The sequence below is a fragment of the Pecten maximus genome, chromosome 12 (assembly GCF_902652985.1).
Source record: "Pecten maximus chromosome 12, xPecMax1.1, whole genome shotgun sequence".
Classification (NCBI taxonomy): Eukaryota; Metazoa; Mollusca; class Bivalvia; order Pectinida; family Pectinidae; genus Pecten; species Pecten maximus.
Window position 1 is genome coordinate 36,172,339 of NC_047026.1, and position 121,774 is coordinate 36,294,112.

Below are 121,774 nucleotides of genomic sequence, written 5' to 3' on the forward strand. Positions count from 1 at the left end.
AGGCCTATACCTCTACATGTACATTGATCCCCAGAAAGGCGGGCATTAAGAAGATTAGCTAACATGTAAGGCTCTGGTTAGAAAGGCAATGCTATAAATCTGTTAAAGCCGTGTTTTTGTGTTCCCGTCGCATATATAACACATTTAACTGATATATGCGTTCTTCGATGTTTAATATAAAAGATATAAACAGTTTCAACGGGAATTTAAATTTATCACATGTGTCACATGGTATTGATTTTTATTTACTGATACACATCGATCGAGCTATTGAATACTCATTTATAGTAAACGCCTAAGCACTTGTACGTTTTGGAAGTTTGGTCAACTAGCTGATGCCAGAGGAAATTACGTTAACAGCGATACATTTTGTACAATAAATTTGAATGATTTTCCAGTCAATCGGTTCATGAAATAATTCAAACTCTGAATAGAGTGTCCATATAAATATCAACAGATTATGTGTATTGCGAATTTGACACCATAACTGCATAATCTTTAATTTTTGTTCTATTACGCCGTGAAAATATTTGCGTGCAACGTTACGATTAGTCCACATTTACAGTAGTAAAGCAAGCAAAACCAAACACATTGTTACACATCAGAAAACATTCTTTCCCAATAAGAGTTGATTTGGGTAGTCCGCTGACAGTAGTAGTCAACTCGCCACCACTAATTCATGATCTCAGCAAGCACATTCTGTCTGTCTTTCTACCACAAATAACGCGAGATCCTCAAGCAGAGTACAAAGTCAAACGCATATAGTGCACATATTGGGTGCTTGAAAAACAGAATAGTTTAAGTGAAAATAAAAAAAGATCCACACACCAAATCATTTGATCTTCAGAAATTTCTTTTCATAAGGGTAACTACACTCGGGAATGTGTGATAAAATATACAGTATTCGATTAAACAGGTCAAAGAGCTAGCGTGCTTAAAATCAGACCGAAGACAGCTATTAATAATTACTTGTGACATAATTCTAAATTCCGTTTTCTTTCTTACTATCGTAGGGACGCTCAGGTTGAATATACATGTAATACGTAATTTACTATCAATACAATTGTAATTTTTTCCACGAGCCTAAGGAGAGTGGCCTATCAGACTGGTATTGATCGAGTTCAATTCATGTACGAGTGTAAGATTCTGTTGATTTATGATAATCAATGTCTATATATAAGACAGGTGAATTTAAAATCGATTTCATTACGCCATGTTACAGTAAGCTGGTATTAAACTGGACATATTGAGTTGGCATTCGCCCATCTGTCGATCCTATCGACTGGTAGACATTTGATAATATTATAGCTTCTCTATTTTGAGGAAAATTCCATAACCTGTGATGAGTCATTGTTTTCAGCTATTTTAAAATCTACAGAAATGACGGTCATCATGTCCTAATCTTCTCTTATTTATTTCTCATATAAGTTTTTATTCACTTCTTTTTCTCAAAGTTACAATCTTCCGAACAGCATTATATTGGTATTTAGCTGTTCACATACTGACATGTATAACTACTTTGAATCTATTTTGAAATAAAACGCTGTGCTCTTTCTAACATTAAAAGCTTAGGTTTTTGGAAGATACCATATTTCATACCCATATAGGGCTGACATATTTCATACCCATACAGGGTCGACATATTCCATACCCATACAGGGTCGACATATTCCATACCCATACAGGGTCGACATATTTCATACCCATACAGGGCCGACATATTTCATACCCATACAGGGCCGACATATTCCATACCCACACAGGGTCGACATATTTCATACCCATACAGGGCCGACATATTTCATACCCATACAGGGCCGACATATTTCATACCCATACAGGGCCGACATATTCCATACCCACACAGGGCCGACATATTTCATACCCATACAGGGCCGACATATTTCATACCCATACAGGGTCGACATATTTCATACCCATACAGGGCCGACATATTCCATACCCATACAGGGTCGACATATTTTATACCCATACAGGGTCGACATATTTTATACCCATACAGGGCTGACATATTTCATACTCATACAGGGTCGACATATTTTATACCCATATATGGTCGACATATTCCATAACCATACAGGGTCGACATATTTCATACCCATACAGGGTCGACATATTCCATAACCATACAGGGTCGACATATTTCATACCCATATATGGTCGACATATTTCATACCCATATATGGTCGACATATTTCATACCCATACAGGGTCGACATATTTCATACCCATACAGGGTCGACATATTTCATACTCATACAGGGTCAACATATTTCATACCCATACAGGGTCGACATATTTCATACCCATACAGGGTCGACATATTTCATACCCATACAGGGTCGACATATTTCGTACCCATACAGGGCCGACATATTTCATACCCATACAGGGTCGACATATTTCATACCCATACCGGGCTGACATATTTCATACCCATACAGGGTCGACATATTTCATACCCATACCGGGCTGACATATTTCATACCCATACAGGGTCGACATATTTCATACCCATACAGGGTCGACATATTTCATACCCATACCGGGCTGACATATTTCATACCCATACAGGGTCGACATATTTCATACCCATACAGGGTCGACATATTTCATACTCATACAGGGTCGACATATTTCATACTCATACAGGGTCGACATATTTCATACCCATACAGGGTCGACATATTTCATACCCATACAGGGTCGACATATTCCATACCCATACAGGGTCGACATATTTCATACCCATATCAGGCCGAATTATGCCTTTGATTTTATTAATTTCTGAATCGTCAAAGGATTTAAACCAGACGACTTTAAGAGGTCCCATCAAGCGTAACATCTTATGCTTATTGCACGTTCCACATTATTGAAATTACTGCTTAACATCGCACCAACGTGAGCTACCACCTGCATCTCAGAAGAAACTGGCAGGTGGACAATACTGGGTACCCATGAAATAGGTGACGAATTTTATTATTTGCTGCAATGTCATTTTTTGACTATTTAAAGAAAATACTTAAAACAAATATTATTGTACACAGCCAAATATTCTTAATTTTTGCAGAATTAATGAACATTATTTATTATAATTATTTATATCAAAATCGTACGTAATGTGTGTAAGTTTATAAAAGTTTATAAATCTTAATTTTAGAAGAAATGAGTTTTCCGATTTTACATATAATTTGATTTGGTCTTCCACATATTTGATCAGTTTGGGAATACATCGTACTTTTTATTGTCACCCTTTCTTTGTAAAAAAAAACTAGGTCACGTACGACTGTCATTGGAATTCCATTCAGTGTTCAAAGACTGTTGGGAGCGATATCGATCTCGATCGTCATAACGGTGATTTTGGAAACTTTATATTTCGATATAGACTCTGTGTTACAGTTAAAACAAACATCGAAGACGCTGTAATGTAAGGTGTTCTGACATAGCTGGTATCTAACATGTACAAACTCTATATCCAACATGGCGAGATATGAGAGAAAGATTTTTCTTACACAGCTATGTAAATAGACATACTCTATCCAACATGGTGAGATATGACGGAAAGATTTTTCTTACACAACTATGTGCATGGACATACATGTACTCTATCCAACATGGCGAGATATGAGAGAAAAGGTTTATCAGAAAGGATTTAGTGAAAATAACATTTAGAAGTCGGCACAACTTAAAAGCGTAGGTAATTTTAAATTTAAGAGGATTGTAAAAGGTATCCGCGTAACACATGTGACATTTGCAAAGTGGTGTGTAAGCAATACACAGTGGTTTGAATGTCGTTAAGTCATCAAAATCGTAACAAGTTGTAGGGGAGGGGGGGTAAAGGGGAACCCATTTGGAGAGTGATATAATGTAACTTAACGTAACGTATGTAATTGTTGGAGGGTGATACAATGTAATAACGTAACGTACAATGTATGTAATTGTTGGAGAATGATACAATGTAATAACGTATGTAGCTGTTGGAGGATGATACAATGTAATAACGTATGTAATTGTTGGAGGGTGACACAATGTAATAACGTAACGTATGTAACGGTTTGGAGGATGATACAAATGTAATAACGTATGTCATTGTTGGAGGGTGATACAATGGACTAACGTACGTAGTATACTGTTGGAAGGGTGGATACAATGTAATAACGTATGTAAACTGTTGGAGGGTATACAATGTAATAACGTATGTAACTGTTGGAGGGTGATACAACTGTAATAACGTATGTAACTGTTAGAGCGGTGATACAATGTAATAACGTATATGACTTGTGGAGGGTGATGATACAATGTAATAACGTAACGTATGTACTAGTTGCGAGGGTGATACAATGTAATAACGTGATGTAACTGTGGGGGTGACTGAATACAATGTAGTAACGTAACGTAGTATTAACTGTTGGAGGGTTATACAATGTATAGTAACGTATGTAATTGTTGGAGGGTGATACAATGTAATAACGTATGTAACTGTTGAGGGTGATACATGTATATAACGTATGTAACTGTGGAGGGTGATACAATGTAATAACGTAATGGTAACTGGTTGGAGGGTGATACAATGTATAACGTAACGTATGTAACTGTTGGAGGGTGATACAATGTAATAACGTATGTAACTGTTGGAGGGTGATACAATGTAATAACGTACGTATGTAATTGTTGGAGGGTGATACAATGTAATACGTAATGTATGTAACTGTTGGAGGTGATACAATGTAATAACGTATGTAACTGTTGGAGGGTGATACAATGTAATAACGTATGTAACTGTTGGAGGGTGATACAATGTAATAACGTATGTAACTGTTGGAGGGTGATACAATGTAATAACGTATGTAACTGTTGGAGGGTGATACAATGTAATAACGTATGTAACTGTTGGAGGGTGATACAATGTAATAACGTATGTAACTGTTGGAGGGTGATACAATGTAATAACGTAACGTATGTAACTGTTGGAGGGTGATACAATGTAATAACGTGTGTAACTGTTGGAGGGTGATACAATGTAATAACGTATGTAATTGTTGGAGGGTGATACAATGTAATAACGTATGTAACTGTTGGAGGGTGATACAATGTAATAACGTATGTAACTGTTGGAGGGTGATACAATGTAATAACGTATGTAACTGTTGGAGGGTGATACAATGTAATAACGTAGGTAATTGTTTGAGGGTGGATACAATGTAATAACGTATGTAACTGTTGGAGGGTGATACAGATGTTAATAACGTATGTAACTGTTGGAAGGGTGATACAATGCTAATAACGTAACGTATGTAACTGTTGGAGGGTGATACAATGTAATAACGTGTGTAACTGTTGGAGGGTGATACAATTTATAACGATGTAACTGTTGGAGGGTGATACAACTGTAATAACGTAAACGTATGTAAGAACTGTTGGAGGGTGCATACATTTAATAACGGTATGTACGTTGATGGTGATACATGTATAACGTATGTAGTTTGAGGTGATACACTGTAATAACGTAACGTATGTAACTGTTGGAGGGTGATACAATGTAATAACGTATGTAACTGTTGGAGGGTGATACAATGTAATAACGTATGTAACTGTTGGAGGGTGATACAATGTAATAACGTATGTAACTGTTGGAGGGTGATACAATGTAATAACGTAACGTATGTAACTGTTGGAGGGTGATACAATGTAATCACGTAATGTATGTAACTGTTGGAGGGTGATACAATGTAATAACGTATGTAACTGTTGGAGGGTGATACAATGTAATCACGTAATGTATGTAACTGTTGGAGGGTGATACAATGTAATAACGTGTGTAACTGTTGGAGGGTGATACAATGTAATAACGTATGTAACTGTTGGAGGGTGATACAATGTAATAACGTAACGTATGTAACTGTTGGAGGGTGATACAATGTAATCACGTAATGTATGTAACTGTTGGAGGGTGATACAATGTAATAACGTAACGTATGTAACTGTTGGAGGGTGATACAATGTAAAAACGTAACGTATGTAACTGTTGGAGGGTGATACAATGTAATAACGTAACGTATGTAACTGTTGGAGGGTGATACAATGTAATAACGTATGTAACTGTTTGAGAGTGATACAATGTAATAACGTAATGTATGTAACTGTTGGAGGGTGATACAATGTAATAACGTAACGTATATAACTGTTGGAGGGTGATACAATGTAATAACGGAACGTATGTAACTGTTGGAGGGTGATACAATGTAATCACGTAATGTATGTAACTGTTGGAGGGTGATACAATGTAATAACGTAACGTATGTAACTGTTGGAGGGTGATACAATGTAATAACGTAACGTATGTAACTGTTGGAGGGTGATACAATGTAATAACGTATGTAACTGTTGGAGGGTGATACAATGTAATAACGTAACGTATGTAACTGTTGGAGGGTGATACAATGTAATAACGTGTGTAACTGTTGGAGGGTGATACAATGTAATCACGTAATGTATGTAACTGTTGGAGGGTGATACAATGTAATAACGTAACGTATGTTACTGTTTGAGGGTGATACAATGTCAGAGCGTAACGTAACATTTTTGTCGTAGATATATAACATTTATTTGTACTTGAAGTAACACAAACAGGTTGTTTCTAATTGAGAACGAGATGCATCCGTCTGGTATAATTTGTAATGCTGTTTATCTTGACAGAAACAGTGACTAAAATGTGTGTTAAGGAGCTTTCGAAAACGTCCTGAAGTGACTGGGGACGGTCATTATTCGTCGTGGGAACGAAAGTGTAAAAGGGGCCGCGGTGGCCGAGTGGTTAAGGTGTCCCGACACTTTATCACTAGCCCTTCACCTCTGGGTTGTGAGTTCGAAACCTACGTGGGGCAGTTGTCTGGTACTGACCGTAGGCCGGTGGTTTTTCTCCGGATACTCCAGCTTTCCTCCACCTCCAAAACCTGGCACGTCCTTAAATAACCCTGGCTGTTAATAGGACGTTAAACAAAAACAAACAAACAAACGAATATGTAAAGTCGTAGTGCTGTTTTCTTACAGTTGTGGATCCAAATGGATCACATGAACTTTATATTTTTTTCATTATTGATAATAATTTGTTTTACATGTTTGAACGTAAGTTACTGTGTGCATGATATGTCACCAATAGACGAGTTATGCTGTTATGCTCAATCAGTCGGTAGTAAGTAAGTGTTGTAATGGTTAATTTACATGTATATGGGTACAGGGACGTGAGGATATGTCCAGCGTGCATTTGGACAAACAGTGTATCCTAGAGTGTCATTGATGCAAATGTAGAACGGCCACGTTTGTGTTCGCTATACAATCATAGTTATCTCCCTTTATTCGAATTTTATAATAAAAAGTAACATCTACAAAATAACGAATTCAACTTTGAAAATATAGAATTTTCCTCTACTTTGTTACGTTGTTATTGGTGTTTGGTAAGGACGGATAAGAAAAAAAAACTGAGCGGTAAAAATGAAAATGTTTAATTTCAACATGGGTCGTCTGCTTACTTTCACTTTAGCACCGGGTCTTCAAGTGAATGACTTTCGCGTGTCGAGTACTACTGTTACTATATGACAACAATCGAACGAGCACCTGCTCGCTTGAATAAGTGTCGACACTTTCGAACAGTAGGTTTAAGTGTATAGAGAGATTACGCTCTAGGATGTGAGGACTGAATGGTAATTGATGTGTAGGGATGTGTTTAGTTATTTAACATACTGTTATTTCCCTCCTGTTCAATTATGACGACGATAACTGTGAGAAAAAACCTTAACGGGTTAAATACAGTCGGTATGGAGGAATATCTCGATGATGCCGAGATCGCGAATGTTAAAGACTGGATTAGCGATTTACCTCTTTCCAGACCAAAAAAGAAATTACACGAAGATTTCGTAGACGGAGGTGAGACTCGTTTTATAAGAATACATCTTGATATATATAAATATATGATCCTTATTGCATTTTAATAACATAAAGATGTCCAGTAGTTATTTATTAAGTGGTCGCCGGTCGATGGGTCTACAAATGGATATATGCCAATTTAATCTGCGAAATTTAATATCGGCTTACTTAACGGACCTAGCTGGCGAAATAGTACATCGATCCCCAAAGAACCGAAGATTAAATGGATTGGCTATACTGGAAGGCTCCAGCAGAACTATCATAAGATAAAACTTACGTGCTCCTGAGCTGGATAACGCGTAAAAGTAATACGTTTTTGTCCTGTCATACATATAACGCATTATATACTGTTAAACATGTTTCCCGTGTTCACTATGTAGGCGTGATGGAATAATAGGTATCACGTACCTGTGTATGTTACAGAGGCTTGAAAACGTTAGCGATCATAATATGGAATTTCAATTGCCATGTTAGTATTTCGTATTGATATACACGGTACACCAAGTGTGTCTCTTATAACACACACATGTATATAATATATATGATAAATGAAGTAAATTCCTTGCGGAGGATAAATCATAAATGTAACAAAAATAAAACAAAAACTTAAGATTTAGCGCAAGACCTTTCTGTCCTCTGTTTGACATTTAACTGTTTGTATCAATAGTTTTGTGCTATGTAAGTTTTACGTTGACTCGTGTTCGTCAAGCACAACTATTATCATTGGGGATCATATGGCCGTTGTCCATAGAGACGCACGCAAGGTTCGTTCCCGAACTTTTCGATTGGTCATTTATAATAGATTCTTAATAGCGGTTATTGTAAGTAGAGATAGTTTTAAACTATAGACATGTTATTCAATACCCTTTTTCTGATATATATTTTTATGACTTGCAGATTTACAAATTATCGAGTGGTGCTATTGTAGGTTATGTTGACCTTTCCTTTACAGTAAAAACGATTGTAATCATTTTAATAAGGCTATTGCCATGTGTTATCAAAAATATGTATTGTTCTTTAAGATGTATGATAAAGAAATCTTTCGGTCAACATAGATATTGATCATATATCATTCGAGCTTATCGCCAAACATTTGCATGGATTAGGTACTCCCCTGTCGCAGGCAATATACAGGTGTAGGGTTTTGAATGTTTCGAAGATATTCGAAATGAACTGCTTCTGTCTGTCTGTATACACAATTTTGTAAACTTTGCAAACATGTTACTCATGACTTGTTCTTTTGTCTCCCTGAAAGCAATTATGTTTTTTCATTTTTTTTTCGTAGTTATGACCCTTAATAGCATTTAGTGAGCCATATGTTGTCCGGACTAATCCTCCAAAACACAATTCGCCCTTTTCAATCAAACATCACACGATTGTTAGGAAATATGTGAAGATGGGCATACATCTTTTTGTTTTTGTTTTTTTGTTTTTGGAGGGGGGGGGGGGGGGGGGGGGGGGTGTTTGTTTTCATGGTTTGAGCTTAAGAGGCCACTTTATATACACACAGTTTTTGTGTAATGGCAAATATGTCAATCGTCAATTTTATTCAAACTTAATAAGATGGTGTTATTTATTTATGCCTATTATTCAAGTCATCTGCTGTGGTCTAAACCGTTACTTTGGAAACATAATGGAGGCTTCTGATTGGTCAAAGTTGAGATAACGTCCCATTAAGTGGAAAATTGGTATATACGTGTAATTGATTTGAGTGATAGCATATACAGTGGTCATTTGGTTGTCATGGTTGTAAATGAGGGGCAGCTAGGGTATCAGATCGCCATTGGCTTACAATTCTAGTTTGGGTTTTATTATTGCTTCCGGAGATCGGTCACTTAGGTTATATGTAGGTTTTGTCTTTGATGTTATATCACAGCCTAGATACATATTTAGGATGCATTGGTTGTTTTTAAAATCATTGTAGGACTGTGGTATTCACAAATCTATGATGTCTGTAATGACAACCTAGTGTATATTATACGGTGGTAGGAGTATTAGCTTGCAAAACAAGCAAATAAGAGATGTATACAAATCATGCTACACTAATACGTACGTATATACTGAATAATCCCGATATATACACCCAAATATCGGATACATAATCAGGAGAACATTAATGAATATTACTGTAAAATCGTGCTGTTTACACCCCAGTCATGCGTTACGGGTATCGAGGATTCCAGAGATCTGGTGACACTTAGCACCATTCACTCTGGGCTGTAAGGCAAAGCACGGGGTGTTACCTTAAAGTGTTCACACATATATGTTTTAACTTCATCGGAAACATTTCAAACTGTATTAATCTATATGTTTTAACTTCATCAGAAACATTTCAAGCTGTATTGATCAGAGGTTAAACTGCTTTGTCGTGAAAATGGTGAATTAAATCTAGACAGGAAATATTGACGTTTGACAGTATAACTATAATATCCTATTAGGAGATATAGACGGGTTTAAATAAAAACAAATAATATATCAAAAATATTTTAGGGGGCTGATGCTTTTAACATCACTCTACACTTGGTCATATGAGGGCTATTGAATAAATTTTGTCATTAGTGTCAAAGTTTTGCAAGACGGTGGAAAATTGCAGTACCTAGTATACACTTCATGCTCATTTTCCTAGAGAGCAGCAGGCACAAGGACTGTGGTCTGGTGAATAGGGTGGTGGTCAAGTCAAACGGACTGTGGTCTGGTGACTAGGGTGGTGGTCAAGTCAAACGGACTGTGGTCTGGTGAATAGAGTGGTGGTCAAGTCAAACGGACTGTGGTCTGGTGAATAGGGTGGTGGTCAAGTCAAACGGACTGTGGTCTGGTGACTAGGGTGGTGGTCAAGTCAAACGGACTGTGGTCTGGTGAATAGGGTGGTGGTCAAGTCAAACGGACTGTGGTCTGGTGAATAGGGTGGTGGTCAAGTCAAACGGACTGTGGTCTGGTGACTAGGGTGGTGGTCAAGTCAAACGGACTGTGGTCTGGTGAATAGAGTGGTGGTCAAGTCAAACGGACTGTGGTCTGGTGAATAGGGTGGTGGTCATGTCAAACGGACTGTGGTCTGGTGAATAGGGTGGTGGTCAAGTCAAACGGACTGTGGTCTGGTGAATAGGGTGGTGGTCAAGTCAAACGGACTGTGGTCTGGTGAATAGGGTGGTGGTCATGTCAAACGGACTGTGGTCTGGTGACTAGGGTGGTGGTCAAGTCATACGGACTGTGGTCTGTTGAATAGGGTGGTGGTCAAGTCACACGACTGTGGTCTGGTGAATAGGGTGGTGGTCAAGTCAAACGGACTGTGGTCTGGTGAATAGAGTGGTGGTCAAGTCAAACGGACTGTGGTCTGGTGAATAGGGTGGTGGTCAATTCAAACGGACTGTGGTCTGGTGAATAGGGTGGTGGTCAATTCAAACGGACTGGTCTGGTGAATAGGGTGGTGGTCAAGTCAAACGGACTGTGGTCTGGTGAATAGGGTGGTGGTCAATCTGAAATGATTCTCTTTTCAAAAACGCATGCACATCATTTTTATTGTAGGATGATGCGTTGTCGTGGACAAGCGGAATGTCATTCAACCATTTACTTGAACGCTATCCAAGGAGAGTGTTCACTACATTATTAAGAATTTGTCTCATTTAAACTTCACATCGATAGCAAGTTTCCCATCGATTGTCGCGAATCTGAACTACTGCTGTACCGCATATGTTTTGAAAGGATGGCATACACAAATTTCTTCTCTTAATCCGTTAAAATCATAGGATGTACAATATTCACGTGAATGATTCCCAAGGTGGATGAAGGAATCTAAAAAAAAAAAAAAAAAACTTTCAGTGTTAGTTTTCACTGTCATAATCGTAGTTAAGGAGAATTCAATGACTGTCTTCCGCTAAATTGAATTACCTACCGATTTTCAACGTGTCTGTACATAAGTCGCATTCTCGCGTAATATTCAAAGTTAAAGAAAGTATCTCAGTACGCATTACGATGTGTATAGTTATAATGCCAGTACATTAAAACAGACAATGCTTTTGTGAGGAAATATCGTAGAGTATAATTATGTAATGTAAACTTTATTTATTTTACAACAATTGCGAAACAAGTTATATTAACTTATATTAATCACGCTTGTTGGTCGAATAGGGTCGGTGGGTGGTCATGTTCAAACGGACTGTGGTCGGGCTGGCGAATAGGGTTGGTGGTCTGTCAAAACTGACTGTGGTCTGGTTAATAGGGTGGTGGTCAAGTCAAACGGACTGTTGCTCTGGTGACATAGGTGGTGGCAAGTCAAACGGAATGTGGTTGGTGAATTAGAGTGTGGTGTCATGTCAAAACGGACTGTGGTTGGTGACTAGGGTGGTGGTCAAGTCATACGACTGTGGTCTGTTGAATAGGGTGGTGGTCAAGTCACAGACTTGGGGTCTGGTGAATGGGTGTTGGTCAAGTAAACGGACTGTGTTGGGGGAATAGGTGGTGGTCAAGTCAAACGGACTGTTGGTTATGGTGAATAGGGTGGTGGTCAATTTAAAACGGGACTGTGGTCTGGTGAATAGGGTGGTGGTCAATTCAAAGGATGGTCTGGTGAATAGGGCTGGTTGGTCTGGTAATCAAACTGACTGTGGTCTGGTGAATAGGGTGGTGGTCAATCTGAAAGATCTCTTTTCAAAACGCATGAACATCATTTTTATGTAGGATGATGCGTTGTTTGTCGTGGACAAGCGGAATGTCTTCAACCATTTACTTGACGACTATCCAAGGAGAGTGTTCACTACATTATTAGAATTTGTCTCATTTAAACGTCAAACGGACTGTGGCAAGTTTCCCATCGATTGTCGCGAATCTGAACTACTGCTGTACCGCATATGTTTTGAAAGGATGGCATACACAAATTTCTTCTCTTAATCCGTTAAAATCATAGGATGTACAATATTCACGTGAATGATTCCCAAGGTGGATGAAGGAATCTAAAAAAAAAAAAAAAAACTTTCAGTGTTAGTTTTCACTGTCATAATCGTAGTTAAGGAGAATTCAATGACTGTCTTCCGCTAAATTGAATTACCTACCGATTTTCAACGTGTCTGTACATAAGTCGCATTCTCGCGTAATATTCAAAGTTAAAGAAAGTATCTCAGTACGCATTACGATGTGTATAGTTATAATGCCAGTACATTAAAACAGACAATGCTTTTGTGAGGAAATATCGTAGAGTATAATTATGTAATGTAAACTTTATTTATTTTACAACAATTGCGAAACAAGTTATATTAACTTATATTAATCACGCTTGTTGGTCCGGATAGAAGCGTGCGAGGGGTCTTACTGTGGGAGGAAACCGGAGTACCCGGGGAAAACCCACGTGGTCGGGCAGGTGATCCCATACCTTTTCACGTCCGATCGGGGAATCGAACCCCGGCCGCCTAGGTGAAAAGCAAGTGTGTTACCACTGTGCCACCCGACCACCCATGTGTAAAGTAATGAGTTTTTTTCCTTGATAGCCTTTGCTTATCATTTTTTTGCTTTTAGGGTTCACGAAAGTACACCCTCTTCTTGCCCCATGTATAGTAACACAGAACACAGAAAGCTCCCCTGGGAAACGTACAATAACGTGTACCGAACTTTTAGAAAGTTTTTAGTACAATTTAAGCTCTTGGTCTTATCACCATACAGTTTTAAGGAATTTTCTACTCGTTGTCATGTTGTGCCGCACCATAACTAATGTTTGATTAGAAAAAACTGTGTTTGCTATGCCTTATTTGCATTGACAGTCCACTGATTAAGTATTGTGAAGGATATGTACATATATATCTTTTCCCAAGTGTCTGTAGGTAATGGATAAGTTTGTGTGGATGGTGCCACTACATGATTACCTACTATATATTGATTGGGGCCAACTATACCGAGTTTAACCAGTGGTGACAAAGTGCTATGTCAACGGACGTCCTCAGTAGACAATGTTTAATTGACAGGTGGACGTCTAATCTGTATGAGAATACATTTTTTAGACGCAGTTATATTGGGTTTAAACATTTGTCTTGATTTCAAACTTTACTTTTAACCAGTAGTTAAGATATGCAATCCAAGGTGTGTATGAGGAAAGTTATACCTGTCATTAGCATATGGCTTTGTAATCCTAGTTAGTAATGTTTGGTTATCTCCAAGGAGAAACATTTCAAATAAAGGTCATACCTTAAATATCCAGATTGTACAGGTATTTAAAATGTCTATTTTAGTCCATGAAAGCGTTAAGGACCAGACATGTTTCCCCAAACATATACAACACGTTGTAATGTGGACTATTTATATGTTAGAAAGCCACAGACTAATTGATATCAGTATTATGAAATGCATGTTACTTTACAACCATGATAGAACTTCTTTCCGCTTTCACAGTCAAATCCGATCCTTACTTTCAAAAATAAAACACGCCGTAGTTATTGTCCATTTAAAGTCTTAAGACTCGACGTCTATAGATACTATAATTGACCCCGATAGTTATAACAACCACTACACACTGTCTGGTTGACTGTGTAAATGTGTAACTTTTGTAAATCACAAAATCTAAAAGTAAAACATATAATTATTTGTTGATCTCGTCCACTTGAAAATTTCGGGATGAATATGGTTTTAACTAGGACCTACATCTAAGATCATGTAATACATGTTACGGGTAACAGGTCAACTGTCAATTTAAATAAGAAATGCTACCACCTAAAGACTGGATTTGTATCTGATCGAAGACATGTCTCAGCGAACAGTTTCAGTCTGGTTGTTACACTACATTTTCATACAAACTATACTTACGTCTTATCCATGTAATGTTACCTTAGGTCATTATAACGACTCTTATTAGCTTTTTCAATTTGGTTTTTGGCGACTTTCATTCCCGATAAAATTTCACACATTGGATTTAAATTTTACGTATTCTAAGTAATTTCGTCTGACAATACTTAGCTCCTTATCTGAATGGAGATTCTTCTAAATAGAATAGGGTGTTGTCATCATTCGATCTAGGTTGACTTAATGGGTTTTCAAAAAGTGTGAAATTAATACAGGTTCATGTTTATTCCTTTAACTTAGATTTTAATACATTTTCCCGGTGAGCCTTCAATACCTGATTGACTGTCATCATTTATCCAGTTTAGATAATTTAGCTGTTTTACTTCATTTTTGTAAAGTTTTCAATTTCAACCCATCGGCAATTTAGACATTGATTTGGTTCTTTATGGATAAGTATTTTTTTGTTTTATACTGTTCAAATAAAGATTACGTGAAATATGTATATATAATTATATTTTGTAGTTTTACTGAACACACGTTGAATAGGACGATTTATGATTATAAATTTGATATAACATATCTTACAATGATGGTATTTCACAACTGTTTGTCATAAGACGTTTTCGACAAACAGCCCCGCCATGAAATTAGGATATTTATTCAACATCAAAGCCGTATGCTATATCTTGTAACATGACAATTTCACGCCCAATTTGATGTTAATGTGTAATTTGGCAATATCAGCGAAGTACATGTGATGTTTTTCATACTTCAATGCCAGATTACATTTCTCCTACTGGTTTCATTGGTATGGAATATAATCCTTCAATATAACTTTAACCACAGATTTTCTGTTTCAGTCTTATTATATTGCATTCCTGCAACAGTTTAATCTACTTTTATACATGAAAATATGTAGAATATACTGGCATGGAAACAAAATAGTAGTTCTTCTCAGAACGGGGACAGCTTATACAAATATGTAGGTCGATGTGCCATTGAATAAACTTGAAAAACTACGAGTAGAATAAGACCAGGTGTTCCGGAAGGGTAAGCGTCTTCTGCTTCATCGACGACTTATACAAACATGTACCGTAATCAAATAGTTTTAGTGGTATACTATTCAACTCTAACATATCACACAGGTGTTGATATAGTGATGGATGTAATAACACTTAAAATGTATATAGTTGATAATGTAAGTCTAAATTAAAGAAGGACACTGAAATCGATATGATAATATACTACGTTATGAAGGCATATTATAAATATGATTAAGAAAACATGCTGCTGGTTATCGTTTTATATAAAAAAAAAAACATCATGCAAACTGAAGAATAGCTCAAATAGAAGATGGACAAATAAATATCTTATGACTGTTTAACTTCATCAATGAAAGCATATCTAAACATGGGTAAAATGGCAAGAGGACCATACGGGGCATTCCCAGGTGTTCAGCATTCTACCAAAATCTGGATTAATATCCTTACTCAGTTGGTTTGGCAGGCTAAATGATATAACTTCGGAAAATCAATTTTGACGTTAATCAAAATATGACGTCAAAACCACGAACATGCGTAGGCAAAGTTCATTCATGCAGTACGTTTTAAACCCATATTTATCATTATGGTTGTTTGATCGTGATCAGTAAACGCAGGAGGCAACCTGTTAGATTTCCTTTTGTGATTTAAACTGTTGAACGTTTCCTTCCATTGAGGGAAAATTACAGGAGAATTAAATAACAGTAAGATTTTACCTGTAAACCCTCGTGTGTTATTGTGAACGAGTTCAATTATAGCAACAACTTTTGTAATGTGAAGTATATGGGGGCAATTTAAAACTTACTTGTTGTAGAGGGTTTGTTTACATTGGTTTTTAATGTATCCTAGCATATTAGCTAGTCTGTAGTCACTTTACAACCATGGCCACACGAAAAGTGGCGTGAACTTTCTTTACTTTATCATCTGTAGCTGTTAACAGCATACAAGAAAGTTATTCTATTTACTTATCAATTAAGGGATACATTGTCTTTATTTAACAATTTATTAGCCAGGTGTGATACATAAAAACAGTCCTAACATATTGGGTACCATTGTATGTCTAATTTTCCATTACAAAAACAAAAACAAAACAAAACAAAAAAAAAGACAACAACAAACAAACAATCTATCAAAAAAGAGAAGAAAAAAAGCAAGGATAGGAACACTCCTGCTAGTATTTCGCATTTAAAAGTGTTTTTAGAAAAAAATCCATAGGGAAATCCTTTATGTCTAGGAATAATCTCCAGTGTTTATAAACATTATCTAACCATGTATTCAATATTTGATAGGGCCGTCCTTAAATTATCAAAGCTGTTATTACGACGTTACACAACGCAAAACCAACGCAAGCCCGTAACTAGTAATTACAATCTAGAAGACCCATGCAATTTATATCCACACAATAGAGATATACATTTTATGATGAGCTATAAAGTTTTATATGAATTTTTATTATCGTTGATCGCATAAACTCTGATATATATCTTATCTGTCATATATATTACAACATAGAAAAAGCATAATAAAATATTGATAAGTAACGTGAAAATCATGGGATTATATGGATGGAATTAATAGTATACAGTTGTTGTCCTTGCCTTCCGGAGAAATTATGTCATTAAATGATTTTGGATGACACGAGGATTTATAAAACTGTACATCTTGCTATTGCCGAGGCTAACGTGTAACTGTATGACTAGAAAGAAAAAAACAGTGAATACGCAAAATACATAATGACTGCCTTTTCTTAATTATTCATATAATGGATTGAATATTGACTATTGGTGATGTTAACACAAACCTAATAATTTTCTGACAAATACCGAGGCCAACGGCTAAAATTTCATGTCTCCTCCAACTAAAGACTACGTTTTTTATGATCACGATTACTAAATTACATGTACCGAAAAAGAAAATATACAAAATTAATCGCTTACAGGCGATACGATATTTTGTCAGCCCTGGCACACGTTTAAATTAATCCATAAAACTACACTGTTATATAAATGAAGTATAATAATGAATATAGACATAGTGGGAATGTAATTGTCCAGGTATCAGTGGAAGAAATACAAGGTTAAATTCAATGTAACACATATACTAAATCAATATATTGGTTGTTAAATGTTCTTTACACTTCCTGATGGTATCACCTGTTACTTATGTCTTGTCTGCTTAATTTGAAGGTTATTTCCAATATCTCAACATGACATGATTCCAATATGTACCGATTTCTTCAAGGTGTCGATATGTACAAAACTACTTGTTATGAAACTAGACATACCAGGAGTATACATTTACCACTAGATTATTACAAAGTTCATATTGTTGGAGCGACATTTCGTTATCTGTTACAGCTAACAGGTGTTCGTTATACGATATAATATCTATTGAAATGTCAGTTATCGATTTGATAAACTCTCCTATGGCAGTTGGAATATTATATCAAATCGGTTTTAATTTAATTAAGGTAATATTGTATTTGGAATTAAACCTGTTCATTAAATATCGATATGTCACTGCTCAATATTTGAAGATCGCTTGATATTAGTGAAGTCAAAGTGCTTTATATAGGGATAGTTAACACTGATGTTTTGTTGGAAGTACAATTGTATTTGGTGGTTTTACGTAGCTCGGTACTATAGACCGATGTTGCGATTTAATAACATGTATTATATCTCAACATTATTCAGTTTTAAATATATTTGTCATAACTCAATTTTCTTATTGGTTTTTAAATTTCATTATTTACCTTTGAAATTCAATGGAGATTACAATATAAGATCGTATTGTGTACATGTAGTATTCAATGATTTATATGAAATAAGAATTCTACAGTTACATTGACTCCTGTGTTTGGTTGACATGTAAGTAACACACGCTGTCTTTATATAGTGGATAAATGGAGAATTAAAAGTCTGATCCAATGAACTGAGAGTCCCCAAACTATTGAAACCTAGTATTGATTGTCTACAGTCTTGTACTCGTTAACAACGGGGTTTCACCCAACCTTTACTTACTGATCAATTAAGTAAACACTGCTTGGACAAAGGGCGATCCGGGTATCCGGATAGTGTCACGTATTGATACAACTATTTTGAATAAGTACAGCTCAAAATTACATAGCCTTGCGCTAACCGTTCATGATTGTCACATAAGCATGACAGTATTATGACGAATTTAAACAACCGTAACTTGAGCAAAGCAAATGTTGTAACGGCTGATAATTTCTGTAATATTAGAATACGTTGTACCTGTCATTTTCTTAATCAACAGTTTCAAAGCTTATATTTCATTGTTTGATAATTACAACACCACCTATATTCCGTTGGTGGTTGAAAACAAATAACTGTGAGACATTCTGAAAAGGAAAGATATTGGGTACGTAATAATTAACTAAGACATGAAGATTATAAACACGTCAATCTTGTTCTCATCCCTAAATATAAATTGATAACACAGGGAAAGATATTCCACATAATGATATGATAGGCTGTTTGTGAGCATGTCTTTCTTCTATGTCGAGGTATTGTATTGCTATTGTTTCATGCCCATCGTCAATTTGAGTCATTTTGGGTTAGTATGTGGAGGCAACGGCTGTATGTAAGCAAAACTAACGTATTGCATTTCCATTGGTGTCCACGAACGTAGGAGGAGCTCAGTTCATTCGAACCTATCTTAAGACTAAATGAACCCAATTGTAATGTTAGGTCAGAACGTTTGTAAAGCTTAAATAATGAAAAATTAGAATATATGTTTTAAACATGAAATTTGGTGGGACTTTAGAAATTGCGATAACGCCTTCTATAACGTTGACATCGACTTCAACTTCAATAACCAATGTACTTAAACATAGATAACTGATATGATATATACGGTATACCGACCAGTAATACGTAACACTGGAATAAGGTAGTTGATAAGGACGGAAGGCAGAACTATCCCATATACGGGAAGTGTATCCAGACAACTCATTGACCAATACTGTTATTTTCTTAGCAATTATAGTGTACGTTTTCTATTGAAGAATTATGGGTCGGTGTATTTCTATAGGTAAACTAATACTCCAGGGTATTGTTAGAGTAACAATGTAGGCACTAACAAAAGTATAATGTATACATGTGAAAGTGAGAGGCTATTGTGTCAACACGTCTTTGGACTACACACAGTCAGTTTTAAACAATTTCAATTGTCCTAACGTAATATTCCCGTGAATAAATTATAAAATTAATGCGGATAGCTATGTGTAGTCGACACGATACAATTTAAACTAAAACTCCGTCAATTAAAATATATAAAAGCAATACTTAAAACTTCGTTGATGCATCGATTGACTGGGTACATTAAATGCTAACATGGCTTGGATTTTACCATCAAGTTCACAAAACTTTGGTATGTTATAAAGAGGATTTGGGCCACAGTAGTACACTTCTATGAAGAAAATCTCTTCCTTACACACACTTTAAATGTCAGTAATATTTTTATGCCAATGGTAAATGTTGTTTATTACAATTCCTGCTGGCATTTTATTAGGATATTTATATGACGACACTACAATGTTGGTCAACTGTAAGGCGATTGTGTACAAAACATAATATGAAGGTTACATTCAAGTACTAACTATCGCCTCTACTGAGGGAAACACCTGTTCAGATTGTTAATACGATTGGCCCTAGCAACCATTTATTTCCTAAAGGTATTACGTGAATACCAAACCTATCATATGTTTAGTGATCAGGTTAGCTTACACAGAAGTACATGCATTAAAGATCGTAGACTCAACAGGTTGAAGTGAGATATAAAAAATATATATATTTTCCGTGATGTTAGTTTAATTTGGAATCAAGTGGTGATATTTTTTTCAATGTGAAGTTCGATTTTACATGTAGATGTATTCACATTTTCATTTATATATACATTTTATATATTTATATGCCCGATTTTATTTCATATATATATATTAAATATCTACATATGTAAATTAATAAAGGATGATGTAAAGCACGTGATGTATGTTATAATTGTATTTCAAAAAGGGTGTTTTATTTCTTTAATTATGGTTTCAGACTTAAAGATGTAGCATTGGGAACGCTTAGACATTAGACAAATCTAAGTTCCATTTTAATCTACCTGATCGTGGGGGCCGCCGTGTTTAAACCAAGGTAAACCTTGATGACCGTGTGTAAATAGTATAGATTTCATACTGTCAGTCCAATAAGTACCCCGCTGAAAACTTTCTTTGTGATTCCTTTCAAATAGTTCTGTTTTGTTTAAAACCTTGGTTCCAGTAGGGATTGTCAGAACAAGTAAGACTAATGAACTGTTCTGGTGGTAAATATCCTGTAAACAGGTATTGTACACGGAGAAATAACCAATAAACAAAAATACTGTTGAGGGCATAATTGTCGAATGAAACCAATTGGATATTACAGCTGTATTTAATAAAACAATCGATGATGTATGTATAATGTCCCCGTTTTAGAACTGCAAAACTATTTTATTTGTTCGAAACTAATGGATATATACGCACTACTGCTTTCGGAATCTATTTATGGCAATGTTTGATGTATAGATTAGAGATTATATTACTACTTACCTTTCTGGAGGTCAGGTTTAGTAATCAGAATAATTTTCTTTGATATCCCTTTACAGAAGACGCGTCCAAATACATACTTGACGGATTTGACGACATTCTTTCTTTGAACATACCTTACAATAGACAATAATTGTGCTTGTAGCAAAGCAGACAATACAAGCTGGATATATTTTTTTAACATACATAATTTTTTTCTCATGGTTTTGAAGTTTATGTAAGATTTTAAAAAAATCTAAAAGATATTTACGCATTTTTTTCTGCCGCTTTGTCCCGATTACCAGGATGTTATTAAATACAGTTTAGTGGTATTAATTTAGTTGACTATTGCGTATTATAATTACTTGGATTTGAGATATGTTTTCATGGATTGTCGTCTTTGAATGAGACGACGCTTTATCCTACCTGAACGTAGACAATGCCCAATTAGTATTTTTCAACGTGCACGATGTTCTGCTGAAATATCACTCTTGCTCATATTTCGCTTTCGTTACGACTTTGAGGAAAAACATGCGAATTGCTGGGGCTTTTTTATTGGCGCTAGAAAAACAATATTCTTATTAAATGGTTATTTTGGCCTAGATTGTTTCTGGTATAATTCATGTTGTTAGCTTATTCCGTTTAGTATCAAAGTAGTCCTATTACAATATGTACAACAAAGAACCAGCAAATCTGCGCCGATTTTGATCAGTTAATCTCATTAATCCTTGAGGCAGCTCTCCTGGTTATTTCGTGTTTGTTTTGTACACATACCTCTCTTAAAGAAGTGCGTACAAAGTATGGTTTCTTGAATATATGACACCTTACTAACGTACCCAAAAACATACATGTATTAACGGTTTTAATACAATAATGCTACAGTCAAATCTTGTGAGTATGTAATTGTTTAAGGTAGTATGTTTTTACAAACGCATATTCTGTGATTGCACCAATATATGTTTTTTTAGCTCACCTGCCCGAAGGGCAAGTGAGCTTATGCCGTGGCGCGGCGTCCGTAGTCCGTCCGTCGTCCGTCCGGCCGTCCGGCCGTCCGTCCGGCGTCAACTTTTCCATTCAAGCAACTTCTTCTCAATAACCAAAAGGCCCAGAGACCTAATATTGGGCCTGTAGCATGCTGGGGTAAAGGGCTACCAAGTTTGTTCAAATGAATAACGTTGACCTTCATTCAAGGTCACAGGGGTCAAAAAGGCTAAAATCTTTAAACGACTTCTTCTCAATAACCAAGAGTCCCAGGGAGTTGATATTAGGTCTGTAGCATGCTGGGGTGAAGGGCTACCAAGTTTGTTTAAATGAATGACCTTGACTTTCATTCAAGGTCACAGGGGTCAAATATGCTAAAAAAAAATTAAACGACTTCTTCTAAATAGCCAAAATACCCAGGGACTTGATATTGGGTCTGAAGCATGCTGGGGTGAAGGGCTACCAAGTTTGTTCAAATGAATGACCTTGACCTTCATTCAAGGTCACAGGAGTCAAAAAGGCTAAAATCTTTAAACGACTTCTTCTCAATAACCAACAGATCCAGAGACCTAATATTTGGCCTGCAGCATGCTAGGGTGAAGGGCTCCCAAGTTTGTTCAAATGAATGACCTTGACCTTCATTCAAGGTCACAGGAGTCAAAAAGGCTAAAATCTTTGAACGACTTTTTCTCAATAACCAAGAGGCCCAGGGAGCTGATATTTGGCCTGTAGCATGCTGGGGTGAAGGGCTACCAAGTTTGTTGAAATGAACGACCTTGACCTTCATTCAAGGTCACAGGAGTAAAAAAGGCTAAAATCTTTAAACAACTTCTTCTCAATAACCAAGAGTCCCAGAGACCTAATATTTGGCCTGTAGCATGCTGGGGTGAAGGGCTCTCAAGTTTGTTCAAATGAATGACCTTGACCTTCATTCAAGGTCACAGGAATCAAAAAGGCTAAAATCTTGAAATGACTTCTTCTCAATAACCAAGAGTCCCAGGGAGTTGATATTGGGTCTGTAGCATGCTGGGGTAAAGGGCTACCAAGTTTGTTGAAATGAATTACCTTGACCTTCATTCAAGGTCACAGGAGTCAAAAAGGCTGAAATCTTTAAACGACTTCTTCTCAATAACCAAGAGTCCCTGGGAGTTGATATTGGTTTGTAGCATGCTGCGGTAAAGGGCTACCAAATTTGTTCAAATGAATGACCTTGACCTTCATTCAAGGTCACAGGAGTCAAAAAGGCTAAAATATTTAAACGACTTCTTCTCAATAACCAACAGTCCCAGAGACATAATATTTGGCCTGTAGCATGCTGGGGTAAAGGGCTACCAAGTTTGTTCAAATGAATGACCTTGACCTTCATTCAAGGTCACTGGAGTCAAAAAGGCTAACATTTTAAAACGACTTCTTCTCAATAACCAAGAGTCCCAGGGAGTTTATATTGGGTCTGTAGCATGCTGCGGTAAAGGGTTACCAAGTTTGTTCAATTGAATGACCTTGACCTTCATTCAAGGTCACAGCGGTCAAAAAGGCTAAAAATTTTAACAACTTCTTCTCAATTACCAACAGTCCCAGAGACCTAATATTTGGCCTGTAGCATGCTGGGGTGAAGGGCTCGCAAGTTTGTTCAAATGAATGACCTTGATCTTCATTCAAGGTCACAGGAGTCAAAAAGGCTAAAATCTTTAAACGACTTCTTCTCAATAACCAAGAGTCCCAGGGAGTTGATATTAGGTCTGTAGCATGCTTGGGTAAAGGGCTACCATGTTTGTTGAAATGAATGACCTTGACCTTCATTCAAGGTCACAGGAGTCAAAAAGGCTAAAATCTTGAAACGACTTCTTCTCAATAACCAAGAGTCCCATGGAGTTAATATTGGGTCTGTAGCATGCTGGGGTAAAGGGCTACCAAGTTTGTTCAAATGAATGACCCTGACTCGCATTCAAGGTCACGTCGATCAAGTATGCTTAAATCTTTGAATGACTTTTAGTGAAAAGCCAAAGTGCAGAGAGACATTATTATATTGGTCCTGTAGCATGCTTTCAAATAACTGCAGGATCCATATATGAAAAGATCACTGCATTGCAGGTGAGCGATTTGGGCCCATTGGGCCCTTGTTTATATATAATTTACTATGAGAATCCATTCTATAATTATTAAAACTTAAAGAAAAATGAAAAGCAGTAAAACCAGCAGGCTAAACTATAATGTTTACTTGGTATTCAAAATCAATTTTTCATCGACTTGGAAATAGACATATGTCTGAAATCATGGTACTGGCAAGGTATCGACTTTCTCCAGTCACGGATACATTTCTGTAAACGTATTATACAAAACTGGATTTCTGTACAAAATGTAAATTTATTCTGACATGATTTACACTCGTGTGTCTAAGTAATCCATATCGTTCTTCATCTGAAGACGTTATTTGCATAAACTAACAACTGTATTATAAAGAGAGCGAAACAAGGTCGTCAGGGAAAACATACAGCTTCAATAGATTTGTTTCAGTGAGACACAAATTTGGGATGAATACAAGCAATTTTACATAAAATTGATTAAAGAGACATAAACCACATCTGATATAATACGGTTGAAAGTGTCACAGTGCACATTGTATAAAGAAATTATTATATAAAAAAATAAACCATTTTATGTAGGTAATGTAGGACTAAAATGATATAATATTAAACAATAATGCATAAAACATGTACATAAAAGCTGGGAATTATTTTGTATATAACACGATATTATCAGATCTTAGACAGTGCATACTGTGTTAAGATATATTATCACGGGATACAGATTAGAGAACATGTGATTGGGACAGCCCCCTACCTAACAAGCTCCGGCCGTGGTATATATTTTTAGGGTAAAAGGGTAATACTCCCTTCTACCTCTGTAGTGAGCCGTAATCGAGTTTTCCAATGTTATACCTACTATCGATATCTGCTCAATGTTCAATCACAATTGTAGATACACCCTTACCGAAGACAGATTAAAACGAACACGTCCAAACCTCAACACAATATTGAAATGAACAAACTGAAATATGTATTATATGTCATGCTGTCAATACTGTTAATGATACATTGCTCTTTACAAAATCCGCACCTACCGTATTGCGTGTGGAAGTCGTAACTTCTGAGTGCAAATGTTTTGATGGCCATTGCTGTATCAGGTTCTTTTATGTAAAATAACAATCAGATCTGGCAATTTTTATATACAATGTTTATTCATTTGACGTTTTCTGTCGTCAACAACAAAGTCAGCGTTGTAAATCCATCAATCCCCAATTAGACACTCCAGGCATAGTCGACTTTTCATCCTTAGTCCCCTGTCTTAACCTCACTCGAGAAATACCTCGAACAATATTCGGTTGTAATACCTCTCGAATCAACTCTTAAACTTCACTTTACAAACACTAATTTTTAGCGCCTTTCTCGAACAGAGGGGATATCTAATGTTGTCACATCGCCCTCGGCATCAGCGATGGTTTCTAAAAGTTAAATGCGGTGTTGAAGGGCACCTGTAAACTCCCTAATAAAAAGTGTACTAAGTTTCTGATATTTATTTGGTTTGGTGGTTGCTGTGAGGGCTAGCTATTACTCCCTTGAGTCGGAATGAATTCATTTTGCGTAAAAATGCTGTTTTATTTGTTAACATTTTGGACTGATACTTTTTTGTCAGATGTAAAGTTTTTGTTGCAAGTGTTGAAATATATCAGTAAACTCCTGTATAAATGTACTAGGTTTTATTTGGTTTGATGGTGGATATGGGGGTTAAAGAATATTTCTTAGAGATGAATATGTTTCATAATAATGATAATTTCATGGTTTTCTACAATGCGAGATCTACTTTAAACTATGTCTATTTACCCTTGAATATTGCCATACTTTTTTGATGAAATATCGGTATATTGCAATAAAGTTTCCAGCTGGTAAACTCGGCCCCTAAATGAAGTGTGAGGTATATTGATATACAGTATGAAAGGAGCTTTGTACTGATGGTGATTTGGTTTGGTTTGTTTTTGTTTAACGTCTTATTAACAGCCAGGGTCATTTAAGGACGTGTCAGGTTTTGGAGGTGTAGGAAAGCCGGAGTACCCGAAGAAAAACCACCGGCCTACGGTCAGTACTGGCAACTGCCCCACGTAGGTTTCGAACTCGCAACCCAGTGGTGGAGGGCTAGTGATAAAGTGTCTGTACACGTTAACCACTCGGCCACCGCGGCCCCGATACTGATGGTGAACTCGGCCCCTAAATGTAATATGAGGTATAGTGATATACAATATGGGGGGAGCTTTGTACTGATGTTGAACTTTGCCCCTAAATGTAATGTGAGGTATAGTGATATACAATATGAGGGGAGCTTTGTACTGATGGTAAACTCGGCCCCTAAATGTAATGTGAGGTATAGTGATATACAATATGAGGGGAACTTTGTACTGATGGTAAACTCGGCCCCTAAATGTAATATGAGGTATAGTGATATACAATATGAGGGGAGCTTTGTACTGATGGTAAACTTGGCCCCGGAATGTAGTGTGCGGTATAGTGATATACAATATGAGGGGAGCTTTGTACTGATGGTAAACTCGGCCCCTAAATGTAATGTGAGGTATAGTGATATACAATATGAGGGGAACTTTGTACTGATGGTAAACTCGGCCCCTAAATGTAATATGAGGTATAGTGATATACAATATGAGGGGAGCTTTGTACTGATGGTAAACTTGGCCCCGGAATGTAGTGTGCGGTATAGTGATATACAATATGAGGGGAGCTTTGTACTGATGGTGAACTTGGCCCCGGAATGTAGTGTGCGGTATAGTGATATACAATATGAGGGGAGCTTTGTACTGATGGTGAACTTGGCCCCGGAATGTAGTGAGCGGTATAGTGATATACAATAGGAGCTTTGTACCAATAACGGTACTCTTGTTAATATATCTTTTCTGTTCCTTCCTCTCTGACAGTAGATTACCTTCAGATTTGTAAGTGTTTAGCACTCTTTTCAAGTAGCGGAACTGTACATTAATACCATAGACTTACGATATGGGTGCAAGGCTGTCAGTTTTAATAACATGGGTATATTTTCCGCAGTCGTTTTATTTAGCAGGGGCTAACTTCATCCCCGCATGGTACTGGTTTGGCACGGTCCGTATATTGCATCTTAGTAGACGCAGATCACCAAATATTTTTATATTATCGATAGCATAATTATAAGAATTTTATAGAATCTTGTAGAGAGCAGTACGTCGTAATAACGACACTACCCTCAATCTAGAACATTTACAGTCATCAGGTACTCTATACGAGTGTGTGTAATGTTTGAGATATGTAACATACAAAATGTATTAGTGGTGATCATAACATAATTCAAACCGTAATGTGGACGTTTTGACTTGTGTGTTGGAGATTAGTTAAAGGTACATGGTAAGTCTGATAAAGAGCTTACTTCTTACTTACTAAACTTATGTTATACAACACATGAAAAATGCAAACACTTTGAGCACGGTAATGCGTTCTCGTAGGTTAAACTGTTGTTAACTAGTTGAAAATGTCAATTTGAATTGAATTTGGAACTGAAACATGTATTTGACATAGGTAATGTTCACCTGATTGATATTTACCTTAGGTACACTGAATGTCTGGTCCATACCAGAACTACTGTGTACACAGCACGGTTACATGTTTCAAGTTCAATTGGCTATCTCCGGTGTTTGCATTATTGCTGTTTATATCGTAAATAGTCCTGAGTATATTATCTTCCCACTATCAAAGTTTGTATTTAAACTCCCATGATACTGCCCCTATCGCATTAACGACTGTACAGAATTTACGATGTGCTTGTGTGTTAGAACCGATATTCCATCTATCAAATATGAATAGATGTACAACTGTAGTGTACGTATATAGTTGATGTTTTTCATTTTGTTCTATTATTTCATTTCAATCCGTGCATTAATTTTGTAAAAAAAAAAAAATTCAAAAAAAAATCTTCGCCCTCTACACATTTTGATTGCTAAGGAAACCTTGACCTTCGGTAATGATATTGTGTCTGTGATCATAACGAATAGGTTTCCTGGTTTCCTAGTTCCCTATGGTAAATAAGCGCTCCTTATTTGTGTGTCCTAACCCACAGCATTATATTACTTATCACATTGTTATTAGGACTTAATATATATTAACTCCTCTGCCACATTCGATTGAATGTAAGTATTATCACATCAAACAATAAAGCCATATACAACATTAGAAAACTAAAAGTTTAATAACTAGGTGAAAGTGTTTTAGTGATAGCACGACTGATGTGAAATGCAATATACACACGTACTCTATTTATAAAGTAACATGTTATACTAGTTGAATACGGCAACACACAGTTAGCCACTTAGATAAGTCGTATTGTTTAATATTCACAAATGTAAATTTATTTCTGTTTACAGTTTTGATTGCGGAAATTGTCAAGCATTATTTCCCAAGCTGGTGGACCTTCACAATTACAACCCCGCTAGTAGTACAAAACAGAAATTGGAAAACTGGTACCTTTTAAACAGGTAGGTAAAACTACGAGCAAAATGTGACAATTTTCCCTTTCCTTATGGTCTTAAGTGTTTGATAGAAATATAATACGACATCTGAACGCTGCTTTGACCTCCTATAAAGATCGAAGATTGGTATCAAATACATAAATTATACTATAAGTGGATAACACATATATAAGTCTATTATTAGTCATGCTACATATCAAATAATTAATATAAAACAACACTTCTCAAACAAGCTCTCGTTTGCGTGACTCTAAATATAATATAAATATGAATAGACCGATACAGGTGTTAGAATATACAGGGAGAGAACAACATTACCTAGATCAGTCAGTTTTGTATATCATGAAACGATGTTTGAGATTGTTACAATTTAATGCAACATTACTAGCTACGTACAAATGCAAAACATGGTCAGGATAAGATAGCATTATTGCTCGCCTCACCCTTCGTGTCTTCAATTGCAGTTTCAAAATTAATAGAATATTGGCGTGAATATCCCAATCAAAATGAATGTGCACGAAATAACCTTTATATACACCATGCTATGCTTTGTATAAGTCATTAAAGTGTGACGCATATACGCTCATGAATGGTCACACATTGTGGAAAACACAAAACACTGATGCCCAGCTGAAATGGCATTTTGTTAGTATTGATTCTTAATTTTACCTGGGCAGCTAACGAATTGTACACGTCATGAGTATAATTTACATCGATATACCAATCGAATATAATGTGATTTTAATGAAACGAAATATATATCAGTTATACCAATCGAATATGATTTAATTTTAATGAAACAATATACATGTATATATATCAGTTACCTCCACGCAGTGATGTGGGTAAAAGTATGTAACGTGAACACTCTGTGTTATATGGAAGCATGGCTGCTGTTCCCATGATTATTGATCTGGCTCTAACGACCGATAAAGTTAATTATTGTCGCTATCAGGCTGGACCGTTCTATAATTGTTTGTCTCCTGTAAATAACACTAGACTTTTCGCTGCAATTGATCTTTTCCACATTTACCTGTTTACCTGTTCACACAAAGTAGGCCGATCGTCAATTGATGGAAGGTCTCATTGTAAAAACATGTAAGGTAACACAACTCTGGATGGCTTAGTTAAAAAAAAATCGTTTTAACATTTATATGAAGTATTGAACCATTTAATCAATAAAGATAAGCAATTCAAACTTTACACATGAATATAATACAGGCATCCTGTATATTTTACAGTCACTGATAGAATCGATAATCAAAGAACGCATTGAAGACCTTAATAAATAAGTGTTTACGTTATATTACCTCTGGATTAATATAATGTCTCAATACCCTCTATGTTAACACTGGTATGATTCCCTCTGTATTAACACTGTGGCATAATTCCCTCTCGGTTAAAACTGGGGCATAATTCCCTCTCGGTTAAAACTGGGGCATAATTCCTTCTCGGTTAACACTGTGGTATAATTCCCTCTGTGAACACACTAGTTTAATTCCCTCTGTGTTACACTGTGGTATGATCCCCTCTATGTTAACACTGGTATGATTCCCTCTGTGTTACACTGTGGTATGATCCCCTCTATGTTACACTGTGGTATGATCCCCTCTATGTTAACACTGGTATGATTCCCTCTGTGTTAACACTGTGGTATGGTCCCCTCTGTATTAACACTGTGGTATGATGCTCTCTGTATTAACACTGTGGTATGATGCCCTCTGTGTTAACACTGTGGTATGGTCCCCTCTGTATTAACACTGTGGTATGGTCCCCTCTGTGTTACACTGTGGTATGATCCCCTCTATGTTAACACTGGTATGATTCCCTCTGTGTTACACTGTGGTATGATCCCCTCTATGTTACACTGTGGTATGATCCCCTCTATGTTAACACTGGTATGATTCCCTCTGTGTTAACACTGTGGTATGATCCCCTCTGTGTTAACACTGAGGTATGATCCCCTCTGTATTAACACTGAGGTATGATCCCCTCTGTGTTAACACTGTGGTATAATTCCCTCTATGTTAACACAGTGGTATGGTCCCCTCTATGTTAACACTGGTATGATTCCCTCTGTGTTAACACTGTGGTATGATCCCCTCTGTGTTAACACTGAGGTATGATCCCCTCTGTGTTAACACTGAGGTATGGTCCCCTCTGTGTTAACACTGGTATGATTCCCTCTGTGTTAACACTGTGGTATGATCCCCTCTGTGAACACACTGTAGTTTAATTCCCTCTGTGTTACACTGTGGTATGATCCCCTCTATGTTAACACTGGTATGATTCCCTCTGTGTTAACACTGTGGTATGATCCCCTCTGTGTTAACACTGAGGTATGATCCCCTCTGTGTTAACACAGTGGTATGATCCCCTCTGTGTTAACACTGAGGTATGGTCCCCTCTCTGTTAACACAGTGGTATGGTCCCCTCTGTGTTAACACTGAGGTATAATCCCCTCTGTGTTAACACAGTGGTATGGTCCCCTCTGTGTTAACACTGAGGTATAATCCCCTCTGTGTTAACACTGGTATGATCCCCTCTGTGTTAACACTGTGGTATAATTCCCTCTATGTTAACACTGTGGTATGATCCCCTCTATGTTAACACTGGTATGATTCCCTCTGTGTTAACACTGTGGTATGATCCCCTCTGTGTTAACACTGAGGTATGATCCCCTCTGTGTTAACACAGTGGTATGATCCCCTCTGTGTTAACACTGAGGTATGGTCCCCTCTGTGTTAACACAGTGGTATGGACCCTCTGGGTTAACACTGAGGTATAATCCCCTCTGTGTTAACACTGGTATGATCCCCTCTGTGTTAACACTGTGGTATAATTCCCTCTATGTTAACACTGTGGTATAATCCCCTCTATGTTAACACTGGTATGATCCCCTCTGTGTTAACACAGTGGTATGATCCCCTCTGTGTTAACACTGAGGTATGATCCCCTCTGTGTTAACACTGTGGTATGGTCCCCTCTGTGTTAACACTGAGGTAAAATTCCCTCTGTGTTAACACTGGTATGATTCCCTCTGTATTAACACTGTGGCATAATTCCTTCTCGGTTAACACTGTGGCATAATTCCCTCTGTGTTAGCACTGTGGTATGATCCCCTCTGTGTTAACACTGTGGTATGATCCCCTCTGTGTTAACACAGTGGTATGATCCCCTCTGTGTTAACACAGTGGTATGGTCCCATCTGTGTTAACACTGTGGTATGATCCCCTCTGTGTTAACACTGTGGATGATTCCCTCTGTGTTAACACAGTGGTATGATCCCCTCTGTGTTAACACAGTGGTATGGTCCCATCTGTGTTAACACTGTGGTATGATCCCATCTGTGTTAACACTGTGGTATGATCCCCTCTGTATTAACACTGTGGTATGATCCCCTCTGTATTAACACTGTGGTATGATCCCCTCTGTGTTAACACTGTGGTATGATCCCCTCTGTGTTACACTGTGGTATGATCCCCTCTGTGTTAACCTTGTGGTATAATCCCCTCTGTGTTAACTTTGTGGTATGATTCCCACTTTGTTAACACTGTGGTATGATCCCCTCTGTGTTAACACTGTGGTATGATCCCCTCTGTGTTAACACTATGGTATAATTTCCTCTGTGTTACACTGTAGTATAATTCCCTCTCGGTTACCACTGAAGTATAATTTCTTATCGGTCAACATTAGTATAATTCCCTTTCGGTAAACACTGTAGTATAATTTCCTTTGTGTTAACACTGTAGTATAATTCCCTCTGTGTTAGCAGTGTGGTATGGTCCCCTCTGTGTTAACACAGTGATATGGTCCCATCTGTGTTAACACAGTGGTATGGTCCCCTCTGTGTTAACACTGTGGATGATCCCCTCTGTGTTAACCTTGTGGTATGATCCCCTATGTATTTACACTGGTATAACTCCCTCTGTGTTAGCAGTGTGGTATGGTCCCCTCTGTGTTAACACTGTGGTATTGTCCCCTCTGTGTTAGCACTGTGGTATGATCCCCTCTGTGTTAACACTGAGGTATGATCCCATCTGTGTTAACACTGTGGTATGATCCCCTCTGTGTTAACACTGTGGTATGATCCCATCTGCATTAACACTGTGGTATGATCCCCTCTGTGTTAACCTTGTGGTATGATCCCCTCTGTGTTAACCTTGTGGTATAATCCACTCTGTGTTAACCTTGTGGTATGGTCCCCTCTGTGTTAACACTGTGGTATGATCCCCTCTGTGTTAACACTGTGGTATGATCCCCTCTGTGTTAACACTGTGGTATGATCCCCTCTGTAACCTTGTGGTATGATCCCCTCTGTGTTAACCTTGTGGTATGATCCCCTCTGTGTTAACCTTGTGGTATGGTCCCCTCTGTGTTAACACTGATGTATGACCCCCTCTGTGTTAACCTTGTGGTATGATCCCCTCTGTGTTAACACTGTGGTATGATCCCCTCTGTGTTAACACTGTGGTATAATTTCCTCTGTTACACTGTAGTATAATTCCCTCTCGGTTAACACTGTAGTATGATCCCCTCTGTGTTAACACTGGTTTGTTCCCCTCTGTGTTAACACTGTGGATGATCCCCTCTGTGTTAACCTTGTGGTATGATCCCCTCTGTGTTAACACTGTGGTATGATCCCCTCTGTGTTAACACTGTGGTATGATCCCCTCTGTGTCAACACTGTGGTATGATCCCCTCTGTGTTAACACTGTGGTATAATTCCCTCTGTGTTAACACAGTGGTATGGTCCCCTCTGTGTTAACACTGTGGTATGATCCCCTCTGTGTTAACACTGTAGTATAATTTCCTCTGTGTTAACACAGTGGTATGTTCCCTCTGTGTTAACACTGTGGTATGATCCCCTCTGTGTTAACACTGTGGTATGATCCCCTCTGTGTTAACACTGTGGTATGATCCCCTCTGTGTTAACACTGTAGTATAATTTCCTCTGTGTTAACACTGTGGTATGATCCCCTCTGTGTTAACACTGTGGTATAATTCCCTTTATGTTAACACAGTGGTATGATCCCCTCTGTGTTAACACTGTAGTATACTTTCCTCTGTGTTAACACAGTGGTATGATCCCCTCTGTGTTAACACTGTAGTATAATTTCCTCTGTGTTAACACTGTGGTATGATCCCCTCTGTGTTAACACTGTGGTATAATTCCCTTTGTGTTAACACTGTGGTATGATCCCCTCTGTATTAATACTGTGGTATAATTCCCTTTGTGTTAACACAGTGGTATGATCCCCTCTGTGTTAACACTGTAGTATACTTTCCTCTGTGTTAACACAGTGGTATGATCCCCTCTGTTAACACTGTAGTATAATTTCCTCTGTATTAACACTGTGGTATGATCCCCTCTGTGTTAACACTGAGGTATGATCCCCTCTGTGTTAACACTGTGGTATGATCCCCTCTGTATTAACCTTGTGGTATGATCCCCTCTGTGTTAACACTGTGGTATGATCCCCTCTGTGTTAACACTGTAGTATAATTTCCTCTGTGTTAACACTGTGGTATGATCCCCTCTGTGTTAACACTGTGGTATAATTCCCTTTGTGTTAACACAGTGGTATGATCCCCTCTGTGTTAACACTGTAGTATACTTTCCTCTGTGTTAACACAGTGGTATGATCCCCTCTGTGTTAACACTGTAGTATAATTTCCTCTGTGTTAACACTGTGGTATGATCCCCTCTGTGTTAACACTGTGGTATAATTCCCTTTGTGTTAACACTGTGGTATGATCCCCTCTGTATTAATACTGTGGTATAATTCCCTTTGTGTTAACACAGTGGTATGATCCCCTCTGTGTTAACACTGTAGTATACTTTCCTCTGTGTTAACACAGTGGTATGATCCCCTCTGTGTTAACACTGTAGTATAATTTCCTCTGTATTAACACTGTGGTATGATCCCCTCTGTGTTAACACTGTGGTATGATCCCCTCTGTGTTAACACTGTGGTATGATCCCCTCTGTATTAACACTGTGGTATGATTTCCCTGTGTGTTAGCACTGTGGTTAATGATTTCCCTGTGTGTTAACACTGTGGTTAATGATTTCCCTGTGTGTTAGCACTGTGGTTAATGATTTCCCTGTGTGTTAGCACTGTGGTTAATGATTTCCCTGTGTGTTAACACTGTGGTTAATGATTTCCCTGTGTGTTAGCACTGTGGTTAATGATTTCCCTGTGTGTTAGCACTGTGGTTAATGATTTCCCGATGTGTTAGCACTGTGGTTAATGATTTCCCTATGTGTTAGCACTGTGGTTAATGATTTCCCTGTGTGTTAACACTGTGGTTAATGATTTCCCTGTGTGTTAGCACTGTGGTTAATGATTTCCCTGTGTGTTAGCACTGTGGTTAATGATTTCCCGATGTGTTAACACTGTGGTTAATGATTTCCCTATGTGTTAGCACTGTGGTTAATGATTTCCCTGTGTGTTAGCACTGTGGTTAATGATTTCCCTGTGTGTTAGCACTGTGGTTAATAATTCCCTATGTGTTAACACTGTGGTATGATCCCCTCTGTATTAATACTGTGGTATAATTCCCTTTGTGTTAACACAGTGGTATGATCCCCTCTGTGTTAACACTGTAGTATACTTTCCTCTGTGTTAACACAGTGGTATGATCCCCTCTGTGTTAACACTGTAGTATAATTTCCTCTGTATTAACACTGTGGTATGATCCCCTCTGTGTTAACACTGTGGTATGATCCCCTCTGTGTTAACACTGTGGTATGATCCCCTCTGTATTAACCTTGTGGTATGATCCCCTCTGTGTTAACACTGGGTTAATTCCCTCCGTGTTAACACTGTGTTATGATGCCCTCTGTGTTAGCACTGTTGTATCATTCCCTATGTAATTACACTGGTATAACTCCGTCTGTGTTAACACTGTGGTATGGTCCCCTCTGTGTTAACACTGTGGTATGGTCCCCTCTGTGTTAACACTGTGGTATGATGCCCTCTGTGTTAACACTGTGGTATGACCCCCTCTGTGTTAACACTGTGGTATGGTCCCCTCTGTGTTAACACTGTGGTATGATCACCTCTGTGTTAACACTGTGGTATGATGCCCTCTGTGTTAACACTGTTGTATGACCCCCTCTGTGTTAACACTATAGTATAACCCCCTTTGTGTTAACACTGTGCTGACGTTATTCATTGGTCCTGGGTTGATTATGTAATGGCATTATGCTTGTATGCGTTGTATGATTACAATATGTCATGGTATATTGTGTTTTGTTTTGCGTTTTTTATTTGTTGTAGTGCAAGTACCTTTTTATTAAGTGTCATAGGTCACATTGTACTGTGTCTGTTAATGCAATAACATTGTTAACAGACTCCTGTACAGATTACTACCCCTCCCTCGACTAAAACAGGGAAATAACACACACTATCGTAATTTAAAAAGAAATAAAGTAAAATTTTGGAATCGATACACACAAATACATTTCTTTGGAAGTAAGATCAACACAACTTTGTCATTTTAATTTCAGACGTGTTCTTAAACGATTGGGAATGGACTTATCTGATGACGTCATACGTGCGTTAGCTAATGGCAAGGTTCATGTGATAGACCGGATATTGATCTTCCTGCGCATGCAGATTGACAACCTACTTCAAAGGCAAGGTAAAAGCCGCCAAGAGATAGATTTAGCATATTCGAGTTCAAAGCAACAAAGCGAAAACGAAAAAACACCCAACGTGAAAGACGTTACAAGCCCCAAGGAAAACTCTAAGCATCCAAAGGACCCCAATAGTCGTAAGTAGACGACCCTATCCACCAGATATCGGACGTGGATCTAATTATACTTTCCCACTATATCATACCCACTCATCATATTCACTTACCTTATGTAGACGTGTATACCCTGTGGAATCTTTTCTGTTTCCAAACTTCCTACCAATATTTCGTACTTAACATAAAACAGCTGTGGTGATTGGTACTTTCTCTCTACATGATTAAACCAGAAGCGATCATTTATATCATTTTTTTTTCAAACACATTTGGACAAAGGTTCTTCTGATCAACTCTTTCATTTAGTGATTATTGAAAACACAACTAACTCTCATTTCATATTTTACCGCACCTGTATTTACTGCCTCGTGTGACTAATGATATCAGTGTGAAGTGACCTCTCTCATAATCTATCTTTGCTGTAGTTCATACCATGTGTCTTTCGTATAATCCTTTGTTGATTATTACCAAAAAATATGTATGTGTATCCCTGTACTCGATCACAGCCTTGTCATTAGTACCTCAAATTTAAAAGATATACGGGAGAGACACTTACAAATTGTACATGTCTAAAGCAAAAACTTAGATATGGTAAAAGATAAAAGAAACTTTATTTAACGTCCCATATATCAAACAGAGAAACATTAGCGCTGTAGCGCTATTTTCGCGACATACATGTATATGATGAAAAGCATACAGCAAACAGAAAGCAACAAAACATACAAAGTCACAGAAAGCTAGCAAATAATAATACAAACAGACTGTACGCTATCATAGAAATCTAGTACATATTCAAACAAAACAGATATACGCTATAACAGAAATATAGCACATACAAAACAAACACACTACCAACGAAAGCTAGCACATAAAAATACAAACGTGCTATACACTATCACAGAAAGCTAGCACATAATCATACAAACACGTCACACACTATCACAGAAAGCTAGGGCGTAATCAGTGCAGAAAACTTACAATGACATAGCAATATATAATGAGATACCACAGACACTAAATTTAAAGGAGTACACGTAAAATGATGTAATGAGATAATAGTGAACACATGTAAAGGTAACGTTAGCGGATAGGTGAAATAGCATGATGTTGTAAACATTTCAAATTAAGTAAGTAGACACAAATGTATTACTTGTTTCATAATTTATAGAATTTACAATATTTTCGTTAGTATTGGCGGTATGTTGTTACAATTTGTCTGTTTCAGTTTTTATTGTTCAGGTAAATTTACATCACAAGGAAACTGCCCAATATACAGTGTACTTACTTCGTGTCGCACATTTATTTTCGACCTAATCAAAACATTAAGAAATATTTCTTTTATGTCAAATATATCAATTTATATCATTTACCAACACTGATACTGACCTACTTTTGTTTAACACAGTGTCTTGTCACATATCTGTCGTTTTTATCGAAATATCCCGTCGCGGTCATCTATGTCAATTTATTAAATATATGTTTAAATCTTGATTTCAATGCGAAATACACGTACCTGAAATTCGATTTGGTGTTTCAAACGTTTCTACTAATTATGTGAAACCACTTGATGCACAGTGTTGTCATAATGCATGCCAATCATTCCCGATTGTCCTTGCCTCATTAAATCTCATCACAAAGGATTTCCCTCTTTTATTTTAGTCACATATACACCAGACAGAGGTAAGTGGTAATGTGATGCAGAAGACTAATTACTAAATATTTCGCATGAATGTTTTCAATTAAATTATCGGCCTACAACGCATTATGTCAGATAGTTTTATCATTTTATAACTTATGTGTTTTTGTTTTCACTTGAACATGAATTAGAAGAATTATTTTAGAAATTCTAGTTTTATATATAAATATAGCGTATTGAATATTCTATGATTTTGAAGTAGAGTAATGTTAGTACACGTGTTATTTGTAGTCGGGCTGTCTATGTTGTGGTTCTGGTTGTAATCCCTTGCAAATTCATAACAACAGAAATGGTCATTAGTATATTTTGATTATTACAGATAGAGAAATAACGATTTCTTGCATCTCACATCAAATATTCTCTATTGCTATTCTAATTGTTAAGATATGTAATGAGCAGTCGTTAGCTTACAAAAATGATACCCTCACCTGTTAACTCTACCAGACCCGTCTGTATGTAACCCGGTCTGATTTTAGGAGGTTTAATCCGAACATGAAACTTATATATATAAATTACTGATCATCACAATAACATCAAAATAGAATTTTGGACTGATTTCTTTATGTTTGTTAAACCTATTGCTCATCCCGAGAACGTAACATTGCCCGGCGTTTACCTAGATTGAGAATGCGGTTGTCATCGGTCTTATTCTCTCCTTTTATTGTTTTACTGTTTTATGACATAATGGATATCCATAAAATAGGCCACAAGCGAAGGTTAAGTGAAGACTATACAGACGAATACTCTGGGTAAATTTAAATACAGTTTTTTTCTTTTCATAGTATACTACCAACTAGTCCTTATACACATTTCAGATAAAACGTCAAGCAAAAACAGTTTTCTTAGTCGGCGGTGATAGAACTAGTGCGTTCTCTCTCGTTAGGTACCTCATATACGTATACAAGTGAATGACAGCTGATCTGTTGTCTCAATCTCCGACATCCACGGATTAGCATTCTTTACGAAAATGCCTTATCATGTTTGCTTTAAATGCGGCTTTCTAGTGGTTTGATATTAACAGGATTTCTGTCTGATAAGGACATGGTGAAAGACAAGAATACACCGAGTTACATCTTAATCCATATTTCACTTTAATCGATCGATAGAATAATCTAGCAAATCTGGCATCTGCTCCGTAGGATTACACAACGGGATAGCATGTCTAGTAAAGTATTAAGTTGTAAGATGAGAAAGACGGCGTCGATAAGAAAACTTTTGAGGTAATCCACTCCTTCTTTACCGTTCATTGATGTGACATCGGATACAAATAGAACAGACAAATGCATAAGACTCTCAGTTTTGTCTTCTCATCCATTCTTCATACATAAATCACGAAAACGATTACAGTACATAAAATACATCGACTGACTAATTATGTTTAAACTATAAAATACAATGTATCTGTCCTATACTGTATCCTCTAAAACGGCTGTAACAGGTCACTGAAATGAACAACCACCTTTAAGATGTTTTAGTATCGAGACAATACATCCAAATGTCAAGTCAGAAATGAACGAAATGACACAATTACGTCTCGTAAAAGAGGAGGAATATATAATAGTCGGAAGTTGTTGAGTTATGCGACTATAAACGAGGGAGGTAGCGTCATTCTCAAAACAACACATAGTAAACAGCAAACACGAAAAGCAAGTAATATAACGACATAATGATCGGCTTTCCTACATTTATGATTTACGGAACCAATATCCTCTAATATCAGTAAACATGAATCTGGAATTGATATGATATTAATATGTTTTATAGGTGGATCATTTTCATGTAATGGATATGATTTCCGTAACCTTGTTACTTTAAAACTTAATTTCTCGTATGTTTTCTTTCCGTGTTCAGTGTGCTTTCATTCCGTATACAGTTTACCTTACTTTTTTCATTTTTTTATCTTGTTACAGAAGCTCTTGTATCTGTGGGATCTAAAACCGGAAGAGCCTCGCCATCTAAATCTCCACGAAAGTCACAGCCTAAGGGTGATAATTATCAGAATTCTCAGACAGATCGATCGTACGTATATCACGAAAGGCTTTATTGATTCTGTGTTAAGGTTAATGATGGTTTAAATATTCATTTTTATTTTATATATTTTTGTTCAAAGATAATTTTCGCTGTAGATATGCTATCATAATATAACCTTCATGCTATTTTTATAACAACAGTATAATCTGCACTGTAATTAGTGAATGTTGGAGTGATTTTAGTTCAAACGCATTCGATCAACTCTGATGTACTAACTCACTAAAATACACATAAATTAGAGCGTAAGCAAAATAGCTGCACAGTTTGCCGTAAAAGGTTTCCAAGGTATTTTTATACGTTTGCTGTTTGTAGTATGTAATTAACAAATCTCTTGACCAGTGATGACATCTGGTGTCGATGATATAGATATATTTTGACACTATGATATACATTTCCTTAAGCTAAATTCCATTTTCCTGCGAATACCATATAAATTCGGAAAATGCATCAAAGTACAAAAGAAATGTAGCTATGATAGCACATTATCACAAAGCTGCTGCTTATGTTATAATGCATTAATATGTGAAAATGTATTAAATGCTCACCATTTAGTTGATTTCCTATGTCCTATCAAAACATCGTGGTGTAAAGACAAATTTATGCTGCAACTTCACTTTCGAATTCAAATATGAATGGCATCTCTCTGGAATGGATATTTGTTTCCTTTAGTTACGATTGTAATACGCAAAACGTAATTATAAATATCTGTCATACGGTACAATAGAAACTCACAAAATTATAGCATAATGTCTGACCAACACAGCAATATGTGTATCCAAGTTAAATCACATTTCATTTTGTTAATTTTTTTTTATCATTATTTTTTTTTTTTTTTAAACGAAACAGGAAACAGTAAATCAATGTTAGATTCATGTATTATTCATACTGACTATCAAATTGTCGGTGTGTCTGTATGATAATCATTATAAAAGGCAAAGTGATGTCAATAATGTTACAAGTGCGTGGAATAATTGTTGCTCATGCGCAACGTAAGTTCGTATGTACTCTTAAAGGCACCTTAAACTATATGATGGTTTACGGGAAATCTATATCTTTACTATTGAGAGCTTACTACTAATTGTTGAACATAATAAATGAGAAGATGACATATTGTCTTACAAAACATAATATTGGTTCTGTTTTCTGTTTCGTGATATCTTTATCTTAAAGTAAACAAAATGTATTCATCAATATCCTTGTCCTCGGCTAGTGTACTAGAACCTCTGGCCTTGCCCTCGGAAAGATCGTCCCAGGTGAAGTCGCCGCGACGTATTTACACGAAAGGTGAAATCCCACACAACCACCCTGACAGGACGTAAGTAATCCACTGTTGTAGGAACATATAGTTATGATCTTGTCTTATTTGTAATGTAAGGAACTGCATTCGGAATCGTGGCACAAGAAGGCAAATTTTATACAACGAACTGATTAAATATTGCACAGATGGAGTCGGCAGCCATACGGTCAATTAAAATGTAATATTTTAATTAAGTCATAGACATGTAGAATCTGGTCTCCAGAATGCAATTATTGCTTTCGCTTGGTAGCAATTCTTCTCCTTTGGTATGATCCTTCACTCTAGTACTTCAATTATATACAAAATGTTATAAGATATACAAAATGTATTTATTTTTCACCTAGAGATAAATTTACTAATTATTAGATTATTATAACGTATACAGTTGTATAACATGATATCCCCGTGGGAACGTTGAGGTAAACAAATGTATGTCATGTTTTGTACGAAATGTATAATAATGACGTAAGATCACACGCAATGCAACATGGTCGTATTCTAATGATTTGGATATACTGGTTTGTTTCTGGTGTGTTATAGATTAGCTTCAGGATCTAAATTCAATGATGAGATTGTAGATTATATCCACCCAGTGTGCATCAAGTCAGTGTATGTTTCATGCCCACTAAGCCTTTAGACACATTCTATCAGCGGATTAGTGTGTATAAAATAGGAAATGCTTTATCAGTCTCTAATATTTTATTTAACACTTCTCCTGAATGTGATTTATCGGAAAACACTGCTTTCCTATCATGCTTTATGTAAAGATTCTGTTATATAATAGCTTAAAAATATCATTCACTCGTGCTTGAACAGAGAAATGTATGCTATGTTGTAATAGTGAATTAAAATGAAACGAAGTTCTCAATTAATACGTCTTTCAACTCTAAAATGCATTCTTTAAATTGTGGAATGCGTGATTTTAGTTTTGTTTTGCATGACCATATATTTCACAATATATCGGTTATGTAATGCACATGCTCCTTGGTATGACATCTTCATTTTCACACAATCTTGTCTGTTAATTAGTAACTACACAATTTGTTATCAGTAGTTGTTATTGGTTTGGTGTAATATTTATATACACATTGTAGAACATTCTTATGGTTAACTTGTGTGATGAATTGACCGAAATGTTGTATAGCCAATTCAATTTCTTCTAATATATTTTATATAACATACATTTTGTATATGGGAAGTGAAATATTAATTAGTTAAAGTACAGTGAGCACGTATCTTCTCTGTTGGTATCCAGGTGAGTACTGCTCTTGGGTAGTGTAGAGCTGTTAGTAGCTCTTTAAAATGTTAACAGTGTCGGACTTTTAGGACAAGCTGGTTCTAATAAAGCCATATATTGTTTTAGCACATATCATGTTACTAGATTTTAATTGATAAATGAACTCCATTTTTCAAAGGAAATATCACAAGCAGGAATTTGATTCTGATTCGGATATCACTCTTTTTGAAAACGATATCTTTGCATGGTACTCAGAACATTAGATGGGAATATAAATGAACACAGACAAAAGGTACCTTAAACAGAAGATGTGAGCGAACAGAAAAGTATATACATATATATGTTTCTATATGTGATGTTTAGAAGGTTGTAGAACTTGATTTATGTCTCATTATTAGCTCACCTGGCCCGAAGGGCCGGTGAGCTTATGCCATGGCGAATTGTCCGTCTTCCGTCAACACTTCCTTAAAATCACTACTAGTCCTGAGCGACTGAATGGATTTTGCTGAAATTTGTTCTAGTACATATTTAGGTAAAAGAGATCAAACGCTGCATTAAAACAGGGTATGGCTCCCCTCGGGCCGGAGGTGCATAGCCCAATAGGGAAAATTGAAGTAAATCTTTTAAAGCACTACTAGTCCTGAACGCCTGAATGGATTTTGATGAAATTTGGTCCGGGGCATTATTAGGCACGGGAGATCAAACGCTGTACATAAACTGAGGGTGTGGATCCGCTCGGGGCTGGAAGTGCGGGGCGTAATAGGGCAAATTGAGGTTAATCGCTAGTAGACATGAATACCTAAATGGATTTTTTGAAGTTTGTTCTTGAATATTATTGGGCAAAAGAAATATAATGCTGTATCAACGGAGGTGTGGATCTCTTGGGGGCCGGAAATTGGGGGCCTAATGGGGCAAATTGAGGTAACTCCTTTTAAATTGCTAGTAGTCCTGAATACCTACATGGATTTTGATGAGAATAGGCTGGGAACATCACTGGGCAAAGGAGATCTTACATCGGGGCTGAAGAAAGAGCGCCCAATAGGGGAAATATAGCGAAAAACACTTTTTCAAGAATGACAGGATTTGTCCTACTCGTAGTTTGAACCATTGTTAGGAGAGTCGGTTCAAAAGTAGAAAATACTTGACATATAACTTCAACTGGAGTTTTGCCATAATTACTGAAATATTCTAATGAGTGATGCAGGCCCTCTGAGTCTCTTGTGATTATAAAGTTAATGAATTATTCATATCGGATGGATGATGATAAAAAATGAACGAACGAATAAAGGGATGAAGTACGGCTTAATATAACATTTCATCCCCTTTGGGAGGTGATAGGGGAAACTCAACCCGAGTGAGTATTTTTTAAGATGACAAAAATGAAACTCGCCGACATCTTGACAGCTTAGGATTCTTATCCTAAAGGTTGAGATTCCCTTATCGCTTTCTCAAAAAGTTGAAATATGTTTTTCTTTTACGCTTTTTTTTTTACCTGTTTTGTATTTAATTTTGACTTTGCGTTGATGAAATACATGTCCATGCATTGTCAACTTAACGTAATTGTATTGTTTCCGTAATATCAGACAATATGTTGTGAAAACGGAATCCCCTTCTCAACCCTAGGGGTACGATTGATAGTATATTCCACCCCATTTGGGGTGAGACAGGAAAATCTCAACCCAAGGGGTGGGGGGGGGGGGGGGGGGGTGTCTTAAGCTCACCCCCCCCCCCCCCCCCCCGGGGGGGGGGGGGGTTCTTAAGTTGCCAAACACGAGGCTTAAGTAGCTTTCCCAGAGGGTTGAGATTCTTCTGTGTCACTTCCATGAAAGTGAATGATTATTTTTCTCTTACCCTGTTTACCCTATGTATCTAATATGGACGTTACATTAATGCAAGGAAATATGATGACGTAATTGTATTGTCACTGTGACATCATGGTATTGTTGATGTGACGACATGCAATTGTTCAGAACGTGCAAAGAGCACGTGTAGCTTGTCACAACCTAGGCTGAGATCATAAAATATCACCGGTGAAATTGTGGATATTCCTGACCAGGGTAAGAGAAAAGAAATTCTCACATCAGTAGGTGTGGAAACAACTGCCTAGGGTAAAAGAAAAATGTTCTTGGTCTTTCAACCCTGGTATTTCTGATACAAAATGCTGCTGGTGGTTACTATGAACTGTACGTCTTAACAAAGAATAAGTGGAATGCTTTTAGAAAAAATGAAATATGTAGATGATCAAAAAAAAAACATCAACGGTAAAATTACTTCAGCACAAAATAAGATATAGTTTAAGGTTAAATTTGTTTTAATGTAAAAACAATGATTGATACATTGTGTGATGAGAAGTATTCGAATAAAAGTGTCAAGTCATTTAGATTGTTGTGCAAATATTCACATTGATTATATACATTTTGTATATTTTCAGTCGCTATCTTCCTGGTGACTATATGCGCGATGTCGGTTTAAGGTAATAGCTTTATTCAGTATTCTCTGCTTATTTTTGTATCAAACTCGATATATGGATGTACTTCATGGTAGATTCCTAATGCGCAAAATTAATAGTAATTTCAAAGGAATCAGCCTGAAATAAATGATTAAACATTTAATGTGATAAGTAACAGATCACTCATGCAGTGTTTACACATTTTATATATTTCCAGTCCTTATCTCCGCAATGATTATTTGCGCAGATGTGGTATCAGGTAATCAACCCTTTTATATAAAACTCAGCATATAACGTCTAATGATCCATATAGGGATGTAACCTAAAATGGGACACTTTTCATAGATTCGTCACAGCGTTTGATGTTGTTTTTTTTTAATATGGGAACGGAAATTGTATTACAACATTCATTTGGTTGAATAAGCCTTTAATGATCAATCTTATATGCCTACCTGTTGTGTGCTGTTTATCAATTCTGCTGAAAGGGTAATGAAGAAACATAAAAACATACAGGGAATGGAACCATTATTCTAGACATGGCAAAACATAGTCAAATAAGTGTTTTTGTTACTGATACCTAGCTAAATATAGCATATATGGATTAAAACCTCTTTCAAACGAAGGAAATTATGCAAAGGTATTATCACATTTTTTTCCTGAAATCATGATTAAGTATCCCATTAAAACCCCTGAATCCTGACTCCATTGATTGAGCTGTATAAAAACAAATATACCTCCATATAACGGTATATGATTCATTAAAGAAATGATTAGAGTTACACAGGCATGTTCTGCTGATGATTCTCTTTAAAAAGTGTCTCGATTTTGGTATCGTCGGTTAAAAGTCGCTTCGATGTTATTATTTTTTTGTTTTCTTTTCACCACTAATTAAACATTTTATTGCTTTTATTTCATTACTACACCACAATATATATTTTAAAAACGACGACTTTTCTGTTTCCATTAAACAATTAATTATTTTTGCGGAAAGGTACTCGTGCCTGATCTGGTCTGTTCTGACATAACAGTTATCCTATATATATACATACATGTATGTACACTTATTGGCTAATTTGGATGTTATTTAATTTTCACGGTAGTTGTAGTAATAGGTTCTGACTTTTAAGTGTACCTTGCAAATTGCTATGAATACCAGTATTTACAGTAACACACTTTTTTTATTATTTAGGGGGATTTGTTTTGCAGTTTAAACGTCAGAGCTCTTAGATTTATTTCTCTTTTATAATCAAAGCGGTACTAAAACTATACATATAAGCACTATTTCATTAATGATAAACTAGTATAGAAATTCTCCATCGTTTGAATACACTAGCTATAATATACATGTTTTTTATACTGGATTATATATATAAATATATTTAGGCGTAGATGATGTTGTAACAGTTGTTAATCATCCTTGACATTATTGTAGCAGATTTTTTCTTGACATTGTTCTAACCAAGCATTTGATATCGTATCTCTTTTATGCAGTACGTGTATCATCTGTTGTTCAGGATTATCCTCAAATATAACGGTGTAATATTTCCTTATCTCTTACCCTGGAAACCTGTATTGAGACCATATAACGATCCGAGGATTAATGGTACCTGAATGTCATCACTGAAAACAATATAATAACGTCACAACGAAAATGGAATAAAGTTATGTCAACTTTTACTTAAAATATAATGTACATGTAACCTCAATTTTAGTCTCGTGTTTGCCACTTCCGTTGAGATCTTCTTGTCTCAGTCATAAGAGGATAAAACATTTTAACTAATCTCTAAAATAAATGACCCCACAGCAATAACTGTCGAGATTAAAACAAATATTATGTAAAACAGCCTGGAGTTTGTGTGACTGGTTTCTACCACAACAGAAAATCTTTCCTGGGTATAAATTGACCTATTTTGTATCAACGTGTGTTCTTTTCACAATATCAATTGAGATGTAAGAAGACCTTAACTTTCGAAAATGTGCGGAAATATTTAAATTAATAATTAGAAAGTTTGTTATTTCTAAACAAGAAATTTATAGAAATATATACATTTGAGTCGACATAAAAACAAATGCTATTTTTTGCCTCTCCGGCGATAACGAAGCGAGAATACGGTGTTCATTTTTCGGCGGCAGCGTCGCGCATCAAAACATTTCACTTCGAAATTTTTATTTAGCCTTTAATTACGGAATTTTATCCTGAATTTAGGGTCCAGCAACTATAGAATTTATGAATGCTAGTAATTGAGAGCTTTTTCTTCAGCTCAGTTCCTCAAACGCATCGAGGTTATTTCAACCAAACCGAGAGGATAGTTGCATTGTAGCATTGACATCTCAACACACCCTACAGATTACATGATTTTTCACCTTTTGTGTATGTTTGAGTAAAGAATCTTGGATTTTGAGAAATTGTTATAGAAATTTCTTGGTCTCTCCAATTAAGTTACAAATTCGTTAATAGCCAAATTGGAGTGAATTGCATCATAAATGAGATAATTTTCTTCTCGTTTCAAAAATGAATGAGTTTTGGGGTTGCAAAGACATGTTTCAGTGAATTTTAAGAATTAGTGATTTTTCTGAATTTAGCATTTGTTTTGCAATGCATCAATATTTTGCTTCCATACTACTGGAGTTTTTTTTCTGAATTTTTAGTGCATGTTTGAGTTTGCTTAAAATTTAAACTTACTATACCGACAAAGCGGGATGACGAGACTTATTATTACGCATACGTCTTGTGTGTTATTATTTCCGCGACCTCATGAGGTGGCCTTTATGTGTTAACCAATCAAAACGCATTAGACACCGTGATTGAAAATAGTCCTAGTCAAAGGTAACGGTATCAACCAATCAACACGCATCTACAGTTCATACCACTATGATATAAATTGAATGATATTCAACTGTTAAAATGGTTATTGTCTATCTTAGAATTTGAATAACACCTTCCTGTTGTGATAGAAAATAATAATTCATCTCCTTCGGTTGAGACTAATAGAATCGTTCACCCCTTTTGGTGTGGGATAGGGGGATCTCAACCCGAGGGGGAGATTGTTAAATTTAACAATCTCCCCCGAGGGTTGAGATCCCCCTATCTCATCCAAAAGAGGGGTGAATGATTATTCTTACTTTTTTCAATCTAGTGTGAACCAAATCCAAACGTATGTAAACAACAACACGTAGTTTGAGATAAGGTTGCAGCAGACGCTTTATACCTTACGATGTTGATTTCATACAAAATATAGTTCCGATAAGCTTGTCAAAAAGAACACCAAACACTCGGTTAACTCTGATAATTAATATTTTAATTTCTTTTGTGAATAATACTGATAATTAACACTCAAACGTTCCGGGTCAGGTCATAGTGACGTCACCCTATCGAGAACAAGAGCACGTTCGAAGAGCACGTGTAGCTTGTCTTTTCCCTAGGGTGAGATAATCTCACCCCGGCAAAACTGCGGTTATCCCTGTCCAGGGTAAGAGAAAAGGTCATCTCAACCCTTGGGGAGGAACAAGATTCTTAAGCTGCCAAACACACCACACGGCTCGTGTTTGTAAACTTTTGAGTTCCTCTCACCCCTTGGATTTAGATCATTATGTACCTACGCCAAGGTAGTAAACGATCATTGTTCATTGTCTCAATATACGTCCCTCTGGGTATTTTTCTTATATTGATATGATTTTATTCTGTTATTGTTATTCCCAAATTAGTATGGCGTCTGTTAGTCTGTCATTGATGTTGTACATATGTAACATATCGTGTCCAGTTTGGATGTTAATGTAACAATCGATACCACAAATGACAATTGATAGCATGTACGTAAAACTTGAAGGGAACATTTAATTCATGTTCATCGACACTATGGTCAATTTTCTGTCGAATTGCCTATTTTGAATACCTAACATCTGCATAACGTTCTGAATGTTATTAGCAGAATCAGGTGGTGTTGTAACATACAAATATAGATGCTAGAAATATATTGCGCGTTTGTAATATTTCCAGTGAGTGCGAGTGAATTGTGCATTGTTTGGCATTGCTTCCTTTGCTGTTAAAAATATTTTACATTTCTGGCAAATCAGTTTATGAAAATATGCATTGTTATCCTGACTTTGCCAAGCAATCTGTTTATCTAACATCATTGTAAATACAATGACATCGTGATAGGTGGCACTAGTGTATGTTTAAAGGCCTGTCAATATTTTACAGGACATACTTTAGCGACAGGCGAATGGTGCCAGAATCCCTGCCCCTCTACTCCTACATGTATAGCCATAGCCACGTTCCAAGGATCATTATGGAGGAAAAGGAATCCGAGATCATGCATAAAGATGAAACCATCCACGTAAGTTCATAAGGATAGTACTACCAGCCAAGAGTTCAACGCGTGTTACTATCCAAAGGGGAACTGCTATCAGTCTAAGAGTTCAATTAATATGTCACTACCCGTAGGGGAACTGCTACCAATCAATATATCACTACCCGTAGGGGAATTGCTACCCATCCCAGAGTTCAATTTATGTGTCGGTTTCCATATGGAAACTGCTTTCAGTACAAGAGTTCAATATACTGACGCTATCCATACTGGTTGTGATCAGAATCATTGTCTAATGACGAATGTTTTGTACAATTATCAGGGATCTAGAACAAATTCCCATCACACGGTCCATATAAATGCATTTGATGAGTCTAATATAATACGTCCCTAGGATACATACTACAACCCTTTTATCGTGGTTTCCTTCAATACTTTCGATTTTTCAAGTGTAGCGAATGTCTTTAGGTATGCCCATATTTTGTGAATTATGAACTATTTTCTTATAAAAAAATGTTTTCAACATTAATTGTATTCCCTTTAATACATTTAATTGTATTATCTTTTTTTCTGTCTCTCTTGTCCCTAAGTAAACTAAAAACAGACAAATAAAAGGACTGGTACATGGTGAACTGATACATTTACGTAATTTTGATAGTTTACCATTAGCAATATTTGGACTTATATTTGTATTTATATATATATATATATATATACAATGTATATATCCATTCAAATGATTGACAATTATTGATCCTGTATTTGCTTCTCAGGCATCATTGGCGAGTCCTGCTACACTATGTATACTGTATACTTAGTTAGGTTCTAAAGTATCACTGACAAATCCTGCTATATATTATGAAAAGCATATTTAATGGTGATGTTAGCTTGCGAGAACTTTGTGCTTACCTTTTATATCAGTTTTAATGCTTACGTAAGTATATCACTACTAAAGCAATTTATCTTAATCCAGATGCTGAATGACAAAATAGATAGTATGGAACGACTATTACGTCTGAAGCAAACGCGGATCGAAGACCTGAGTGCCAAGTTGATTGCGAGTCGTGGGCTGTTCTACGTGACGGATAGAGGCAATCGAAAAATCGTCAGATAAACTCATACTATGGGAACAATTCTATAAAGGAGCCAGCAAACCATCTTACTGTCTATAACAATACCTATTTACACCGTTAAGTAAAACCTTATAATTGGTAGAGTTCAGTTACATTTCGTTTTGTATACAAATATGTTCAGCTACTTTGGTTATCTGGCTTCTGTACTCAACATGGTACATTGTAGCCTACCTCTTCAAGTTTTAATGTGGTCTCTTTGTACTGATTAATCAACATGTCGGAGAATATAAATAAGACTGAAATAATCATTCCCCAAGGATGAATGACTAGATAATTATTTAAAAGTATTAGCCGGAGTTTAAGGTTTAAGGTAGACAGCGGACAAGTTGACAGGGTAGACGGATTCTATCAGTGCTATAGGTATATATCAGAGTATAGATGACCTCCGAGGCTAGTATACCACACATTCCCGCTTGGAGTCGAAATCTCTGTAAAATGAGTCGAGGCAAACATTGCATATAATGTTAGCTCTCAATATCCAACATGAACTGTGTATAATTCTCATGTATAGCATCTGTGATTATTATTTTGCTACTTTTTATTAATACATGTATTTATGACATTTTATTTTTTAATCTTTATTCATATATGCATTGTTTATTGTTTTGCTATATCGTTCTATTAACTCCATTAAATGTATAGACATTTTTTCTTTATGTTTAACACATAAAATATATAATATTGATCATATCGACATAGAAAACGTGCACGTACATGTACTTAAAGGGGTCGATTTTGATTGATTTTAAGTGTGCTAACGATATATAAAACACCAGTAATTGTCTTGATGACCGAATGTTGGTTATATAAGTTTGAATTTAGTAGCATACATTGGTGTTAGTGTTACCGTAGTATTTCACTAAATTCGGTTACCGTAATTAAGTCAGTGACCACACATTCAATATGTACCTCGTTTGCTCTCAAAAGGTATTGCTCTAGTCAAGTGTAAAATTCTGTTATGTCTCACATTGGCACTTTTCAAACTAGGAATACACATGTTGGATAACATGTTTGTGATCATTGGCCGAATCAAAATTTCAAAATCGATCAAAGTATTGTCTGAAATTATAAAAAAAAAAATATAACTTGATTCGTTTATCTTTCTTCAAACAACTCATTTTTAGCTGTATGATTAACATCAATAGACACTATTAATTATTTACTTTATTTTCATTGGGTGTGACATGTCATTATACATGTGTAAAAATTTGGCACTATTGTGATACTGCTGGCTGAAAAACAGTCCGAATTTGTGTGCCTTAGTATGTAAGCATAGGCAATTGGCACCGTTGCTAACATAATCAGTTACATAACATTGACTACATTGGCGGCTCATTCATTGTATTCTCAATATGTATAGACAATTAATAGTTTGGTGTAATCATAACAGAGATAGTGTCATTTCGTCATGTTTTACCATTACAATGCTCATAACCTAGACTGGGTTGCCTGCCTTAGAGCCATTTCTCTCTTTGCTAAGTTTCGCTCATTAATGCAGTACTTTCGAAGTGACCCCAACCGGAGAAAATAAAACTAACTACGACAGACAATCCTGTCCAGTCCGTACATCTAACTGTGGCCCAGTCGTCCAGGGCATATGTCCTTACATTTGTCTGCTCTAGATTTACTCTGGAAATGAATATTTCATACGTAATTTTACAAAGATGTAACCCGGAAGTGACGGGGGGAAATTACTAACATCATCTGGTGGTGATTACTACTAACAAATCTAGTAATAAAAATGTAAATAGTGTGTCTTCATTATAATATTTATTGCTACTCTATCCAGACTCTACAACACTTTTTCGGAAGGATGTTTTTTCTCAATTAAATTTGTTAAATAAAAAAACTTAAATGTCTTGGAGTTTTTTTTCACAAAACTTGTTTTGCTCTAATGCATATACGTTGTAGTATATTTATTGCTATTTTTGTAATCAACCTTAAATTGCATCACGTAGTATTGGTAAACATAAAGATCAGCATTATAGCACACAGAGGAAACAAGAAGAGTCCCAGAAATATCAACAATCTTTGAACCACCATACATATGACACTATTCTGATATTGTCATACTTACGACGACGTACACGGTTGGTCATAGAATAATTTGTTTTATAATTCTTAATTGGTATGCATTTAGCAATTGTTCCTATTTCGTACTTGCTGTATAACGCATACAATTGTGGTACACAGGGAAATGACGCGTTGACCTTAAAATGCCATTCGATGTTGAGACTTTATGTGAATTAAATGTTGTAGATAACGTGACAGTATACGAGTATTGTTTGGTTTGGTTTGGTTTATTTTGTTTAACGTCCTATTAACTGCTAGGGTCATCTAAGGACGGCCTCCCGTGCGTGCGAAATGTATGCGTGTGATGAGTGCGTATGTGTGTTTTGGGAGGCTGTGTTATGTTTGTGTTAAGTCTCCTTGTGATAGGCCGGAACTTTTGCCGATTTAGAGTGCTACCTCACTGAAGCATACTGCCGAAGACACCCAGCAGCACACCCCACCCGGTCACATTATACTGACAACGGGCGAACCAGTCGTCCCACTCCTAATTTGCTGAGCGCTAAGCAGGAGCAGCAACTACCATTTTTAAAGACTCTGGTATGTCACGGCCAGGGGACAGAACCCAAAGCCTTCCTCACAGGGGCGAACGCTCAACTAAAGGCCAAAAGTGAGGCAGTGTCAAGGGAGACATTAGGAAGAAGAAAGTTGTTAAGAAAGAAGAGAAAAGATAAGATCCCAAATTTAGTCGCCTCTTACGATCATGCAATGGGGGCAGCAGGTACAATTCTTACGCCCTACCTGCAGGGCAGTAGGAGTATTGTAGGAGACTAGGGTTATACTATACGAGTATTGTAGGAGACTAGGGTTATAGATAACGTGATAGTATACGAGTATTGTAGGAGACTAGGGTTATAGATAACGTGACAGTATACGAGTATTGTAGGAGACTAGGGTTATAGATAACGTGACAGTATACGAGTATTGTAGGAGACTAGGGTTATATATGACGTGACAGTATACGAGTATTGTAGGAGACTAGGGTTATAGTAGATACGATATGTAGAGATAGGTTAGATAACGTTACGTATAAGTTTGTAGGAAACTAGGTTTGCCTAGTGAGTATACATATGGGGACTAGGTTATTACGTACTATGTGTGGAGACAGGTTGTAGATCTATACGAGATTGTAGAACTAGGTTGTACGTACAGTATGATAGACTAGGGTGAAGATAACGTGACAGTACTACATATTGTAGAGTAGGGTATAGTAACGTGACAGATACAAGTTTGTAGGGACAGGGTTTAGATACGTGACAGTAAACGAGATTGAGGACTAGGGTTGATACGTGAAGTATCGAGATGTAGAGATAGGGTTAAGTGAAAGTAACGAGTATTGGGGAGACTAGGTTAAGATACGACAGTACGTTTTAGACAGGTTTCATAGATACGTGACGTTACGGTAGGGTAGAGACTAGGGTAGAATACGTGACAGTAACAGTATTTGGAGACTAGGGTTATGATAACGTGACGTATACGAGTTTAGGAGACTAGGGTTATAGATAACGTGACAGTATACGAGTATTGTAGGAGACTAGGGTTATAGATAACGTGACAGTATACGAGTATTGTAGGAGACTAGGGTTATAGATAACGTGACAGTATACGAGTATTGTAGGAGACTAGGGTTATAGATAACGTGACAGTATACGAGTATTGTAGGAGACTAGGGTTATAGATAACGTGATAGTATACGAGTATTGTAGGAGACTAGGGTTATAGATAACGTGACAGTATACGAGTATTGTAGGAGACTAGGGTTATAGATAACGTGACAGTATACGAGTATTGTAGGAGACTAGGGTTATAGATAACGTGACAGTATACGAGTATTGTAGGAGACTAGGGTTATAGATAACGTGACAGTATACGAGTATTGTAGGAGACTAGGGTTATAGATAACGTGACAGTATACGAGTATTGTAGGAGACTAGGGTTATAGATAACGTGACAGTATACGAGTATTGTAGGAGACTAGGGTTATAGATAACGTGACAGTATACGAGTATTGTAGGAGACTAGGGTTATAGATAACGTGACAGTATACGAGTATTGTAGGAGACTAGGGTTATAGATAACGTGACAGTATACGAGTATTGTAGGAGACTAGGGTTATAGATAACGTGACAGTATACGAGTATTGTAGGAGACTAGGGTTATAGTATACGAGTATTGTAGGAGACTAGGGTTATAGTATACGAGTATTGTAGGAGACTAGGGTTATAGTATACGAGTATTGTAGGAGACTAGGGTTATAGATAACGTGACAGTATACGAGTATTGTAGGAGACTAGGGTTATAGCCTAACGTGACAGTATACGAGTATTGTAGGAGACTGGGGTTATAGATAACGTGACAGTATACGAGTATTGTAGGAGACTAGGGTTGTAGATAACGTGACAGTATACGAGTATTGTAGGAGACTAGGGTTATATATGACGTGACAGTATACGAGTATTGTAGGAGACTAGGGTTATAGTATACGAGTATTGTAGGAGACTAGGGTTATAGATAACGTGACAGTATACGAGTATTGTAGGAGACTAGGGTTATAGATAACGTGACAGTATACGAGTATTGTAGGAGACTAGGGTTATAGATAACGTGACAGTATACGAGTATTGTAGGAGACTAGGGTTATAGATAACGTGACAGTATACGAGTATTGTAGGAGACTAGGGTTATAGATAACGTGACAGTATACGAGTATTGTAGGAGACTAGGGTTATAGTATACGAGTATTGTAGGAGACTAGGGTTATAGTATACGAGTATTGTAGGAGACTAGGGTTATAGTATACGAGTATTGTAGGAGACTAGGGTTATAGATAACGTGACAGTATACGAGTATTGTAGGAGACTAGGGTTATAGCCTAACGTGACAGTATACGAGTATTGTAGGAGACTAGGGTTATAGATAACGTGACAGTATACGAGTATTGTAGGAGACTAGGGTTGTAGATAACGTGACAGTATACGAGTATTGTAGGAGACTAGGGTTATAGATAACGTGACAGTATACGAGTATTGTAGGAGACTAGGGTTATAGATAACGTGACTAGTATACGAGTATTGTAGGAGACTAGGGTTATAGATAACGTGACAGTATACGAGTATTGTAGGAGACTAGGGTTATAGATAACGTGACAGTATACGAGTATTGTAGGAGACTAGGGTTATAGATAACGTGACAGTATACGAGTATTGTAGGAGACTAGGGTTATAGATAACGTGACAGTATACGAGTATTGTAGGAGACTAGGGTTATAGATGACGTGACAGTATACGAGTATTGTAGGAGACTAGGGTTATAGATGACAGTAACGAGTATTGTAGGAGACTAGGGTTATAGATAACGTGACAGTATACGAGTATTGTAGGAGACTAGGGTTATAGATAACGTGATAGTATACGAGTATTGTAGGAGACTAGGGTTATAGATAACGTGAAGTATACGAGTATTGTAGGAGACTAGGGTTATAGTACAGTATACGAGTATTGTAGGAGACTAGGGTTATAGATAGTATACGAGTATTGTAGGAGACTAGGGTTATAGATAACGTGACAGTATACGAGTATTGTAGGAGACTAGGGTTATAGATAACAGTGACAGTATACGAGTATTGTAGGAGACTAGGGTTATAGATAACGTGACAGTATACGAGTATTGTAGGAGACTAGGGTTATAGATAACGTGACAGTATACGAGTATTGTAGGAGACTAGGGTTATAGATAACGTGACAGTATACGAGTATTGTAGGAGACTAGGGTTATAGATAACGTGACAGTATACGAGTATTGTAGGAGACTAGGGTTATAGATAACGTGACAGTATACGAGTATTGTAGGAGACTAGGGTTATAGATAACGTATACGAGTATTGTAGGAGACTAGGGTTATAGATAACGTGACAGTATACGAGTATTGTAGGAGACTAGGGTTATAGATAACGTGACAGTATACGAGTATTGTAGGAGACTAGGGTTATAGATAACGTGACAGTATACGAGTATTGTAGGAGACTAGGGTTATAGATAACGTGACAGTATACGAGTATTGTAGGAGACTAGGGTTATAGATAACGTGACAGTATACGAGTATTGTAGGAGACTAGGGTTATAGATAACGTGACAGTATACGAGTATTGTAGGAGACTAGGGTTATAGATAACGTGATAAGTATACGAGTATTGTAGGAGACTAGGGTTATAGATACGTGACAGTATACGAGTATTGTAGGAGACTAGGGTTATAGATAACGTGAGTAGTATACGAGTATTGTAGGAGACTAGGGTTATAGATAACGTGACAGTATACGAGTATTGTAGGAGACTAGGGTTATAGATAACGTGACAGTATACGAGTATTGTAGGAGACTAGGGTTATAGATAACGTGATAGTATACGAGTATTGTAGGAGACTAGGGTTATAGATAACGTGACAGTATACGAGTATTGTAGGAGACTAGGGTTATAGATAACGTGACAGTATACGAGTATTGTAGGAGACTAGGGTTATAGATAACGTGACAGTATACGAGTATTGTAGGAGACTAGGGTTGTAGATAACGTGACAGTATACGAGTATTGTAGGAGACTAGGGTTATAGATAACGTGACAGTATACGAGTATTGTAGGAGACTAGGGTTATAGATAACGTGACAGTATACGAGTATTGTAGGAGACTAGGGTTATAGATAACGTGACAGTATACGAGTATTGTAGGAGACTAGGGTTATAGATAACGTGACAGTATACGAGTATTGTAGGAGACTAGGGTTATAGATAACGTGACAGTATACGAGTATTGTAGGAGACTAGGGTTATAGATAACGTGACAGTATACGAGTATTGTAGGAGACTAGGGTTATAGATGACGTGACAGTATACGAGTATTGTAGGAGACTAGGGTTATAGATAACGTGACAGTATACGAGTATTGTAGGAGACTAGGGTTATAGATAACGTGACAGTATACGAGTATTGTAGGAGACTAGGGTTATAGATAACGTGACAGTATACGAGTATTGTAGGAGACTAGGGTTATAGATAACGTGACAGTATACGAGTATTGTAGGAGACTAGGGTTATAGATAACGTGACAGTATACGAGTATTGTAGGAGACTAGGGTTATAGATAACGTGACAGTATACGAGTATTGTAGGAGACTAGGGTTATAGATAACGTGACAGTATACGAGTATTGTAGGAGACTAGGGTTATAGATAACGTGACAGTATACGAGTATTGTAGGAGACTAGGGTTATAGTATACGAGTATGTAGGAGACTAGGGTATAGATACGTTAAGTACGAGTATTGTAGGAGACTAGGGTTATAGATAACGTGATAGTATACGAGTATTGTAGGAGACTAGGGTTATAGATAACGTGACAGTATACGAGTATTGTAGGAGACTAGGGTTATAGATAACGTGACAGTATACGAGTATTGTAGGAGACTAGGGTTATAGATAACGTGACAGTATACGAGTATTGTAGGAGACTAGGGTTATAGATAACGTGACAGTATACGAGTATTGTAGGAGACTAGGGTTATAGATAACGTGACAGTATACGAGTATTGTAGGAGACTAGGGTTATAGATAACGTGACAGTATACGAGTATTGTAGGAGACTAGGGTTATAGATAACGTGACAGTATACGAGTATTGTAGGAGACTAGGGTTATAGATAACGTGACAGTATACGAGTATTGTAGGAGACTAGGGTTATAGATAACGTGACAGTATACGAGTATTGTAGGAGACTAGGGTTATAGATAACGTGACAGTATACGAGTATTGTAGGAGACTAGGGTTGTAGATGACGTGACAGTATACGAGTATTGTAGGAGACTAGGGTTATAGATGACGTGATAGTATACGAGTATTGTAGGAGACTAGGGTTATAGATAACGTGACAGTATACGAGTATTGTAGGAGACTAGGGTTATAGATAACGTGACAGTATACGAGTATTGTAGGAGACTAGGGTTATAGATAACGTGACAGTATACGAGTATTGTAGGAGACTAGGGTTATAGTATACGAGTATTGTAGGAGACTAGGGTTATAGATAACGTGACAGTATACGAGTATTGTAGGAGACTAGGGTTATAGATAACGTGACAGTATACGAGTATTGTAGGAGACTGGGGTTATAGTATACGAGTATTGTAGGAGACTAGGGTTATAGATGACGTGACAGTATACGAGTATTGTAGGAGACTAGGGTTATAGATGACGTGACAGTATACGAGTATTGTAGGAGACTAGGGTTATAGATAACGTGACAGTATACGAGTATTGTAGGAGACTAGGGTTATAGTATACGAGTATTGTAGGAGACTAGGGTTATAGATAACGTGACAGTATACGAGTATTGTAGGAGAGTAGGGTTATAGATAACGTGATAGTATACGAGTATTGTAGGAGACTAGGGTCGTAGATAACGTGATAGTATACGAGTATTGTAGGAGACTAGGGTTATAGATAACGTGACAGTATACGAGTATTGTAGGAGACTAGGGTTATAGTATACGAGTATTGTAGGAGACTAGGGTTATAGATGACGTGACAGTATACGAGTATTGTAGGAGACTAGGGTTATAGATGACGTGACAGTATACGAGTATTGTAGGAGACTAGGGTTATAGATGACGTGACAGTATACGAGTATTGTAGGAGACTAGGGTTATAGATAACGTGACAGTATACGAGTATTGTAGGAGACTAGGGTTATAGATGACGTGACAGTATACGAGTATTGTAGGAGACTAGGGTTATAGATAACGTGGTAGTATACGAGTATTGTAGGCGACTAGGGTTATAGATAACGTGACAGTATACGAGTATTGTAGGAGACTAGGGTTATAGATAACGTGACAGTATACGAGTATTGTAGGAGAATAGGGTTATAGATAACGTGACAGTATACGAGTATTGTAGGAGACTAGGGTTATAGATAACGTGACAGTATACGAGTATTGTAGGAGACTAGGGTTGTAGATAACGTGACAGTATACGAGTATTTTAGGAGACTAGGGTTATAGATAACGTGACAGTATACGAGTATTGTAGGAGACTAGGGTTATAGTATACGAGTATTGTAGGAGACTAGGGTTATAGATAACGTGATAGTATACGAGTATTGTAGGAGACTAGGGTTATAGATAACATGACAGTATACGAGTAATGTAGGAGACTAGGGTTATAGATAACGTGACAGTATACGAGTATTGTAGGAGACTAGGGTTATAGATAACGTGACAGTATACGAGTATTGTAGGAGACTAGGGTTATAGATAACGTGACAGTATACGAGTATTGTAGGAGACTAGGGTTATAGATAACGTGACAGTAAACGAGTATTGTAGGAGACTAGGGTTATAGATAACGTGACAGTATACGAGTATTGTAGGAGACTAGGGTTATAGATAACGTGACAGTATACGAGTATTGTAGGAGACTAGGGTTATAGATAACGTGACAGTATACGAGTATTGTAGGAGACTAGGGTTATAGATAACGTGACAGTATACGAGTATTGTAGGAGACTAGGGTTATAGATAACGTGACAGTATACGAGTATTGTAGGAGACTAGGGTTATAGATAACGTGACAGTATACGAGTATTGTAGGAGACTAGGGTTGTAGATAACGTGACAGTATACGAGTATTGTAGGAGACTAGGGTTATAGTATACGAGTATTGTAGGAGACTAGGGTTATAGATAACGTGACAGTATACGAGTATTGTAGGAGACTGGGGTTATAGATAACGTGACAGTATACGAGTATTGTAGGAGACTAGGGTTATAGATAACGTGACAGTATACGAGTATTGTAGGAGACTAGGGTTATAGATAACGTGACAGTATACGAGTATTGTAGGAGACTAGGGTTATAGATAACATGACAGTATACGAGTATTGTAGGAGACTAGGGTTATAGATAACATGACAGTATACGAGTATTGTAGGAGACTAGGGTTGTAGATAACGTGACAGTATACGAGTATTGTAGGAGACTAGGGTTATAGATAACGTGACAGTATACGAGTATTGTAGGAGACTAGGGTTATAGATAACGTGACAGTATACGAGTATTGTAGGAGACTAGGGTTATAGATAACGTGACAGTATACGAGTATTGTAGGAGACTAGGGTTATAGATAACGTGACAGTATACGAGTATTGTAGGAGACTAGGGTTATAGATAACGTGACAGTATACGAGTATTGTAGGAGACTAGGGTTGTAGATAACGTGACAGTATACGAGTATTGTAGGAGACTAGGGTTATAGATGACGTGATAGTATACGAGTATTGTAGGAGACTAGGGTTATAGATAACGTGACAGTATACGAGTATTGTAGGAGACTAGGGTTATAGATAACGTGACAGTATACGAGTATTGTAGGAGACTAGGGTTATAGATAACGTGACAGTATACGAGTATTGTAGGAGACTAGGGTTATAGTATACGAGTATTGTAGGAGACTAGGGTTATAGATAACGTGACAGTATACGAGTATTGTAGGAGACTAGGGTTATAGCCTAACGTGACAGTATACGAGTATTGTAGGAGACTAGGGTTATAGATGACGTGACAGTATACGAGTATTGTAGGAGACTAGGGTTATAGATAACGTGACAGTATACGAGTATTGTAGGAGACTAGGGTTATAGTATACGAGTATTGTAGGAGACTAGGGTTATAGATAACGTGACAGTATACGAGTATTGTAGGAGAGTAGGGTTATAGATAACGTGATAGTATACGAGTATTGTAGGAGAGTAGGGTTATAGCCTAACGTGACAGTATACGAGTATTGTAGGAGACTAGGGTTGTAGATAACGTGATAGTATACGAGTATTGTAGGAGACTAGGGTTATAGTATACGAGTATTGTAGGAGACTAGGGTTATAGATAACGTGATAGTATACGAGTATTGTAGGAGACTGGGGTTATAGATAACGTGACAGTATACGAGTATTGTAGGAGAGTAGGGTTATAGATAACGTGATAGTATACGAGTATTGTAGGAGACTAGGGTTATAGATAACGTGACAGTATACGAGTATTGTAGGAGACTAGGGTTATAGATAACGTTACAGTATACGAGTATTGTAGGAGACTAGGGTTGTAGATAACGTGACAGTATACGAGTATTGTAGGAGACTAGGGTTATAGCCTCAGCCACCCTCACATTAGAAACAAAGTTTCCAGAAAGAAATGAGGCCCAATTAGCATTCATACATTATCTAACAATGTATAGACTACCTACATTATATAGACTACCGTCTACCAACAATGTATAGACTACCAACAATGTATAGACTAAAAACAATGTATAGACTAAAAACAATATATAGACTAAAAAGAATATATAGACTGCTAACAATGTAAAGACTAAAAACAATGTATAGACAAAAACAATGCATAGACTATCAACAATGTATAGACTACCAATAGTGTATAAATTACCAATAATGTATAGATTAAAACAATGTATAGACTACCAACAATGTAAAGACTAAAAACAATGCATAGACTAAAACCAATGTATAGACTAAAAACAATGTATATACTACAAACAATGTTTAGACTAAAAACAATATATAGACTACTAACAACGTATAGACTAAAAACAATGTATAGACTAAAAACAATGTATAGACTAAAATAATGTATATACTACAAACAATGTATAGACTACCAACAATGTATATACTACTAATAATGTATAGACTACCAATAGTCTATTTCTAGTAATACGCATCCAACATTTGTTTTTTAGGATCCAGTACCTATATTGAATTATACCGTCGTTATTACTTACTAGACCCTAGACTACCAATAGTGTATATACTACCAACAATGTGTAGACTACCAACACTGTATAGACTACCAATAATGTATAGACTACCAACAATGTATATACTACCAACAATGTATAGACTACCAACACTGTATAGACTACCAATAATGTATATACTGCCAACAATGTATGTACTACCAACAATGTATATACTACCAACAATGTATAGACTACCAACAATGTATAGACTACCAACAATGTATATACTACCAACAATGTATAGACTACCAACACTGTATAGACTACCAATAATGTATATACTACCAACAATGTATAGACTACCAACAATGTATAGACTACCAACAATGTATATACTACCAACAATGTATATACTACCAACAATGTATAGACTACCAACACTGTATAGACTACCAATAGTGTATAGACTACCAACAATGTATATACTACCAATAGTGTATATACTGCCAACAATGTATAGACTACCAATAACGTATATACTACCAATAATGTATATACTACCAATAGTGTATATACTGCCAACAATGTATAGACTACCAATAATGTATATACTACCAATAGTGTATATACTGCCAACAATGTATAGACTACCAATAATGTATATACTACCAATAATGTATATACTACCAATAGTGTATATACTGCCAACAATGTATAGACTACTAATAATGTATAGACTACCAATAGTCTATTTCTAGTAATACGCATCCAACATTTGTTTTTTAGGATCCAGTACCTATATTGAATTATACCGTCGTTATTACTTACTAGACCCTAGACTACCAATAGTGTATATACTACCAACAATGTATAGACTACCAACACTGTATAGACTACCAATAATGTATAGACTACCAACAATGTATATACTACCAACAATGTATAGACTACCAACACTGTATAGACTACCAATAATGTATATACTGCCAACAATGTATATACTACCAACAATGTATATACTACCAACAATGTATAGACTACCAACAATGTATAGACTACCAACAATGTATATACTACCAACAATGTATAGACTACCAACACTGTATAGACTACCAATAATGTATATACTACCAACAATGTATAGACTACCAACAATGTATAGACTACCAACAATGTATATACTACCAACAATGTATAGATTACCAATAATGTATATACTGCCAACAATGTATATACTACCAATAGTGTATAGACTACCAACAATGTATATACTACCAATAGTGTATATACTGCCAACAATGTATAGACTACCAATAGTGTATAGACTACCAACAATGTATATACTACCAATAGTGTATATACTGCCAACAATGTATAGACTACCAATAATGTATATACTACCAATAATGTATATACTACCAATAGTGTATATACTGCCAACAATGTATAGACTACCAATAATGTATATACTACCAATAGTGTATATACTGCCAACAATGTATAGACTACCAATAATGTATATACTACCAATAATGTATATACTACCAATAGTGTATATACTGCCAACAATGTATAGACTACAAATAATGTATATACTGCCAACAATGTATAGACTACCAACAATGTATAGACTACCAACAATGTATAGACTACCAACAATATATAGACTACCAATAATGTATAGACTACCAATAATGTATAGACTACAAACAATGTATAGACTACAAACAATGTATATACTACCAACAATATATAGACTACAAACAATGTATATACTACAAATAATGTATAGACTACCAATAGTGTATATACTACCAACACTAGACTAAAAACAAGAGAATAGCGATGCGTAAACGAAACATTAACTTTATCTCAAAATCAATAAAACGAGGGGAAAATATTACTAAAAATTAGATTTGCACGGACATAGTACAAATTAAGATAATTGTATAAGGACCAAGCGTTACGAAAGGGTGTGCTTCTTCATGACTGATACGTTTCGTCTAGATCTAGGTCAAATACAAGTTATGTTACATGTACCTCCTCAGATTGGGAGCTGGGGTACTTATAACACCATGCAACATCAAAGATTCAACGATAATCGAATTTTATATCGCGCTTGACTAGGAAATAGAATACTTCCCAATGGAATCATAATCTCGACAATAATGTTTTTCTATTAACCGTTTTCCCTCAAAGACCTATTTTGTGGGTTTTAATTTTGTCAACGTATATTGCGGGGATCGTGATATTAAGAATGGCACAATTTTCCCCAGCATTGGTTCATTTCTCTGAAACGTTCACTTTATAAGATTCAACACCTATTAGAATTTTGCTACCTTGTGCAATGTTATTGGTATGCAGTTTTGAAGGAGCGAGATGGTCTTCTTGACGTGTGATAATCGCACGCTCCCGTGAGTTTTATAGAATGATATCAAAAGATGAAACTATCCTTTCCGCATCTTAAAGATGTAACGAAGAAAACTAAATCTTAAAATTGATATCCTCGAATGGCTCATCCCCGAAGGAGTATAGTGTTGGCCAGTCATACCATATCATCCATCGGTTCAAGGTAAGGAAGGGGACCGGGCGACTAATTTGAAGAAGACCATATTTGTATGATTACAACTCATTTCCGAAAGTGCGTTCTCAATGAAACTTTCAAGAGAAAACCCCTAAGGAAGAAGTATGCTAATACAGGAAGAAAAACCAACTCCAACATAAACTAAGAGTTGTAGCAATGTTCATATGTAAGTGAGTGGACCTAGCAAAATGGCACTTGACCATGCTGGTCAACGTCCAGGCAGTTTTAATACATAGTCCTGATCACAACATTGAATGTGATAGAGCACTCCACGTCGTTTCATTTACTGGTCTTGTCTTTCACGCCGATAAGTTTCAGAGATGTGATCTGATGGAATTGAGCATTGGTATTTTTTCTCTTCTGCTGCGAGGAAAAGTACTGGCTCGGTGGTTCTAACTACAATTTTATTGTGGTCTGCGTGGTGGTTGGAATTAAAGTTGAGATACTGGTCTGTGTGGTTTGGTTTACGGTACACAATAATCTTAATGGAGCCATCCTCCTTGGCATGCACACATGCATGTGACTAGAAATGGAATGTTCCCTTCTTCCTCAACCTTCAACGTAAACTGAATATGGGGGTCAACGTTGTTAAGGTGTTCCGAGAAGGGATTAATAGCTCGTAATGGAATGAAGCCTCGGAGTTCCGCCATCTTGGATCCTAGTGGTACGTCTCGGGAAACGAACCATGTGAACCGGTTGGTACGTCGCGTTCCCTAAGTACAGCAGATTTGTACCTGTGTAACGTGAAAAAATGACCCGGGCTGAAAAAGTACCCGGGGTTATTATTCTACATAAAGAATTAACCCGGGCAACTATAGAAAAATGACCCATGGTTGTTAAAAAATACCCGGAAACCGGGTCAAATTTCTAAGGTTTAGTTTTTCTTTAGGAAGTATAATGTTACATAATCATTGAATTTAAAAAAGTTAGTTCAACGATTTGTCAACCAGTGTACGTGAAACCATGCATCATTAATCGCAACATCTTTGGGAAATTTCGGCAATCTTCGGATATGTTCGGGGTGTGTGTGTGGGGGGAGAGGGGGGGGGGGGGGGTGTTAACGGCGCTTTTAATTTCGTAACGATTTAAATAATAATTTGATAGTGGTAATAGACTTAGACATTGACATCGGAGATATAAACATTTTCCTCTCCCCATATTCAAAATGTTTCCCATCCCAATATTTGCAAGTGTATAGTCGAGCCCCCTGTTGGAAAATGAACGCGCCGACTGCATGTGCTGAACGACAGGACACGAGGAAATCTTTGTTATTGGCGCGAATTTGTACGAGTTGAGACTGCAAATACACCGAGATTCAAACGGATGCCACGATGGATGAAGTGAGGCTCTACCTTAAGACAGGGAAGTACCCCATGGGAATGCGACGATCTGACACAGAAAAAAGAAATTTCAGGAGAAAATGTAGCAAATACTATTTAGAAGGCGATGATGAAAAGCTAATAAGATAACGAAAGGCAAACGATTAAGAGTCGTTAACAAAGAAGATATCCCGAAAGTCATCAGGAAAGTGCATGTAGAACAAGGAGGCCATCTCGGAATTTCCAAAACGTGAGAATACTTATATGATATCGAATAATTGAACAGTACATATTCCAGTGTTATATACATTTACTGCTGCTTGCGCCATGTAATATTTGTCGTTATAAAGAAAGAGAAAACAAACCAAAAGACTAAAAAAAAAAAACCTGCTTTTCGTGAGTTACGCTTTTGCCATAAAAACAATAATTCTTTTTATGAACTAAAAATGTCAATTAGGTAATTATAAGTCAAGTCATTCGTACATCCTATGCTGACAAAACACTGACACTTAATGTTGAACAAAAGTAATGTCATATGGATGTCTTAATACTATACTTTGGAGAGTGTACGTTTATTTGTAGTATAGTCGTTTAAAAAGAAAACACGAAAATTAACAAATCTTCATTTTCATCTGTTCGGGGCGATTGCTAATTCTCGTATTTTGGGGCGAAAAGACGAAAGGGTGACAACCTACACTTGTAGATACATGTACGTAATTTTTATTTGCAGACGAAAAAACTAAATGGCACAAATCGACTACCGCACATATCTCGTATCATTGCTTTAGTGATAATGTATACATAGTATATAGAATAATTTATAGATGCGTACACTCTCCAAAGTATAGTACTAAGACAAGATGTGTTTGAATCATTAGAGATCTCCTCGAAATGTCATCATCTTTAGACATTTTTAGACATTTAGTTGATGGTGTATCATTACAACTGTTTGTGTAAATAAATATCAATATAATGGCTTTGACTAGGACACATCTATCATCACATTCGCTGCATATCGGACGCTATCGAAATATTGTAAGAATGTAGATCTATACAGAGTTTGTAACTATTGAGATATAGAAGGATACCACCTTTTGTTTTTATTAATTTTATCAAGGTTGAAGGTCGAGATGCATTAAAAGGTTTTCCAAGTAAATACATATAATGCTACTCAACTTGGAACAAAAATGATATAATTTTCAACTTTGTTAACTATCCATTGTCTTTGTACATGTATAACTATCTAATCTCTATTAGCTATGATGCAGTGTCTGCAAGTGTATGTACATGTATGTATTGTTATACGTACTAATGAACTGTAAAGCTTAAGTTACATATGTAATAACTGTATTGAGTACGACCTTACGAACTCTCTAACCCTACACGCGCCTACCTTTTCTTTACGTTTCCTATAATTGTACTGCAATTAATATGCAATAGATCTATAAAGTTCTTTACAACCAATCTAGAACATTCATTTTTATTCACGTGTTCATCGTCATACCTAATTTTAGCCATGGCCTGGTCACTGTGTATACACCTCGCGTAACAGATACATGTAACGATAACGAAAGGGTTCATTAGGGTTAGGGTTAACGATGAATATCGTTATGTCGCCCTACTAGTTATGTTCGTTTCGCCGCAAAAACACGATAATTAGCGGTGCGAAGTAACTCTCCCCGCAAATAAGCGACTTCATGTTTTCGAGTTATGTCGTCTTTTCGGTATGTCGCTACGAGTTGACAATAATTAGCGTAATAGAAAAAAACGAAGCTTACCGTTCTGTCGAGGCGACAAAACTAACCAACGAGATGGCAGAAACCAGCCACCATAACAATGTGATTTGTTTTATGCTTTCTCCATTTGTTGGATTTTGAGTTGTTAAGGTGTTCGACACAAAACCCTTCACCTCTGGGCCGCCTTGACCGAGTTGTTAATTAGTGTTTGGCATTCTACTAGCACTGCAACTCGGAATAGCGAGTTCGAAACCCAAATTAGACATACAGTTTCTCCACCACCCAAACCAGATAGTCCATTTTATGACACTGACTGTTGGACGTAAAAAAAAAACAACAACAACAACAAAAAACTAACCATTCGTTGGATTCCGCTATTGTGACACCTTGTGAATTTAAAAATGCACAATAATGATGTAGACAAGACTCCAGCTCTGCCTTCTGTGAATTTCACGATTTCCATTACCTCCCTCTCACGAATGTTATATCTATATATTGTGGCATTAACACCTTACAAAAGCTATAGTTATATTGTTATTAATATAGACAAATCACTGAGGTATATATGTAGAGACTGGCAAAATAGCTTAACCGACGTCGCATTGTGTGTCTAGGTATTTTAGTCATAAGTAAGAATTGTTATCCAGTAATTCATTTTTTTGAGAGGCAAATAGTGAAATAGCCGTTAATTTATCCAATTTTTAAAACATCTGTTTGTCCTTTCATTAATGATCACTACAATATAGACCCCTAAAACGTCTGAAAATGTTCTATACAGACTAAGAGACACCAAAATACCCATGTACTGTAACTAATTCACAGATCCCTTAGGGGAAAACCCAATGACGTCATTGCGATATCAGACAGATACTCGTTATTTTAGGAAAGTGTACTGTATTACAAGATTAAAAATACAAATCATCGTGTGACTTACAGTTACTGCATCCTCAGCCTGCGGGCTGTTAAAAAATATAACATTTCGTTAACAACATGTTTTATTACACAATTATCTGAAGATTTTGATAGGCCCGATATCATGAAAAACAAATTAAATTGATGAATTCTGTTTTCAATGCCCCAATTAATTTTTTTTAACTCTGTTAGATGGAAAAAGATCAGAGAACGCTATTTTTGGAAAGGTTCCTACAAGAATGTGAAAGCATTCATCGAGAGATTTGATACGTGCCAGAGGAAGTCAACTTTACAAAAGAACCGTCCTCTGCATGCACCCTGTACCCGTGGAAACAGCCTTCAAACAAGTGGGAATGGATATCATACATTTTGTAGGTCCATTGGTCGACACCGAAAATGGTGATTTTATGTCAAATAGCATCCCCAGGGGCCTGAGGGGCGCGGCCAAAAAAGGCCAAATTGACTAAAACTTCAAAAATCGTCTTCTTTACTCTTACATATGTTGGGATCAAACACTCTTCATAAAGGAAGGGTCTTAATGTGCTGTACTAAAAATGTGAATTTCATGACCCTGGGGTCTCACGTTTGCCCCTGGGTAGGGGGATAAACGTTACTATAGTTTATATAGGGAAATCACATTTTTTAATATAATTTGTTGGATTTCTATTGAAGTTCATTCTAACTTAGTTAATATTATCAGCATGGGATGACAGCATAATGGTATGTACATGTTGGCCCTGACTGACCTCCAGATACTGATGGGTAGGGCCAAAAAGGGTCAATTTAATTAACTGAAATATTTCGAAACTCAGGTGACCGTCAAGGGCTATGGGCCTCTTGACTTAAACACTGTTGTTAACTCGGATGAAAATCCTACTGTTTTAGAGCTAATAGCTCAGTTTGACGGCCTTAAGATTGTGTTTTTAATTTGAATTAACATACATGTCTTTGAAACTATCTATACGATGTTGCCGAAATAGACATTTATTATTGGTCACATTTAAATCGAATCGGGCCATTTCACGCCATACCTCTTTGAAAAACTACCTCTTAAAACATTCCAAAACTACCGCGTGAGGAGTATTTTATGTAATATTCAAAAGAAACTTGATAGTTTTCTTTAGCACTCTTAATGATTTTGAGCAAAAAATAGATGTGTGAGAGGGTTTACAATGTATATAAACTTTTCGATAATGCTTTATTTCTAACTGAACCTAAATAAAGTCCGTTGCATGCAAATGATAGTTAGGAGACGGTAAACGTGTACATAATGTCTACACTGATTTTAATTTCATTATTAAATAGATCCAGATATTCCGCTATTCCCGAACAGCATGTCCCGGTCATAAATCGTGCCTGGGTGAATTTTGCGAAAGCATCTGTTTAATACACCTGTCCCTTATTATTTTTAATCGAAAAAATAACACGATATCGTAAAATATATTGATGATTTAGAGAAAATTCGATATTCATCAGATGTTTTAGACGTCATTTGGGGTTTGTTCAATTTATAACCATTATTTAACACGTGTTTGAAGTGAACATTCTAAGGGAAGGGGAAAGGGGGTTAAAAAGTGGCCTGTGTCTATTTTCCTACTGCAGATAAGTAACACAGGTGTGTGCCTCGAGTATTATTTCTTCAGTGCGTTAATGGATTGGTTAACAAGTTTAAAGATTATAGTTAGCTACAGTTGGAATAACCCAGGTATATGTTCTACTATGGAAAAAGTGACCCGGATATATTTTCTTCTGTCGAAAAGTGACCCGGATGTATTTTCTTCTGTCGAAAAGTGACCCGGGTATATTTTCTTCTGTCGAAAAGTGACCCGGGTATATTTTCTTCTGTCGAAAAGTGACCCGGATATATTTTCTTCTGTCGAAAGGTGACCCGGGTATATTTTCTTCTGTCGAAAAGTGACCCGGATATATTTTCTTCTGTCGAAAAGTGACCCGGGTATATTTTCTTCTGTCGAAAAGTGACCCGGATATATTTTCTTCTGTCGAAAAGTGACCCGGATATATTTTCTTCTGTCGAAAAGTGACCCGGGTATATTTTCTTCTGTCGAAAAGTGACCCGGGTATATTTTCTACTATGGAAAAAGTGACCCGGGTATGAAAATGAACCAGTTATATTGCCTACCACTGAATCATCGAATTATTTTGTCATATATCATGAAAAATGTAACTTAATAGTTTGATATATCTACATAGATGTAGTTATTAACATTTGAATAAAGTAGGGTTTAAATTATGTAAGCACCCCGGAAGACCTCAGGACCCTTGTCTACTAGTAACATCTGAAACGACCCGTTTATTAAATTACCCCATGTCTTACAGCGACAGACAAATCAGCTTTGAAATATGGAGCAGAATGGAAAGGAGAGATATAAGTTGTCAAATGTTGTTTGTCTGGCTGACTTCCATTTGATTACTTCTGTTCTAATAATGGTCGGGTCCAATAAAGAGAAGAGACGCATGGAATTCTAGTTTGTCTCGGGCTACAAAATAAATTAAAAAAAAAATTATTTCATTTTTCAGGAAATCGTTACATACTTACATTTACGGATTATTTAACAAAGTGGGTCGATGCAAAACCCATCAATGACAAATCAACTGAAACTGTCCTCCAGCTTGTTGTAGAGTTCGTTTGCACGCATGGTGTCCCAGATATAATCATTACTGATCAAGATCGCAAGTTTTGTAACACAATCAAAGACGCCATGTGTGTAGTATTTGGGATTGAACACAGAATTCCAAGTCCATATCATCCCCAAACAGGAGGATTGACCGAAAGATATAATAGGACTCTCTGTGTATCGTTATCAACGTATGTTAATGAAAATCAGTCTGATTGGGACATAAAACTTCCCTTAGCCCTTTTTGCATACAGGACAACGGAGCATGAATCGACAAAGGCAACCGTATTCTCATTGGTTTATGGCAGAAAGCCGAGGTTACCGATTGAACTAGATATTCCAGCTGATCCAGCCCCTGCTGAAGACCCACTAAGAACAAGGTTCGAGACATTTGTGACACTTCACAATTTAAGAGAAACAGCAGCACAGAACATAAAAACATCCCAGAGTAAGCAAAAGTTTGTTTTTTTATGTTAAGAATGTGAAGAAGGGATTATTCCAGGTTGGGGATCAGGTACTGCTTCACAGCTCTCGAAAAGACACCAGAAAGGGAGGGAAGCTCGACCCGACGTGGACGGGACCGTTTACAATTACAGAAGTTCATGGGAAAGGAACATATAAGTTAGCTAGCAGAAAAGCAGTTGTAAATGGATCAAGACTATGAATGTATTTGATGCCTGCTGAAGAAACCTTGAAGGAAAGGAAACAAAATCTGCACACAAAATCTGTTCCAAACCAAAAGCAACGTCATTAAACAGGAAAACAGAAGGCCACCAAAACAAAAATTATTTAAATCCGAAAAAGGACAAGGAACACAAGAATCAGGAGCAGCATTTACCTCCAAAGAAGAGGAAACATGTTAACGAATCAGTGAAAAATGAGGACAGTGATACCACCATTTTGTATGAACGGGAGGAGTGCCTAGAAGACAATTTGGAGCAAAACAGTTGCATATGTGCTGGAGAGAAAAAATCCGATTCCATTCCATTTTCCCTGTGAGTGCTGAGTGGCAAAAAGATTTTGGTTTGGTTTGGTTTATTTTGTTTTACGTCCTATTAACAGCTAAGTTCATTTAAGGACGGCCTCCCGTACGTGCGACATGTACATTGTATGCGTGTGGTGAGTGCGTATGTGTGTTTTGGGAGGCTGCGGTATGTTTGTGTGATGTCTCCTTGTGGTAGGCCGGGACTTTTAACGATATATAGTGCTACCTCACTGGAGCATACTGCCGAAGACACCCAGCAGCACACCCTACCCGGTCACATTATACTGACAACGGGTGAACCAGTCGTCTCACTCCTAATATGCTGAGCGCTAAGCAGGAGTAGCAACTACCATTTATAAAGACTCTGGTATGTCTCGGCCAGGGGACAGAACCCAAAGCCTTCCTCACAGGGGCGAACGCTCAACTAAAGGCCAAAAGTGAGGCATTGTCAAGGGAGACATTAGGAAGAAGAAAGTTTGTAAGAAAGAGAAAAGATAAGATCCCAAATTCAGTCGCCTCTTACGATCATGCAATGGGGGCAGCAGGTACAATTCTTACGCCATACCTGCAGGGCAGTGGCAAAAAGAGAAGTCTAAACTGTTTGGTCTCGCCCCAAAAAACTTCCACCAATCAAGAGAAAAACCTATACATGTAAACAGATGTGCTCCTCCTGATGAGGTTGCACATATGAGAGGCGACGGGAATTGTTTGTTCCGGGCTTTAAGCTACATAATCTTTGGGGTCCAGTTATCATGTTCTGATTAGAGACTATGTAATTAATCATCTGAAGGAAACCGTGGAACATGTGGAACATCGACCGGTAAAAGAGTACGTAAATAGCTCTAGGATGCAAGAAGTAGGCACGTGGGGCAATTGACATCGGAATTGATGCAATGGCCAATAAATTGGAAACCACAATATACATATATTCTCAGTACGGAAAACAAGAAGGCAAGCCTTCTTTCAAGTGGCTTGAATTCAAACCCAACAGTGACCATATTCTGGACAGTAATATTTACCTACAAAATGTTTGTGCCACTATGAACCTGCTCTCTCTGTGAAGTCTGACCAGTTGTATTCGAGGGAGCCATACATAGGTCTGATAAACTACATCCCCAAAGCTTACTGGTCTCTTCTGTCCAAAGCGGCTTTAGATGCCGCTTAAGTGAACACACACGAAGATGAGCGAGTTTTGATGGACACAGGTTTTGACCACACGGTCTTCGTCCATGGCTTCACAGATGTCCCAAACAATATTGGTGGAGGAGTCGTTGTCGACAATATAGATCCAAATGTGTTCAACCTGCTGTGCTCAGAGGAAGCCTTTGATCAAGCGCTTCTACGGCAAAACAGATACAAATGAGAAGCATCATATACTACTGAAAATCAGTATCAATGATTTGTTTGTTACTGAATAAACCCCGTTCATATAACAATACATATTCAGGTAGCAATAGTGAATTTAATCACGCGGTTGAATAAATGAATAAATAACTGGTTTTAATACATTTTTGAGTCTGTCTTTGATATGAAGTCAAACATGTGTAAAGGACAAATTAAGATTACAATTTACTATTTGAGTTATCTCTAGCCTAACTGACATGTTTTCTGTTCTTTTATTTAGGTGTCCATAGTTGACATGTTTGACTGAGTACATTTGAATATATTTTATTTCCTTGACTGATGTAAGCAACAAGAGGATTGATTCGGACCAACTTGTGTCATTTACGGATATCCTTTACCGAATGGAATTATCTGTCAAATGTCGCTAAGTTTGGTGGAATGCAGACAAGACGTAATTTCACCGAATTCAGACACTTAAAGATAGGGTTAGTACATGTATATAAAAACAGCATACCAATTTCAGTTCTTTAGTAGCATTATAACTATTTCATATTTGAATACCAAATTCTTGTAATTAAGAGTGCTTCTTTGAGTTCAACAGCTACATTACAAGCGTACTGGTCAATCCACCGCAGCCCACACGCATGCTCACACACACCGTTTGAATCGCTCATCGTGCAATAGATTGTTGCTATGGTTCATACACTCTGTACATCGTCTGCACAATGCACATCATGTATCGTTGTGCGGTCCCACAACTGAACGAGAGAAAAATATCATCAGCATTTAAATGGAAATACATCCGAACCTGGTTATATCGAAGTCGATCGAGTTATCCTAGTTAAACAAGTTCGAGCCTACAGCGTTCAACCAAATCAGAAAAAGGCGACGAAAACCCTTTCAAGTAACATTTTCATTCCCAGGGAACTCATTAACTCTTAAATTGTAGGGGGTATTTTTTCTACGGTGGTTCACTTTTTCACGGGACGAAAAACATCATTTAAAGAGGCGGGTCATATTTCTATGGGAACCAGGGTATGATTTCTACTGTAGAATAATGACCCCGGGTAACTTTTGCCTCATAGAATAATGACCCCGGGTACTTTTTCTACCCCTGTTCATTTGTTCACGTTACACCGGTACAACTGGTACGAACCTGAAAAAAGGAACGCACGGTACGTTTTGTTAAAAACGAGACGAGAAGTCATCATTTGCGATGAAATTGTATAAATCATACGTGCTGTTATATTAGTATGACGGAACTATTCATGTACTTATTTTACATCCATCACATTATAAATAGATTTTTTTTTATGTCTGAAGCGTACGTAGTTTGTAGAGACGGTTGTCATCTTTGGAACTCACTTTAGATTTGTAACAGGAGAGGAGAAAATGTAGCGGCCACACCGGGGTTCGAACCCGTGACCTCCGAGCACTAGCCGGATGCTCTACCAAATGAGCTACCTGGTCACCGATTATCGACCCAGTCCAGTTCCGCTACACACCTCCCTCCTTTTTTCCAAGTCTTCACCCTCGAAGACACACGAGACCCTTGTACCACCACAGTGGGTATTTTAGTTGTGCGCCAATTTTGTAACGGGAGAGGAGAAAATGTAGCGGCCAGACCGGGGTTCGAACCCGGGACCTCCGAAAACTAGCCGGATGCTCTACCAATTGAGCTACCTGGTCACCGATGATCGACCCAGTCCAGTCCCGCTACAGATTCAGTCGTGTTCCATTATATGGTACCGTACCTATTTGGTACAACTGGTACGAACCCGATAAAGGAAAGCACGGTTAAATTGTTTATAACGTTGCATCGCAAATGGAGAGTCCTGGTCTCGTTTACAGCAAAAAGTTGGTTTTGCATGACAAGTTCTTCAGTCCAAGTAGTACATTTGAAAAAAATAATCCATGACTGCTGTTGCAGTAATCGGAGAAACTGGAGAACCCATGGCTGTCTCTTATGGCAATTTCACTTAAGTGAAAAAATATCCCCTTAAGAGGAAATGGGATTAAATGTTAAAACGGCTTAATATAAACTTTATTTTATTCATTCAATTCATACATATACAATACACAATCATGCAATCATAATGTGAATAGGATTCGGAAACAAGTATAAGACTTATATTAATCCGTTTCCTTTTATGACACATTGAGTAAACGGCAGCAAGTGGGAGAATACGTAAGTGAGCAATGTAATACTTGAATAAATGAAAAATGGGGAAATTCGGAAAAAGGAGAGATGAAAAGACCAGAAGAAAAAGATCAGAGAGGAATTTTATGCCATGACATGAGATATACAACCTACTGTAACAGCTGTGCAAACAATAAAGAATAAAAAATAAAAACAATCATTCAAATCTTTTAGAAATAATTATAAATTCTTGAACACTGGAAAAAATCAAAAGATTTTCATCATACGTGAGTTCGTCATCACCGAAGAGTAGTATTTCAGTTGATAAGGGATAGTTTAGAGCACTAAAACAACGTAAGCGAAACTGCGCGAAAAGTGGACAACGTAATAAGAAATGTTCGTTGGTCTCATCTTCATGATTACACATGCATAGAGGACTATCTATAAGATTTTTATGAAATAGATAAAATTTTAGTGGACTGCACTCCATCCTTAATCTTGCATGGTGAATCTGACCCAGTCTATTACCGCTAAGGAAGTAATGTGGAACTTTGTGGCGTGGTTTATTCAAATGACTTTTCAATTTAGTTATGGACGGATCACTTTTGATTGCATCTGGCAAGGAATTCCACAAAGGGATTACAGATGGCAGGAAGGATTTCATGTAAAGACTTGTGCGACAAGGAGGAGGGCGAAAGTTATTTCCAACACGAGTATTGTGATCATGGATGCTATTATTACGTCGAGGAAGAATTTCTTGTAGATACTGAGGAAGGAGACCCTGAACCATTTTATGGAAATGAATTATTTTGTGGTGTTTACGTCTTTGCTCTAAGGGAAGCCAGCCTGTTTCAAGATAAAGTTTTACTCTACTTGTGAGTTTAGTTCCGCCAGTAACTATACGCGCTGCCTCTAATTGGAGATTTTCTAGCATGTCAGACTGAGTTTTTGTAAGGTTATCCCAAACAATGTTCCCATATTCAAAAATAGGTCGGATAAGAGTAAAATACAGAGTTTGAAGGGACGTACGATCTAAAGTGAATTTGAATCTGCGTAAAATATTCAATTTTGGTGAAACCTTGGATATGATCAAGTTGATATGATCAGTCCAACCGCCATTGTTGGACAGAGTCAAACCGAGATGCCTATGTGAACTTACCTCAGAGAGCAAAATATTGTTCATATGTAGAGGGGGATGAATTGGGGAATTAGTCTTTTTGGCTATTAATAAGGTTTCTGTTTTAGTAGGATTGAAGTTAACCAACCAATTCACCGACCATTCATGAATTTTACGAAGATCGAAATCAAATCGACTGCACTTATCCTAGGTGAGTCGATAATGACATACAAAGAGGTGTCATCTGCGAATAATTTTATATTAGCTCGTATGTCTTTCACAATGTCATTTATAAATAAAAGAAACAAAAGGGGGCCCAGTATCGAGCCTTGGGGAACCCCGGCCTTAATTTCAGACCAATTAGAAAATTTTCCGTTGATAACAACTCTTTGTTTACGATTGTAGAGATAATTTTCGAACCATTTTAGAAGTGAACCCCGAATTCCAAAAAATTGAAAGCTTACTTAGTAGTCCCTTATGCCAAACGCGGTCAAAAGCTTTGCTAATATCACAAACGACCATTCGTATTTTTTTACCATGGTCTAAAGCAGAGTAAATATCATGAGTTATAGCAAGAAGTTGATTAACGGGTGAGTCGCCGTGTCTAAATCCAGATTGGTGAGGAGAAAGTAGCGAGTGGGCATGCAAAAAATTGTGAACATATTTAAAAATGCATCGTTCCATTAATTTTCCAACAATAGATAATAAGGATATCGGTCTATAGTTTGTTAAGATAGACTTATTTTATTTTTTATGTACAGGGGTTACATTAGCAAATTTCCATTCTGTTGGGAAAATACCAGATGTTAGAGATAGGTTAAACAGTGTGCTTAAGGGCTTACATATAATATCAACAGATTCTTTAAGCAATCGAGGATTCACAAGGTCGGGGCCAATGGCTTTAGAACAGTCTAGATTTAATATAGCGTCTTTTACATCAGTAGCAGTGATATGTATATTAGAAAGAGTGTGGTTACATTCGTAATTAATGTTTGGAAGTTCAGCGTTTGAGTCATCAATAGTTGACTGGGCACAGAAAAAATCGTTAAACAAGGAAGCTTTTTCGAAATCATCTGAAACTACAGTGTCATTGTGAAGAAGTGGTGGTATCGGGGATTTTCTATAATTTGGCAATAATGAGTATACAGTTTTCCACCACTTCCTCACATTGAGATTAGATGGTTTCTTGAGTGTACCACAGAGATTGTTAATGTATGCGGTTTTTGCATGTTTAATAGTGTTAATGCATTTATTACGAATGAGACGGAATTTAGCCCAATGATCATTGATAAGTGTACGTTTGGCTCTTTTGTGTGCACGTTTCCGTTTTCTAATTAGTCTAGCATTGAACGGCTTTCAGTTGGCATTCATAGTCAATATGAATGCCAACTGGACAGAGGCAAATTCCATGAAGCGCGCTAGCACTTCATGTTGAATTTGCCTCTGTCCAGTTGGAATTCATATTGACTATGAATTCCAACTGAAAGCCGTTCAATTCTTATATTTACCATCTGCGATTTTTTATTTGTCATGCGATTTTTGTTTTGAAATTTTCAAATTCAAATTTCCCGCGCTTACCAGTAGCAGAGATCACTTCCTGTTGGCAGTTCATAGGCTGGTGAACTCGCAACTAAATTGGTAGGGTTATATAGTGGCAGTGCCATACAATGGTAAATATAATGTGATGGATGTAAAATAAGTACATGAATAGTTCCGTCATACTAGTATATTTACCATTGTATGGCACTGCCACTATATAACCCTACAAATTCAGTTGCGTGTTCACCAGCCTATGAACTGCCAACAGGAAGTGATCTCTGCTACTGGTAAGCGCGGGAAATTTGAATTTGAAAATTTCAAAACAAAAATCGCATGACAAATAAAAAATCGCAGATGGTAAATATAAGAATTGAACGGCTTTCAGTTGGCATTCATAGTCAATATGAATGCCAACTGAAAGCCGTTCAATGCTTAAATAAATAGATTTTTTTTATGTCTGAAGCGTACGTAGTTTGTAGAGACGGTTGTCATCTTTGGAACTCACTTTAGATTTGTAACAGGAGAGGAGAAAATGTAGCGGCCACACCGGGGTTCGAACCCGTGACCTCCGAGCACTAGCCGGATGCTCTACCAATTGAGGTACCTGGTCACCGATTATCGACCCAGTCCAGTTCCGCTACACACCTCCCTTCTTTTTTCCAAGTCTTCACCCTCGAAGACACACGAGACCCTTGTACCACCACAGTGGGTATTTTAGTTGTGCGCCAATTTTGTAACGGAAGAGGAGAAAATGTAGCGGCCAGACCGGGGTTCGAACCCGGGACCTCCGAACACTAGCCGGATGCTCTACCAATTGAGCTACCTGGTCACCGATGATCGACCCAGTCCAGTCCCGCTACAGATTCAGTCGCGTTCCATTATATGGTACCGTACCTATTTGGTACAACTGGTACGAACCCGATAAAGGAAAGCACGGTTAAATTGTTTATAACGTTGCATCGCAAATGGAGAGTCCTGGTCTCGTTTACAGCAAAAAGTTGGTTTTGCATGACAATTCTTCAGTCCAAGTGGTACATTTGAAAAAAATAAATCATGACTGCTGTTGCAGTAATCTGGAGAAACTGGAGAACCCAAGGCTGTCTCTTATGGCAAGCCGTTTTAACATTTAATCCTATTTCCTCTTAAGGTAAAATATGCTTCAAATTTATTTCACTTAAGTGAAATACTTTTTACCTTAAGGTTAAAAGACTTTTTTTTTTGCATTATGTTTTATTTCACTTAAGTGAAAAAGAATTTCACTTAAGTGAAATAAATTTTATTCATCTTAAGGGAAAATCTTTTTCACTTAAGTGAAATAAAACATAATGCAAACGCTGCTGTTGAGTGTCAAAGTTAAAGTTTACTCACGCTGGTTCTTAGTTGACATAGCATTGGTTAGTGTTTAATGGTTTTAACAACATCTTCTTTGTCAAAATCGGTTATTTTATTTAATTTACTTTTAGAAATTAAAAATGAAGGCGTTTCTTAAACATGATTTCTAATTAATTCCAATATTTCAGTATTTTAGGAAAAAATCTGTTCATAGTTATTAGTATGTATAAGCGAAAGGTTTACACTGAAGGAAATAAATCATAAGTGAAATAAAACATAATGAAAATAGAACATAATGGAAATAAACCATAAGTGAAATAAAACATAATGGAAATAATTAGTTTTTTTGACCTTGGAGAAAATAAAACTTAATGGAAATGAAACATAACCTATATTGATATCTGTTTCACTTTACTTTACTTTCATGATGATACAAAAAGTATCTTCAAGTTATGGTTGTGGATATACAAATGTGGTATAAAACCGGTTTGGAGACAGATCCAAGGGGAGGTTCATTCCATTATACCATGGGGTGGATAGGAGGACAGGGTGACTTTATGAACATATGGTCAGTTTTATTTACCTTAAGATGAAAAGAATTTCACTTAAGGGACAAGTATTTTGCATTATGTCTGCACATAATTTTTTTTCACTTAAGTGAAATTCTTTTTGTCTTAAGGGATATTAACATTGATTTGCATTATGTTTTATTTCACTTAAGTGAAATTTTTAATTTCACTTAAGTGAAAAAATATCCCCTTAAGAGGAAATGGGATTAAATGTTAAAACGGCTTGCTATAGTCTCTTGCTTCTGTTGATAGTAATGGCCTAAGTTTACGAAGTAAATGCATCTAGGACATTGATCTTTCATTTAGACTGGTGTTATTAAATTGGTTCACTTCTCTTTGAGGATCTTTAGAGATATGTCGACTGGTATACTCGTAAACAAAGCTACATAAGATACATGTTTATTACCAGATGGGACCTCTACCCAATGATCTGTCAAATGATATTGACCTGTCAGTATCGACTGACTTTGCTCACTGACCAATCATAAGACCGTGTAATATAGCCAAGTTATTCGAAGTAGGTTTACTGCTCTGTGTTAATGGATCGACCGAAAACAATGCATCACCCAGAACAAGTTAATAAACTTCCACAGTTGTATCGATAATGTTGCCTCTCAGTATCCGGAATATATGCCAGGCGATGAAAATAGGTGCCGTAGATGGTGAGTTCTGTGTCCAGTCAGGGCACGAGTAATAAAATTAACTTCCTTCGTCATTTGTGTGACAATAATATATATAGACAATTCATTTAGCCATTTCGCAAATAAACCTAGCTAAATCACAGCTGGTTCGCGGCCTATAAGACATAATATTTTTTTGAAGAGATATGGGAGTATTATTCGACATGTATGAAATGGTACACAGCGCCCATCAATATTTATCTTATTAGAGCATGTTGTGAGTAAAAAAAAGACAAAAAAAACCACACAAACAAACAAACAAACAAAAAACAACAAACAAACGACAGGGATTTAACAAAAAAAAACAACAACAAAAAAAACAACAGGAATCTATTAAAAAAATTAAATGAAGTTTAAACAGGAATTTGTTAATATCAATAATTCATTTATTGATATGAACAACTCATCTATGGAAATTTTTAATAACTCAAGTATTAGCATCAAGAGAATGAACTGAATTATAAATATTAGAAATTATAATTAGTATTAATGCATGATTTATTCACATATAAATCTAAATGGATATCTTTCCACAACAGCTTGTCACACTTGTAATTGGTATAATTAGTCTTTTGCATATACCACAAATTGATAAACAGCATTTATCTGTAAGTTTAAGTTTGATCCATATACCATTTGAATTTGGTAATTCTCGTATTTACGTATACTTTAATTCCGTGAATTGTCAATCTAATTAAAATCTAGATGGTCATTCTCACTACGTTACATCAGAGACCTATATAGTATATAGGTCTCTGGTAACATGAACGTAGTGAACATGACCATCTAGATTTTAATTTAGATTGGTGAATTGTTTACCCAAAATATAGCATTTACACGTAACTCAACACGAGATAAGGGAGGTAATTACTACAGACTTGTGTGTTTACCGTAACAAATCTATATTCAATATAGAAACAAATACAATTTTGGATAATAAGTTTAATGTGTTCGTAAACTTGAAGTATTAGCTGAAATTATGGTGATTGCTTACTGTATCACATTTTATCATCTTTGTTAATTTTAAAACAAACGTGTGTAAAGTCACAAAGTGACTGGTTCAGCTGAGGTTCGACCGGAACTTAAGATGTTCTCTTGAGTGCAGTACATTCACATGCATGCTGGGATTGTGCGTTGCTGAGAACAACAAGACAATCTTCCATATTTTTCGGTAGTTGTTTACAGTTTCTAAAATAGTAATTTGTTTTAAAAAAAGTAGCAGACGTGATTGATGAAACTGAATGAACTACCATGATGACTTGCACGGTGGTTAACTGACTGTATGTCACAGCGATATTGTAACGATATTGTGTTTGACAAGGCTCCCGGACTCCCGGGTTCGACAGTCTGCAGTTTTTAGACTGTTAACAGTTAAGTTCCAGTAGATCCTCTGTATTTCGGATGAATCGTATAGAAGAGCACTAGGATAACTTCCAAAAATGAGTATTACGGATTCCGCCTCGGGATTGGACGAAGAAAGCCTCGAGACGGTTTATGGCTGGGTGGACGAAGTACCACTGACAAGACCAAAAAAGAACATCTCGAGAGATTTTTCTGACGGCGGTACGTATCAAGCAAAAATGTGGTTTTTCCTTATGTGTTGTACATTGTGGAATCATGTATACTATAACATAAAAAGAAACATACCCACAGCAAGAAATTGTTTGTCTCTTCTATACATGTACTTCAAATTACCAACCTGATTGAAGTATAGATAAAATATTTATGCGTGTATATTAAAATCTAAAAAGACAAACATTTTAAAATGTTTAACAATACAAAACAGAATTGTAGGGGTGCAGGGCTTATTCTGAGGGTGTTAATGTGCCCCAAATTATTTCATATCTAATTTAATGCCCAAATTATTCATATTTAAGCCAAATTCCAAAATTAGGTAGGGCTCTGTGTAAATATAAAAACAGACCTCATTTACCTGAACAAAACACTTGACGAACAAACCGACCAAAGCACAAACAATCTCTGGAATATTTTCAAATCTACACTACAAGAATCTGTCAACAAACATATACCTCAAAAACTCCTCTGACACTTACAAACATCGACTCCCTATGATAACACCCCCTCTTCGCCGCTTCATACAGTAAACTTATCAAAATGCCTTCACTCCAAAAGTCGAACAAACCATCAGCTGACACAAAAATACAAAAGCACAAAGGCTGAATTACAACGGCAAATATGCAACGCACACCGCAACTATATTGAAAAGATGATCACAGACATACAGGCACACCTCACACTAATAACAAATTCAACAAAAAGAAACTGTTTTCATACATACGAACCACAAGGAAAGAGAACAGTGACATCCCTGCACTCCGCGAAGAAGGACAACTCACCAGACACTACCGCAAAGGCGAACATACTAAATGAACAATTCCAATCTGCCTTCACCACAGAACTCGACGAAAACATTCCAGACAAAGGACCCTCACCACACCCCATCATGCCAGAAATACAACTCACTAGCAACGGTATAGAAAAATTACTGAACAACATAAATCCACACAAAGCATCAGGACCAGATCAAATCCACGGCAAAATCCTTAAAGAACTGAGACACACCATAGCACCTATCCTCACTAAAATTTTCAACACATCACTCGACACAAACATGTTACCACACAACTGGAAACACGCACACGTCAGCCCCATTTACAAGAAAGGAGACGAGTACAATCCCACAAACTACCGTCCCATATCACTCACCTGCATCACATGTAAACTCATGGAACACGTCATAACAAGCACCATAATGAAACACTTGGAGAACAATAACATTTTATACAACCTACAACACAGATTTCGTTCTTCAAGATCTTGTGAAACACAACTTTCTGCATTCATCCATGACCTTGCCCAAAACGCAAACACAAACACACAAACAGACATCATCATCATGGACTTTGCCAAAGCCTTTGACAAAGTACCACACAAAAGACTTCAGTACAAACTTAAATTCTATGGGATTACAGGGAACACACTCGCATGGATAACAGACTTCTTGACACACCGCACTCAAACAGTAGTACTTGATGGGAAACACCAGTTACATCAGGAGTACCCCAAGGAACCTGTTTGGGACCCATTCTCTTCCTCATCTACACAAATGACTTACCAGATTACATTAAACACAGCACCCTCAGACTTTTTGCAGATGACAGCATAATTTACAAAACAATACACAACATCATTGACGCAACCAAACTACAACAAGACATAGACGCAGCAGGCAAATGGGAACACGATTGGCTGATGACCTTTCACCCCGACAAACGCAATATCATATCCACATCCAACAAACGCACAAAAATTAAATACCCATACAAACTCCACAACCACACATTACAACAAGTAGACTCAAGCAAGTACTTAGGCATAACACTACAGAACAACCTTAAATGGGACACACATATAAACAACATCACATCAAACGCAAACAAATCACTAGGATTTTTGAAACGGAACCTAAAAATAAACTCACAACACATCAAAGAACATGCATACAAGGCCATTGTTAGACCCAAACTGGAATACTGCTCCTCCATATGGGACCCTCACAACACAAGTAAAATAAACCAGTTACAAAAGATACAACGCAGAGCAGCACGATACGTACAAAACAGATACCACAACACAAGCTCAGTACAAGACATGCTAGACTGCTTAAATTGGCCATCACTACAAACAAGAAGACTGCAAACAAGACTCATTCTATTCTACAAAATCATACACCAACATGTATTGATAGAATGCAGCAACATCCTTCACCCAACAGACTCTAGAACCAGACAAGCACACCCCTACACTTACAAACACATATCTGCTACCAAGGACACATATAAATTCTCCTTCTTTCCTCACACATTTACACAATGGAACCTCCTCCCGGTAGCAGCAGTACAGTGTACCACACTAGAGGGCTTCAAGGCACACATACCAAACTCAGTCCTTGAACCCCTCGTAAACAAACACTAGGTCAAAAAGTTCTTTTTTATCCTTTTAACCATACTAAAAAAAAAACTAAACAAGAAATATCTTTAAAAAAGATAAACGGCATAGTTTTAATGCTGGTGGTTATAATGTAAAACTACTGGTGAAATAAGTTAACGAACTACATTGTAATTAATAAATGCGCAGTTTCAGCACGGATAACAAAATTATATCGGTTTGAATCATTTTTGGTGATAATAAGACTGCAAATATGTCATTTGAATAGATGCATCTACTTATTCAGCTTGCATTCAATTTAAAAGGGACATCACGGTAAAAACGAAAACTGAATGTACACGTTTTGTTCCTTTCCAGTTATGTTTCTGTGCTGTCCCAATGTTTACAGTCAATCCCTATGTCCAGCTTGACCACTCGATTTAGTTGGGAATCCCCCTCTAAATTTAGCGCGGAAATTATTTTAAAATCATTACGTGACTGTTTTGAAATCGTGGCAGCACAAACACACGATAGTTTACAAGGCGATATCTATATTCCATCTGGGTTAGTTGGATAACGATATTATACAGTGGTTTAAATGTTAAATAATACGTTCTGTATATATTACGGCACACATATTTATGTGTAAATAAGTGTAAACATTGTTCATATAGTATAGTGACAGTAGCGATGTACTGGTACAGACTGTATAAATATTACCGAGTTTGTGGAACTATTACCGAGTTTGTGTTAATATTACAGAGTTTGTGTAAATATTACCGAGATTGTGGAAATCTTACCGAGTTTGTGTAAATATTACCGAGATTGTCATGACCTACTATCAAACAATCAAGCAGAAAACGAGCGGCGTCCGTATTACAGCTGTTTTCATGTTTGAACTGTTGCAGTCTATTGTACTGCTTCCCAAGTTTAATTCTAGGATTGTGTTTGACCCATTTTCCTATTATTATCTTCATTGCGGAAGCTGTTATCGTTTTCAACCGCAGTCGATTCACATTGGAAGCCATTTTTGTTTCCATGTGTTTTAGTTTGTTGTGCGCATGCGTTTATCGTATATGTCACAAAATTTTTGCATATTCAGATTGTTGATCTGATAACCTTTTAATAATTGATAATTGATGTTTTTATGTACATACATCATCGAATTCGAATGGTTATTGTTCAGAAGGTTATTTTTTTAAAAGATATACCCAATAATATGATAAAAAATACAAAATAAATATTGGTTTACCGTGAGGTCCCTTTAACTTTGTTTCGTTTTTAACTGCATTATCTGCATTTTGCATTGACCGCTACATTGACCAATCACATACTTCATCTTGACCAGTAATGCCACCTGTCGCGTCATATCCGGGGCCAAAACAAAATTAGACGGCTATGCCGAAAAAACCTCTTTATCTTTTTAATCAGCTCCCCTGTGCACCCAACTCCAGGAAATCGTCATTATTGACGGAAGGGAGGTAACATAAGAAGAAAAAGAAGAAACATACCGAGCCTGGAGCTGGCTTGTCCGGTGATCTGAGGCTCGGTTACTAAAAATTCCAATTTCCAATGAAATAAACTGAGATTGATGTTGAAATTGATATTTTTTAAACAAGTTATGTTTACTGGTTACATGCATGTAAGAATATCACAAAATAAAGCATGTATTTTAAATAATTTGCAAAAAACGTGAATAGTCACGCTTGAGTGCGGGATACAAGAAATGACCCCATGAAAAATGAAAATTGACGATTTCAAGAGTAATATTTATTTTCATGAAATTTTGCTGGCACGGTTATGTGACAAACAACAAAACAAACAAATGTAAAAAAAATGGGTTTAATCAGTCCATTCATTAAGGAGGAAAACGAAAATATCGAAAGCTCGGGCTCGGGTCAAAAGCTCGGGATACAAGAAATGACCCCCACCCCAAAATTAGCTGTTTTAAACAGAAATCTTTCTGAATTCATCGGTTTTCGTCCCAAAATGAGACAAAAGAGGCCCCACCTTAAACAGTGAAAAAAAGCTCTGGTGAAAAATGGTACACCTTCAGCACGGTTTGGTACATATAGTTTAATTTGGTTTTTTTCCTGTTTTGGAGTGTTTTGTGGTTTGATGTAAATGTTTCCGACGCAAACATTGAATTACCGACAAGAAGCCGACACAGGGAAGAAAATGAACAATAAAATTGTTTTCATTTCTTATAATTAATTTGTACTAATTCAATTATATACATGTATTCATATGTCTTGAACAGGAGTTGACAAGATGTTAGAATAACCGAACATAACCCGACAACAGAGAAAATATATTTAAAAAAAAATCAGGGTAGACTTAATAATGGTTTTTTTTTCTGGTCAGTATCTTAGTATGCAGCATCATATTTAGCTTTGACAAGTGCTTCTATGGAGGCTTATTAAACATTGTAATTCTTTTATTTCAGGCGTCACGTATTAAATATCATAGCATGTATCAAAATGTTATATAAATCTTGTTACTTTGCCTTGCATTCAAAGGTTCAGCTTTTTTTCACATCTGGTTCAGTGACAGACAGCTGTGACATTGTCTGTGTTAAGGCACTGTTTGATAAGGCTGAGGAAGGAACTATAATTATCCCTCAAACTAATTAGCTTCTAGTTCATTTTCCACACGGCTGTGTTTAAAAACAAAATCTTAAGTCTGTGAAATGAACCTTTGGCATGCTCAGCTGATGACCACAACAGATTTCCCTATCATTACCAACATCCCTCACATGAAAAATCTGTTTGACTGCAATTCTTAGTAAAAAAAACTTTATTGAAAAGCTTCAGTTTTTAACCGAAAAACACTCAACAATCTCCAATTTTCAGGTTTGCCCGAAATCGTCATATAGACTAATGTTATTTACACGACCACAATGTAGATAAACCTCAAAAACCTGTAGATACCACTGTCATGTAACTGAAATACGCGATGTTTAATGTATACAATATTTATGTCTTGATATATATATATTGCAAAAATATTATTACATTAAGTATTTTTCCAAATTAGGTAACATGTTATATAAATGTTGCATGTTATTAGCTTCAAAAGGGGACAATTTTGACCATACTCTAGGTCAATAAACTTATAACGAAAAAAAAATGGTTTAACCAAATTTGGCCAAATGTATCCATGGAAGAAGAGAAACAAGTTTTGCAGTCAAAATAGTCAAAATTGGTTATAAATGTTGAGTACTTTTCAAATTCATTTGCTTCCAGTTTTTGAAACCAGAAAGCTAAATGTTAGTTAATCGTTTATCAAGATACAACATTACATTTGTAGATCTCATTTGGCCAATAATCATCTCCAGACCAAATTTCATCAAAATCTTTTCACATGTTATGGACTAGTAGAGATTTATAGGATTTACCTCAATAGGAAAATGTTGACTGCAATAAATGCATCTAATCTGTACTACGTCATAATATAAAAACAACACGACACAAACGTCAGTTTGCCATGCAGATAGCCCACCGTGCGTTATAGAAAAAATACTTCATACAGATGAAAACATTCCTTCTAGAATCTCTGAGGTTTCTGCTTCTGTGATTTAATCAGCTCACCTGCCCGAAGCGTCAACTTTTTCATTTAATGACTTTTTCTTAATAACCAAGAGGCCCAGGGACTTGATACTGGGCCTGTAGCATGCTGGGGTGAAGGGCTACCAAGTTTGTTCAAATAAATGACCTTGACCTTCTTTCAAGGTCACATGGGTCAAATAGGCTATAATCTTCAAATGACTTCTTCTCAATAACCAAGAGGCCAAGGGACTTGATATTGGGCCTGTAGCATGCTGGGGTGAAGGGCTACCAAGTTTGTTCAAATAAATGACCTTGACCTTCATTCAAGGTCACATGGGTCAAATAGGCTATAATCTTCAAACAACTTCTCAATAACCAAGAAGCCCAGGGACTTGATATTAGGCCTGTCTGTAGCATGCTCGGGTGTAGGGCTACCAAGTGTGTTCAAATGAATAACATTGACTTACATTCAAGGTCACGGGTGAAATATTTTAAATCTTGCGATAGCCAAGAGTCACCAAGACCCCTTATTAGGCCAATAGTTCATGTATATGTTCACAGAATTGGTATCTTCATTCATAAATGACATAATCTTTTTTTCCTTGTAGTTTTGTTTGCGGAAATGATACACTATTATTTTCCGAATTATGTTGATATGCATAACTATACAGCATCAAATGGAAGCAAAGGAAAAACTAAAAATTGGAACGTACTTAATAGGTAAGTATGATATTTAAGCTGCATATTCATGATATATAGTTTTCACTCTGGATTATTATTTGGTAGAATTATTTTGTCAGCGTCATGCACTGTGTTACAGAGGACACAGAGTTTGTAACTACTAGGTTTGTATAGTACGTGTGATAATCAAGTCTCACTTCATTTATATTTCATCAGAGAACATTTCTAGTCCAGTGCATCATTTTTATTGTATATTATGAAAGGTTTGATAGAATTCTTGTTTACAATGAGGGCAAATTTTCACTATTCGTTCCACAAGAAGGGAAATAGCACAATGCCCAGTTTATACACTCAAGTATAAAGTAAACACATCTGTATACTCCCCTAGATAGATGCTCATCAATAATTTAAAGTTAATTGTTTCTCGAATGATTTTTGTTGTTGTAGGGCATTTTAATGATGATGACTCACTCTGCTATGTTTCAATATAATTGGTATGTTTGATGTTATGCTATTATATCAGTTATCACCACCTGCAGTAAGCCTGTCTGTTATCTTTATCGATATGAAATTTATTGAAATATGGATTTCTTTTAACAAATAGCATAATGGATATAATCATTTGAAAAAATAACTTTTAACTTGGATCATTATAGGGCCTTACATGTATATCAATAGTATTGGTACCTCATAGTACAGAAAGTCAACTGACCAAATGTCAAGGTCATTAGGGCAAAGGCCAAGGTCAAATTTTGTGTCTTAATTTCTACTGTAGAACATTTTGTAATGACATTATGAAGCAAAGTTGGTCAAAATTAGACAAGAAGTCAACTGATCAAAGATCAAGGTCAATAGTTCAAATATCAAGGTCATTTAGGTCTAAAGGTCAAGGACAAATTGAATCTTTAACAATGGCCTAAATGCCTGTTAGTGGAAGGGATATTTATTGTTTAAATAGAACAAATTTAAGTTATGAAATTAGTATTATACATGTATACTGACCTGTTGGTGTTTGAGTAAACCTTGGTAAATCAAGATTTCGTTGTTTTTTTAGGTCACCTGACACAAAGTCACAGATGACCTGTTTAATCGCCTTTTGTATGTCATTGTGCATCATGCCTCCTTAAGCAATTCACATTTTGGACTTAATTCTTCTCAGAAACCCCTGAACCAATTTTAATGATATTTCGCAGAAACCTTCCATGACCAAAACCAAAATTGTGAATTTTATGGTGCCTACCCCAGAGAGGACTCACATGAGGGGCAGAGCCAAAAGAGGTCAATTTGACTGAAATTTCAAAAGTTTTCTAAAGACCCAAATAAGGTAGAATCAAAATGTACTCTTCATAAATGGAAGGGTCTTAGGTGTTTTACCAAATTTGTGAATTTCATGACCCTGGGCACTCACATTTGCCCCTGAGGAGGAGGTGATCTTTGCTATAGTTTATGTAGGGAAATCACATTTTGATGATATGCACATATTTGCCCTACTGACTCCCAGGCGCTGATGAGCAGGCTAGGGTCAAATTGACAGAAAAAATTCAAAACTCAGGTGACTGTTAAAGCGCATGGGCCTCTTGTTTAAAAAGCATTCATCAATTATGCATGTAAACTGCAAGGTTTGTATATTGCAATAAATCATAGATATTGATTATTAAAAACTACATGCTTGTTATTACAGAAAAGTTCTACGCAGGTTAAATTTTGAGTTAGCCGATGATGTGATCAGTAACCTATGTAAGCCTACACCCTTCGTTATTGAGAAAGTACTGATGGAACTGAAGACTCGGATTGACCAGAAGATGGAGATGGACAAAATACAGCCACCACCACCTATATCCTCATTTAGGGCCAAGGAGAGTGACCAACCAGAGGCTGATCAGCACTTTGGTATGTTTTGAATTGCCATGAAATTAATGTTCATGTCAAAATGTTAAGTTCAGGTCAGGTCTTTACTGGACAGTAATCCTACCTGACTGCCTATCTTGATACAAAAAATAGCCCAGCTACGAAATAGGGTAAGCCTGTACTCACTGATGTCCTCAATAGACTTAAAAATACATTGGTAAATTCTAAATCATATTTATTATCCTTAGGCTATTAAATGCATTTTAATAAGATGTGAAATAGAATATTCAAACACTTCAAAATATTCCACGTGACCATGTTTTGTGTTTAGGATGGAAAGGGAAAGGAACAAAAGGACAGAAGCTGCCACCAAAAGCCTCGGTGTAAGTAACTACACACTTCTCACTAGCATGTGGCATTGTGCTTGTTTTAACAAAATTTTGAAATTATTGTTTTAATCAATCAACTTTTTCATCCAAATATAAGTAAGTTAATACTCTTGGTATTTTTTTAACTATTGTATAGAAGTAAATTTTTACTCAAATATTTCTCTGCTTTAGCAAATCTTTTACATTATGTACATTTGATATAGATTTGAAGTCACCTTTTAATGTCTATCATCCATCCAAGAACTACTGTATCGATCCCCAAGTAAGCCCCCTCCAATAGTGTTATTGTTTACCATGTTTATCCTCAAATAAGCCCCCTCCCACAGTGTTATTGTTTACCATATTTATCCTCAAATAAGCCCCCTCCCACAGTGTTATTGTTTACCATATTGATCCTCAAATAAGCCCCCTCCCACAATGTTATTGTTTACCATATTTATCCTCAAATAAGCCCCCTCCCACAGTGTTATTGTTAACCATATTTATCCTCAAATAAGCCCCCTCCCACAGTGTTATTGTTAACCATATTGATCCTCAAGTAAGCCCCCTCCCACAGTGTTATTGTTTACCATGTTTATCCTCAAATAAGCCCCCTCCCACAGTGTTATTGTTTACCATATAAATTTATCCTCAAATAAGCCCCTCCCACAGTGTTATTGTTTACCATATTTATCCTCAAATAAGCCCCCTCCACAGTGTTATTGTTTACCATATTTATCCTCAAATAAGCCCCCTCCCACAGTGTTATTGTTTACCATATAAATTTATCCTCAAATAAGCCCCCTCCAATAGTGTTATTGTTTACCATATTTATCCTCAAATAAGCCCCCTCCCACAATGTTATTGTTTACCAATTACATTTATCCTCAAATAAGCCCCCTCCCACAGTGTTATTGTTTACCATATTTATCCTCAAATAAACCCCCTCCCACAGTGTTATTGTTTACCATATTTATCCTCAAGTAAGCCCCCTCCCACAATGTTATTGTTTACCATATTTATCCTCAAATAAGCCTCCTCCCACAATGTTATTGTTTACCATATTTATCCTCAAATAAGCCCCCTCCCACAGTGTTATTGTTTACCATATTTATCCTCAAATAAGCCCCCTCCCACAGTGTTATTGTTTACCATATAAATTTATCCTCAAATAAGCCCACTCCAATAGTGTTATTGTTTACCATATTTATCCTCAAATAAGCCCCCTCCCACAATGTTATTGTTTACCAATTACATTTATCCTCAAATAAGCCCCCTCCCACAGTGTTATTGTTTACCATATTTATCCTCAAATAAACCCCCTCCCACAGTGTTATTGTTTACCATATTTATCCTCAAGTAAGCCCCCTCCCACAATGTTATTGTTTACCATATTTATCCTCAAATAAGCCTCCTCCCACAATGTTATTGTTTACCATATTTATCCTCAAATAAGCCCCCTCCCACAGTGTTATTGTTTACCATATTTATCCTCAAATAAGCCCACTCCAATAGTGTTATTGTTTACCATATTTATCCTCAAATAAGCCCCCTCCCACAATGTTATTGTTTACCAATTACATTTATCCTCAAATAAGCCCCTCCCACAGTGTTATTGTTTACCATATTTATCCTCAAATAAGCCCCCTCCCACAGTGTTATTGTTTACCATATTTATCCTCAAATAAGCCCCCTCCCACAATGTTATTGTTTACCATATTTATCCTCAAATAAGCCCCCTCCCACAGTGTTATTGTTTACCATATTGATCCTCAAATAAGCCCCCTCCCACAGTGTTATTGTTTACTATATTGATCCTCAAATAAGCCCCCTCCCACAGTGTTATTGTTTACCATATTTATCCTCAAATAAGCCCCCTCCCACAGTGTTATTGTTTACCATATTGATCCTCAAATAAGCCCCCTCCCACAATGTTATTGTTTACCATGTTTATCCTCAAATAAGACCCCCCTACAGTGTTATTGTTTACCATATTTATCCTCAAATAAGCCCCCTCCCACAGTGTTATTGTTTACCATATTTATCCTCAAATAAGCCCCCTCCCACAGTGCTTTTGTTTACCATATTGATCCTCAAATAAGCCCCCTCCCAAATTGTTATTATTTACCATATTTATCCTCAAATAAGCCCCCTCCCACAGTGTTATTGTTTACCATGTTTATCCTCAAATAAGCCCCCTCCCACAATGTTATTGTTTACCATATTTATCCTCAAATAAGCCCCCTCCCACAATGTTATTGTTTACCATCTTTATCCTCAAATAAGCCCCTCCCACAATGTTATTGTTTACCATATTTATCCTCAAATAAGCCCCCTCCCACAGTGTTATTGTTTACCATATTGATCCTCAAATAAGCCCCCTCCCACAATGTTATTGTTTACCATATTGATCCTCAAATAAGCCCCCTCTCACAGTGTTATTGTTTACCATGTTTATCCTCAAATAAGCCCCCTCCCAAATTGTTATTATTTACCATATTTATCCTCAAATAAGCCCCCTCCCACAGTGTTATTGTTTACCATGTTTATCCTCAAATAAGCCCCCTCCTACAGTGCTATTGTTTACCATATTGATCCTCAAGTAAGCCCCCTCCCACAGTGTTATTGTTTACCATATTTATCCTCAAATAAGCCCCCTCCCACAGTGTTATTGTTTACCATATTTATCCTCAAATAAGCCCCCTCCCACAGTGTTATTGTTTACCATATTTATCCTCAAATAAGCCCCTTCCTCCAATATAATGTAAAAGTTTAGCATTAAAGTATTGGAGGCCTTATCTTACAATTAATGATGTTGCAAAAATATGGAAAGGAGCTTATTTGTGGGCTGGGGTTTATTTTCAGATAGATATGACCATACAATTTATTCCTATACAATTTCTCAGGAACAAGCATTCATGGCCAAAGATAGTGGATGATTAAGAAAATTTGTAAGAAAAAAAATAAATTTATAAACAGCACAGTATTATCTAATTATTTTAGTATGCTGTAAAAGTTGACAGGAATACATATTCATATTCTTATGGTTTTGTCAGTCATAAATTTTAAAATTAGGTACTGGAGATTTATAAGGGTAAATGTCTGACAGATTTGCTTTATTTGCATTACATTCATTGTTAAATAAAATAGAAAATGAAATCCTTCTTTTGTTAACACAAATTTCAGAGAAATACCTGCTCCACCACCATTTGAAAGAGTTACTCACAAGAATCTTGGAAGGTAGACTAGTCTCCTCCACCTGTTGTTGCTTGTACTTTTCTTTCACGTTTTGTCTGTTGTTCAAAGTAGTGGGTTTTGGAGTCATTCTATAGAAATCCATGTGTCTACCTTGTCATGCCCTACATTATTGTATAGACTGATAAATATGTGTCATTCTTTCTAACACTGATTTGTATTTCCTTATAACAGATTTGTACTGCACTTTAATCATTTTTCTTATTATAACATAATTTATTTATTAAATTTATGAAAGCAAATAAAACAAAAGGTTTTCTTTTAACTAACATGATAATCTTTTCACAAATATTACTTAAAATTGATACATTGAACATGGTACCATCTCAGGAATGTTGTCATTGATCTGTTGGTACTTGGTACCATCTCAGGAATGTTGTCATTGGTACTTGGTACCATCTCAGGAATGTTGTCTTTGATCTGTTGGTACATGGTACCATATCAGGAATGTTGTCATTGGTCTGTTGGTACATTGTACTATCTAAGGAATGTTGTCATTGGTACAAGGTACCATCTCAGGAATGTTGTCATTGATCTGTTGGTACTTGGTACCATCTCAGGAATGTTGTCATTGGTACAAGGTACCATCTCAGGAATGTTGTCATTGATCTGTTGGTACATGGTACCATCTCAGGAATGTTGTCATTGGTACAAGGTACCATCTCAGGAATGTTGTCATTGATCTGTTGGTACATGGTACCATATCAGGAATGTTGTCATTGGTCTGTTGGTACATTTTACTATCTCAGGAATGTTGTCATTGGTTCACGGTACCATCTCAGGAATGTTGTCATTGGTACAAGGTACCATCTCAGGAATGTTGTCATTGATCTGTTGGTACATGGTACCATCTCAGGAATGTTGTCATTGGTACAAGGTACCATCTCAGGAATGTTGTCATTGATCTGTTGGTACATGGTACCATATCAGGAATGTTGTCATTGGTCTGTTGGTACATTGTACTATCTAAGGAATGTTGTCATTGGTACAAGGTACCATCTCAGGAATGTTGTCTTTGATCTGTTGGTACATGGTACCATATCAGGAATGTTGTCATTGGTCTGTTGGTACATTGTACTATCTAAGGAATGTTGTCATTGGTACAAGGTACCATCTCAGGAATGTTGTCATTGATCTGTTGGTACATGGTACCATCTCAGGAATGTTGTCATTGATCTGTTGGTACATGGTACCATCTCAGGAATGTTGTCATTGGTCTGTTGGTACATGGTACCATCTAAGGAATGTTGTCATTGGTACAAGGTACCATCTCAGGAATGTTGTCATTGGTCTGTTGGTACATGGTACCATCTCAGGAATGTTGTCATTGGTACATGGTACCATCTAAGGAATGTTGTCATTGGTACTTGGTACCATCTTAGGAATGTTGTCATTGGTCTGTTGATACATGGTACCATCTTAGGAATGTTGTCATTGGTCTGTCGGTACATGGTACCATCTAAGGAATGTTGTCATTGGTCTGTCGGTACATGGTACCATCTAAGGAATGTTGTCATTGGTACAAGGTACCATCTCAGGAATGTTGTCATTGGTCTGTTGGTACATGGTACCATCTCAGGAATGTTGTCATTGGTCTGTCGGTACATGGTACCATCTCAGGAATGTTGTCATTGGTCTGTCGGTACATGGTACCATCTAAGGAATGTTGTCATTGGTCTGTCGGTACATGTACCATCTCAGGAGTGTTGTCCTTGGTACATGGTACCATCTCAGGAATGTTGTCATTGGTCTGTTGGTACATGGTACCATCTCAGGAGTGTTGTCCTTGGTACATGGTACCATCTCAGGAATGTTGTCATTGGTCTGTTGGTACATGGTACCATCTCAGGAATGTTGTCATTTGTACATGGTACCATATCTCAGGAATGTTGTCATTGGTACACGGTACCATCTCAGGAATGTTGTCATTGGTACATGGTACCATCTCAGGAATGTTGTCATTGGTCTGTTGGTACATGGTACCATCTCAGGAATGTTGTCATTGGTACATGGTAACATCTCAGGAATGTTGTCATTGGTACATGGTACCATCTCAGGAATGTTGTCATTGGTCTGTTGGTACATGGTACCATCTCAGGAATGTTGTCATTGGTACATGGTACCATCTCAGGAATGTTGTCATTGGTCTGTTGGTTACATGGTACCATCTCAGGAATGTTGTCATTGGTCTGTTGGTACATGGTACCATCTCAGGAATGTTGTCATTGGTACATGGTACCATATCTCCGGAATGTTGTCATTGGTCTGTTGGTATTCTTACATTTTTTGGGTAATTTCAAAGTTGTGATGAAGCATGCAATTAATGTTTGATAAATAATTAGTTTACAGATGGTAACAGATATTTAAATTGTGCTCCAGATCAGTATAGTACATGTATAAAGGAAAATCATATCCACTTTCATCAAATTTCCCAGTTCTTCCACACCCAGGACAAAGAACTATCCTCTCTCTGGTTATGTGTATGGTAATGAATGGAGGTGACTCCATGCTCAGAAGTGTAACATATGCATGTTGGTAGTAACTTTTGTGTTTTTATAAGTCACATGAAATGAAGTTTCAAGTGACCTTTGGCAATCGCCTTATGTCTGTCATTAATATTGTCTGTTGTGCATCGTCTAGCTGTAAACAATTGTCTTTTCAGAAACTTCTGAATCAAATTCAGTGAAATTTTGCAGAAACATTTCTTGGCACACATGTATATAGCCCTCTTCCATGGGGATCCAATGGATTGAAGATACAGTAGAATCAGATTCTCTTCATTGATGGATTGTTTCCTTAGTTGAGAATTTTGTGACCCTGAGGTCTCATGTTTTCCTCATTGGGAGGGGAGGGGGAACTATAGTTTGTATTGGGAAATCATATTTCAAGTATCATTTGCTGAATTTTTATTGGGAATAACTTAAACCTGGTGTGAGATATCAGTTTAGAATGGCACTTGGTATGCATACTTTGGCCCTGACTGACCACTAGGGGCTGATGGATAATGGGCCAAATTGGGTCATATGGATCTCGACTGAAATATTAAGAATTGAGCTGAGCGTTAAGGCCCATGGGCATCTTGTTTATTCTAGATGTTTAGTTTATTTTTAGATGTGTCAATCTCCTTATTCATGTTTATGCATGGTTTCATTACTCTAGACTAGTTGTCCAAACTATTTTGTATTGTTGATATTAATTGGCTTCAAATTCACAATATATCTATCAATTATCTCGGCCATTTTGAAATTTTTCAGGATCAATCCATAGCAAGATCAACAAAAATTGTGAATTATATGCTGTGGGTAGGACAGAAAGGGTCAAATTGATTAAAATTTATAAAATCGTCTACTCAAGACCCAAATATAGTAACAGTATAAACAACTCTTCATACATGAAGATGGATTTAAGGATCTTGCAGTAATTTACCGAAATTGTGAATTTCATTATAGGATCTCACAATTTCCTCTTGGGAGGGGATTAACATCATTTGTTAAATTGCCATTGGAAATTCATTGTTCAGGTACTTCAGACTTTGTTATTAGAATCATTAGCATATAATATGGCAGTTTGGTAGTAAGCAAACATAAGCTAGGACTGATCGCTGGGGGCCAAATAGGACCAAATTAACTGAAACTTCAGAAATCTTACTCTAAAGGCAATGATATTTATGATAGACTCAAATACTTTTCGTAGATGAAATGGTCTTTGGTGCTTTACCAAAATTATAACAGGTTTTAATACTGATGACCCTCCACTGACACATTTAGGTTTTGTAATCTGTCCTCTGGTGACCCTACAACTGACACATTTAGGTTTTGTAATCTGTCCTCTGGTGACCCTACAACTGACACATTTAGGTTTTGTAATCTGTCCTCTGGTGACCCTCTACTGACACATTTAGGTTTTGTAATCTCTCCTTTAATGACCCTACAACTGACACATCAGGTTTTGTAATCTGTCCTCTGATGACCCTACAACTGACACATCAGGTTTTGTAATCTGTCCTCTGATGACCCTACAGTTGACACATTTAGGTTTTGTAATCTCTCCACAGATGACCCTACAGTTGACACATTGAGGTTTTGTAATCTGTCCTCTGATGACCCTACAGTTGACACATTGAGGTTTTGTAATCTCTCCTCTGATGACCCTAAAACTGACACATCAGGTTTTATAATCTGTCCTCTGATGACCCTACAGTTGACACATTGAGGTTTTGTAATCTGTCCTCTGATGACCCTACAACTGACACATCAGGTTTTGTAATCTGTCCTCTGATGACCCTACAACTGACACATTTTGGTTTTGTAATCTCTCCTCTGATGTCCCTACAACTGACACATCAGGTTTTGTAATCTGTCCTCTGATGACCCTACAACTGACACATCAGGTTTTGTAATCTGTCCTCTGATGACCCTACAGTTGACACATTTAGGTTTTGTAATCTCTCCTCTGATGACCCTACAACTGACACATTTAGGTTTTGTAATCTCTCCTCTGATGACCCTACAACTGACACATTGAGGTTTCCTTCACATTGTTATTTCTAACATCACATTTTACACGTTAATATTTTTTTAAAATTCTATTCCTTGATAGTGTTAAGCAATTTAAACATTGAATGCACAAATTTTTTTTTTTTTTGCTGTTTTTTGCTGTTGTTTTTTTCAGAAGCTGAATCCTAGTATTTTTTAAAATCTATTAACTATTACAGTCTGATTCAGTGATTTTTACTTCAAGTCAGGATTAAAAGTGAGACAGATCACATCACTAATTATTTGGGTTACATGAGATTTTGTCGTACAGTATTGAAAAAGTATCACATGTTGTTAGCACTTTATTACAAAACATAGAAAAGGTGAAAAATATAATTACTTATATGGAGGGTAGAATGTAGACATTCATAATCCTGAATTAATATAATAATCTTAACAGATATCAGGGAAACTGGTGTTAATAATTTGATGGCCACAAGTTGAACATGATTTCTTCGTTGTTATAGAAAGGACCCTATCATGCCCTCATCTGGGCCACAGCGTCAAAAAGGGGGAAATAAAAATGAGCCGGATCTCACCATGAAGTATGAGGAAAAGGTGCATGAATGTCTTAGCAAGGATGAGACAATTGCGGTAGGTAATCACAATATCTAGATGATTAGTATGCAGGCTGTTTGGTGGTTTAAGATGGAATTGTATAGTAAGGACCAGTCATCTTCCAAATTTATCAAATCATTTAATACACCCACCTATCTCACCAATATACTGTATATGTGTACCCAAATCAAATAGACAATATTCTTAATGTGTTAGGCCAAAATCACAGTCACCTGAATTAAATCCTGATTAGATGGCCAGATTTATATTAGACTTTCTCATAGATTAAATGATATCGTGCTCGTGTGTTAATCTCACTGAGTTTTATCCAAACAAGCTACAAAAAGTATGTGAAGGATATTATACAATTTTTCTTTACGCTGCAGTGTTCTAAAAGTTCATGTTTAAGTGCAGTGTTAAATTGATAGTAGGCATTGTTGGTTAGTAAACAATATTTGTTTACTTTTTCTGTGCACCTATTGATTATGTTATATACATTGTATATTTGGTATATGATGTCTTGATAAAGGGGCAGATTGCCTCGAAAATTCGACAATTTACTTGTCTGTACTGTCGTTATTACTACTTGACATATATTTGTATATTTGGTATATAATAGTTGCATATGTCCTGATATATACACTAGGTATATAAATATGTAATTGTATTATTGTTATCGTTGATGATAAATGATTTCAAGCCTAGGACAATGAATTATTGTGAAGCTTGTTGATCCTTTATCTGTTAATTGTGACGATTCTATAGGACTGATCTCTTTCTTAGTACATCATTGCTTGTGATCAGGAGATGATATCTTTCTTAGTACATCATTGCTTGTCAGGAGATGATATCTTTCTTAGTACATCATTGCTTGTCAGGAGATGATATCTTTCTTAGTACATCATTGCTTGTGATCAGGAGATGATATCTTTCTTAGTACATCATTGCTTGTCAGGAGATGATATCTTTCTTAGTACATCATTGCTGGTCAGGAGATGATATCTTTCTTAGTACATCATTGCTTGTCAGAAGATGATATCTTTCGGAAGTAGATTATTTTGGTAGAAATCCACACAACAGTAATAAACAACAAAACATATTTGATAAAGCTAACTTTAGTGTAGATTGATGGGAGAGCTGGTCCCTACTATTACAGGGGTGTGTCTTTAATGGATTTACCAGTGTTTCTCACACTCTGAATGACATTGCATGCTTGACAGTCTTGTTGTCAGCTTCTGGTTGATCTGATACATTATTAGCATTATATGTTCTTGTGCTAATTTGCTCAATAGTTTAGACAAATTTCACACATTTTGTTAACAATGCTTAGACTTGAAATTAACAATTAACGTTTCCTGTTCATTATTGGTACAAATGGTATTTATCGGAGGAGTGACTGAAAACACATTGCTGTCGATTTGATATTACCCTCCAGGGATCAGAGGACTTGTTTTGTATGGCAGTAATGATTAAATCATTAATAATGAATATATATTATTCTGCACTGTATGCATGAATCACTCCAGATCACTTCTTTATTGTCTTTTCATGACTGCTGAAATAGATCATTCACTACATACACGTCTTTATTACAATCACAAGCAGTAAAATATCTTTTTATGCATATTGCATTTTGAGACCAATCGGAAAACAACATGGCCGACAGGCAGCCATCTTGGATTTTGATAATTGAAGTTTGTTATCGCTATTTCTCAGAAAGTACTAAAAGGATCTTTCTCAAATTTCATATACAACTGTATAGGTTCCCCATGTTTGAAAAGTACTTGAGGGATGTTTCTCAATTTGCACAGATTAGTAAGAGGACGGGAAAAATAGAGAAAAGATCAATCTGACATGGAACCTATATAAAAAGCATTCACTGGTGGGCGCCTAGATACGACAGGGATCTCTTGTATACAAACCAATTTACAGCAGGGATTGGATTTATTCTATACAAACCCGTCTATATAGTTGGAATATGATGATTTTTTATACAACCCCATCAACAGTAGAAACGGGATGTTTCATTTTATGCAAACCCATCTACAGTGAGGACAGAATGTTTTGTTTTATACAAACCCGCCTATTGTAGGGACGGGATGTTTTGTTTTATACGAACCCGCCTATTGTAGGGACGGGATGTTTTGTTATATACAAACCCGCCTATTGTAGGGACGGGATGTTTTGTTATATACAAACCCGTCTATTGTAGGGATGAGATGTTTTGTTATATACAAACCCGCCTATTGTAGGGATGAGATGTTTTGTTTTATACAAACCCGTCTATTGTAGGGACGGGATGTTTTGTTATATACAAACCCGTCTATTGTAAGGACGGGATGTTTTGTTATATACAAACCCGTCTATTGTAGGGATGAGATGTTTTGTTATATACAAACCCGTCTATTGTAGGAACGGGATGTTTTGTTATATACCAACCCGTCTATTGTAGGGACGGGATGTTTTGTTATATACAAACCCGCCTATTGTAGGGACGAAATGTTTTGTTATATACAAACCGGTCTATTGTAGGGACGGGATGTTTTGTTTTATACAAACCCGCCTATTGTAGGGACGGGATGTTTTGTTATATACAAACCCGTCTATTGTAGGGACGGGATGTTTTGTTATATACAAACCCGTCTATTGTAGGGACGGGATGTTTTGTTTTTTACAAACCCGTCTATTGTAGGGACGGGATGTTTTGTTATATACAAACCCGTCTATTGTAGGGACGGGATGTTTTGTTATATACAAACCTGTCTATTGTAGGGACGAGATGTTTTGTTATATACAAACCCGCCTATTGTAGGGACGGGATGTTTTGTTATATACAAACCCGTCTATTGTAGGGACGGGATGTTTTGTTTTTTACAAACCCGTCTATTGTAGGGACGGGATGTTTTGTTATATACAAACCCGTCTATTGTAGGGACGAGATGTTTTGTTATATACAAACCCGTCTATTGTAGGGACGGGATGTTTTGTTATATACAAACCCGTCTATTGTAGGGACGGGATGTTTTGTTTTATACAAACCCGTCTATTGTAGGGATGAGATGTTTTGTTATATACAAACCCCTCTATTGTAGGGACGAGATGTTTTGTTATATACAAACCCGTCTATTGTAGGGACGGGATGTTTTGTTATATACAAACCCGTCTATTGTAGGGACGAGATGTTTTGTTTTATACAAACCCGCCTATTGTAGGGACGAGATGTTTTGTTATATACAAACCCTTCTATTGTAGGGACGGGATGTTTTGTTATATACAAACCCGCCTATTGTAGGGACGAGATGTTTTGTTATATACAAACCCGTCTATTGTAGGGACAGGATGTTTTGTTATATACAAACCCGCCTATTGTAGGGACGGGATGTTTTGTTATATACAAACCCCTCTATTGTAGGGACGAGATGTTTTGTTATATACAAACCCGTCTATTGTAGGGACGGGATGTTTTGTTTTATACAAACCCGTCTATTGTAGGGACGGGATGTTTTGTTATATACAAACCCGTCTATTGTAGGGACGGGATGTTTTGTTTTTTACAAACCTGTCTATTGTAGGGACGGGATGTTTTGTTATATACAAACCTGTCTATTGTAGGGACGGGATGTTTTGTTTTTTACAAACCCGTCTATTGTAGGGACGGGATGTTTTGTTATATACAAACCCGTCTATTGTAGGGACGAGATGTTTTGTTATATACAAACCCGTCTATTGTAGGGACGGGATGTTTTGTTATATACAAACCCGTCTATTGTAGGGACGGGATGTTTTGTTATATACAAACCCGTCTATTGTAGGGATGAGATGTTTTGTTATATACAAACCCCTCTATTGTAGGGACGAGATGTTTTGTTATATACAAACCCGTCTATTGTAGGGACGGGATGTTTTGTTTTATACAAACCCGTCTATTGTAGGGACGAGATGTTTTGTTTTATACAAACCCGCCTATTGTAGGGACGGGATGTTTTGTTATATACAAACCCGTCTATTGTAGGGACGGGATGTTTTGTTATATACAAACCCGTCTATTGTAGGGACGGGATGTTTTATACAAACCCACGGTCTATTGTAGGGACGGGATGTTTTGTTATATACAAACCCGTCTATTGTAGGGACGGGATGTTTTGTTATATACAAACCCGACTATTGTAGGGACGGGATGTTTTGTTTTATACAAACCCGTCTATTGTAGGGACGGGATGTTTTGTTATATACAAACCCGTCTATTGTAGGGACGGGATGTTTTGTTATATACAAACCCGCCTATTGTAGGGACGGGATGTTTTGTTTTATACAAACCCCTCTATTGTAGGGACGGGTTTGTTTGGTTTATACAAACTCATAAACAGTGGTGACGGGAATTAAGAAATGATTTACTACACCAACCCATCTATTGTAGGGAAGGAATGGAGCTTTTCATGTTTGTTGATAGATTAACCAGTAAAAGATCGAATACAGATGTTTAAAGTCATTTCATTCTTTTTATTTTCAATAATATCTGGGTTATATATGCATGACATCCCATTCTTATACTTATATGAGAATGGCATCACATCTGAGTTTTAGTCACAAGATATTGCAGGAGACACTTAATTTAAACTAATCAGAATCTTATCTTTTCTGAATTTCCTAATGTTGTTTTCAATCCCTCTAACTCGACTTTTGCTCCAGTATGTACTTTGGAATACAAGATAGATTGGATGTTACTGTGACCTTTAGTATGTCAACATTGCATGCGACACTGGTTGATGTAGTCACAACCTTTCATTTTGTTGATAAACTTCTATTTCATAGGTGTTGCAAGCTAAAACAAGACGACTTGAACATTTGTTGAATCTGAAGGACATTCGAATAAACGAACTTCAAAGTCAAGTAGAACATTTGCGGCCGACTGGTGGGATAAAATGAACGTCTACTGGACCAGTCCTCAGAGCTTCCCTTCACGCCTATCGCCCCTGTAGTTGTCTTCATCAGTGTTTGTTCTCTAGGGTAACGTGTAATGAATCATACAAGTGGATTAATGGTATACTCATCATTTGTGAACGGATATTTCAACGGCCACATTTAGATACCAATGTTCATTTAAGGACCAATTATATCTCGCATTCTCCATCAAACCAATTTGTATACAGTTCACCTATTTTCCTGACATCAAATGTTACATATGGTAACGTACACTACAAGATGTCTATGGAGCAATACAATTAACTAATGAATGGACTTTGTGTATTTGTATGATTCAATAACAATGGTAACTCATTTCTAGCTTCTGAAGTGTGGGCCACATTAGTTATCACAGACATAGTAAAAATTGTAAAATATTGTTTATTTATCAATTTATTCCACAGTTTTAAGACATTACTTTCACCCTAGTTTTGTGATATTTTTTTAACTAAATGTGAAATAAATCGAACATATTTGATACGTGCGATTTGTTTCCCTATATTATGTTTTAATCAATAGCGCTATCACTACTGTTTCTGCTGTATTGTAAGTTAGTGACACGAATTAGCATCCAATGATCTGATCCAGCTGTTTTGAAGCTACAATAATTCAAATACAATTTGGAAATCGGTAAATCTTCCCCCTTTTTTTTTTTTTTTTTGGAGAAGTAAACGTCTCGATTTTCATATTGTGATCATTTGATTGTTCATTGAATGAGTGTATTTTGTAATGTGCACGCATGCAGTCATTAAATGGTAGCTAACCATCAGGTTTATTAGGTTAAATGTATCCACATAGATTTTTCGTTTAAAATATCATTTACTTCATTTTTGTAGTAAAAATATTATAGGAGTATTTTTTATGTATTTTTCTAGTATATGGATGCCATCACTTAAATTGTAGTGCTTAATAATACGTCTTCAATAGTCTAACCGGTAGTGATGTGAACAGGTTGTTGCTTACAGAGTTGTGTGATGTGATATTGAATTACAGACTTAACATACCTTTTTTGTTTGAAACATTGAACGTTTTGCAATTAAATGTAACAGAAACATTTTAAACAATTTCATTTTCCACAACATGAACTAATCATTTGGATTCATTCTGTTTAGATTTTGTAAGTTTTTTGCTTAATGTCACAAATATTACACTCAGCATATTTTGTATAATTGAGCCCTATTATATGTTATATAAGTTACAATAACAACAACATAATAACGATGCATAAAACTTCAAAATTGATAAAACGATGGCAAAATATACAACGGAATTGAGGTGGTCAGGACTAGTAAGGTAGCACACTACAGTAGGACAGCCTAGCCATGGGCGATTTTTTTTAAGCAAATAACTCCTGTATTATGATATGCATAAAAAAAATGAAAAAAATAAATGTACACTATAATTGGTATATTCAGTATGAAGTAGTACAAACAGGCTTCACATTTGTTAAAACAAAAAATAATCAATTGGTTCCAGATTTTAAATTTCCTGATTTTCCAAAAGTGTGTTTACACAGGAAATTTAGTTTTGCCTACAGCGAAAAATGGAAACCTACCGAAAACATAAGATAGCAGAAAAACTTAATTTACAACATGTCAAAACAAGATAAATTCTATCTTTGGGATAGAGATATTTAATTTCAAATAGGTTTCAGAAAAAAAAATTGTGTAGAGAATTGTCATTTTGGGTCAAATATAATATTTTGCAATTTTTGAGCATTTTTTAAGCGGTTACCATTGTATTCACAGCTCTAAATATCACTGAAAATATCAGTTTACTTATCCTTCAGAGCTGTATTATAATTGCAAATGTTGTACAGATTACAAATATATATACTTTATTAGAGGTAATATGTAAGGTTAACTGGCAATGTTTACATATCTAAAACTTGTGCCATATTTTTCAGAATTGGGCATTTTTACTGTACTCTGCTACCTAAGCAAATGTTGATAGTAATTAAAAAGTTTTGATTCGATTTTACAAGTGTTGTTAACTTGTTGACATATGGCTGTACCCCAGCTTTGAACAACGCTCTGCTTTACACACTGATTATATCTAGAAGAGAAAAAATATATGTGATGCTAAACTTTTTAGATTAGAGTATTTAGAGTATTAAACTAGGATGGGTTTTTGTCTGTTTAGATTCTGCTGACCAGAGTACGCCATCTCGAAAACATGGTCTACTTAAAAGACGAGCGGATTGTCGAGATGGAGAGGGTCAAAAACGAGATAAAACAAATAAGACGATTCTGAAATCAATGATTTTGTTACGGATCACGTTACAATAGTGTTCTTATAAAACTGTCTTATTTACAAGTAGAACATATATTTGTACGTATTGGTGAAATGCTTAAACTTTGCCTGCAGTTGTAGTGTTATTTCCATGGTGATTGCGGCAATGTGGTTCTTTGAACATGATTACGACATAATTAAATATCACCGGTTTTAATATAGCGCAATACTGTCGCGAAGTTCATCTGGATACCGTGTAGGTTAGCCCGAGTTTCCCCTGGCCCAGACATGGTGTGAAGGCCAGAGGAAACTCGGGCTATGTGTAGGTATATTATGTCATCAAGTGATCGTGTAGGTATATTATGTCATCAAGTGACCGTGTAGGTATATTATGTCATCACGTGACCTGTTTTACGAACTTCCGTACTTTTTCACTCTGAACAATTAAACGAGTTTAGGTTTCCTGAACAATTAGACAAGTTTAGGTTTCCTAAATACCTTTTGTATGGCGAAACTGTTAACGTTTGTTTTCATTTACCCTGTTGAGATTGAATTTGTATTCTTTTTGTGGAAAAGTATGATATGTGCATTGGTATGTTAACTAAATTTTATATCACATTCCAAGAGTTTATTTTAGAGATAGTCTGTTTTACATTTGTACATTTTATTTTTGTATTTTTGTTATGTTACATGTATACAAACCGGCCAAATTATAGAGTCCCGGCGGTGTCCGGTTTAGATATAGTCTACTGTGTATTTAGATTGTTATACTGATAGACAAGTAGTTATCTTCACAAATACCAGAGGTAAATACTATATATTTCTTTGTCTTGATATTATAGATTTTTTTTAATTGATGAAATGCGGCCGACCTTGTTTGTGCATGATTCCAATTAACTAAATATTCTAAGGCTTTGGATAAGACTAGAAACTTTTATGAACAAAATGGCAGTGGTGATTGAAAGTCGACCACGTCGCTATAAAAACATATGCTAAATATGTATCGGATACTGCAAGATTTGAACAGAATCTGTAGTCAGTAACAGGACACGTAATGATTCATTTTCTTGTGAATTGTGCCGATCTGACAGCATCCGTGCATTCTATTAAGGTGTATGATCGACAGAAAATTATGGTGCTGGCTTTTGGTATTTCAATCTACACGAAATTAACAGAGAATCATATCAACCGTCTGTCCATTTTGGTGTCCATGTAGATAATAAGATCGTTGCCGTTAAAGTTATAATTGATGTGTAAGTACATTTCTGATATATTGTAACTTATTTTGCCGAGTGCTGATATGAATTCTTTGGATAGACTCGCGCGTCGTGGAGTAGGTTGTAACTGTTGCTGGAACATGAGTGAAGTGTCCCTCTAATTTGTTGCTATGTTATTGGTAATTGAGCAGTCCTTGTACAGTAGCTATATATCACTTTTTAATACAATATATTTGCGTATTAAGAATATAGTTTTCTCTCTGGCTTCTGTTAAAAATGATCAAGACACGTTATTTTCATGAAATATTACTACAATGTATATGTAACTATTAGGCATGGAACTTTTGGAAAATTCATTTCAGCGAAATACAGATGACTTAAGGTATACATGTATACAGTATATGGAGAGAGACTTATTTTGACATGCAAGTCAAATGCAGTAATAACCTTATTCATTTATAAAATCAAAAAATGTCTAATCGTTTAACTGTTATAGAAGTAAATATGCGGAGCTGTTACCTGATATAATTTACATGTTCTGTAACTGTTTGCCGATTGAGATGTACTGGCCTGTAATATCGATGTAAATAGTGTTGATACACTATATACAGAACGTAATGTACTTCCATGGTGTTATTGTGACCAAAATGTGAGTAGGTGGTTTCATTTTTTTGAATTCAAACATGTGTAAAGTTACCTGTGGTGTACACAATAAAATTGATGAATATTTACGTTCCCCTTGTGTATTTTGTATTTCATTACATACAAGGAGACAACCGAACTGCTTTTAGCTTGTCTGTTGTACATCTGTAATTAACGGGATATCTACTCACAGAGAAGTCCAAGTTATGCTATTTTCCTACGTCATAAGCCAATTAGATAAATATATACAGTCAATCATTCAAATGCGAACTGATTTCAAAGCTAGTGATCGGATTTTCAGAAATACAATTAACTATAAAAAGGACATGCCCGGGGTACATAAAAAGATTGATACCCTCATACATTTTTTCAATGTAGTTGAAAAAAGATAATAATTTTCTTTAGAAACAAGGGATGTGGGTGAAGGTCTGGTTTTCAAAATCTCGCAACATAAACGGTGAAATAATATCTCTCATATGAGATACTAATTTCATCAGAAAATGTATAATTATTTAAGATTCCATTTCGTATGGGATTGATGAAACAAATCCTTATGAAACTGAAATAAATGCCATACCACTCTTGTGTCCCCGACATTTGGCTAACAATATTGTCACACACACACACACACACACACACACACACCCCCCCCCCCCCCTAGTTTGAAACGTTGAACCAGACCTGTCTCAATGAGATGAAATAACAACAGAGAATACCAACACAATAACGGAGCTTTAATTCTTACTAAAGAAAAATGAACAAAATATATATCTGCATGGAGACCATTGCAGAGGGGAATAAGCTGTTCCGAAGGGTAAGCGGCTTCATAATCAAGGGTCAGAGCAAAGTTAAAGGCGTCCCCGCATGATTCAGGATGGCTTCTTCGGTGTTTAACGAGGTTTTCTCGATTACACTGCAATGCGATAATAATTGCGACTGAAATAGCGGGCTGAAGTTAGCAGCGGATTCGTTATTCGTTATTGATTATTCGAATAACGAATCTGCTGCCATATTGGGGATTCAGTTTTTAGCTCACCTGGACCGAAGGTCCGGTGAGCTTATGCCATGGCGCGGCGTCCGTCGTCCGTCCGTCCGTCAACATTTGCTTTAAATCGCTACTAGTCAAAAAGTTCTTATTGGATTTTGACCAAATTTGGCCAGAAACATCCTTGGCAGAATGGGAACAGATTTTGCATAAATGGTGACTCTGACCCCCGAGGGGCCAAAGGGGCAGGGCCAAATATGGGAAATAGAGGTAATTCCTCGAAATCGCTACTAGTCATAAAGTTATGAATGGATTTGAACCCAATGTGGTCAGAAACATCCTTTGGTGAAGGGGAACCGATTTTGCATAAATGGTGACTCTGACCCCCGAGGGGCCAAAGGGGTGGGGCCCAATAGGGGAAATAGAGGTAATTCCTTTAAATCGCTACTTGTCATAAAGTTATGAATGGATTTGAACCCAATGTGGTCAGAAACATCCTTTGGGGAAGGGGAACCGATTTTGCATAAATGGTGACTCTGACCCCCGAGGGGCCAAAGGGGTGGGGCCCAATAGGGGAAATAGAGGTAATTCCTTTAAATCGCTACTTGTCATAAAGTTATGAATGGATTTGAACCCAATGTGGTCAGAAACATCCTTTGGGGAAGGGGAACCGATTTTGCATAAATGGTGACTCTGACCCCCGAGGGGCCAAAGGGGTGGGGCCCAATAGGGGAAATAGAGGTAATTCCTTTAAATCGCTACTTGTCATAAAGTTATGAATGGATTTGAACCCAATGTGGTCAGAAACATCCTTTGGGGAAGGGGAACCGATTTTGCATAAATGGTGACTCTGACCCCCGAGGGGCCAAAGGGGTGGGGCACAATAGGGGAAATAGAGGTAATTCCTTTAAATCGCTACTAGCCATAAAGTTATGAATGGATTTGAACCAAATTTGGTCAGAAACATACTTGGGGGAAGGGGAACAGATTTTGCATAAACGGTGACTCTGACCCTAAAGGGGCCAAATGGGGGAAATAGAGGTAATTCCTTTGAATCGCCACTAGTCATAAAGTTATGAATGGATTTGAACCCAATTTGGTCAGAAACATCCTTGGGGGAAGGGGAACAGATTTTGCATAAACGGTGACTTTGACCCCAAAGGGGCCAAAGGGGCGGGACCCAGTGGGGGAAATAGAGGTAATTCCTTTGAATTGCCACTAGTCATAAAGTTATGAATGGATTTGAACCCAATTTGGTCAGAAACATCCTTGGGGGAAGGGGAACAGATTTTGCATAAACGGTGACTTTGACCCCAAAGGGGCCAAAGGGGCGGGACCCAGTGGGGGAAATAGAGGTAATTCCTTTGAATCGCTACTACAATGTAGTCATAAAGTTATGAATGGATTTGAACCCAATGTGGTCAGAAACATCCTTTGGTGAAGGGGAACCGATTTTGCATAAATGGTGACTCTGACCCCCGAGGGGCCAAAGGGGTGGGGCCCAATAGGGGAAATAGAGGTAATTCCTTTAAATCGCTACTAGTCATAAAGTTATGAATGGATTTGAACCCAATGTGGTCAGAAACATCCTTTGGGGAAGGGGAACCGATTTTGCATAAATGGTGACTCTGACCCCCGAGGGGCCAAAGGGGTGGGGCCCAATAGGGGAAATAGAGGTAATTCCTTTAAATCGCTACTAGCAATAAAGTTATGAATGGATTTGAACCAAATTTGGTCAGAAACATCCTTGGGGGAAGGGGAACAGATTTTGCATAAATGGTGACTCTGACCCCCGAGGGGCCAAAGGGGCTGGGTCCAATAGGTGAAATAGAGGTTATTCCTTTAAATCGCTACTAGTTATTAAGTTATGAATGGATTTGAACCCAATATGGTCCGAAACATCCTTGCGGGAAGGGGAACAGATTTTGCATTAATGGTGGCTCTGACCCCGGAGGGGCCAAAGGGGTGGGGCACAATAGGGGAAATAGAGGTAATTCCTTTAAATCGCTACTTGTCAAAAGTTATGAATGGATTTGAACCCAATTCGGTCAGAAATATCCTTTGGGGAAGGGGAACAGATTTTGCATAAACGGTGACTCTGACCCTAAAGGGGCCAAAAGGGCGGGGCCAAATGGGGGAAATAGAGGTAATTCCTTTGAATCGCCACTCGTCATAAAGTTATTAATGGATTTGAACCCAATTTGGTCAGAAACATCCTTGGGGGAAGGGGAACAGATTTTGCAAAAATGGTGGCTCTGACCCCGGAGGGGCCAAAGGGGTGGGGCCCAATAGAGGAAATAGAGGTAATTCCTTTAAATTGCTACTAGTCATCAAGTTATGAATGGATTTGAACCCAATTTGGTCAGAAACATCCTTGGGGAAGGGGAACAGATTTTGCATAAACGGTGACTTTGACCCTAAAGGGGCCAAAGGGGCGGGACCCAATAGGAGAAATAGAGGTAATTCCTTTGAATCGCTACTAGTTATTAAGTTATGAATGGATTTGAACCCAATATGGTCCGAAATATCCTTGGGGGAAGGGAAACAGATTTTGCATAAACGGTGACTCTGACCCCAAAGAGGCCAAAGGGGCGGGGCCCAATAGGGGAAATAGAGGTAATTCCTTTGAATCGCCACTAGTCATAAAGTTATGAATGGATTTGAAACCAATTTGGTCAGAAACATTCTTGGGGGAAGGGGAACAGATTTTGCGTAAATGGTGACTCTGAACCCCGAAGGGCCAAAGAGGCGGGGCCCAATAGTTGAGATAGAGGTAATTCCTTTAAATCGCTACTAGTCATAAAGTGATGAATGCATGTTCTATAAACAATTCTTGAGGTCTTTCAGACCTTAGAGAGTCTGGACTTCATTAATCTTTAAAGCAGTTCGGATTCCCACACTATAACCATATATAGCATTGTTAGAGTTTTACAAATAAAACAAATTGAATATGAACATTATTTCGACATTTGGTCTAATCCAACCAGGTGAGCGATACAGGCCCCATGGGCCTCTTGTTTATGTTTAAATGATATTTCTTTTTATTGACATTTCGACGTTGGGATTCAAATAACGAATCCGCTGCAGCAGCGTATTAGCGTATTGTGGATTCAGTTCTTGATGTTTAATTGACGTATTTTATCACAAATTACGAAAATGGTAATTTGCCGGTATTTCAATGATTTAATTACTTAGTAATTCAATCAACAATAACGGGATTCTAGTTCGAATCTGCTGCCAAGAGTTTCTTTCTTGTGGGAGGTTTATCGTCTCTTTACAAGTAGACGAAGTTCTATGTTTCTTCGCCAGCATTCTATGGTACAAATATATAAAGACCAGAAGGATTCCTACTATTGTAACCTCTAACGAGATCGGTGATCTTTTCGATATAGCTGAAGGTTTGATTGGAAAGCAAACATGTATACGGAATTTAAAATTCTATCAGTAAACTATTCTTGGTTATTATATTTATGCTATAAATTGAATAATATTGTTATACTAATCAGCTGTTATTCGAATCTCCAATCATATGTGAAAAGGAAAAATATCAATTGAACATGTCATCATCATCACCAGCATTCTTTATTCCTCAAAATTTGAGAGTACAAAAGGAAGAAAAGAAAAAGAAATTAAATTGAAATGGACATAATTACATTTAATAATAACGTTAAATGTACATTGTGATTAAGAATCACATCTGATCTGTTCCATTTGACTCATTATGAGTAGCATATCTTATTTCACATCACTTAGGACCGGAAGTAGATTTCAGCTGATTTCTTTAGTAGGTACGCACAGTCTTTGGTAAACTCTCCAGTTAAAACATCACAGTCAAATTCAAAATCTGAGATTTTCCCTTTGTATTTTGTCTGAAGCAGAAGCTCTTCTGACAAGTTAGATATTATCAGATAAGGCTGTACTCCATAATAATCAACCACTTTTGTTAAAAATGTATCTCTTAGCGTAAAGGTATTGGTTTAGTCTGTAACAAAATGTCTTATAGTGTCATAGAACGGTTTTCTACACAGCTTACATATAGCATATTTTTCCACAGGAACACACGTAAGCATTTTGTATATATATAACACTGTTCTTTTATCGATACCAGATGTTTTAAGCACGTCATACGGTTTGCTATAAGTACAATGGACAGACCGAAATCGAATGAAATCATTAGTTCTCTCTGTTCAATCTCTCGGACAATAGTCCATCCTCATATATAGCAATAGCTCCGTTTACAAACAGTTTCCATTGAATCTTTGATGGGAAATCTGCATATCGAATATAGCACTGACTAAAGTCTAATAATCCATGCTTGATTAAGATTGACAAGATGTCGGGGATAAATCCCATTTGATTTGTTTCTTGGCCATCTATATTCCTTTCGGAACACTGTGAGGTGTGCATTTAACAATACAGCGTAAAAAGTACAATTCCCTCTTTTCAATTTCACACTGAATCCTGCGTATTCCAATCATACTTTCGCACATGTCGGATCGAGTAGATGTATCAGATTTAGAATAAATTTAACTGCATAATGCTGAAATGTATACACTATAGTTATTGACTGAACCAAAAATGGGTATTTATTAAATTAAATCCCAACATGGATTTCAGAAAATATATCTCAAAATAAACGCTTAGGATTGAAATTATCAGAGAAAAATTCTCTTTAATTTTAAAGGGTTAATGTTGTAATAGAAAAGATATTTCAAACCTTGTTTTTCCCAAAATATTGATGATTAATGAAAATTGTTTTAATAAGAATTATTTTTACCTTTTTTCTATGTTGAGTATTTGTCTGAATAGACATTCATTATAGGATGATATTGTGAAGATATTTTTATACTATTGGCTTACTATAAATTATTAAAACTATCACCTTCTGGAGTTCAGTGTTTGTGTCAGATAAATAATGGAAAATTAATTAATTAAATAGGCATTTGTCTTTTATTCATTTGTTTTATTGTTTAAATATAATAAATCAGGAGATATATATGGTAATGTACAGTAATCAGATTTGGTTTGTTTCTTTGTTTATAAGGGACATAACTTGTTGAACATCTATATGTAGGACACCTCTCTATAAAGGACACTTGTCTCTTAGGTGTCCTTTATACACAGGTTCGACTTGTAAATTGGGTTTTCATTCATTAAAACTAATAATAAATAATATGTTAGAATATGTTGCATACTCCGGCAAGATCTTGTTCAATATAATATGTTGATCAATTTTATCACTTAGCCGGCCTGTTCATGCATGTGTTACAGTCATGCCATAAGTAAGGACATAAAGACTGAAACAAAAGGGTGGGCTTTTATAAATGGGGTCTTTTTCAGAAAAAAAATGGGTTCATGAGAATAATTTGAATGGAAAAATAAATTGGGAGTCCCAGTGTGTTTTAGGTGTTAATAATAAGCTTGGTGGGAATGGGTGAATGTGTATATATATTCATGTCATAAATATTATATTAATTTGTATTTTTTTTTTCTTCATGATAATATTGCTAATGATAATGTATATCATTGAAAGGAAATGGTGAATTACTTTTTCTCCAATGTACAGAGAGGATATTTCCCATTCATGCATGTTAAACGTATAAGAAGGTTTATTATGAATTAAATTATTTATTGAATTATTTCGCTTCAGTTTTCAGTGAATGCCCCTTTATGTTAAGTATTCATAGTGAAAGGGAAATAACTCTTAATAAAGGCCTTAAAAAATCCGGACTTATCGTTGATCAAGCACCTGTGAGAGTGTATTAGAGATCAACTTCCGACATGCGCACAAATAGTTTTACTGCAATGGCGAAGCGGGGGAAGTTCGAATTGCAGGTACAGCACACTGAAAATGAGTGTATGTTCACTTTATAAGGCAAGTACCTGTGTAATACGACCAACGAAGACTTTTAGGACTATAAGAAATCATTTGGAGTGATAAATGTGCCGGAAAACATTTCAAAAGTTGATATAACACTGTCGTCGAAAGGCAAAACTATGCACAAAACGGATGTTTTCCTATAACTTACCCATTTCAATATCTTGTATTAAGCAAGCTGGATCGCTGCATACCTCAAAATTGACGTTGAAATGACCGTTTATGTTTACATTATGACGCCATAAAATCTTGGGTCATGGAATGGACATGCGAGGATTTGGGAGCTATTTTATCAAATTTTGTACCAAATGGGGTCTTGTACCAAATGGGGTCCTGTGACGTTAGCTTTCGAATATCGGATTTAGTTAAGTTATTCCATAGTTCACATCCATATAGCACAGACGAAAGTATAACTTTCTTGTAAATGCTGATGAGTGTAAGCGGTTTAGTGTATAGACAATCGGTTCCCATACGTGTGATGGAATGTCGCATGATGCGGCCTTCTTACATGCGTTGTCAACGGCGTCGGCGTTTTAAAGGTTGGAGGACAGGAGTACTCCTAGGTGTATATCTTTGTCTACAGTTAGAATTGGATTGTTGTTGATTATTCAATCTATACTTTTGCAGGCGGTACGAAAGGTAAGTATTTTGCATTTTGATGTATTAGATTGGAAGTTCCTACTTTCAGCGAAGCTTTGTGCGAAGTCTAACAATGTCTGCAGGGTTTTCGGACTAGTAGTAACAAGGGCAACATCATCAGCTAAACATGGATTACCACATGCAATAGATTGAACTTTTGTCCCAACTTTAGTCGACTCCAATTCGATGAGCATATCATTAATGTGAAGTAAGTATAGGAATGTTGAGATGATTCCTCCTTGTCTGACTGACCTTTGAACTTTGAGCCAGCGTGATTGAGCACCATTATGGACTACAGCACTATATATGCCCTGATATGCATTGCGTAGCATTCTAAATAGACAGCCGGTCACTCCAATATTATAAAGTTTGTTAAATATACCGTTGTGTTGTACAGTGTCAAAGGCTTTATATGTATCTAAGAAGGCCACATCAACTTTGCTGTTTTGTTCTATGTTTTCATATACAAATGTATACATTCCCGAAAACTGAATGATGCCGTTGTACAACTTAAACCTTTCTGGAAACCTTGTTGCTGCTTAGAAGGAAATTCGATATGGGTGTTGTGAATCCATCTCGATATTTGTTTAAGAATTACCCTTTCCATAAGCTTGTACAGTACTGGCAATAATGAAATCGGTCTGTAATTGTTCGGGTCATCCACGGATTCGTTATTCGAATAACCAATAACGAATAACGAATCCGCTGCTAAGTTAAGCCCGCTGACTAAAATGGGGATGTTCTTTCATTTTTTATTTATGCAATATGGAAGAGACTTGAATTGATCCAGTGATGCGAAATCAATGCATCTGTTCATTTTGATTTTTTACTGCTCATCTGGTTTTAGCTCACCTGCCCCAAAGGGCATGTAAGCTTATGCCATGGCGCCGCGGCCGTGTCACATTTCCGTTAAATCGTTACCAGTTCTGAATGTATTTTGATGAGATGTTTTCTAGAGAGTTATTGGGCAATGGAGATCTAATTATAAGTGGCGGATGTAGCTCCCTTGTGGCGCGGGGCTCAATATGGGTATTGAGTTAAATCCTTTGGGATCTGCGAAAGGGGACCCAACAGGTGAATATCGAGAGAAAAAAGGTACAGAAAAATCAAAATCTGTTTTCTTTTCGAAGAAAGACAGCATTAGTCCACATTTGATTTGGAAATTTTTTTCTTCTAAAATTACTTAAATGAAAGTTTTCTGTCCTTTCGGCTTTTTGTGTGGTTTTAACTTATGTTAGTGTAGCTTTGACAACACTTTACTTACGATGTTCAAGTGTTTGACACGAGAAAAATGATACTACAAGAACGATAATGATAATTAAAACCTGTATAAAATAATAGTAATACAAGTCGAGAAGATCACCCAGTTCATTGTTGGTGGGGGAACTTCGTAGTTATATTGTACATGCCTATGCTGTAGTACACAAATACCCACTACATGTGTGGCGAGTCTCGCCTCGTGGACAACTGGGTGACGAGGAAACAATGCCGGTCTTCTCTGAAACAATGGACACGTCACACGGCTTAATAAACTATTGTAGTCTGGAATTGTTATGCTATAGGCTTGTTATTTTGTTATTCGGTATAAATCTATTGTTTGACATTCCTTTGTAATGACATTATACGGTCGTTAGTATGTTCTTGATCTTTGTCTTATATTTGTACATACAGGTAAATATGTCAGTAATGCTACAGTGCACACTGACCGATCTAAACCACACTCTAGGCTAGCTACCACTGTACAAATGTACATCGTAGTACATTTACGCGTTCGAATCATAATTATGTAGGTTGTCCGTCATTGACAAAAACTATATCTATTGGTTGAAGAATTGCTTATTAACCCTTCAGTATTTGTTCAAGTGTCTTTTTCACTTTTCTTTCATAAACCCCAAAAATATATTTTTAAATACGTTTTTACAACCAAAAGTGACCTTTTTAAAATGTTTCAAGTGTGAATATTTTCTTTTTTTCTAAACATCCATCGCATTTGCTGATAAAATGCGTAGCGAGTATGTCTTGTACAGAAATATAACTCATTCATTTGATTATATCATAATGTTGATGTTCAATTTTTCACATTTCAGATTAAAACATTTAAGATGATAAAGAGAAATGTATGAATATAATGATGAACTAAATGTACACGTATGCCAAATACCAATACACAGTTGTAGTTGCTAAGGAATCAAACAATTACTATCTTTTTTCTTTTTAATCGTATATTGGACTGCGGTTTATTTTTGACGGGATGACACAAAGTCATATGCTACACAACTTGTACGTTCCTGTCCCCGGGTGTGATACAGAACCATTTGTTACAGACTTGTTGGAGGTACATATCCCCTGGTGTTAAAATGTACCATGTGCAGTCTGCCACGTCTGTTCAATGTTCAAAGTTTTGCAAATATCTTTCGGCAAAGACCACAGACTGACAGCATGATTTTCAGAATCTCTCAATTTCATCTTCTATTAGAATTTTTTCTTCTAGCAGGTAAGTAACCTATCATATTTATTTCTATTTTATTACTGACGATGATATAGATAAAACGCCATTTTCCATTGTGATTCATCAACATACAGCATTGGCAATGTTAACGCACCTTACTAGATGTACTTGGTTAATTTGATACAGCTCTAATAGATAGGCTGTACATGAAGTCAAATGACGGTAAGAGTTTGTTTGAAAATGAGCATAAATGACGTCTTTCATCCAATCCTATGATTGAACGCTTGAAAATATAGGGGGGAAAAGTATTCATCAATTAGTTCAAAGATTTTGTGAGGAAATATCGTAGATCCTATGCGTTTAGATATATTTTCGTTTATATGATCAACAGCTTTATGATATTCACGTGAAAAAAATGGTAAGATGTAAGGGAAAGACTCTTAAGTTGAATAAATGAATTAGACAAATTACATTTTTTGTTTTCACTGTCAAAAATGTAATAAAGGAGACAATTATATCGATAATTACCCACCGATCTTCAACATAAAAGATCTTATTTCTTACGTGATAATCAAGGGATGATACTCTGTTACTATCGATAAAAGACGAAGAATTATGTCACTTCATTACTCATATTAAAGGAATGTTTAATAAGGAATTGGTCAAAGAACATAAATTATGTCGTATGAATAACTGACTACAACACCAAATGTGATTAATGATATCCTCTATCGTCTGAATAGCTGACAACACCACCAAATGTGATTAATGATATCCTCTATCGTATGAATAACTGACTACAACACCAAATGTGATTAATGGTATCCTCTATCGTCTAAATAGCTGACAACAACAAATGTGATTAATGATATCATCTCTTGTATGAATAGCTGACAACAACAAATAGCTGAAAACACCAAATGGGATTAATGATATCCTCTATCGTCTGAATAGCTGACAACAACAAATGTGATTAATGATATCATCTCTTGTATGAGTAGCTGACAACAACAAATAGCAGACAACACCAAATGTGATTAATGATATCATATCTTGTATGAATAGCTGCCAACAACACCAAATGTGATTAATGATATCCTCTATCGTCTGAATAGTTGACAACAACACCAAATGTGATTAATGATATCCTCTATCGTCTGAATAGTTGACAACAACACCAAATGTGATTTATGATATCCTCTATCGTCTGAATAGTTGACAACAACACCAAATGTGATTAATGAAATCCTCTATCGTATGAATAGCTGACTACAACACCAAATGTGATTAATGATATCCTCTATCGTATGAATAGCTGACAACAACACCAAATGTGATTAATGATATCCTCTATCGTCTGAATAGCTTACAACAACACCAAATGTGATCAATGATATCCTCTATCGTATGAATAGCTGACAACAACACCAAATAGCAGACAACACCAAATGTGATTAATGATATCCTATATCGTATGAATAGTTGACAACAACACCAAATGTGATCAATGATATCCTCTATCGTCTGAATAGCTGACAACAATACAAATAACAGACAACACCATATGTGATTAATGATATCCTCTATCGTCTGAATACAAATGTAGCTGACAACAACACCAAATGCTATTAATGATATCATCTATCGTATGAATAACTGACTACAACACCAAATGTGATTAATGATATCCTCTATCGTATGAATAGCTGACAACAACACCAAATGTGATTAATGATATCCAATATCGTATGAATAGTTGACAACAACACCAAATGTGATTAATCATATCATCTATCGTATGAATAGCTGACAACAACATATGTGATTAATGATATCCTATATCGTATGAAAGTTGACAACAACAAATGTGATTAATGGTATCCTATATCGTATGAATAGTTGACAACAACAAATGTGATTAATGATATCATCTATCGTCTGAATAACTGACTACAACACCAAATGTGATTAATGATATCCTCTATCGTCTGAATAGCTGAAAACAACACCAAATGTGATTAATGATATCCTCTATCGTCTGAATAACTGACTACAACACCAAATGTGATTAATGATATCCTCTATCGTATGAATAGCTGACAACAACACCAAATAACAGACAACACCAAATGTTATTAATGATATCCTCTATCGTATGAATAGCTGACAACAACACCAAATAACAGACAACACCAAATGTTATTAATGATATCCTCTATCGTATGAATAGTTGACAACAACACCAAATGTGATTAATGATATCCTCTATCGTCTGAATAACTGACTACAACACCAAATGTGATTAATGATATCCTCTATCGTTAGCTGACAACAATACATGGATTTATCTCCAGACTGGAGGAAATAAACTCTACTGGATTAATTACTTTGAACTATATTTTTATCCTCCCAACAATGAATATTTGTACTCTCCAGCCTGTAATCTGTATTAATCTTCCTTTTTTATTACTGTCATTACTCATCGCTATTGGCCACATACTTAATGAT

At 36.6% G+C, this 121,774-nt stretch overlaps 2 protein-coding genes across 3 annotated transcripts; both read left to right on the plus strand.

Annotated features, from left to right (window-relative positions):
* The first annotated feature begins 7,623 nt into the window (after positions 1-7,623).
* On the plus strand, positions 7,624-52,610 carry LOC117339112. Its single transcript, XM_033900505.1, is given in 10 exon segments — positions 7,624-7,941; positions 28,748-28,780; positions 28,783-28,858; positions 36,369-36,634; positions 40,217-40,325; positions 41,548-41,652; positions 45,303-45,344; positions 45,538-45,579; positions 49,522-49,657; positions 50,601-52,610. Coding segments are annotated over 10 exon segments (1,110 nt in total). The 5' UTR covers positions 7,624-7,781; the 3' UTR covers positions 50,742-52,610.
* Positions 52,611-82,639: 30,029 nt separating this feature from the next.
* On the plus strand, positions 82,640-106,780 carry LOC117339074 (sperm flagellar protein 1-like). 2 transcript variants are annotated; one of them, XM_033900447.1, is made up of 7 exons: positions 82,640-83,084; positions 89,626-89,737; positions 91,380-91,588; positions 91,878-91,929; positions 95,101-95,154; positions 100,172-100,298; positions 105,075-106,780. In XM_033900447.1, the coding sequence occupies exons 1-7, from the start codon at positions 82,961-82,963 to the stop codon at positions 105,186-105,188; spliced, it is 792 nt and encodes a 263-aa protein (XP_033756338.1). In that variant the 5' UTR covers positions 82,640-82,960; the 3' UTR covers positions 105,189-106,780. The 2 variants fall into 2 exon arrangements, with proteins under 2 accessions (XP_033756338.1, XP_033756339.1); XM_033900448.1 differs by lacking the exon at positions 95,101-95,154.
* Positions 106,781-121,774: the final 14,994 nt, after the last annotated feature.

Coding starts and splice junctions, on each gene's coding strand:
- LOC117339074 (XM_033900447.1), top strand. CDS start 82,961: ATGAGTATTACGGATTCCGCCTCGGGATTGGACGAAGAAAGCCTCGAG. Junction 83,085..89,625: donor GAGAGATTTTTCTGACGGCG/GTACGTATCAAG, acceptor TTTTCCTTGTAG/TTTTGTTTGCGGAAATGATA. Junction 91,930..95,100: donor CTGCCACCAAAAGCCTCGGT/GTAAGTAACTAC, acceptor CACAAATTTCAG/AGAAATACCTGCTCCACCAC.